This window comes from Muscardinus avellanarius, assembly GCF_963383645.1.
Source record: "Muscardinus avellanarius genome assembly, chromosome: 8".
Classification (NCBI taxonomy): Eukaryota; Metazoa; Chordata; class Mammalia; order Rodentia; family Gliridae; genus Muscardinus; species Muscardinus avellanarius.
The window spans coordinates 38,972,188-39,116,366 of record NC_137794.1 but is presented as its reverse complement, the minus strand read 5'-3'; the positions used below and the strand labels follow the sequence as shown (position 1 = coordinate 39,116,366).

The 144,179-nt window shown below is 37.7% G+C and overlaps 1 protein-coding gene across 1 annotated transcript; it reads left to right on the top strand.

Annotated features, from left to right (window-relative positions):
• Positions 1 to 63,088: 63,088 nt before the first annotated feature.
• CEP162 (centrosomal protein 162) lies at positions 63,089 to 134,968 on the top strand (the record flags this gene model as incomplete). Its single annotated transcript, XM_080700449.1, has 26 exons — positions 63,089 to 63,145; positions 67,973 to 68,087; positions 73,169 to 73,312; positions 73,735 to 73,918; positions 76,322 to 76,389; positions 79,668 to 79,786; positions 81,876 to 81,906; positions 82,354 to 82,470; positions 85,348 to 85,539; positions 86,102 to 86,183; positions 93,123 to 93,402; positions 94,828 to 95,089; positions 100,367 to 100,500; positions 101,060 to 101,287; positions 101,786 to 101,926; positions 103,908 to 104,020; positions 106,871 to 106,976; positions 115,062 to 115,188; positions 116,249 to 116,412; positions 117,403 to 117,507; positions 120,800 to 121,012; positions 123,237 to 123,886; positions 127,346 to 127,487; positions 129,390 to 129,488; positions 133,397 to 133,531; positions 134,759 to 134,968. The coding sequence occupies 26 exons, from the start codon at positions 63,089 to 63,091 to the stop codon at positions 134,966 to 134,968; spliced, it is 4,218 nt and encodes a 1,405-aa protein (XP_080556575.1).
• Between the last annotated feature and the right edge of the window lie 9,211 nt (positions 134,969 to 144,179).

Here is a 144,179-nt window from a genome sequence, read left to right as displayed (position 1 = left end):
ATTTAGCAAGAAAAAATTTGGCCACTGTTTAAAGCACCAAAAAAATCAAATAAATGAAAATCAAAATAATGAAGCTTTATCAAAATTAACACACATTATATAAAGAAAATGCTCACAGATATAGACACTTCTAAGATACTTTTCATAAAGCTCTGTGACAAGTCCCAGACTCAGTTGCCTGCACTGTAACCATCTCTATAATTGTTTGGTTTTCCATCAAGCTATTTATTCATGTCTTATGACCAGAATCAACTATTAATATCAGTATCTATTAGAACATCTACAGTCTCTGAGTACTCACTGTCACTTACTTTTCCCTGGTAACAGAGATATTTAAAAGTATCAGACACAAATTGACTCATTTCTCCAGTGGAAATACTCTAGGTTTGCTCACTTATCACACATGTGCTGAAGATCCAGTAGGTGCTAGATACTGAAGAATCAAAGTGAAGTAAAATTTCAGGTTTTACCATTTATTTAAGATTAAGACTCAAAAATCTACAAAACCTACAAAACAGAGGATGTCAGAGATCCTTTCCCTCCGCTATCATTTTACAGATGATAAGTCCCACAGGTGTCAAAAACATTTGTTTAAGCATCATTTGGTGTGTATACAACTTAGAAAAGAATGATGCTTTCTTGACACATATGTAAAGTCTACTAATTAATGAGTTTATGTAGCCAGGCATAGTGATGCGCACCTGTAATCCTGGTACTGGGGAGACTGAGACAAGAGAATTACACTTTTAAGGACAGGCTCAGCAACCTAGCAAGACCCTGTTTCAAAACAAAAACCAAAAAGGGTGGGGTGTACCTCAGAGGTAGAATATTTCTGGCTCAATCCCCAGTACTCAAAAAAAAAATTAATTAATGTAACCAACACATAACTTTATTGTCACATAATTGTAGTGCTTTGGCTCAAAATAGTCTTATCATTTCCTTTAAAGTACATCTCTCTGAACATGCAGTTTGGAATAGTGCTAATTAAATCAAGGTCCTGAGTTCTTTCTTGCTTGAATCACTGAATTTTGTTTTGTGTTGAAATCCTAAGTCTGGTCAGGCATCTCACAAATATGTTTGAAGTAAATGAGGTGAGAGAACACAGTTAAGAAAAGAAGCCGGGCATGGTGGCACATGCTTGTAATCCCAGCGCTTGGGAGGCTGAGACAGGAGGATCGCACAGGTTCGAAGCCAGCCTCAGCTACTTAGTGAGGCTCTCAGCAACTTAGTGAGACCCTGTTTCCAAATAAAATATAAAATAGGTCTGGGAGTATAGCTCGGAGGTAGAAAGCTTCTGGGTTCCACCTCCAGTACCACCAAAAAAAAAAATAATAATTAATTAATTAAATCAGAAAAGAAAAAAAGTCCCTTCCCTTTGCTAGAATAACTTCTCAGCTTAAATACTCTGTGTATCTAATATGTCTCACCATAAGAGACAGTAACTTAACCTGTTTCCATGTGATGGCCTACAACAGGTTCTGGGAACTTAAAGCTACTGAACATCTGAGAATAATTAATACTTCAAAATATTATTAGATTGATGATCAACTGCATGAAGGTGCATGTAAATTAATCTCATTACCTGAAATCTACTCTTTAAAATTTTCCTCTTGAATCTGCTTATGCTTCTCATTAATTTAGATGATTTAGGCCTTAGATCTAATTTACAAAACTTGCACCACCTTTTGTGAACACCTCTTGAGACACCATCCAAATCCTCTACCTCCTGCCTTTGACTCCATCCTCTGGAATGATGCTTGCCTATAATTCCCAGGAGAATCCACTGTACATTTTCATGTGCTCAGCCCAGAAATGTGGGGGATTCCACTGTGGGGGCACCCTGGTCAACCAAGGACAGGGAAGGTATATTAAAATGTTTTTTATATATAATCCAGGCAGACACAAAACTGTAACTTTCGTGTGTGTGTGTGTGTGTGTGTGTGTGTGCGTGGTACTGGAGTTCCTGAAAACCCTTCTACTTCCAGGCTACACTCCCAGACCTTTTTTTTTTTTTTTTTTTTTTTTTTTTGGAACAGGGTCTCTTAAGCCAGCACAGCTGGCTTCGTACCTGCGCAATCCTCCGGTCTCTGACTCCCAAGTGCGGGGATTACAAGCTGCGCCACCACGCCCGGCTGTAACTTTCTTAAATGAGCTAATAGATATTATGATAATGACAACAAAAGATGTGTTTATCAGAGAACATAAATAAGTAGGAAAATTTAGAAATGATATAACAGAATTAAAGGAAAAGTTGAAAATAAAACAACTGTTTTAGAAATAAAGCCAGGCGTGGTGGCACATGCTTGTAATCCCAGCTCTTGGGAGGCTGAGACAGGAGGATCGCAGGTTTGAGCCAGCCTCAGCTACTTAGGCACTTTGCAACTCAGTGAGACCCTGTTTCAAAATAAAGAAGAAAAAAAAAATAGGCTGGGGTATAGCTTGGAGGCAGAATGCCCCTGGGTTCCATCCCAGTACCGCAAAAAAACAAAAATAAAGACTAAACCAGAAGAATCATAAAAGTAAGTAAACAGATCCATCACATTAACGAAATGAAAGGGGGAGAAAATCACACGATCATCTAATAGATGCGGAAAAACATCTAAAATTTAACAAAACCCATTATTTATCATAAAAATCTCTCAACAAATTAGGTATAAAAGTAATAATGAAGGCCATATGGGCAAGATCACAGCTAACAGTGCATTCTACAGGGAAGAGCTGAGAGCTTTTCCTCTTAAATCAGCAACAAGACAAGGACACCCACACTCACCATTTCTATTCAATATAATACTGGAAGTTCTAGATAGAGCAATTAGACAAGAAAAATAAATAAAAGGCACCCAAATTGAAAATGAAAAAGTAAAATTGTCATTTTGCAGATGATGTGATTTCATATAGAGAAAACTCCAAAAACGCCACCAAAACTCTATGAGAACTAATAAATGAATTCAGTCAAGTTGCAGGATACAAAGTCAATGTAAAAAAAATCAGGTTATATTTTTACATACTAACAATGAACTATCCAACACAGAAAATAATCCCATTACTAACAGTATCAAAAAATAATAAAATACGCCGAGCATGGTGGCGTACGCTTGTAATTCCCGCGCTTGGGAGGCTGAGACAGGAGGATCGCTCAGGTTCGAAGCCAGTCTCAGCTACTTAGTGAGGCTCTCAGCAACTTAGTGAGACCCTGTTTCCAAATAAAATGTAAAATGGGTCTGGGAGTATAGCCTGGAGGTAGAAAGCCTCTGGGTTCCACCCCAGTACCACCAAAAATAAATAAATAATAAAATACTTAAGAATCAATTTAACCAAAAAGGTTAAAGATCTGTCAACTGGACTCTAAAACATTGATGAAAGAAATTAAAGAAGACAGAAATAAATGGAAAGATAACTCATGCTCACAGACAGGAAGAATAAATATTGTTAAAATGTTCATATTACCCAAAGTGATCCTTGATTATGTAGGTACATATAGGAAATAAATATTTATAGGAAAAATAATGTGATTATTTTGTCAAATTAATAAATATGACACTTTTGAGTGGGAGCAACTTAAAAAGTTGTTCTATTCAAAACACTCCCCAAATACCTGGATTTGAAGTTGTTTGAAGATAAAGTTAATAATAATTCTGGAAAAAATAACCCCCAAATTATGAAAGTCAATATTACAACCAACCTCTTCAATTAATAAACATCTGTTCCTTTGCCTTGTTACCTGGAAGAGTGCAACAAGGAGAGGCAGAGATAAGAAGAATCCTATTCTAATAATAGCCACAGTTGGAATTATGAGTTGACATTGCAATATCTGGATTTCTATAAAACATATAATTTTAATAAAATTGTACACAAATACTACAATATGAAAACTCTCTAATCTTAAAGATACTTTAACATTATGCAATTAAACTTTAGAATCCACATAACTATCGAGTAGTCTTTATTACATAGTGAGGTGGTTGTGGTTTCGTTACGTATTCTATTACAAATATTATTACTAAGGTCACTAGAAACAAATTGCTTTTTGTTGTTTTTGTCTGTATAGGGCTAGACCCAGTAATGTTCAATGTTATTGGCGTTGTTGCTGTTTCTTAATCAGTTTAAGTATTAACTTGCCCCAAAATATCAATCTACCACTTTGTGATATTTTTCTTTGTTCCTCCTTTCTTCTTTCCCCTTCCTATTTTTCCCTTCATCCTTTGAACAAATAATTAATTATTAATTGCCTATAATAATCCAAAGCCTATGTTCGCTAAGCACATGGTACTGTGTTCAGGATGCTTAACAAAGAAGAAGTTGTAAACAAATACCCAGGTGAATATTATAAAATACAATGTTTACAAAATACGTATAAGCACTGAAAGGTTTGGGGGATAAGAAAAACCGTGGGGCTCAGACTGGTAGGGGAGGTAGAGAATGACGCTTCTTTGAACATCAGTACTGTCAGTAATGAGGGAAACATTCAAAGCCAGTAAGTAGAGTCTGATTCTTTTCCATGGAATAGTCTATAACCAGGCGGTTTTCCTTCCACAGTCCCCAGCTCATTGCTCTCCTGAGCCCTCTCCTCCTGTTTAAAGCACACTTTTAAAATGTTGCCCTTAAAAGACTAGGATCAGGAAACTGACAGTTCGCAAAGCAGTCTGCTGGCACCAGGACTCAAAGGAATAGTCCCTAAAAGCAGAGGTTCTAGTTGTTAGCCCAACATGACTTGTTATAATCCCTTTCTGCCTTCTGTGCTTCTATAATGCAGACCCTCTTCGATTACAAGACACTTTGAAGATCTCACCTTCTCCCATTACTTGTCTTCTACATAAAATGCCCACAGATGTGGGACCGTTAGAATGTGTGAGAACTGCATTGGATAATTTATAAACCAATACTTCCTATGGCTTGAAATTTGTTAGGATTCAATGACGTGAACAGGGCCTGTTGCTGCAGGAGCACCCCCTACTGACCAGAAGGAGAACTGTTGCAAAATCGGAGGCCGAATCTGACATATCTGGAAATAACAGCAATATTTAGTACTATTCTGTGATACAAGAGGATTGAGATTATACAGTCGAGGTGGCCAAAGTACTTATCTTTTTTTAACTAATACATTTAATGATTTTACCCCTTATATAACAATAGAAAACTTGTGGCTTGGGTGAATTCAAACACTTCAGAACTATTTTGTTTTTGTTTTTGCTTTATGTTCCATTTCTTCTTTAAATATAATCGACTCAGGTTGTATAAAAACTGAGCAAGAATGGAATAACACAAAAGAAGACTTAAATAGATTGTGTCTTGGACGGAGAGATTCAATAGCTGTAAAATTGGCAACTATCCCGGGTCTAATGACTGGGATACCATACATTCAGCATACTCTTAATCAGAATGCAAATGGGATTCCTTAATAAATGCAACAACTTCTAAGAGCGAGATTCTGTTCTCCATGTGTTCTAATCGGTTGTTTGTGCTTTGAATTGAGGCCTTTACTTCATTAATTGCATCCTTTATCTCTTTTTGGCTCTCTCTGAGTTCTTTTCGAAGCACCTCTATTATTTCTACAGTTATTTTCCTGATTTGATCTTCTAGAAATCTCTGATTTTCTGTTTTATTGGGTTCTGATGTTGTGGGGTTGTGGGCGGTATTCATTGCTCCAGTATTATTCCTCTTTCCCATGATTTTGGATGCTTGTGCCTTCTCTGGGTTCTTCCCTTGGGTCACTATGACTTCACTTAAGGTGTTCTGGATCTCGAGTCAGTAGTATCTCAGACCCCACTACTCCTTTACTGGGTTTTATCACAGAGTCTCCGACCCAGGGAGTCGATAGAGGCTGCTTTAAACTATGGGGGGGGGGTGCCAGGTTGCATGTTCTCCTATGGTGTGATATCTCTGCCACCACCACTCCCTCACTGGGTACAGTGAGGTACAGTACTGGGATTTCTCCTCTGTGGCCCGCAATTTGACTCACTGTTCTTGAGTACGCAGATGTAGCTGTACTGGACTCAGTGAATTCACTGCTGCTGCTGCCACCGGTGGCAATATGGCGCCTCTGCCACGCCCTCGGCCATGAGGCTGGCGTATTTTTTCTTCTCTGGTTTTGATTTCCACTCTGAATCCCTGCAGCGTGTGCTGAGCTCAGCCACTGGGAGCTTTAAATGCTGTCTGCGCCGAAAGATCCTGCCTGGCTGTTCCGCAGCGGCTCACCTGGCTTGCTGTAGCCGTCCGTTGAGTTCACCGCTGCCGCCGGCAGTATGGCGCTGCTGCCGCGTCCTCGGGCTCGTGTGTCTCCTCTGTGGCCCTGAGCTCTGTTCTCAGTCCGCTTTCTCTCTGGAGCCTGGTGGTTTTTTTTGTTTTTCTGGTGATGGTGTTTTCTGGCTATGAAAGGCGCTCTTTTTGTGGTAATGGAGATTGGTTGTTAGCGGGACTCTTAAGCCCCGCTTTTCTCGGTCGCCATCTTCCCGGAAGTCAAGAGACCCAATCCCGTTATAGGACTTGGACCGGACTTTTTATACCCATAACCTCCATCTTGTTTACGTGATTCTGATGTAATGAGCAATCCAAAAATGAATGCATAGTTTCTAATCTAGAAAAAAATATCCAACAGCAGGAATCTGACATTGAAGAAATATGGGCCCATCTTAAGAGAGCTAACCTAAGAATAATTGGAATAGAGGAGGGAAAAAAAAGTGATACCAAAGGGATCAACAATCTCTTCAAGGAAGTAATAGCAGAAAATTTTCCAAATATAGAGCAAGAGGTTGATACACAGATCCAGGAAACTTATAGAACTCCCTTTAGACAGGATCGGAGAAGAGGATCCCCATGCCATATAATTGTCAAAATGACCAATGTGGAAGCCAAGCAGAGAATCTTAAAGGCAACAAAAACAAAGGGCCAACTGACATTCAGAGGCAAACCAATTAGAATCACTCCAGACTTCCCAAACCAAGTCATGAGAGCCAGAAGGGCTTGGAGTAACATATTCCAAACTCTGAAAGAAAACAACTTCCAGCCAAAAATTTCCTATCCAGCAAAACTTTCTATCAAATTAGATGGAGAAATAAGAAGCTTCCATGACAAACAGAAACTGAAGGAATTTATGTCTTCAAAACCAGCGCTAGAGAAAATACTCAAAGAGATTAACTACAAAGAAGAAATAGGTAACACTCACCAGAACCAGAGAAACAAGAGTTTCCATCCAACAGACAACTAAGATTGGTTATCTGTGGAGATTCATTATTTATGTTAGTCTTTTACCTATCTCTAAGTTGTATTGTTTGCCTTTATTGTTATTAATTTTTAGGATTTCTAGTTGGAATATTAATATACCTTCAGATATAGCATTTGGAAATATTTTATCCAATTCTATTAGTAACTTTTAACTCTGTTTACATTGTCTTTGGATATACAATATTTTCTTTTATTTTTTAGGGAGTTTGTATATTCTTCTGTTGCCTGTGCCATTGAAATCATATCCAAGAAATCACTGCCAATTTCAATGTTGTGAGGTTTTATGACCCAGATTTTCTCCTAAAAGTTTATAGTCTTAAGATTTATATTTAGGTCTTTTATCTATTTTGAGTTAATACTTGTATATGGGATTAGGTAAAGGTCCAATTTTATTCTTTTCCATGTAATTATTATTTTTCAACAATATTTAGTTAAAAGATTATTATTTCCACCACCAAATGTTCGTGGAAACCTTGTCAAAAATAACTTGACAATATAGGGAAGAATTTAGCTCTAGGCTTGTATTTAACTCCAATGGTCTATATATCTGCCTTTAGAACAGTACTACACTGTTTCAATTATTGTAGCTTTATATGGTTTGAAATCAGAAAATATATATCTGCTAGCTTTGTTCTTTTTCAAGATCGTTTTGGGTATCTAGAATTCATATTCCATATTAGGATAGATTTTTTCTGAAAAATAAATATATAAATATATGATAGTTTCACCTAAAAAAACAGAAAAAAAATATGCTCTAGTAAGAAAGAAAGCAAAAAGAAATATTGAAATGCTATCTTTAAATGATCAAACGCTTGGTATCAGACAAATGAAACTGTTATGTGAGATTATCATTTTTAATTTTGGATAAATTGCTATAATACTAGATGTCAACCACTAAGCCAAGCATGGGAAGGAGGGATGGGGAGAGAATGGGGTGGGGATCGGGTGGGGGCTGACTGGGCGATGTGTGCATGTATGTCTACAAAAGTTTGTATCCCACTATGATGTATGAATACAGTGCACCAATAAAATAAAATTTAAAAAAAGCTGAAAAAAAATAAATAAATGCAACAAATTTATTCTAAAGCACGTCTCTAATAATAGACATTTCTGTGATAACAGTTATCAAAACACAATGCAAAATTATAGTAACTAAAACATGATGGCACTGGCAAAGTAAATGCACAGAAAAGGTCCAGGTGTTTCAGGGAGCTTAGAATGTGACAGATATTTTGTGAATCAACTGAAAGAGGATTAAATGACAGATGCTATGAGATTGGGCATAAGGCTTATCTTAAGACATTAAGTTACAGCTGAGTAACAATCTAAACAAAAGAAATAATAAAAGAAAGAAAGAGAAATGTAGGTTGACATTTTTAATACAAGGAGGAGATAAGCTTTCCTAAATCAGACATAAAATGAGTCACAGTTTCAAGCTTCAAAAAATATGCATTATTTTACAGTTTTAACATTTGCCTAGTTTAGTTTTGATCCATTGCTCTGTTTGTTTCTTTTTCTTTTCTTTTCTTTTTTTTTGCATCAGAAATATGAGGCACATGGAAAGAAAGTTACATGGCTAACAAGTAAGGAGCCATGGACATGCTTTCAGGAGTTCTGAGGCCTTAAGTGTCCTTTTAAATAGCAAGACTTCCTCAAACCAGTTTAAAATTCATAGACAACAGCATCCAGGTGCCTAGACTAATTTTAAATACTCCATTTGTCTCTCAAAATTTATATGTCACTTCAGAAAACCAAAGGTAGAAAAGAAAAAAGACAGAGAAAAAAATAAATTTTCTTCCTTTCTGGAGACAGAACAAGTAAGATGCTATGAGCACCTCTGTAAGAGAAGGCACTCAGAAGCTAATGGAAAGAGGCACATTTGTTGCCACACAGATCCAGGGAAGACCACTTAAAATGTCACTGTCAGAACTGGGTCAGGAATCTGTTGAAGAAGCCACTACTTGCAATTTAATGTTCCAGTAATTGTTCCATAAAAAGACCCTTGAGCCACTGTGTGAAGGAAATGGTCTAGACAGCCACGCTTCAAGAATGTGCCATTGTGCATGTAGCTGATTGAGTTTACACTCTCCTCCTGGTTCACAAAGAGGAGCCAGTGTGCCAGTGGGCCAGGGGCCAGGATGTGGGTGGTTAAATAAGTGTGCTTGGAGGGAGTGGTGCTCTGGCAACCACATCAGCACACCAGCTGATCAGCAAATGCCGAAGTTTTGAATGGAGTTGGACAAGGAGATAAATTGGACATGCTCTTTCCAATATGTGAAGGGTGGACATCCACCAGATTTCAAAACTTTTCCAGACTGTCAAATTTCCAGGCAGTCTGAGTAACTACCAATGTTTCTCTATGAGCTTCACATGGGGAAACCATGTCCATACCAATTATCTGTAGGGATTTTGTGACTATACACAACACTGCTATATTTTCTAAACTACCTCTATGATTTTATTGCACTTGAATAACTACCACTACATTCCACTTCCAGTCAGATGGTAGGGTAGAAAATGAGGAGAGGAAATAATCTAGATGTTTCTAGTTGATTTGCTGCATATTAGAGAAACAGAGCCTCCTGCCAAAATTTTCCCTTAATTTATGAAAAAAGAACCTTTAATCCCACCTCTTTCATGAAGAATTGCATTGCCTAATGAAAAACAGTTGGTAATTTCTTCCACACCCAAAGTCATTCAAATTCATTTCCCATGATTATCTGTTTGCCTAATATACTTAAAGGAATGTATTATTTGCCAATGAGTAATGTGTTTTTATGTTTAATGTATTTAATCTCATAATATCCCTTATATTTTTCATATTGTATCTGGCTTTTAAAGAAGAAAATTATGAGAAAGGTTTATATATAACAATTTCTTCACAATTAGCCCTTTTCTAGCAAGAATGCGGCCATCAAACCTTTTGGTAATGTAAAATTCTTTTCCACATCAGGACAAAGAGGAATTAAATGAGGATGATGACTTGGCAGCTTGCCTCTTGCTGGACCAAAAGAGGAGAGAACCACGCAGAACCAGGCAAAGTTCATCTTCTGCCACAATCCCTTTTGTCTTCTAACCACTGCCCCTCATTTCCTTCTTTTTCACATGTTTCTTTCTTACCTCTCTTGTGGAAAAAATTACTACTATTCATGACTATCAGCTTTTGCTTAATTTCCAAAAACACAAAGAATTACCTTGCTTACCTTTTCCCCCAGAAATTAGTCGTGACCACATGACTAATGCCGGCCAATGCAATGTTAACCTAAGTAATGAGAGGGGAAAGGGAGACAGTCCTGTAGCTAAAACTATTTTTCACAGAGACCTTGTGCTGGTCTGGCTTTAACCCCCAAGAGACATGATGACATCCGGGTATTTTCCCTACATCTACCTTCATCTGAGGATGAAGTATACACTATACCAGTCAGGGTTCAACCACAGAGGCTGAACCACTAGGTGTGAGATAGATGATAGATAAGTAGACAGACACACAGACAGGTGCATAGGTTTATAGAGATAGAGAGATGTTTGTTACAATGAATCCACAGCCCGAGCAAAAATGGGAGCCGATTAACCATCTTTACAAGGCAGCTGTGTGTAGCTGATGCTGGATCTTGACATCCACAGATTGCAGAGTCAGGACAGGAAGATGGATACAAAGTGGAGAGAGGAACAAGAATGAACTGGAACCACAACACAGACTAGAACCGCCCCCACCATGCAAAGACAACCATACCCCGTGTCGGTGCTTTTCCCTGATCTTGATAAGAATAGTGTATCCCCAAAGATCTCTTAATCTCTAAATCCTCTGAATACAGCCTACATGTAGGAAAGGGGAATTAGGGTTTCAGAAATGAAAATAGCTGGCTTGATTTCAAATGTAGAGTGCTTTTCTTTATTTAAATGAATGGTAGAAACTGTCTCAACTTTAGTACATCTAAAATGGGACCCTAAGTGCTCGCTGAGTCTGGTTTGAGTAAACACAGGTCTTTTTTAAGAGTAGTCTATGTATTCCCATGTAAGAGTCTCAAGCATTCGCCCAAATGAATTGTTGTTGAAATCCGCTAACCTGGAGATAGGACATGTATCCTGGTTTTCCAGTTGAGCTCAGTGTAATTATAAGGCTCCTTGAAAGTGAAAGGGTCTCCTAAGCCAGCACACACAGCTGGCTTCAAACCTGCGCGATCCTCCTGTCTCTGCCTCCCAAGCATGGGGATTACAAGCGTGCACCACCACGCCCGGCTCATGTCATTGATTTAATCTTTGGATTTCTGTCCTTCCTTCTCCTTGAAGAAATTAATATCAAAGTGATTAATTTTGAAATTTAATATCCAAATATTTAAATATATTCATATATACAGAATAGCAAAAACAAAAACTCATCATGATTTCAGAGTACTATCCATAAATATTATATGTATTTTACATACAAATTTACTTATTTGATGGCTTAAAAAAGATGCACTTTACCTAAACTATCTGTTGTTAGTTTAGCTAAAGCATTTATGCAGTTTCACAATGAGCATCTGATGAAAACTTATATCACTATTATATAAAAACTCTTAAAAATAAAATACACCTATATTGCAACATAGGAAAATGAGTAAACTCTTACAGGCAGAAAGTATATTCAGGTTCCAGCAGCCTCTCTACTGTAACCTAGCCAGGCTTGAAAAATAATGTCTTATTTTTCTGATATTTGGTTTTTTTTTCTTGTTTCTTTTATTTTATTGGTGCACTATAGTCTCACATGATGAGGATCATGTTGCCAATGGCATATATTCACACAGTTTTAATTGCCTTATTTATAAAACAGAAATAATCTTTTCACCTTTAATTCCATGAAACTTGTAACTGAATTGTCTATAATAATCTACGATTTTGTAATGGAAAGAATTGTAACAATGAGGTGGTTCTCAGCAGGCTTCTTGATGGCTTGATATAATCTGGCTATATTCAAAAGAGAAACATCCATCAGTGACCAGAGTGCTAGCAACCATTGAGATGAGACCTATTTTTCAAGAACTTACCTGAAAAGAATCAGTAAAACTCCTGAATGTGCTAAGATTGGGTTCCTTAAATGGGGCAATCAGAAGCCCTGGAAACATATGGAAAGAAAATAGATCCTTCCTTATCCTCAAGAATATCCTACCCTGAAAAACAGCATTGCAATATTAAAAGGTTCCAAGGTATGCAGTAGATGAAGAGAATCTTCATTGTTTTACAGTAAGCCATAGTTACTTCAATCAGGGTATGTGCATTTCTGATCCACACTCTGAAAAAGCAAAATTTGACTGAAAAATGTATTAGGAATTTAACTTATTTGCCATATGTGTTATCTGAAAGAAAGAAAAAATAAAACCTGCTGTGAAATTTTTTTTTTTTAAGTTTGACCACATTAAAAGAGTAAGGCACAAAAGGACAAAAGGATAATGATTTTTCCCAAAAAAACTCCTGGCCTGAACACACATACTCCAAAAGTCCCCCCGTACCAGATGGCTAACCCAGCCAAGAGAAAAAAGCCAACTTGATTTCAAATGTGAGAGTGATTTTTTTTATTTAAATGAAAGATAGAAACTGTCTCAATTTCATTATATCTAAGAGGAGAGCTCGAGTGTTCTACATGTGGGTCTGGTTTGAGTAAAAGTTTGTCTTTTTTGAATAGAAATCATATGTAATCCCAGGCAGTGGCCCGAACCATTTGCTAATACTAATTGTTGTTGGTTGAAAGCGGAGTAGGAGATTGTTAAAGTCTTCCCTGGCAGAAACCTGATCTGTGGAAATGCACTTCACAGGAACTGTGATGAGGTTTGCAGCTGGCAGGGGAGTATGAGGATGTGGCCACATGCATCTCCATCTTCCGTATGGCGACAGTCAAGACTCACATGAAACAGCTCAAGGAGTGAGCCCAGGGCCCAAAACGCAGATTTGGCATTCTCTTACCCCAACCCCCAAGATTTAACAACAAAAACTGAAGCGGGTATGTATACCATTTCTAAGAATGTATACTTTTCGAAAAATGATTATTTAATGATGTGGCTATTTTAAACTATGATTAATGTAAGTACATTTAAGGTATAACATTGGCAAGTTAGGAAACCACCAAGTAAGGCCAGATGTATAAGCTGACTTGATGTTTTAATTTAAAACACCAGCACCAACTTGAAAGGTCTGTTAATATGAGCCAAATCACAGAGAACACTCACACAAGCTGTTTACCTGTTATTCCGGATACTTGGAAATCATTGCCTTTTATAGTGACTAATCTATATATGATCAAGATACGTAGTTTCATTGGCTAAAACATGAAACTGTAAAAATAAACTTTTGATCTTTTTTTAGTCAAGACGTTTGAGAGTCCAATTGTGCTGTTAGTTCTAATATAAATTATCTTATGTTTTAAATTGTTGTGAGACGTGTAAAATTGTTGTAAGTTACTGTGACATTCTTTACTGATTTAGCTTTTGTTCACTAATTCAAAGAAATCTCCCCAAACCCCACAATCAATGCTGCAGGAACTGTGTACAAATCTGTCATTTTGGCTTTGGGAGGCATTACTATGGCTTCTTCCAGATCACAGGAAAAGGGGTCTGAGCAGTGTTCACTTGAAAGAATCAACATAGGACACCATGCACACAGGCTGTAGGTACTTTAGAAATCAGAAAGCAAAGCATGTCTGCACTATGCACACACATGTATGAGAACCTACATAGGATTCTTTCACATCTGTTAGAATTAGTCCTCACAATGCTCTAGATTTTCAATAAAAATTTTCACTATCATCATTTCACAGACAAGGGAACACAGGCCCAGAGATTCTGAGCAGAACTGGGGCCCAACACCTGTGTACTTTCCATGAGGTACCCAGCCTTGTGATGATACCCAAGCATGTGATCAAGAGAAAAGAAATCGTAATTTTAGATCCTCGTTTGCGAAAGGTACAGAGTAGTCTAGCCCATAGAAATATGTACAAGTAAGGATTCATATGGTGTATCAGTCTGAATTATCATAATAGCTTTGTAATATTACAGACTATAACCCTAAGTGAATGTTGCCCCTAACTTAGGAGAATGTTTTACTTCTTGGATAGAGCTCTTCAGCTCTGAATTTTTTTTGGGGGGGGGCAGACTGAAGAGTAAATTCAGGGGCATTCTACCCCACCCTGTTTTACTTCTTATTTTGCAGTAGGGTCTCACTCAGTTGCTCCAGCTCACCTCAAACCTATGATCCTCCTGTCTCAGCCTCCAAGTACTGGGATTACAGGTGTGCACCACCACGCCTGGCAGCTCTGAACATTTAAAAGAAAACACATCTTGTCTTTACAAGTTAACATTTTTTTATATATTTTAAACACGTTATATCATATAAATCTTACACGTAAATATATTATTTTTAAACAATTTTATCCAAAGAGCTTCTTTGGTTTGCCTTTAAAAAAGGAAGTCCTTAGCAGAAGCTAGAATAGATGGGCAGAAAGAATGGTAATCTACTAAACACAGCATGAAAGCCAGATCTCCTGCTTCTAATCCTTGTTCAATATCAAATTTTTCCTTCAGTGAGTTCTAGATTTATGACCCAGTTTCTCCAGCTATAGAACCTGAACTCTTCTTTCACTGATACACATTTTATTTTATTTTATTTTATTTTATTTTATTTTATTTCTGTGTGTGTGTGTGTGTGTGTGTGTGTGTGTGTGTGTGTGTACTGGGGATGGAACTCAGGGGCATTCTACCTCCAAGTTACACCCCAGCCCTATTTTTTATTCTTTATTTTTGAAACAGGGTCTCACTGAGTTGTGGAGGGCCTCACTAAGTAGCTGAGGCTGTCTGTGAACTGCGATCCTCCTGTCTCAGCCTCCCAAAATGATACACATTTTAAACACTTGGAAAGGAAACTAACCTTCCCTTCTCTTGAAAAATTAAAAGGACCAGTGATGTAATAGATCAAGAAACAAGCCTAGTTTTGCTCCTAGTCTATACCTCCTGTTGTAGGAAACTTGCCCAGACCACCGAGGCCCTCACCACCCGCCTCCTCCAGCACCATGAGGGCCTGGCTGCTCTCCTTGAGGGGCCTTCGGCTTGAAGGCTGAAGGCCTTCACCGCCATGCACAAGTACAGTTCATGGCATATGATTTAAATGAATTTGTCTGATTAATTGGAATTTGCCATTTCCATATAACAGATAATACTATCTAATAGACCAGTGCTTCATAAACTAAGTGAGATGTAATATGAATCGTTTAGGGAGTTTAAAAAGTGTTGGTAACGCCGGGCGTGGTTGCGCACACTTGTAATCCCCGCACTTGGGAGGCAGAGACAGGAGGATCGCGCAGGTTCAAAGCCAGAGGTGCTGGCTTAAGAGACTCTGTTTCCAAATAAAAAGTATAAAATAGCTCTGGGAGTGTATCCCAGAGGTAGAAAGGTTTCCAGAAACCCCAGTACCAACAACAACAACAAAAAAAAATGTGTTGGTAACCACTTCTGGAGAGTCTGATTACATTTTTTTTCCTGGGATATGGCCTGGGAACCAGAATGTTTTCATTTGTCCAGGTGATTCTACTGTGCAGCCACCGTTGAGAGCCACTCTAATGGCTGGATGCTTTACAAACTGAGAAATGTGGCAAGCAATCCCAGGTTTACAGGTAATTGCAACGCCTTAGGTTATACTGTACAGATAGTTGTTCCCCCTCCTCTATGGTCCCATGAACTTGCGTTTCTGGATGAAAGTGTTCCTTGATATATTTTTATACACTTTTATTGATTCGTTGTAATTATATATCATAATGAAGTTCAAGAGTGATAGAAACACACAGGTACAAAGTACTTGGCGTATTTCCCTCTGGATCCCACACCACTCCCTCCCGTTCCCCATGCACATCATTGAGATGGGTATTGATAACTTCATATCTGTACATAGCGGCATTTAAACTTTTTCTAATACCGGCTACTAAACAGATGTTTAAATCAATGCAACATGGAACGTGCCCAAACGTCGAACGGGATGCATTCACAGTGTACTATAAGTTATCTTTGAGAAATGTTTATTCTAGAAAAACAAATCATTTCACAAGCCTAGCAGACACAGGGAACATAGTCTGCAACTCTCACTGCCTCCAATATACAGAGGCCTTCCACGCCAATAATCTGAAAAATGTATGTCCTAGAAAATATAAACACACATCAGAACTCTAAACAAATTTTATTAATGTAATTTAATAGAGTAAGACCACACAGAAATGTTTGGGAAAGCCATTTTTACAAATAAACCGGCATGATTCCTGAATCAATAGATACTTTTTCTGTGAATTCACTGGACTTCTGCTCCAGAGCAAAGTTAGCCCTTCAGTCAGCTAAGAGAGTGACTGGCCAAGCCCCTTGGTGGGGCTTACAAGACTCGTGTGTTCTGACTCCTGCCTGCCCTCATCTCTCCATTCCTAACCCACCGCCTTGTTTGCCTTTCTCTCTTACCCTCCACTCTGAGAGCTCCACTCTCAGCTCTTCTTACTCTGAGAGGCCTTCACCTCATGAACATGGTGTTGATGCTGCAATAATCCCTCTGAGGTTCACTGCTTATTTATCTTTCCCTCTCCATCACTAGACTGTAAGCTTCCTGTAGGAGGATTCCATGTCATACATACCTTTTTTTTTCTCCAACACCTGCAACATAGTAGAGTTTTGGAAAACCTTAAGTCTGTTAAAGATTCCAAAATCTATCCCCCTTCTAGAAACTTTCCCAAGGTCTTTCAGGGAATTTGGGATATAGATACCTGGCCTAATCAACTACCACGTGGGTATGACTTGAACATCCAGACTTTGAACTTGCTAAATAATTAAAAGACAGGAAAGAACAGCATCAACGGTGACTATCTGTGTCTTCTGACACCACAGTGTATCAAAATAGCTGACATGAATTTATGTTATTAAGGTTGGCATTGTTTTAAATGTTTTCTTCATGGAGGGACATTACAAGATCATTTGTCCCAGCTGGGCATGGTGGCACATGCTTGTAATCCCAGAACTTGGGAGGCTGAGACAGGAGGAATGCAAGTTCAAGTGTACCTTAACTTAGTAAGACTCTATTTCTAAATAAATAATAAAATAGGGCTGGAGGTATATCTTAGTGGGGGGTATATCAACCACCAGTACCTCACAAAAAGTAGAAAACTTTTTTGTACCAATAAGCAGCTACTTAACAGAGACTGTTAACTGACCACCAAAACTGCCTCCTCTTCTTCCCCAGCAAGCAGCAAGATTACACTTTCTGGTCTTCTGTAGCTTAATGTGGCTGCCTGAGGCTAGCCAGTGGCCTCAGAGTAAGCAGAGGCAATAGGAGCTCTTTCCAGCCCTGACTCCTAAAGATCTCCTGCACGCAATCCCGCAGTAGCACTTGCCTTTTCTTTCAGCTTGATGTCAAGTCACGAAGATGGGCAGAGCCACAAGATGGATGGAGCCTACATCCCTGGAACCCCACTAGAGAAAAGCCAACATGGGACTTCCCATGAGCATGAACACACCCTAGACTTGAAGTGTGTTAACTGAGACACAGGGGTTGTTGGTTACAGTGCTGAAACACTCCCTGGTCCCACCAGTCCCTTTTCCCGATCCATGTCTACTCAACATTAATGCCAAAACAGATGCCTGGTGCTGCCAATGTTGTCCAGGACAATCAGCACCTGGGAGCCCTTCCCTCTGCCCCTCTGGGAATCGGTGATTCTCCAAGGACACAGCCCACCAGAGGCTCGCCCTGGTTCCTGAACCCTTGCGCTGCCCCATTCGGGCACATTCGAGGCATCCACTATGTGTACCACATGATGTGTTCCCTCATCGATCACCTCAAACCCTGCATCAGGTATCATTATCCTCTTTCAACAGGAGAGGGGACTCAACGTGCAGGCAAGGGTGCCAGACAGTAAGTAGAAAAATCTAGCTTCAGATACGTGGCCTGACTGTAAAACCAGGAACTGGCTAGCTCACCACAGAGCCTCCCACAGGGACCCTAGACCTTGCTCCTACCTTAGGATTTTCCTTACAGAGAGGGAAGGGCAGTGTGGGGGCCTCTCTGTGGAAGCCAAGTCTTTTCACCAAGACCTGAGTGGGTGGAGAATGTGTAACTGGCCTCTCCATTTCAAACTCGGAACACATTTTTTCCATGGAAAAAGTATTATACAGAGATGTTCCAGTTTTCAAAATGTATGCAAAAACACTTTGCAAACCCTGGAGAAGTCTATAATATGGCTATAAGGAATTACTCTTCTGCAGTACATTAGCACTAGAACTCTGACACATTGGAGATTAAATAGCCTTTTGTGAAGTTGCTTGAGAATTTAACCACTGAGTGTAACATTGTCTCAAAGGAAAAATACATTCCAATAGGCAAACAACTGACTTGCAACAGATTTTTGGAACCCCATCCGTTCATGCACTGAGAACTGCCTGGATTAACATGAAGAGGACCCATCATCACCATCTTCATCAAGTATTATTTATGAAGGGCAGTGTGTGGGGTGAGAGCTTCAGGGGATAGGGGGGGAAAGGGAAGTGTTAATCTAATTTCTTAATGGCTACAATTCCATATCCCTGCTTGTGAATGAACCCAAGCTGTTCCAAAACATCTTTCTTTTCACTTTCATCCCTATTTTCACTTATCTTTTATTCCCTCCCTTTTTAAAAATTTTCCTTTTCCCATTTATCTTTTAGTCTATCTGCCATATTTACTTGATATTTATTCCTGCCCTAAACATACTCTTTCCAGGGACTGACTGTACTCTCAAGACTCAGTGGCTGGGGGGGGCTCTTCTCCCTGTCCTCTGCCACACCAGGAGGAACCTTCATTTCTTCCCTATTGAACTACTCTGAAGTTGTCCTAACCAGTCTCCAGACCTTTGCTTCTCCTCTGTCACACAGTGAATATGCTGCAGCCAGATCAACACTCCTTTGGGACAACACAGTGTTCTCTCACTGATACGTTTTGCTCACAACATTTTGTAATTCCTCACATTATATTTGGAGGCTCCATGAGGCTGGTAGTTGCAGCCCATCCTTACACAAAACTAAGCTCTCTTTCTCATACCCGCTTAGGTCAGACAGAACCACATGTTACCCCCAAACATGTTCCCTTCCTTGTGCCTTTGCTATTGTGTCTTCCTCTACGGAGTCCTCAAATCACGACTTTGAAGTTATATGCATCCTTCAATACTCCCCTCAAAGGCCACTTACTTGTGGGGTATTCCGTTACCCCCAGCTATGGATCCTTTGTTGCTTTTTTTTTGGAGGAAGGAACCAATATTTATTAAGTACCTTTTTATGTATTAGGCACAGAGCTGGGGACTTTCCACATAGACTCTTTTTAGTGTTCACAACATCCCTATGAAGTAACTCTCAATTTTGCCACTATTTACATATGAAAATGAAGAGGTAAAGAATGTACTCTAAGTCAAGAAGTGGCAGAACCAGAATTTGGACTGACCTAAACAGCAAAGCCCACATTTGTCTCTTTCCGCTAAGCCCCACTGTCTCCATTAGTCTTTCTCTTAGAGTAAGAGACTTGAAATGTGAGATGTGGACTCATCAATATCTCTATGATGTCATACATACTTTCAGGTCAGAAAAATCAAGCTTCAGTATCTGCTCCCTGGAGCACCTACTGTCATGCTGTTAACAGTAGAAACTTAATGTGAAATTGATGTAAAAGTGTGCCCGAAGGCAGGACCCTGAGGGAGTTAAATTGACAAGTCCCATCTTGTGATCATATGCAATTAGCTCCTCAGTAGAAAACCACAGAATCATATGTGCACAGACACATTGATACAGAATAGCAGGTATGGGATTCTCACCAGTGGAGTTCTCTGAAGAGATTCGGGACTGAACGGAAACTAGATCTGGCTCTTGGTGTTTGCATCTGGCAGAGCTTGAGAATAGGATTCTGAGTGTCAGCAAAGCCTGGAAATGCTTTGTTTATTTGTTTAGATACTCAATGTGAGCTATTTGCCAAGTATGCAGACCCAAGTACAAGACTGAGACACAAACAAGTGTTTCTTCTCAGCCAATAATAGCTTCTAATACCATCTGGAAATCTACACTAATTAAGAAATAAACAAAGATGCCGTTTTCTCTTCCTACAAAGACCTCAAAGCTTGTAAATCTAGGATCCTTGGGGTAGGGAGAAGAGAGTTCCAAAAATGGAAGATCTCCATAAAACTCAAGCCCCCAGCAACTGAGACTTCAGATCTCGGAGACAATCAGATCGTGTTTATTCGGATCTCCGCAGCCAGGGAACAAAGCTAAGGCGGCCGCCAGCTTTGAAAGGGCTTTATGGTGATCCAATTTAGGGTTCAGTTAAACCCTGTAAATTAACTATGATATTTTTTATTGATACCATGAAAACGTACCCTCTCGTCTCTACTGTCACAAAAGCATGTTGCTGGAACACTTAAAACGCCTCAGCATGCTTTAAAAGTGCTTTTTACAAAGGAGACATGAAGTTAATGGTGCATTTCAGTCAACACGTCCTGCACTATGCCTTCTTTCTCATTGCTCAAAGCCATCGCTCTGATGGCAGTAACACCTGGGTAGCGAGGAACAGAAAGCAGTGTTCTAATCTCCTCTTCTACTCTGACGTGCACACGAGCAGCATTAAGCAAGTTTTGTTAGCGGATTTCACTTTTCGAGAAGTTTGAATCACCAACCCTTATCATGTCATTTCTATGAGAGAGTTTGGTAGTTGGCCTCCCACCTCCGGCTCCCCAAAGGTTTCTTGTGGGGTGCTTGAGTCTGCCTCTCCCCCTGGCTCTTCTTTTCATGAACCTTCAGGTTCAGTGTAACTGCTCAGAACTCCACTGGCAGCGTTTATTGTTTTGTGTTTTTTTTTTTGAACCCTGAATTATCCTAACTGCACAGCAGTTTCCAGCCACCAAGCTTATAATCTTAGCTGCACATTAGCCTGGAAATGGGCTTTTCCCCTCTCTGGTTATCTTATCCACAGCATGGACAGATATTACCTCATTCATCCTTGTACGGGTTCCAGACATTAACTTCCAAACTGTCAGGATAAATGTACAATTTTTAAAAATCATTTCCTCAAACTTTATTTTGTCAGTCTTGTTTTAAACTTCATCCCCGCTTCTGACGTGGCTACCAGAACTTGTCATCTTTTATACTGTTTCATTTCCAAACACTAGAGCCAAATATGATGTCATATGTTCTGGTAGCACAGCACTTATCTAAAGGAAAAAGCTTACCCAGGGTGTTTAATAATGTTTTTATTTGTTGTAATAGCACGCAGAGCACAAGTTGGGAAAACCAATGAGACAGGCTTTAACCTTTAAACATAAAAAAGATTCTTTGGGTACTTCAAAAGAAAGGCAAACTGTACTCCTCAGACAGAGTAAGTATTCAAGAGTAGCAAAACAGTTAGTCAAGCAGCATTGTGCAGGTATTATAGAAAGTGTTAAAAAATGAAAAATTTTGCTCCTATCCAAAATAATCCATTATTTTATTTTTTACCTTTTTGGCATTAGAGTCCTGTTAAATTGCTCAAGCTGGCCTCGAACCTGCAATCCCTCTGTCTCGACCTACCAAATACTGGGATTACAGGCATACATCATTATGGCCAGCTGTAATCTTTTTTTAAAAAGAAAAATAAAACAACACTAAGATTCTTCTGTTTTCTAATTAGTACCAGTGGCATCGTATTTAAATGGCATGAATGGAAGATGATGTCATGGGAAATGTAATGGATTTGGGAACAGCAGACCGGGTCGTGGAGCTAGTAAAATTACATTGGTCAAATCTCTTCCTCACTTATTAAAGATAATCTGTTCTAGCTGGGTGTGGTGGTGCATGCTTGTAATCCCAGCACTTGGGAGGCTGAGACAGAAAGATCACAGGTTTGAGGGCAGCCTCAGCAAGTAGTGAGACTCATTAACCTAGTGAGACCCTGTTTCAAAGTAAAAAATAAATAAATAAAATAAAATATATTTAGAGCCCTGGGTTCAATTCTCAGTATCAAAAAAAAAAAGATAATCCATTCTACATTCTACCTCAGAGTTCTTGGGGACCACCATGCAAACACTTTATGTGAAAATTATTTGAAACCATAAAATATTTAGTATCATCTCTGTCTGTCAGCTTTTCGTCACTTAATTTTCGTACACTTAATTTTTAAAGTTTTAGTCTTTGTTCTCTGTAGATCCTTCTCACACAGTAGTGACCACGCTGCCCTCTAACTCTAGTTATATGATGAGTCCTCCAGCCACCTTGAGAGCTACCGCAACTCAATTCATCTTTAGGGCTTCAGAGCCTAGGATAGTTCCAGTATATATTTCTTTTAGGTGATTTACTTGCTAAATAAATACTCTCATAAGGATCCCAATTTTTCCCTGATTTGTTTCCCATTTTCTTTTTTTTCCCATAAATGTTCAAGCTGCTTATCTTTGCCCATGACTACACTGTCTGCACAGAACAATGTTAATTTCTATCTGCCTCCCCAATTTTTCTCTACTGTTACTTTTCCATGGAATTTCTACCTTAATCAAGACAAAAGAATCAGTACCATAATTGAAGTCACCACAAGCAAGAAACTTCTTTCAAATCTTAATAATTAATCTTTAAAATTCATGTAAACTTTGAACATAAATCAATAATATAATCAAAATCACCTTAAAAATAATATTCTTCCATGCCGGGCGTGGTGGCACACACTTGTAATCCCTGAGCTTGGGAGGCAGAGACAGATGGATCGCGCAGGTTCGAAGCCAGCCTCGCTGGCTTAAGAGACCCTGTTTCCAAATAAAAATATAAAAATAGGTCTGGGAGTGTAGCTCAGAGGTAGAAGGGCTTCCAGGAACCCCCGTACCACCAAAATAATAATAATAATAATAATAATAATAATAATAATAATAATAAATTATCTTCCCCTAAATACTTGAGTAAAATTGGTGCTTTTGGAAAATGGACCAGATTTATCCTGTGTTTTCAAAGTCCTAGTATTCCTCCATAATTGTTGCAAATATGTAGCAAGTTCACAACTATAATCCCAGTATTTGGGATTATAGACAGGATGATCGCAGGTTCACAGCCAGCCTCAGCAACTTAGTGAGGCCCTCCACAACTTAGTGAGACCCTGTTTCAAAAAATAATAATAAAATAGGGCTAGTGGTGCTGCTTAGATGTAGAATGCCCTTGGGTTCAATCCCCAGCACCACACACGTGTGCACATGTACACACGGCAACTTAAGTGCATACTGTAAGCCTATCATTGACACCAAATGAACTGAAAAGTTCCAAAAACGTTGTTGTTGCATGCAGATAGTGAAAGACATGGCAAATATTAGGGTATGCTAATTTTTTACATCACCCAGGGAGGTGTTTGTTTAATACATATTGTTCACTGTTAGGCCTCATAAGAGTGTTCTTTTGAGCTTCCAAGATGTAGTAGCTCTGTGTAGCCAGAGTAATTTTAGAAGTATTCTCAAGACTGAGAAGAACAGGTGGTATGACTAAAGATCTTGTGAATGAGGAAAAAACATTTTCTTCTAGAAGTTAAAAACCAAAAGAAGATGCCAAAGTTGGGTCTGGCTTTGGTATCAGAATTCAGACACCTAACTTCAAAAAGAAAATATGGCTCTCAGACACAGACCTAAATAACCTATCATGGCTATTGAGACAACCAAAGAAAGGATGTTTCTGTAACAAATAAATACTGATATTTAATAGAAGCGTGGGAAAGAGAATCAGAATCAACAGAATGTCAACAGCATTCATGGTTCAGGGAGAACTACTCTGTCCTCCGAATATACCCGTTAGTGGAGAAGGCAGCACCTTGGGTGAGGCAGTGAGAAACGCCCAAGTCTCAGATTCAAAATGACCTCTGGCCAAGTCCTGGCTCTATCACTTGTAAGCTGTGTGATCTATTAAAAGTCACTTAACCTCTCTGATCTTTATAGCCTCATCTGTAAAATAGCTTTCTCATATATAAATATAAATCCACGTAAATTGGCACAATGCCTGGTGTGTAATACAAGCTCAATAATTATCATTATTATTATATCAATAATTATCAATTATCAATAATAATCAATTATTATCATTAGCTGTTATAGCTGCTGATGACAGTTATTAACATTATTCAATTCTCACTCCATTCTTTGTTTTCATGTTTACCAAGCAACTTTCTAATTATAATTTTGCTTTCCATAAAGATGTGTCTATTGGAAAAGAATGTAATGATTACTGGATAGAAATGGCTGCTCTATAAAATATCCCTGTTTCTCATCATAATTTAATAAATTAAAATTACTGTTATCTTATATCAGTCTCGTGAACAGGATTAGTGATGGCATGAGAGGTGTGTGTGTGTGTGTGCGTGCATGTGTGCGTGTGTGCGTGTGTGTGTGTGTGTGTGTGTTTGTGTGTGTGTGTGTGTGTGTGTTTTACTGAGGATTGAACCTAGGGGTGTTCTGAACCAATCTATACTCCCAGCTCTATTTAATTTTTTATTTTGGAACAGAGTCATGCTAAAATGACCAGGCCAGCCTCAAACCTGTGAACCTCCTGTCTCAGCCTCCCAAGTACTGGAATTCCAGAGGTGCACTACTGCACCTGGAAGACTATATTTATTTTTCTATCAACTGTTTTTCCCTAACACTGGCAACCAGTCCCTGAGCAGTAAAACCCCGTCGGGTCAGGGAGCTCTGACAGTACAATACCACGTGGCCTGCTGTAGGCAGTGGCCCCTTCCTTCCTAATTTCCTACTTCTCCAAAATGCAATATGGGGGCTTAAATTTGTTTTCTATTGTTTTTTTTTTCTTTTTTAAAAATTAGATGATCAGAGTTCTCACTGACAGAGATAACATAGAAGGATATGGGATGAATTCAAAAAATACAAAAGTACTTTGTAAACTGCAAAGCAGTGTTCAGTGTTATTTATTGAATGCATCCAGTAAATATTTACTGAGTGCCTACTACATGTCAGTCACTGGCCTAGGCACTGGGTTGAACACAAAACAGAGCCCCCGTCCTCATTCTGATAGAAGAGACAGGTTTAAACAAAATAGATTGTGGTAATGTGATAAAACTACTGTGAAGAAACACGAAACACTTCACAGGGGATTTACTGATGGAGTGAGAAGGCCAACTGATGTGATCGATAATTTTGTTAGAGACCTGGAACAAGCCAAGAAAGGAGCCTAAATAGATAGGGAGCAAAGGGATGAGATGTGCAAAGACCCTGAGGTGGGGAGCAGGAGTATGCAGGCTGACAAACTAAAAGTCCTTAGGAAAAGATTGAAGCAAGATTCCCCAATATTCCAGAGATAACGCTGTATCATCCTGAGCATTTTATGATCATGGGGCCCTGCAGAAGAGATCAGAAAAGGATTGAGATAATGAGAAGGGAACTCACAGGCTGGGTGTGGATGATGACCTCCTATACTGAACCTTGGGAAGCCGCCAGAGTTAAAGAGGCCGCAAATAGGGCAAAACTAAAAGGCCTTATTTTAATCTCTCTTTCTGCCGGGTGTGGTGATGCACGCTTGTAATCCCCGTGCTTGGGAGGCGGAGACAGGAGGATTGCGCAGGTTTGAAGCCAGCCTCTCTAGCTTAAGAGACCTTGTTTCCAAACAAAAATATAAAAATAGGTCTGGGAGTATAGCCCGGAGGTAGAAGGGCTTCCAGGAACCCCAGTACCACTCATCATCATCATCATCATCATCATCATCATCATCATCGTCATCATCGTCATCGTCATTATCGTCATCGTCGTCATCATCATCATCATCATCATCATCATCGTCATCATCATCATCTCTCTTTCTCCTTTGTCACAAAGTCACGTCTCTCTCCCAGAGACCAATGTACACTCATCCTAGGGAGGTAAAAATTGGGCTATCAGGAGAGCAGTGCAAATGCTCTCAGCAGAAGGTAAGGAAAGGAACAGGAAGAAGAAAGGGCCAACTGACTGTCACACTAAGAAGATAAATTTGATGAGCTGCAAGGTATCTGCTCCTTAGTGGATACTCTTATATGTGGATACCAGTTGTAAATTATGATATTTGAAGTGTTTTTGTCTTGGTAACTAACTTTTAATTCTACCCCAGTGTGTTTTTAATCTGTAGCCTTCAGAGCAAAGTCAACAGCTTGTCTCAAGTGGAGAATCACTTGAAGAATTTGATTTAATTTCAAAAACTTTAGTAGCTGTATTAGTTCTTTTTCCATTGCTATAACATAATACTTGAGGCTGGATAACATAAAAAGGAGAGAGGTTTACTTAGCTCACAGTGTGTGGGAGTCAGAAAATCCAAACAGCACTGGCCAGGCCTGGTGAGGGCCTCATCACAAGTAACTTCATGGTGTGGCAACATGGAGGAGATCACAGGTGAGACAGGAGGCCAAAAGCCAGGACCCCACACGAACTACTTTGACCCTTTCTGAAGGCAGCACATCAATGAACTTCCACTGCACCCCACCTCTTAAGTCTTTCCACTTTGCGCGCGCGCGCACGCGCGCACACGTGTGTGTGTGTGTGTGTGTGTGTGTGTGTGTGTGTGTGTGTGCACGCGCGCGTGTGCATGCATGCAATTACTCAGGATTGAACCCAGGGGTGGCGGTCTCCTTCAGAGCTATACCTCCAGTCTTATTTTATTTTTTTATTTTGAAATAGGTTCTCACTAAGTTTCTGAGGGTCTTATTAAATTGATGAGGCTGGCCTCAAACCAAGTACTAGGATTATAGGTGTGTAACACCACACCTGGCTAGCAATAGCTATGTTTGAATGATGTTTAAGTCACTTGAGATTTTCTCTCTAGAAATATTACTACACATGTTTTATTTCCAGTTAAGACACGGCTGAAGGATCTTTTGCATTCAACATACTTATTTTATGTATCATTCCCAGAATTTTGTTATGTTAACCTTTGCATATCAAGAGGAAGAGAACTTTTCTGTACTAATACATAACATCCTCCGCATGCAAAAAACCAAAGAGCATTATTCATGAGAGGAATATTTTTCTTAAAAAAGGAAGTCTGTGCATGTGTTTCTTTTATTGTTGTGGTGTTGTTTTCTATCTTTTAACAAGTAGGATAACCTGGGAGGACAAAGGAAAGGCGAGAGGGTCTTCTGTGTATCTCTCAGTCATCTTTTTAGGGGGAAGTCAGAGACTCTGATGGATCATTTCCTCCTTCTGCAGTTGGCACCAAAAAAATTGCATTCAGTTTTAGGGGCTTATAGTCCTCCTAAAGTCTATGTATGTGCTACATACAGACCCAAGGTAAAGAACTTCCACACCAACAGATTTCAGAATTGGCCATGGCAGCCTCACCATGGAGCCAAATTCACATTGCTCAACATATGAGCATTTGCTGGATCCAAATTGTAGGTAAAGTTACATTAATCTCTAACATGTAAGAGAATGAAGGCTAGGCACTCAATAAATGAGATAATTCATCCTAAGAAAGACAACTTAGGGGCACAAACCTTTTGAATTTAGAAAGTAATCCAAATCTGTTGGGACTGTGTTGCCAATGTAGACATATATATTCGCAAAAAAATATGAAGAGTAGTTCTGAGGGTTTAGTTCACTGTACTTAATCACTATAGCCCCTCAAGTTGATAGGGAATTCTATAATGTAAAAATATTACATCTACTCAGGTGATGGGTGAAATTTAATTCCTGTAAGGCTAGAGAACATCAAAAGCCTGGAATATGTGGCCATTTCTCTTGATTACCACAAAAACAATGTCCTATTTTCTGCATTGGTCCTTATTTGTAGTTTCTTATGTGTAGCTAGATCCGAAAAGACACAGTAAGAGTTAGAGGAAAGAGTATTTCTGAAAATATGGCAAAGCATTCTATTCTCATACACTTCTGTGACCTTATGGAAATGAGATCCATGAAAATATTTTCTGGCTTGGGGGTTAATCTATAGTTCACTTTCTCCAACGTGCTCCACCAAAGACCAGATGGGATTCAGAAATGAACTAGGTCCTAACTACAAAGCACCCTTGTAGCCTGAGGCAGGAGAAGGCATTGCAAATATGTGTGCTATGTGGAGGTCCCAGCGGGATTTCCTCAGAGCCAGTCTGGAAGCGCATGTCCACTCTGGGAAGAAAACCATTCTAAACTTCTCAATTCTCACTGAGCATTGACCTTGCAGCCTGGGTAAGGAGGCCAATATGAACCATGTGTGCAGGCTACAGTTCAGGGCAGTCTGCAGTGCCCTGGCCACGCTGCCTTGTGGCCATGATCCCAGACCTAGCCCAGCTCCACGTCTGCAGGAGACACTTTACAGGCATTGACTGAGCCTGCTAGTGAAAGTTTACCTCTGGTGATGGGGAAAGCATGCGCTTCAGCATCACCTAGTCCTGGATTGAATTTAGGTTACCAGGTTACCGAATCTCTGAGGTTTTAGGATTCTCATTTGCAAAAAGGAGATAATTATGCATAAACTTGTAGGGTATTACAAATACTAAGTAAGATAACTGAGCAGTACAGGGAAGCAATCTAGGTGCGACGATTAAGAGCCGTACATTCTGTTAGTTTCAGTTTCTTCCTCTGTAAAGTGAAAATAAGAAAATTCTTCCTTAAAGGGGTCCTTATGAATATTCAGGAGTTATATCTACAAAAGGCTTCAGCTGGATTGGTATCTATTAAATGTTCAATAAATGTTCATATTATTGGATGATGCACACTAAATATTTCACAGAATATTATGATTAAAGAGCTCAAAAATGACAATATGATTGCCCTTTTTTTCTTCCTAAACATTATAAAAACTAGTTTTTTTTATCATACAGACAAATATAAATGCTTAGTGTCTCAAAACCCCCCTTTCAAAAACACCCTAAAACTTGAGCCAGGCATGGTGGTGCACGCTTGTAATCCCCGCGCTTGGGAGGCTGAGACAGGAGGATCGCACAGGTTCAAAGCCAGCCTCAGCTACTTAGTGAGGCTCTCGGCAACTTAGTGAGACCCTGTTTCCAAAAAGTAATAAAAAAATAGGTCAGGGAGTATAGCCAGGAGGGAGAAAAGCCCCTGGGTTCCACCCCAGTACCACCAAAAAAAATGCCCTAAAACTTTTTACACCATGTCTAGATTGTCTCTACCAAATGCAGGTTTTATCAATTCCACAAATTTTCTGAGAATATAAAGCATAAGACTAAGTTATACTGATTAAGTGAAAGCTGAAGAAAACACAAAGAGAGAGAGAGCGACTACCAGGCTGGGATCAAAGATGTATAATAGAAAAATTTGGCAATCTCTACCAAAACATATCCTGGTGCATCTTGAAAATCTCAACAAGAAAGGAAAAGTTTTTTAGTCACCAAATGAAAGATATGTACAGTATTTTACTCAAAACAGCAATTTTCATCCTGTAGCCAGGATACTTTAAAGAGGAGAAAGCCCAATTGTACACACTACCATGAAAATGATTCCAGGTGCAACGAGCTCTCAAGGTTTATATAACTCAGCTCTTAATTTATTTCCTTTAATCCACATGATTTTTCTGGCTTCTCAATTGCCAGCCACATGTTTTTCAATAAAAGCACCAAACTTCCAAATTAGATGCTGTGAGTATATTTTCTAAGTGCCCAAAAGAAAAAGTTGTTCACATTTTTAATAGTAATTTCTCTCGCGACATTTTCATAGAGGAATAAGTAAGTATTTAATGCCAAATCTTGGTCTTCTGCCTGTATGATGTGCACACAGTTACTAGAAAGCAGGGTTTTTAAACTATAATGTAAATTTTACTCCCCCTGTTTCAAACCACAGCAAAGAGCACGCACTAGAATTTCTAAGATGCTATTTCAGGGGCATAGTACAGGGAGCGTGGGTGAAGACATTTAATTGCTACTCCATTGCAACTCCATATAGAAGTATTTTGTGAAAAAAAATGATAAAGGTAATATTATCACCCAATGGCCGATAGGCTGTCATATTATCTCTGGAATAGTAGAAAACAGCGTAAATCTGTGTGGATAACCACAAGGAAAAGAAGGTAAGCCCAATAAACAAAAGCTCCAGCTGGTCACTAAAATTCCATCTTTCAACAGGGAGAGATAAGCTTTTATTTATCAGAAATTCTGGTTTAACATTTGCCTGTTTGTACTTCTTTGCATGCAAAAATGACTTCCTGTGACCAGTTAAGGAAATAGAGATAACTCGGCAAAGAAAAAAACCCCTGTAACAATAGTTCTAAACTATATTCATGGGAAATAAACTTTGTGAAAGCCCAACAAAATGGACGTTATTAACACCTTCCTAGAAGAGGTCTTGGCAACAATGTGTTAGACTGAAAGGTAATTTGTGCATGTTTTTATGAAAAGCAATGATCTGAATTTCCTTTTAGCATTAAATATTAATTTATAGCTTCCCTTTTAAGATAGCAAAATCTACTTTTTCTACAGTATCAGTTACCATGCAAATTTTTAGAAAAAGATATTCTGTTATTTACTTTGTGGTGCTCTAGAGCCTGTGGGAACACAAGCAGCAGTCATTTCTCCTTGTGCTATCTGTGATGATAACTTATTTCTTAGGTTAGAACACCCATCTTAACAACTTTTCGCACGCCGTGTATATGGTGTCCATGTCAACATCAGACTTAGAAAACATGGCTTATGAACAGAGGTTAAATGATAAATAAATCATTTCACGAGCTATGTGCGTAAAATGATTCTTCATGAATATTATTGCCTTGCTGTTGTCTTTGTCTTTGCTACAGCATGAGCTTTTTTCTTTTCCTTTCGTTTTAACATGCTCACTAGTGTTTTGATATCATATGTTTTGCCTTACTGAGCCATTTGGAGTACAGGTGTGCCGCTGTGTTTTTGATGGAGTGTTGCTATTCTAGAGAGCTCCGTCCAAAACACAACCCCACACATGGAACCCAAACCTAAAGATGAGTCACCCTTGTGTTTGTGCTGGTACTTAAGAGAACTTCTTCCTACCTTGACAGGATACAGAATTAGGAACACACATAATAGTTAAATACTAATCTTGAACTTTAAAAGACCTCAGTTCTTCCCTGGGAATTTTCAAGGAAGAATTTTTGTATGTGTGTGCACCCTACTAGAGTTACAATCTATGTCGTTGGATTGCAAAAGTCTTTTCTTATTGAATAAGCCACCATCCCCCATGCCTTATATGACCTCTAAAGTGGGGGCATCCCATAAAACTAGTTAAATTATTTTCTAAGTCAGAGTGAGAAGCTTGAAAATTTCTTGCAATGAAATTATTTCCTAAAATGCTGGTCAAGTTTCTATTGGGCTTGTCAGACACACAATAAACTTTGTTATTTCTCTGAAAATGTTTCAGTTTCTTAACACACTAAGAAAAGGAAGGACTGCTTTAAAAAAAACTTACAACAACAAATGGAACAGCCTGGCATGGGGCTTAAGCTGGGTATTATTTTCAGGACACACTTTGTAGAGAGTGGCCACTCTGTCGGAGACTTGTCTCTGCCAGTGTTTATTTCTTGAGCTGATGCAGTTAAGAGGTGATTAGTGAAAAAAGATACTGAAAGAAAGGGAATCAATGGAAGGACAGGTGTCGTATTCGTTGTACTCTCATTTAGCATTCACACAACCAATTCTTTGGTGATGAATTTGGCACTATGTGGGTGGCTGCCTGACTTCAAATGCTCAGCTGCTCCGGCTCCCAGGACCCTGCCAGACTGTCTCCTCCACTTCAGAGCCTCCTGATGATGAGCTTCCTACCCTTGAAACAGAAAAGCCTGAGCACCATATGGTAATTTAAAAAGTGCTATCTAAAGATATGAAGACATGATGGAACACATTCATACATGACTGTGCGGCATGGGCTCAGCCCATTCTATTATTTTCATGGTGAGAAACCACCTTCTAGTCTGTATCCTTTAATGAAAGTAGAGCCACAGACTTAAAGAGGTTTAAAGCTGGCAAGAGGGTGTGGCTTATAAACCATCTAGCCCAAACTTCTTAGAAGATCAAAAAGATAGCATGTGTGAAAACTTTTTATAAACTGAAAAATTCTCCCTAAAACTAATGTATTTTATTTTGAAGGAAGAAAAACTCATGACTTGAAAGTTATGATTTTTATTATACCTTGGATTGCTAGAGCTGCCTAACCAATTTTAATACTTTCGTGAAAAGTTTGAATTACAAAATTCACATAATGCTTGCAATTAGCTCATGATTTCCATGACTTCTATTTTGAATGTATAGTTTGAGTTAGAAATTCAGAACTTTGTGCAACTAGATCTTACCAGCAATAAATTACAATATGTCAAGCAAAGAGATTGTCAGCCACAGACGTTCTATATAGAAGTTCCCATGGCCAATATTAAATATTTCACAAAATAGATACATTATTTTGTCAAATTGTTTCCTTAGGTAAAAATGAGAGTACACTATAGCATGTTATATAATATTTTAATGCCAGAAATCTCCCAATGTCTTTGTCTAAGAATCGGTGTAATCCAAAAAAACAGAAAGGTTTCTTCCCAGGGTGTGACCATCCAATTTCTAGGTCTAACTTCAAGAATCCTCAGACCAAAAGAGCCACAGTGGTGCTGAAAAGCGAGGTCCAGGTCCCCTACCCACATGGCCTCACACATGGAGGCAGAGAGAGACAGGCCCACCAAACCAGTTTAGTCTCAGACCAGGTGCTCAGTGCTGCCATCCCTGGGAGGCCAGAAACGTACTCCATTCATGAGACTCCTCACGTGGTTCTCTCAGCCTAGTAGGGCCGAGGTGACATAGCTGGTTATACACCTGCATGACTTCCAGCCTCTCTGTTGCCACAGAACCTGGGACTATACACAAAAGCCTACGTGTATCATAGGGAACAGCTCCAAGAGGACTGGTGAACAGTAGAATCCAGCTGAGCCCACTGTCCTCTCTCTCTCTCCTCCTCCTATGTGGCCTGAAAGTCACCCCTCTGAACACACTGTAGGATTCCCAGGCCCAAGCACACTCCTGTCCCTTCACTCAAACCATCTCCCATGGCACCCTCATGCCTCTCAGCTGCTCATGACACATTAAAAAGAAGAATCAGGGTGTTGCAAAGCAAAAAGAGAAGCTGAGAAACTCAAGAGACTGGGAAGGAAGTTTAGCAGGGTTGACTTTACTGGTACTTAGGAAACATGTTGAATGTTTTATTATAATTTGCCTCTTTGTAGCCTCTCTACAGTTTTAGCCATGACTTTGGCAACATAAGAGGAAAGGGGTAAAAATTTGGAGTGATTTTTCAAGTGACCAAATGAAGATGAAATATAAGACAGTTGTCCACATTTTAAACAATGAAGCTGAAGTGCAGGCTACTTAGTGACTTCCAAAGCACGAGAGAGTCCAGATGTCCACTATCTTGCGTTTCAGTACCCACTCTCTCTTTTTATTTGTTTGCTTTTACAATGTGGTAACGCTGGGGATGTATAGCACCGCTTATTCTAGCTCTGTCAGAAGCTATTGATGACACCTGTCAACACATCAGCTACCCCACCTTCCCGGTTAGACTTTGTCTGCAATTTTCCTGGTTAAATCTTGTATGCTACCCCCCCCCAAATAACCAGTGGCGGAAGTAGAATCACTTTCATTTCTTTGCCGTACCTGGGGCAGAATGTCTACCCACATGTTTACTGTTTAGATTCTCGTTCATTTTAATACCCAAGAGAAAAGCAGCAGTAACCTTCTGGAGCGTGGTATTGGAAATTTTTAAACAAATAGCTATTTTCTGGAACTTAAAAGTGCATCCTGATTTACCTTCTAGGCGCAGAAGGGGATGAAAGCTGGTGAGAGCACAAATGCTGCTAGGGAGCGAATCTCTCTCAGTGTGGTGCTTAGGATAAACATACATTCACATACTGTTTATTATACTTCAGAAATTAAAAAAAAAGTTTAGCGTGGGGAAAATTTTTCTAGCTGTATTTAGAGAGTGACCTGAGATGTGGGAAAGTTGTCTATTGCTTATGTTATTTTTTTTACCCACTTTTAAATTCTTTGAGGCTCTATTTCCCCTGAGTTAAGCAGAGATTGCCACCCACCTTGGCTCTTCCTGCCTCTGCCCCAACAGAACCTCTTTGTTGTTTTATCTAATCAGATTCAGAGGCCCTGCTATGGTTGGCCCGCTTGGACTCTTCAAGGAGGTTATATTTCTTATTTCCCAGGCTTCAGAAGAACTAAAAATAACTGAGTAAAAATCTGAAAGGCAAAGTTGCTCTATCTGCCAGCATTAGAAGGAGATAGGATCAGCCTTCACCAAAATATAGTATGTCTCTGTCCTTCCATGACAATTAAAGCAAACTTATACCCGATACCAGCTTGGTGGCTAGAACCATAATTTGTCTCGTGTCCATGTTTAATATATTTATTTTTCTTATTTTGTCCACTAAAAATATCCACATTAACACCTATGCTTCCCAGACCATCTTAAAAAAGGAAACTTCCTGTAAGTCACGTTAGCCTTTGTCTTTGTGCATCTAGAATTTTTTTTTAAATTGGCAAAATTTGCCAATGTTCTATCTGAATGGCTACTATTACTGCTTGTATGCCTAGAGGCACGTCCTACATTTTTGTCTCACGCTAATTCTTTTACTATTCAATGTAGAATCTCCTCCAAAAACGTGAACAGTGTGTGCCCCAAAGACTCATTATGAAGGATTTGCTAATCAAGACAAGCAGTCTTCTTTTCATGAGGTTTTACTGGCAGAAACATTCGTTTCTGTGCTTTCTAAAGATGGATTATGCCCATGAAACATGGGCAAAGAAACATCTGTCATACATGAAAGATAAAATATATCTGGCTTGGCTTTTTCATGTCTTATATTTTAAAGCCATAAAAAATTAAGGGGCTAAGTTAGGGGAAAAAGTTCAAAAAAAGAGAGCCTGTACCATTAACTTTTGCTAGGGCATCAGAGGAGATATAGGATTTCAGTTCTGAACTTACAAATATGTGAAACTAGAGATTATGAAAATAAATATTTAGCAGTGTTCCTAGTTGTCTTTTTTGTAAAGGTTAACAGTTTCATACTGAATTAAAAGCAAACAAACGGTGGTGAATTAAGAACTTTGTTCAAACTGCTTTCCTTATCATGTTCACAGTGATGATTCTGTCCTACAAAGTTACATACTCAAAAAAGATAAAAGACTCTCCAGGATAGTAATCAAAGGTACCATTGTTATTAGAAAGCATATACATGCAGAGTCCAAATTTAGTAAGTAATCTTAAATATAAAATATATATAGAGAGACATATATATAATATATTAAAATATACAGAGACATATATGTAGCATAATATAAATAACAAGCTCAATTTGCCAGATGAAGACCCAATCAATAAGTCAGATTAATAAAACTGACCCTTTAAAGGATGAGAAAATAATGACTACAACTTTTCAGTGCACTGGAATAAGAAATGTATCATTTCCAACATACTTTGAGCATCTCGTACAGGATGGCAAAATCACTGGTGGGGATTCTGTGATCTGCTACGGCATCTCACATAGATCTTAAAAAAGCTCAATCAGAAAACCCACAAAGGCATAAATCCCCCATGATGTATGTCTAGCATTTCCTTCTTCAAAAAAAATTATTTTAGAATTATTTGGATCAATATATATAATTGGAATTTTATGTATAAACATTATAACTAAAACTGATGGGCAGCGGCTTGTGAGAGACGCAGGCAGCAAAGATTTTTTCCCCAAGAATAAAGTTTGAGCCAAAGATTAAGTTCAAACTGACCTTAGTTTGAGCCGATATATAAGATTAAGTTCAAGCTGGCCTTGTGGTGAGACAAAACACACTTTCTATGATTATTTAAATGTCTGACACCCTGCCCTAAAGTCTATAAAAAAAAACTTTTCCTGTCCTTAGAATTCCTACTCATATGGCTATGCCTTTGCTTTCTACCAATACATATTATATATATATTGATTCAATGTAGAATCAATGTAGAAAATTATATATTAAAATTATATATTAATATATATATAATATATATTATATATATATATTATATATAATATATATAATATATATTAACAAATCTTAAATAAAACAAAAAAGTTTAAACCTGGTCTCGTATGACAAATCTCTCATTCGACCTCGACTCTCCTCTCACCAACACACAAATCTCGACTCCTGCTAGGGCTGGACCCCAGCAGTGATCTCTATATGTTTTGAAAACATTTTTTTATCTGACCATTATTAAGATCCTCTAGGGCAAGGATGATCTGTACCTAGTCATAGCTCTCCTCCAGGATATTTAAGTTGCTGACACACAATAGTTACAAAATATTTTTAATAAAGGAATAATATGTAAACAGCCTTAATATAGTCTCATTTCTAGTGATGGTTTAAGGGATAAATGAGAAAAACTTGTCAAACTTTTTGTTAGCTTCCATACTTTACTTTTCTTCTCACTCACATATTTATCTAATCTAAAACTTTGCAAACTAGGAGATAGAAAATTTAAGCCATTATCTGCAAAATGAAAGCCCTCTGTTACAAAATAGTATTTTAGGCAAATTTTTGTTTAAAACAACAAAAAAAGGCATGAATAGATTTATGAGGAGCAAGAAATCTCTCTGAGAAACTTTCTGGGTATCATATAAGGTGAAAAAAAGAGAAAATCACATGGAAAAAAGCCACAAGCAACTGACAAAATTTAAGCAATGAAAATGGTGAACATCTCCATTATTTTGCCTGGTTCAGTAGACTTATTTTTTATAACAAAGGCTTGTTTTGCTCAAATATGCTTTTAAAGCATAGAAATTTGTTCCAACCGTGCTAGATGTTTAGGGACAAGAAGACACAAACACATTTGCAAAATGTTTCTGTAGGTTATCCTTGCTCACAAGTTGTCAGCTAGAAATATTCTGAAAATATTGCATGCAGATCAAGCCATTATGTAATCTTGCACATACAAAAATTTTAAACATTTTACCTGAATAATAAAGAGAAAATAAAGTTCCCCTAATATACTAAGTGATTTTATATATTCAAAATTTCTCTCTTCTATGTATATGTACATATCTCTTCTGTAAAACATATATTCACATACACAGAAGTGAATTTTAATGAAAAAAATCAAAGGAGAAGGTGGAAGGACACTTCAGTAAGCATATTCTAAGTATAACCACTTTCAATATCTAAGAAAATGGGTTAGACCTTGTTTTTAGAGGAGGGTACTGGGAAGTGAACGCAGGGGCATACTACCTCTAAGCTACACCCCAAGCCTTAATTTTTTTTTTTTTTTAGTGATACTGGGGTTCCTGAAAACCCTTCTACCTCTGGGCTACACTCCCAGACTTCTTTTTTTATACTTTTTTATTTGGAATCAGGGTTTCTTAAGCCAGAGAAGCTGGCTTCGAACCTATGTGATCCTCCTGTCTCCACCTCCCAAGCGCAGGGATTACATGCATGTGCCACCACGCCTGGCTTTATTCTTTATTTTGAAACAAGTTCTCACGAAGTTGAGGAGGGCCTCGCTAAGTAGCTGAGACTGGCCTTGACCCACAATCCTCCTGTCTCAACCTCCCATGTAAAGGGATTAAAAGTGTGCGCCACCACTCCTGGCAGATTAGATCTTTTTAAAAAATTATTTTCCTGCCGGGCGTGGTGGCACACGCTTGTAATCCCCATGCTTGGGAGGCAGAGACAGGAGGATCGCGCAGGTTCAAAGCCAGCCGCGTGTGCTGGCTTAGGAGACCCTGTTTCCAAATAAAAATGTAAAAATAGGTCTGGGAGTATAGCCTGGAGGTAGAAGGGCTTCCAGGAACCCCAGTACCACCAATATATATATTTTCCAAGGGCTTACGTGTCAAGTGTATTAGTAACTCTATCTTTTGTTTAATAATCCTGATAATTTAACAATCCTGTTTAACATTAATGCGCAGAAGGTGAAGTAACATAAAACTCATGCCCCTCCATTGCAAAGAACATAAATAGAATTTTGACCTTATTCCGGTGACAGTGACATTGTTCTTTCCACAACAGGCCAGGAGAATCTAAACTGTATTTCATGTTTAACAGGAAGAACTTTTCTGGGTACTAATAGTTTAGATAGCCCCTGAATCCACTCCACCCAAAACCCCTCCCCACCACTCACACACATGCACATATACACAAACACACTCTCACAAACTTGTCTACATGACACCACCTCTTTACTTTTGTTTTATATTCGGGTGAGAGAAAGTATAAATGGAGGGGCCTCTTTACTTTTGTTTTATATTCGGGTGAGAGAAAGTATAAATGGAGGGGAAGGTCTGCTATCCATTCCTATCTCATTCTGTAGATGGGATTACTTAAATGCCAAAGGGCTGTAGGGAGATGGAAGTTCAAATGTGATTTGAACTGGGGAGAAAAGTACATCAGTCTATGGGAGAGAAGGTTTCAGCTGTGCTGGATACTCAGCGTGGTTCTGGCACCCTAGTTTGGGAGCTCAGAGAAAGGAGTGAGGCAGCACTCTTGATGTGAACATTGGTGTTTTCTTGATGGTCAATAGCAGCTGTGGACCTGGTTCATACAGCTTTGCAAACACCTGCCAGGGACAAATGGGAGCCCAAGTAACAGAAAAAAAGCAGGGCGGTCTCATTGGTGAACAAAGGTAAGAAACTGGGGTACACTGTGGAGAGGTTGCCTTGATCTATAGATAAATAGGTAGAAGATAGATGATGATGATGATGATGATGAAGATAGATAGATAGATAGATAGATAGATAGATAGATAGATAGGTAGATGATAGATAGACAGATAGAGATAGAATACTTGGAACCTTAGAGTTCTCAAGAGGTGCCTCCAGGACTATCTGGGAATCATAGAGGAGGCTCAGCAGATAGAACTGTGCTTTCATACTTATTTCTTTATTTTAAAACTTTGTCATTAACATGTATTAAACATACATGTCAGTGGGATTCAGTGTGATATCTTCATGCATGTATATAGTAGTCTGTGGTTGTTTTAACCAGAGAATCTTTATTTTCAAATGTTCTATAAGTTGAGGGTCATGCAACATGAGATTTGAGAAGTAATTTGTTACCTAAAGACATGTTACAAAACTGAACAATAATATCTCTCTTTTCTACAGTAAAAAGCAAGTTTAAATACACTTTCACAAGTTATATAGCAAAATAGCTACTAATGGCTGAAAGGAATTTTAGAGTAGCTTTGAGAGTGGTTGCTGTTGATTGTCTCAAGAATTCCTTTTTAAGCTGACTATCTGTAACTCTCAAAGGGACTTCATCCACTCTGACCACATAAAAGGCAGTCCATATCTTCCTATCCCTCCTTCTCTGTTCAAACTTAGCTTTACATTGTAGCTTTTCACTGAACATCTCCAACTACACCTTGAATTCATGCCAGGAGCACTTAAATTAATTGGCTACACCATCCATCCATCCATCCATCCATCCATCCATCCATCCATCCATTTATCCAAGTTAGAAACCTCAAAGATTTTATTAGCTTCTCTCTATATCCTACCCCATAGATTACCCAGACCAGCACATTTTCTTCTGGTTAATCTCACAAATTGTCTTTTCTTTCTTCCTCACTACCTTATTTTTTTTAATCCTTCATTATTTCTTGCCTGACTACATGATAGTCTCCTACCTGGAACTTCTTGCCATTTCCCTCTTTCCCGCCAACCTCAGCACAAACAATAGAATCAGTTATTTTTCTTTATTAAACAAATATTATTATACCATTCCTCTACTTTAAAGTCTTCAGTATAAAAAAATACTTAGCTTAGTATATAAGACCCTTCACACTTTGCCCTAATCTTTCCAACTCAAACACGAATATCTATCAACCTAGACAGGGCTATTAATTGCAAGAAGTATTGCCCAAAAATCAGGAGGGGAATTTATGACAGGATGTATTGAGTAGCTAACAGAAATCTGAGAAAGGGTGGAAAATGAAATTCGGAAAAGGTGGAAAGAAAGGAAGACTAAGCAGAAAAAGCACACTGTAGTACTAAGCCAGTTAAGACCACCATTTCTGCCTCCAGAGAACAGTGGTCCTATGATTCAGACGGGGCTGTCTGAAACTTCCAGATAACTAGCTAGAGATATACTACCCCTGGAACCTTAAAATTCTTAGGAGGTGCCTTTAACAAACACATAATGAACAGTATGTGGTGGTACACACCTGTAATCTCAGTACTTGCACCTCCCAGCTTTATTCTCAGCTCCAACATGCATTATTCATCTATACCACAGCCTATGTGCAGTTGTTTTATTGCATAAACCACTTGTAAAGTGATAGTGAAGCAATCTTGTGAAAAATTTTCCATTATTTCCCAAGATGAAGGTTAAAGCAATTTTTTAAAAATCCCAAGATTTTTGAGTAATACTCATACATCCTAAAATTTATATGTCCTCCATGTGTTATAGAGACAGTAAAGAGCCCATTATCTCTATCCAGATTTCACAGATTAAAAATGAGATAACAAGCTGGGCATGGTGACGCACGCTTGTAATCACAGCATTCGGGAGGCTGAGACAGGAGGATCGCATTTCACAGACAGCCTCAGCTACTTAGTGAGGCCCTCTGCAATTCAGTGAGACCCTGTTTCAAAAATAAAGAATAAAAAAAATAGGGCAGGAGGTGTAGCTCGGAGGTCGAATGCCCCTGAGTTCCATCCCCAGACCCTTCTACCTCCGGGCTACACTCCCAGACCTATTTTTTTTATACTTTTTATTTGAAAACAGGATCTCTTAAGCAGAGAGGCTGGCTTTGAACCTGCGTAATCCTCCTGTCTCCGCCGGTCAAGTGCGGGGATTACAAGCGTGTGCCACCACGCACGGCTAAAATTATTTTAAATAATACTGCACTTGGTACCAATATAACAACATGAAGATAGAATGATTTTCAGCATGTAAGATAGTTACTAAATTTCTAAAGACAATAAAATATAAGTACTGAGTTTGTTATCAATAATGGAAGGTAACATATGTCTGTGTTATTAACTGAGAGGTAACAGAAAGCATTTGTAAATAATGTTCATTTATTTTTTTGTCTTAGGAGTGAGATTTATAAAACAATATGATTCTTCAGCAGACATCTAAGAGTTGCCAGTTGTCAGCTGGATACCTCTTCCCTGCCTCTAGGCATCTGGGACCTGGTAATTATTCTCCCAACATGAACCGAACTGTGAAAAGGAAATTAAACTGGGATAGCTAGCTTTGGAAAGAATAAAGATACAACAGCTGAAGTGAAAAAATTGTGTGAAGAGTAAGTATGCTTAAATTCACAAGGAAATGGAATTTCTCTAATTGTTTTTGAGTCAGAGGTTTTATTTATTTTTAGTTTTTAGTTTTTTTTTTGATACTGAGGATTGAAATCAGGAACAGTCTTTGAGATACACCTCAAAGCCCTTAATTTTAAAAATTCTATTTTTTCCACTTTCACTAGTGCATTGTAATCATACATCATGATGAAGTTTGGAGTGATAGAGACGTAGATACACACAGCACTTGGTAAACTCCCCGCCCTGTGCACACTCCCACCCACTCCCTTCCCTTCCCTGTGTACCTGATATTGAGATTGGCATTTATAATTTTGCATATATACATAGTATCAATTGAAGCTACATTGCATTTATTTCATTCAGTCACCCTCCCTGCCTCCTGCCTCCAGACTCTTTTTCCCCTCCATCACTTTATTTTGAAAGAGGACCTTGCTAAATTGCTCAAGGTCTGGTTAAATTGGTGAGGTTATCCTTGAGCCTGTGATTTTTCTACCTCAGCCTCCCAGAGATATCATATTTTAACACATAAACCTATCATTTTATTGTGCATGCTTTATTTATTTTATTTATTTCAGTAGTGTGCCTGGAAGCACAGTAGTTTCTCCCCCCCCCCCCAGTACTGGGGTTGGAACCCAGGAGCATTCTACCTCTGAGCTATATCCCCAGCCCTACTTTTTTATTCTTTATTTTGAAACAGGATCTCACTAAGTTGAAAAGGGCCTCACTAAGTAGGTGAGGCTAGCCATGAACCCAGATCCTCCTGTCTCAGCCTCCCAAATGCTGGGATTATTAGGGTGTGCCACCACACCTGGCTAATTTATTTCTTCTAAAATAAATCTAAAGCAAAAATAACAAGCAAGGCAATATGTGCTTTGGTGTTTAAATTATTACTTAGTATTTTCGTTTTTCAAGCTCCAAAAAAAATTTAGATCTTCAATAGAGATCTAAAAAAAATAGGATGACATATAAATAAAATAAATTAAATATGGTCCCCCAGAGCAGATAATTTTGATATATGTCTCATGCCTTTTTTTCTAGGACATTGTGTATAAATATTTTACAGTATTTGAATTATAATTCTAAATTTGGAATTTAAAATTCTCTCATATTCTAAGATTTCAGTCTGTAAAGACTATAAAGAAAGGAAGAAGGGAAGAGAAAAAGAAAGAAAGAAAAAAGGAAGGAAGGAGGAAGAAAGGAAGAGAAAAAGAGAAAGAAGAGAAAAAGAAAAAAGGAAGAAAAAGAAAGAAAGAAAGGAAAAAAAGAAAGAAAGAAAGAAAGAAAGAAAGAAAGAAAGAAGTAAAGAAAGAAAGAAAACAATGTTTTGCTCTTGAAAAGTTGTCAGAACTAAAAATGTAAAATAAACTCAGATTAACAGTAGTATATTCTGGTTGTGTTAGCCAGGCCTTAAAAAGCTGTCGATTTGAGCCAAAAATATACAGTTTTCTTCTAATGTTCAGATGCTACTGTTCCCAGTAGCCTGTTCCTAATCGGTTTTCATTCCATTTCCTGCTAGCTTTTGCCAACTCTGCCTCCCTACTCCTGTAATTCCAGGCTGTGGCCAGGCTTCAGGCAGGGCTGGGAGTTCTCAGGCCTTCAGACCTAATCCTCCCTGACAGTAGAGATCTCTGGTTGCTTGTCCACCATATTCCCAGTATCAGAACAAACCCACTACATGTTTAGGTTCAAACCAGCCATATTCACGATGGTGACATTTCCAAGCTCTATAAAATGAGGTCTGAGTTCACAGCTCAACCATAACTGGGCTCTCACTTAAGTGGCATTCTCCCAAATCAGCCTATGCATGGCCTCTTCTTAGATTTGCACAAAAAGTGATTTTAAAACCCAAGGTTAACATTCATAATATTATGGTTTTATTTCATTTCTTGTAGTTTCTTTATACATATTTTAAAATAAAAACTTTATTTCACTAAAATTAAATCGAATTTGTTTTCTTTAAAAGTATAGCAAGACTCAGAAATAACTTCTAAACATAAAAGCCAGGTGTGATGGTACACACCTGTAATCCCAGTACTTAGAAGGCTGAGACAAGAGGCTCGCAGATTAAAAGACAGCTTCAGCAACTTTTGAGGCACACAGCAACTTAGTGAGACCTTATTTCCAGATTAAAAAAATAAATAAAGTAGGTAGGGCAGGGCTGTAGCTCAGAGGTAGAATTCCCATGGGTTCAATCTCCAACACCACAATAAATAAACAAATATTGAGATCACAGAATTTTATGGATTTTATTATGTTTTTTAGAAAAAAATAAAGCATTAACATTCCTCTTCTTTGAAGAAAAAAATAAAGGAGTGGGTAGCATAAACCCTGCGTCTTTACCTATGTATTGCAAAATAGTTTTTCAGTGCATACCCTAAATATAATTATTGCAATAAATGAAAGAAATGAAAGTGATGAAGAAATTCTCTTTAACTCACTTCAACTTATGAGAAAATTGTGGCAAAAAATAAGATATTTTTCAGGCTTCTCAAGACATGAGATGACAGGAAGGTCATCCGCAGTAGTCATCCTTAGTCAACTTTGAGGCACTCTCTTCTGGAACAGTAGGCAATTAGTCAAGATTTTTTTTTACTTGTTCAAGCTCTTTAGCATTAAAAATCAAAAGCTAGGTATGGTGGTTCACACCTGTAATCCCAGTAATTATAAGGCTGAGACAGAAGGGTCACAGGTTCAAGACCAGCCTCCACAACTTAGCAAGTCTCTCAACCAACACAGTAGATCCTGTTTCCAAATTAAAAGAATAAAATAGTGCTAGAAGTATAGCTCAGAAGTAGAATGCCCCTGGAACTACAAAAAATAAAAAGCATTGAGACCCAAAATGAAGGGATTTTTATTACTGATGCAATATTCATGCAGATTAAAAGACTCAATTTATTCATTCATTTACTAAACCCTTGGAGGGAAGAGACCTTACAGGTTAGCTCTGAGTGACCGCTGAACAGGTAGAAGTGATTCTCTATCTCCTGTATCTCTCTTTGGACTACCCTGGACATTTGGTCACCATTGTTATGATTGATATTAAAGTGAGAAAGAATGGATAGAAATTTTCATTGGATAGAAAGAATTAAAATTTCCAATTTCCAATGGATAGAAAGAATGGATAGAAATTTCCAGCACCTGGCTGGAAATAATGTATCACCTATGCATAATCCAAAAAATAAACTCTCTACCCAATACTCAGAAGTTGGGTAGAAGGTAGTGGTGGACAGAGAGAGAAATGAAGCATCACCCCCGTACACAATACACATGACATGCACTCAAGATGTACTGACACAACATTTAAAATTATAACTTATACATTAAAATAGGAAAATTAGACAAATAGACAATGAGGTCAGTAGTTTTGACAACCACTAAATTTGTACAGAACATTGGTGTGATAAAAATATTAACACAATGCCACCTTCAGCTTATGATCAGCCAGGCATGGGGGAAACACACCTGGAATCTTAGGATTTAGGAGGCTGAGACAGAAGGATTGCAGGTTCTAGGACAATCTCCGCAAGCTAGCAAAGATACTGTTTTGAAATAAAAAATAAAATGGGTTGAAAATGCCTCTAATCATCCATATAGAGATAGAGAGATAGAGAGGAGAGAGAGAGAGAGAGAGAGAGAGAGAGAGAGAGAGAGAGAGAGAGAGAGAGAGAGAAAGTATAATCTGGTAGGAAAAAGAAAGAGCAAGAACTAAATATTAAATAAATAGAAGTTTTGCCCGGCATGATGGTGGCACACGCTTGTAATCCCAACACTCAGGAGGCTGTGACCAGAGGATCATGGTTTGCAGACAGCCTCAGCTACTTTGTGAGGCCCTCAGCTACTTTGTGAGACCCTGTTTCAAAATAAAGAATAAAAAATAGGGCAGGGGTGTAGCTTAGAGGTCAAGTGTCCCTGGGTTCCATCCCTAGACCAGCAAAATAAGTAAATAAATAAATAAATAAATAAATAAATAAATAAATAAATAAATAAATAAATGTTTTAAATAAGCAAATTTTCTACTACAGACACACACACACACACACACACACACACACACACACAAACCCTGTTGTTTCCAACTTGAAGTATCAAGTCACTGAAGAATGTGGGCGTGAACATGAAATAAAAATGAACTCAATAGAATATTCTACAGTTCCCTCTGCAGTTTCCCCAAAATTGAAAGGATTCCTTTAGTAAGGTAGTGGTGTTATAGAACTAACGCTACCCTTGGTGTTGCTGACTCTTGGATGTGAAACAATACAGGTAGTGAATTATTCAAGATTTTCCTTCCTTTGGCTCAACTCTCACCTTAGAACTAGTACCTTGCTCATTAAAGCCTCTTACAGAGGGCAAATAAGGAAAGGGATGGGGATGAAATTCATTTTGAAACTTGTTAGAAGCATTGGTGAAAGGTTGGTAGAATTGTAGAAACGCTCTCTTTATATTTCGCTTTTATTTCAAAGAAACCTTGTTTTTCATCAATGAGATTTATATGGTGACTAGAAAATGTATGTGAACTTTGACTTTCTGGATAAAGGAGTTCTTCAAAGAAATACTTCATGAAAAAATAAATTTTTCTCCCATTTCCTATCAAATATTCATTTATATTTTTCCTGTTAAAATTGATTGCATAAGTGAAAACAAACAAAACATGAGTAAAACATTTTTCAACTAACAGAATGTATCGGTACTTGCATAAGTAGCAAAATCTGTTTTTGTGTCTAAATGATGTTTTCTTGCCAAAATTGACATACCTCAAACATACTAATAAATCGAGCAAGTGTGAGCCACATGGGTCCAAAACTATTTTTAAATGTACAAAAAAAATTACTTTTACTATTTACTACTTTCAGTTTTACTATTTACTATTTACTATTTTACTATTTTACTATTTTACTATTTACTATTTACTACTCCTGATAGGAGATGTTCAGCTGCTGACCCCATCACACCACTGGTCATTGCAGGTGCACAGTGATTTTGGATAGGAAGCGTCTGTGCCTAGGAACAGCATGGGGGCTTGGGAGCTACTGTTTTGGAGAGCAAGCCTGGTAAGACAGAGCTGACTCATAAAAGAGAACAGAATTGAAGAGAAGGACAATCACAAGAGCATTTGTGAAGACTAAGTTTTAACTGTTTAAATCAATGGGCCATAAAAATGCATTTCCCAACTCAGCCACAGACTTGTCTTTTTATTATTTTAAGGCTTTTTGCTCTCTGTGATGTTTCCTGAGTCTCCAAGAGACAACTGAAAAATGACTTTTTTACCCCATATTGAAAAAGGTGTATATAATAATGGTAATAGTGGACATCAAATTATTATTACCACACACTATAGGATGTGCTTCACAAAGAACAAGACACTAACTGTTGTGAATAAAGTACTATTATGTACAAGACATTCTTCAAATTTTTTACGTTTTAATCTATTAAGAACTCACAGCATTGTGGTGTAGATGCTATTGTACCTGTTGAATCGATGAGGAATTTGGAATAAATGGTGATGTGTTTTGATTTAAATAATTTGTATATATCAAGTATAATTTTTAAACTATACTTCAGCCCTACTGAGAATCCTTTTTAAAAATTATTTTATTAGTGCATTGTAATTATACATCATAGTGAGATTCAATGTGGTTTAAAACACTGTACGTGCACACAGCTCATGGTGTATTTTCTTCCTATCTCAACCTGATGAGGGTTCCTTTTATGTCTCGTGGCTCCTTGGGCTGGGCAGGGATCATGATGCTGGACAAGGAAGATCGCAGGCACTGGAAACATTGCACCCCACACTAATGGAAAGGATTCTGATTGCCCAATGTCAACGTCTGGGCCACAATATCTTTTAATCCCCATTGCTTTATAAATTGTGATAAAACATGTGTTTCATGAAGTGTACCATCTTAACCATTTGTAAGTTACAGTTTAGTAGTGCTAAGTACATTCACATGTCTATGCAACCAATCTCTAGAAATCTTTTCATCTGGCAAAACTGAAATTCTACACTCATTAAATAATAACAACTCCCAGTCTCCCCATTCCCCGGGTCCCAGCAACCAATATTCTCTCTGTCTCTATGAATTTCACTGCTCTAGGTGTGTCATACAAGTGTGCTCACCTGTGTGCTCACACAGTATTTGTCTCTTTGTAACTCATTTATTGAATGGACCATGTTATTTTTGAAACCATAATAAATTATACTCATTCAAAAATATTAATAATTATTTTATGGGGTTTTAAATTATTGTAGAAAAAGAGCAGTGACATGGATGGGCTGTGTTTTAAGACACATCACAGATTATTTTAATTTATTGGGGCTTACATTTTTAATACTTTATCTAGAGTGAGAGAAGTGTTTATTCAATACAAACTGCCTGTAACTTAATCAAAATGCCTACCAATGGCAGATATTCAAATATAATTTATTATAAATAATATAATTGATATGTTTGCATCATCAGTTTATCAAATATAAAGTTTAAGCCATACTTTGCTGTGATTCATGAATTATAGACATGTCCACTAACGTATTCAGATGCTTTCTAAGTATTTACTTTTCTCTTTTTTTTTAAATAATGAATACTGTTGTTGATTATAGGTTCTACAAACCCAACTAAAATTAAATACTATATTTCCATAGCAAACAGTCATTAATACTTTTTGTTTAAAATTTGTTATTAAAATTGAGAGCACAAAAATCAAAGAATAGCTTGATGTTCTTGTAACCTACCAGATCATCTTATTCCCCAAAATTATTTTTATTCATTTACAAATGACATTAAATTGCTCGTTATTTTTCTCTTTTTAAAAGTCTTCAAAGGGTAAACTACCAGTCAAGTTTCAAACTTAAGTTTATTTTCGACAAAGCTCAAAACTTCTGTTCTACATTGTCCTTTCATGACCTCTGATGGTGAAAGTATAAACTGACATTACAAATACCAGCCAACCTCGCCCCAAAATACCATTTACCTAGTTACTGAAGAACTTCTCCCTTCTTTGCATGTTTGTTTGCATTGAGAATGCAATAGAACCAATTAATCAATTATATGGAAATAATGTTGGGCAATTTCATAATACTTTAAAGTGTGAAAGATGCCTTGTTATTCAAGCCTTTAAGTCTCTAAGTGCATGTGCACTTAACATAAGAGAACAATCATTTTAGTGATATAGGGGCTCACTACTTCCTATGACTACCAACTCTTAGATGTAAATTTAATGAAATTTATATAACTCAAAACAATTATTTTACTTTATAAAATCATCATTCTTCCTAATTATCTATGTGTGAGTAATAAAGCATAATTGCATGTTGAGACCTGAATTTTGGTTCCATATATTCTTTCAATTAGTTTATAAGATTATCATTTAGGCATGAGCTTCCCACAAAACGGCTTTCCCACATTCAATTCATCTGGAAGTATGATTCCAGAGAACAGGGATAATGAATTAGGGAAGTAAAAAAGGGAATAAGGAAAAGCTGAAACAAGAGTGCATTATCAAAGATAACTGCTGTGGCCAGTCTGTGGGGATTATAAGATCTTCTAGGAAGCTTAATGAGATGCATGGGGAAAGGGTTTTATCCTTCATGGACTGCCACCACCCTCCATTCATTGATGATGTACCCCTGGGACTTTGACTACCGCACAACCACTTATGGGTTGCATCTGTGTTGCAGTTCAATAGACAGTTCACATTTCAATGTCAGAAAAATTCTTAGGAAGGAAGTGAAAGGCTTGTGCCTGGGCCAGAGGTAGAGCACTGTCCAATTGCACCTGAAAGAAGTTGGCAAGTCTATAAGAACCGTTTGATGAAACAGTGCCTGTAAGTAAGACCAAGAGAATTTGAAGCGATGTGTGGTGTCTGACATAATAGGCCCTCTGCACTACTCAGATCCATCTTTTCTGTTCATTAAATGCAATCTACAATAGAGTCTGCTTTAAAAGGGTAGCCAGCCATAGTCTCTGCAAGAGGGATTGTGGAATTAGCTATAGTCCCTGCTGCTAAAGCTGGTTCTCAGACGTTATTGATGAATATTCCCTTTCTTCCACTCCCATTCTTTTTTTAAAAATTTTTGAGCTTTAATTATCTTTCTTTATGTGCTCCCCAAGTGCATTAAGTCTCAAAACCCAATAAACAAAAGAACCACAATAACAAAATGTTAATGCGAACAGTCCCCACAGGCAAAGCACAGATTTTTTATCTTTATTATTTATTTTTTTATTTTTATGTGGATCATATTGAAAATGGCATACATTCAGACTGTGCTTGGTACCCTCTCCCAACCCCCATTCTCCCCATTCTAATATTTCTCACACTTGGCCAGCACTTCAGCTGATCCAAGGTAGCTTGCATGGTAGCATGACCCAGACCTTCTTTCTCTAAGTTTCCTTTGCCCTTATCAGGTTATAGTTGCTGTAAGTGCCCATTCACCATCATCGCCTAGCACAGAAACACTCAGGTGGTTGCTGGGATAGTTCCGGGAGCTGCCGTTTAGCTCTTCCAGCCACAGTGGTTCTACAGACCCAGGGAAGATCCACAGTAAGATTTCTTCCAGTTATAAAAAACACACCTGGAAATTCTGTGCTTGCAATTATTTATTTGAAGACTAGGAAAACAATCGTACACACATTACAGTCTCTGTGAGACACACTGGGCTATAACTCTAATTTTTACCCATTCTCCACATGCCCTCATTCTAACTGGAGAACCATGGTGGTTTTTCTTATTAGTGTCAGCTCATACTCCTTATCCAGTTCTTCTCAAAAAATCTATTTTTTCCCTCAATGTAGTGTTATCCTGATAAATAGTCATAGGCCCCCTTGTGGAAAGATGAGGAGAATGTTTATAATCTTGTGATACTGCAAGGTCCTTACCCAAGAACACTCATCCTCTCTTTTAACCAATGATATTTGGGTTTATGAAATGATCCTGGTTTTCCATTGTGATAACTGGTGTTAATATTCTGCTTTTTTTATTTTATACACACACACACACACACACACACACACACACACACAATGTAGCCACCAACTAGAAGTCCTTCTATCTCATCTCTCAAACCATTGTAATGTATTATGTCATTGCCCCATATTCCTACAGGTTAAGATAGCCTGATTACTACGAAAGACTTCTGCCCATTTCAATAACTACAACCATCTTGCCTCTCCATGGATGAATGGACTCCACCATTCAGGATCTCACATCCCTACTGATAATAGGGAGAGTAGTTGCATAGCAGTGTCTCCTGTTGAAAACGCTGGCCTATGGGGGACAGACATCACCAAGTCTCACAAAGGTGCTGAACTTCCCCTCACTAGTGAATTCCTTTTTGCCTTACTGAAGATAATTTTCTCTGTGTTCTTCCAGGAGACAAAGACAGGTAATAAGTTCTAGATTCACATAACAAATCCACTCTATGGGCCTTCTTATAGCATTCTCAATACTAGGCCAAAGAAATCTAATCATATCTGCATCTTTTACCTCTTGGCTATTATCACATTTTAGGCTTCAAGAAACATTCCAGTAGAATATTAAGACCAGCTCTGGGTGCATGAATGTTGAACTCCAGGTTATGAGTGGATACTCCCATGTCAATAAATTCTTCCTTATCTTTCTTTCTTATCCATTCTCACTGTATCTCCTATCAGTCAACATTCTCAAATCCACTCCTACATGTGTTCTTGTTCCTTCTGGTGTATGTGATCTGGAACCTGTTATTCTTGTAAACTGTTTCCTCCTGGAGAATTAATTATATTTCCTTGATTAGTTATTTTGAGGCCTGACTGAATTATTGGTGTTGTGACAAGGAATGGTGTCATGGCAGATCTGGAGGAGAACAAACATCACCTTATGAAAGTTTCTTTCTTCATTTAAAGGTCTCTATATATTCTTTATGTATCCAGGCAAGCAGAAGATGGTCTCCTATAGTAATGAAAGTGGAGCTGCTAATACTGGTATGAAGAATTTAGGGAAATCCGAATTTAATATTAGTAGCCCTGAATGTCTACACGGCAGGTTAAGGGTTCCACTGTTTTCTACCAAATCCCTGACTTAAGACATCCAATAGGTTGCCCTTCAGTCTGTCTCCTCCACAGTTGTGCTTCTCTTACAATGTGATCCAAGGCCTTTTACCACAGACTCTCCTGTTGCAGAATATGGCATCCTCCAAAGCTGGGAGAGGCTGCTGGGCATAACTTGAGTAACTTTGGCTGACCTGAACCAGTTTTTCTCATTATTTCAAGACATTGACAGCAATTAATAAAATCTAGCCATTCTGCAATTCCTATAATTTCTATTACCACCATACCATTCAAATATAACAGGGAGTGTATAATTCTATCCTTCACCTTTCACCTATATCATTCCCCAACAAACTTCAGGTGAGAATTTTCATTGCATGCTGCTAGTTATCACCACTCATTTCCCATCCACACTGGGATCTTCACTGCCATCTGAATGATGAGTATCCAGTTCGCAAATCCCATCCTTAGATGGCTTAGATGATGCTTTCAAGGCCTATCTATCTTTCTCATCATTCCCCTGAAAGCAGAACATGATGCATAGACCTGAATAAAGGTGATGTACTTGGGAATGGGTTGCCAAGTTGTACACGTGATGAATGAGGAGAGGGGACTGGAGGAGAGGGAAAGTCAATACAAGAATGTATTGAGCCCCAGCTGTCAACAACTGGTCTAAACCACACAAGACATCCTAAGAATTCTTATAAATACTTATAAATATTGTCCACCCCAGGATCAAAAGGGGGAAGTACAAAAAATAAAAATTGAAAAGGGGGGAAGTATTTATTCATTAGCTCTGCCTTCCTCTATTGGTAAGGATTGGCTTACACAGGTTCCCTATCCTTCCAATGTGCAAGTATTGAGTGCTGAATGGGTTCCCTAGAAGATCAGAGAAGTCCCAGAGAGCAGAAGGCAAGAGGTTCATGTGCAGACCCAAGGCAGGCACACTGTTGACTTATACCCGTGTGAGGGTAGTCAGAGCTGAGTGGAACTGATCCCAGCTGCAGCGGCTAGAATAAAAGATGAGGTCAAGAAGATCTGAGTATGATTCGTAAGATGACCAATAAGGCACAGAGAAAACAGAGGATCAAGCATCAAAATTTGAATTCATTAGTATTTTTATAGGAATTGCATTGACTCTGTAGATCACTTTTGGCAGAATAGCCATTTTGATGATATTTATTCTGCCTATCCATGAGCAAGGGAGATCTTTCCATCTTCCAAGGTTTCCTTAATTTCTTTCTTTAATGTCTTATAGTTTTCATTGTAGAGGTCTTTTACATTTTTGGTTAGGTTTACTCCTAGGTATTTTGTTGGTTTTGAGGTTATACGGAATGGCATTATTTTATTTCTTTTTTATTTTATTTTTTATTTTTATGTGGATCACACTGGAAATGGCATACATTCAGACAGTACTTATTGCCTTCCCCCCACTGCTTCCTCTTCCCCCCTCCCAACAATGAGTGTCCAGGTTAACCACGCTACATTCATACTTTCACACATATTCGAGTGTAGCTCCTCCATTAATCAACCTCAGCCTTCTTCCTCTCCTTTCCTTCCATTCTAGCTTTGTTGAGGTTTCTCCTCCCTTATCTGGAGTCCCTCTGGTATCCCCCATAACCCCTAGTTTGGGCATATCAGTGAAAACATATGTCCCTGCTCTTTCGGTGCTTGGCTGATCTCACTTAAAATAATGTTCTCCAGATCTTTACATGTTCTTGTAAATAACATGATTTTGTTCTTCTTTATAGCTGAGTAGAATTCTGGAGGAGATACATCTGAATATGTGTAAAAGTATGAATATAGCATGGTCAACCTGGACACTCATTATTCGGAGGAGGGAAGGGGAATGGGAGGGAGGGTGCTAAGCACAATCTAAATGTACACCATTTTCAATATGTTCCACATATAAATAAAATAAAATAAAATATGAAAAAACAAACAAAAGAACAGCTTTTTGTTTGGTTTGGTGGTACTAGGGTTCCTGGAAACCCTTCTACCTCTGGGCTATACTCCCAAACCTATTTTATACTTTTTTTATTTGGAAACAGGGTCTCTTAAGCCAGCGCGGCTAGCTTCGAATCTGCGCGATCCTCCTGTCTCCGCCTCCCAAGCGCAGGGATTACAAGCGTGAGCCACAAAAACACAGCTTTTTGTTTTGTTGATTTGGGGATTTTTTGTTTGTTTGTTTGTTTTATATTTCTTTAATTTATGCTCTTATTTTTATTATTTCCTGTTTTCTGATGACTTTGGGGTTAGTTTGTTCTGCTTTTCGAGGGCTTTGAGGTACATCATTAGATAACATTTAAAATCTTTCTGTTTTTCTTATGTGAGTACTTAGTACTATAAATTTTCCTCTTTACACTGTCATCAGGGTGTCCAATAGATTTTGACATGTTGTATTTTTTCCATTTGATTCTAGGAATTTTTAAATTTCTCCTCTTCTTTGGTTCAGTCTTTATTTAGTAATGTGGCATTCAATCTGTATGTATTTGTGCAGTTTATCTCTACTTTCACTCCATTATCATCTGAGATAATGCAAGGAAATAAATTGACTTTTTAAGACCTGCTATATTTTAGCCTAAAATATGGACTATTTTGGAGAAGTATATATGACAAGTGGAAAAGAATGTGTATTCCACTGCTCTTGGATAAAATATTCTGAAAATGTCAGGTCCAATTAATTGGTTTACAGTGTTCTTTAGGTCTGAGATATTTTTACTACTTTTTATTCTGGACAACCGATCTAATGGCATAAAAAGATATGTTGAAGTCTCCTAGGATTATTGCATTGGAGTCTGTCTGGGTCTTCAAGTCAAAAAAAGTTTGCTTTACATAAGTTGGTGCACTAATATCAGGAGCATAAATATTTAATATGGTTATGGCTTCATTTTAGATACTTTATTTTGTCAGTAAGACTTGATCATCCTTGTCTCTTCTGACAAGTTTGGATTTAAATTCTTTTTTTTTTTTTTTTTTTTTTGGTGGTACTGGGGTTCCTAGAAACCCTTCTACCTCTGGGCTACACTCCCAGGCCTATTTTTTTAAATATTTTTATTTGGAAACAGGGTCTTTTAAGCCAGCGTGGCTGGCTTCGAACCTGCGCAATTCTCCTGTCTCCGCCTCCCAAGCACAGGGATTACAAACGTGCGCCACCATGCCCGGATGGATTTAAATTCTGATGTATCAAATATGAGGGTAGCCACTCCTGCTAGACATCTGTCTCATTTTTCCATCCTTTCACAGTCTATGAATTTCTTTCCCTATAGCATGTGTTTTGTGCAAGTAGCATATAATAGGATTATGAGTTTAAATCCAACTTCTTGTTGATGTCTTTCAGTTGGGAAGTTGGTATGGTTGGTGTCCAATGATATTGTGCAGAAATGATTTCTGTTTCCTGTCATTTTGAATAAACAACTTATTTATTTATTTATTTTGCAGCACTGGGGATGGAATCCAGGGGCATTCTAACTCTAAGCTACACCCCCAGCCCTATTTTTATTCTTTATTTTGAAACAGGGTCTAACTAAGCTGCAGAAGACCTCACTAAGTAGATGAGGCTGTCTGAAAACCTGCAATCCTCCCGTCTCAGCCTCCTAAGTACTGGGATTACAAGCATGTGCTACCATGTCTGATTAAAGTTTTGTTGTTGTTGTTATTTGTTTTTTGAGACCATAGTAATTCTCCTTGGCTTAGTTTTACATCTGGTGGTACTCTTCCTTCTTTGGTTTGGATGTTTGTTTTTCTTTTTCTTTTCTTTTCTTTCTTTTTTTTTTTTTTGGTGCTGGGGATGAAATCCAAGGGCCTTCTACCTCTGGGCTACACTCCCTGACCTATTTTATATTTTATTTGGAAACAGAGTCTCACTAAGTTCCTGAGAGCCTCACTAAGTAGCTGAGGCTGGCTTTGAACCTGTGAGATCCTCCTGTCTCAGCCTCCCAAGTACTGGGATTACAAGTGTGTGCCACCACATCCAGCTACGGATGTTTGTTTTTCATTTCTTCTGTTTTATTTCTTTGAGTGATTTCTCAAGTGCTTGTTTAATCATTATAAAGTATTTTAATTTCTGCTTATCTTGGAAAATTTATTTTCCCATCAATTTGGAAGGATAGCTTTGATGGATATAGTAGTCTTAGTTGGAAGTTGTTTTCTCTAAGAGCATGAAGTGCATCACTCCATGTCCTCCTGGCTTTCAGTACTTGGGTTGAGAAATATGGAATGGTCCTTATCATTTTACATCTGAATGTTTGTTGGGTTTTTGCTATCCACTCTTAGGATTCCCTCTTTAGTCAGAATATTGCACATTTTGATCATAATATGGTGTGGGGACATTCTTCTTTAGTCTTGTCTGATTAAGGTTCTGAATGATTCCGTTGCTTCAATGTTCTCATCTTGATCCAAGTTTAGGAAATTTTCTGGTGTTATTTCTCTGAAGAGATTCTTAATTCCCTTTGTCTGGGCTTCTATGCCTTCTTCAATGTAAATTACTATTAGGTTTGGTCTCTTAAAATTGTAAGTCTGTTGGCCATATGAGCCCTTTTTTTTTTTTTTTTTTGCAGTACTGGGGATTGAAGCCAGGGTCATTCTACCTCCAAGTTACACACTCAGCCCCTATTTTTTATTCCTTATTTTGAAACAGGGTCTCACAAAGTCATGGAGGGCCTCACTAAGTAGCTGAGGCTAGCAGTAAACCTGCATCCTCCTGTCTCAGCCTCTCAAGTACAAGCATGTGCCACCACACCTGGGTTGAGCCTCCGTTTTCATTTTATTTGCACTTCTTTTCTTCCTTTTGTGCATTGTAGTCATACATTTTGTTAAGGTTCAGGGTGGTAGAAGCATATATAAGCACAACACTCACCTAGCCTTCAGGGGTTCCAGCCTATTCCCTCCTCCCCAGGCTCAGCAGAGTGATTGGCTTTGGTAAGTTTGTGTATGTTACTGAGCACTGAGGTCTTTCCCTCTTTCCTGCTCCCATCTCTCTCTGTTAGGTCGCCTTCTTCACCCATGTAAGATTTTTCCTCGTTTGTCTGGAATCCCTTTTAATGTCCCATTTTTCTCCCTAGCTTCTGGATATTAGAGAGTAAATTCTACCTCTGTGACTTGCAAATCTCACTTGGCATAAAGTTCTCCACCTCCATTAATTTCCCTGCAAATGACATAATTTTGTTCTTCTTTATGGCTAAGTAAAATTCAACATCCTTGCCAGCATTTGTTGTCCTTTTTTTTTAATAACTACTGAATATATATATTCTAGCTAGCAGCCGGTTAGACCAAGGGCTGCTTAACAAATATTTTCTCCTTGCCTTTAGTTTATTTTTCCATTCTCTCACAACATCTTTCACAGAAAAAAAGCTTTTGTTTTAACTTGAAGAAGCCAAATGTATTAATTTTTGTGTTTTGCATTTAAATAATATACATGATCATGTTGTTTATTCTTGTTTTATATAGCAAATTTTTTCACTTTAGAAAAATTTTTATTGGTGCATTGTAGTGATACACCTTAATGGAGTACAAGATGGTCAAAATGTTTATGATTACTGATAGCACCAGTGGCTGCTTACTGGATTTTGAGAGAATTATTTTAAAAACAGCTTCATAAACTAAATCACCATCCATGTCCTTATAACTGCAAACTGTCAGCTCTGCATAGCCTAAGGAAAGAGTATCTGCCTACATTTCAGGAACATTTAAATACTTATAAAGATGACTGCATAATGTCTCAATATTCTATTAAGGATAATTATTCCTATTTTTCTTGTGGAAAAAGTATGACATCAGCTAAAACTTTGAACACAAGATTTCATATGTAAAAGAATTAAGAAAGCTTTTAAGTAATTAAAATAAAAGAAGTCAGGATACAGACAAATGAACAAAAATAAATAATAACAATAACACATGAAAAACAAAGCTATATGAGCCATAACATTTAATTTTCTAATGACCGGAATAACACAGCTCCTTTTGTCTTCCTCGTCATCTACATCAACGAAGAGAATCCCCACATCTGAAAAAGAGGTAAAATAAAAAGCAGGATTTTGTTACATTAAACTAGTGTGTGACTGCATCAGATTCAGTTCACCTCCTTAATTTAGTCCCAGGTTGCCCTGGGTTTATACCCAAAATAACACTGCTGGTCTTGGCTCCAACTATGTTGTCAACAATGACCCAGTTCCCACACTGCACCACTGGTTATGAGAAAATGTGAGGAAGGCTGAGGTACAGTTCTCAACCCATACAACCTCACTGGGGAACTGAAAAAACATGAAAATATATATATATATATATATATATATATATATATATATATATATATATATATATATATATATCAAAGTTCATATCATTCCAGGAATAACAGAAACACTTGTAAAACTTGTAACAATTATGAAGAACTATCAAAGCAGAAATATTTGATCCTATCCAAAGTGATTTAATTACTAAAGTATCCAACTTGGCCATTTCACTGATATTTTAGCTAGATACACATTTGGCATGAGAGTTGGTATGCAGTGTTTAAAATTGTAGGTCACAAGGTCAGTATGTTTGAGGTTGAGTCTCAATCTGCTACTTATTGGTTATGTGAGCTTCAGAAAGTTATTCCTTAAATCTTAAATTCTCTCAGGATACTATTTACTTCAAAATGTAGTTAGGAAAATGAATCATGTAAAAATGCACAGGATAGTGTCCAGCCTTCAGTGAGCTCTAAAAAATATTGCCCAGTCTTTTGAGGACTTCTCTTCTTTAAAAAAAAAATGTATAGCAATTGAACTGAGTATCAGAAATTCAGTGACTTCTCTACTACAATTCAGCATGCCAAACTTTTGAGCCCTGTAAACAATGTGTAAATATACATTGGTAAGTATAAAAATTGCTCTTTCAACACAGTAACATTCATCCTACACTCCTATCAAAGCTATAATTATAAACTCTCTAGGACCAATGAACTAAACTCTGCATCTGGGCTGTGAGTAATTCTGTAAGCCTTGGTGAGGGAGGATGAGATGAGGTTATAGAAGTAAGTTGGACTGAACATATCATATAAGGCCTTACAGATGTTTGGATTTTTTGGGGGGGTGTTACTGGGGGTAGAACCCAAGGGCTTTTCTACCTCTGGGCTACACTCCCAGACCTATTTTATACTTTATTTGGAACCAGGGTCTCATTAAGTTGCTGAGAGCCTCAGTAAATAGCTGAGGCTGGCTTTGAACCAGTGCGGTCCACCTGTCTCAGCCTTCTAAACTCTGGGATTACAAGCGTGCGCCACCACACCTGGCTCAGATGTTTGGATTTTATTCTGAGTACAATGAGAAATCATTGGAAGATTTTAAGTAATGGAGTACCCTGATTTACATTTTCAAACAATAACCTTTTTTATTGTGCAGACAATGGTTTATGGGAGGCCTTGTTCACAGGCTAGTGAAGAGGTTTAGGCAAAAGAAAATAATGTCTCAAATTAGGACATTAGCAGTTAATTCATAAAGAAGTGAACAGAATACATATTTTGCAGGTTGCATTGACAAGTCTTAATGATGGAAATAGGGAAGACAGAACGCCCAGATTTCTGTCTGTAATGACCGGATGAGTGGAGGTATCATATTGTGATATAGGAAATATTGGAAGAGAAAGAAATCAGTGTGACAGGAGGCTAGAAAAGCAAAATGTCCCTTGAGTTAGAGATGTTTGTGAGACATCAAATGGAGATATAACTGGGTAATCTGGATAAAGAACTCCAGAGCTCAAAAGGGAGTTTAGAACTGGAGGCATATATTGAGAGTCATAAGTACATGGTTAATAATTAAAGCCATAAGGGTCATATTGCCTAGGATAAGCATGTCAAAGATAAGGAGAATATAAAGGAGTCCAGAAACAACCGCTAAGAAAATCTTTAGTGGCCAGGTTGAAAAATCAGAGGAAAGGTGAAAGAACCTGAAAAGAAACCATAAAAGTGGCAAAAAAAAGAAAGTGGACAATTACCAAATGGTATCAGAATATCAAGTAAGGTGTTTTTCTCCCTTTTAATCTAGCAATGTCTAAAAAATTGGTGTTAGCTGGGTACAGTGGCTCACATCTGTAATTCCAGTACTTGGAGAGTCTGAGACAGGAAGATTACAGATTCCAAGCCCCAGCACATGATAATTTAGCAAGACCCTGTTTCAAAATACAAAATAAAATAGGGCTGGGGATATAGCTGAGAGCTAGAACTCTCCTCACTTTGGTCAAACCCCAGTATCCCCCAAAACTTGTTTTGACGATTCTAACAAAAATGAATTTAGTAAATAGGTGGGAGCTGCACTAGAAAGTCTGATAAAAAGGGAGGTGAGTTGGAAATAATTTTCCCCAAAGACTGGCAGGCAAGGAGGAGAGAGAGAAGTTCAATCACAGAGAAATATAGAACGCATAGGGTGTTTTGAAAGAGGCATTTTATTTGGAGTGTCTCAGGGCATGTTTAAATGTTGTTAGGAAGAATCCCACTGACAGGCAGATGTTGAAGCTATAAGAAGAAGAAATAAACAATGGAACAAGATCAGTGAGCAGAATGGGTTAAGGCTCCAGATCATATGTGGGAAGATGGATCTTTGAGAGAAGGCAGTATGCTCCCTCCACTGGAACACATGATAAATTAAGATGAATACGGATACAAACCCAGGTTATAGATTAGTGGGAAAAGAATGGAGAAGTTCCAGCCTTGTAGCATCTATTTTTTAAATGAGGCATGAGGCAAAGCCATCTGCTCATAATGCATGCGCACTATCAAGGGAAGGGGCAATCAGGAAGAAAGGGACAATTGAGTCGTTTGAACCAACCCTCCCAGTTTGCATGGACCAAGGGAATTCCTGTGATTCAAGAATAAAACCAGGGAAGTCTCAGTAATAAACTGAAACTCTTAGGAAGTTTCAGTAATAAAGACAGGGAAGTCTCAGTAACATGGAAGAGGTTGCTCATCTTAGAATGTAAGCAGTGTGGAGGAGGTATAGATTTCTTATAGAGTAGGTACAGAGCTCACTAGTAAAGAGTATGATTACTAGAGTTGAATGTCCAATGTTGGTGAACATGAATTTATAACATAACATACTGAGTAATACTGACACTGGAATCCAAATTGGGCCTCCAGTGGGAGGATCCCCAAACTTCCTCTCTTTATTACACATTGTCATAGTAATTTTTCACTGCACCCCCCTTAACGATTTTCCGATTTACTAGTCTGTTTCACTGAACCAAAGAGAATTATTAAAAAGAGATCGATTAGAAATAAAAATATAAAGTGAATTGACCTGTAAATTGAAAGAATTAAGTTAAATGCATGTGAAACTCCAATCCAGTGCTCAGTAAATAGCAGCTAAAAAATGTCTCGATTGTCACTCATATTTGTATAGTAGGGCACAGCTCCCGGCTTGCACACATTTGCGATGAATTTTTGATAAAAAAGCTCAGGCTAAAAAAAAGTTTCTGAGTTTTGTAGCCCACCAGCTACTGTTTGTAAATTTTACTTCCACTATCCTAAATGTCGTCCTCTAAGATTCCAGCTAATGATGTGTTCCTTAAAAATAAATAGCCGGGCGTGGTGGCATATGCTTGTAATCCCCGCGCTTGGGAAGCGGAGACAGGAGGATCGCGCAGGTACGAAGCCAGGCGCGCTGGCTTAAGAGACATTGTTTCCAAATAAAAAAGTACAAAAATAGGTCTGGGAGTGTAGCCCGGAGGTAGAAGGGTTTCCAGGAATCCCAGTACCACCAAATAAAAAATAATAATAAATAGAAAGCAAAAATCCAAGAGAATAATTGTTAAGTGTTATTATAGACCGGAGATCTCAAAAGTGTAAGATCTTTCTTAGCGCTTTCTTGGCCACTAGGTGGTGGAGCAGAGTCCCGTTCTCTCAGGTCTGCGGTTCCCCTCACACCGCCTACCCAGGGCTTTTGGTTCCCAACTGGGCCCAGGACAGCGAGCCCCGCAGCCAGAGGGCGGGAAGGGCGGGGTGCGCGCGCCTCCCAGGAGGCCCCGCGCGGGCCCGCTGCGCATGCGCGCCTCTCCCGGCGGCGTGCGGCCCCCGCGGAGGAGCAGAGGTCGGCCGGCCAGGGCCTCGGGGGCCGCAGCGACGGCTCCGCCCACCACCCGGCCCGGCCGAGCCCTGGTGCTGCCCATTCTGCTCACAGAGGCGCTAGGAAGCTGATGGCTGCCCCTCTCGGTCCGTGAGCCACGTGACCGGCCTGGTCATGTGACCGCCGGAGCGCGGCGCCTGAGCGCTGTTACCTTGACAACTGCAGGCGCGCGGACCTTCCGGGAAGGCGCGGGGTTCCGGGAAGATAGGTGAGGTGTGTGTTAGGTAAAATAAAAATTGTCAACCTAACAGTGTGGACTCTCGCTCCCCCACCTCACCAGTGTGGCCGAGGCCGTGCCAGATCTCAGACTCGGTCCGTGGTACTTTGTGTTATCTTCTTCCGGGACTCTACCGCAAAGGTATCTTTGTCTTCCCGCTAATTCTCCAGGCTGCGCGTTCTGGAGCCAGGCTGAAGGTGTGTTAGTGGGGTCGTCCTCTGACCAAGATCTTGCCTCAAATCCTTAGCCGCACCCACCTGAACTGATCGAAAGTGCTTTAAAAAAAAAATGCGTTCGGTCCTCCACCCCCAACACCCACCTTTGTAAAAGAGAGCTGGGATTTGATTTGACTGGGGGACTTAAAATCCAGAAGCTGGGGCAGATTGGAAGTTGGGTTCCTTACTGGGAAAGGGGACAGCTTTGCGTGGCAAATTTCTGGCTTCCATTTAAGGTGTTGCACCGCGGGGGGTTTTGGCCTTTTTGCCAACAAATTATTCATGTTTATTTGTTTATACTAAATATTCTTAGTCTTCTTAAGTTGCCTTGTGTCTGGAAACATCCACATATCTGGAAATCTCTTTGCAAAACTGCTTTCAAAGAATGGTGAAGCAACTAGCTCAAACTAGCAGAATCAGGTGTCACAATCTGTTGCTTTGCAAGAAAAAAAAATGGCCCTTTTGGTATACTAATTTGTAATTTTTAAGATTCTCTGTGAGGACCGGGTTTGCGTTTGAGAGGTATTAAGTAACACAGAGAAATATGTATAGAAAGCCGGGCATGGTGGTGCACGCTTGTAATCCCAGCATTTGGAAGGCTGAGACGGGAGGATCATGGTTCGCAGACAACCTCAACTATTTAGTGAGGCCCTTTGCAACTCAGTGAGCCGCTGTTTCTAAATAAAAGAACAGAAAATAGGGTTGAAGGTGTAGCTCAGAAGTAGAATGCCCCTGGGTTCCATCCCCAGTACTGCCAAAGAAAAAATATATATGTATAGGTTTAGGAAGTGCAATAGAGATCATTCTTTAACAATTAGATGTTAACATGAAAAAGTAATTCTGGACCCCGGGTAGAAGATAGACTCTTCAAGCTGCTTTTCCAAGTCAGTTTTCTTAATGAATTGGTAATCTTTTGAGTACTTTATTCTTTATAATTATACATATATGCTAAGTCATAATGAAATTTCTAAAGTTTAAATCTGGTTGTTTTCATGATAAATTTCCTTAAAAGTTATTTATTTATTTTTGTCATTTAGTGTTTCCAGTGTTGTAAATACTTAAGAATGTTTGTTTTGGGAAGTGAAAGTTATTGACTATGGCTCGTTATTCCAAAGAAGAGCTAGATGAAGAATTTGAACAGTTTATGAAAGAGGTAAGTTCATATTTTTAAAAGTGTTTGGTAAATTTGTCTCAAAGGACTCATCTTTCAGGTATAGGAGTGTATCTCAGTGACAGAGCACTTGCCTAGCATGTGTGAGGCCCTGGATTCAATCTCTAGCACCACAAACAAAAAAGACTGAACTTTCAATTCTGTCTTTTACCTCCAAGATATAATCGGTTTATCACCAAATTCTCACCTTTCCCTCCAGAACATACCCATCATTCTCTTTCCATTTTAGCCACCATCCATTGCAGCTGGACTACTACAGCTGTTCCCAGTTAATGTCCCAGCATTCCTTTCACTACACTGCTCCAGGTGAGCCATTATATAAATCTGATTCTTCAGTTCCAGCATACACTGTTGGTCTCCCATATAGAATAAAATCCAAACTTCTAACAGTGGTTTATAAAACCCTTCATGATCATTCTTTCCTCTCATTCACTTTATCTTACAGTGACCTTTTTTTCTCGCCCAGACTTGAGAAGCTCATTTTTCCTTAAGAGCTTTGAGCTACATGTTCCCTCCACCAACAGTGCTATTTTCTTATTCTTCATCTGACTGGTAAAGATCTTAAATGTCACAACTCTCACAAACACTTTATATCTGTTAACTCAGTGAAAAGTAACCAAGTCACTTATTAGTATACCACCTATTTAATTTTTTATAGCACTTGGCAGTATTCATTACATGTCTTGTATGGTTGTATTTTCAACTTTCCATTGTAAGATCATGTGGTCTATGACATGATGGCTACAAGTTCATTACTATATAAGTGGATAAGTATATGATAGATACTTAATAAATATCTATTGAATGAATGAATTAGAGAGTTACAGCACATTCTATGTATTTACAGAAATGGAGGGGTCTTGTAGCACAACCAAGTTGCATTTTAAACTGTTGTACTAACATTTTTGTACCTCAAGGGAATTTGAAATAGTAGAATCTGAATTTCATTATCTAACTTATAGCAAATATTTTAATTGTAAAAGATTAATAGCACAACAGTGCAGGCCTTTGGGAAAGCAGTTTTCTGCTGCCCCTCATTTATACCCTCCTATACCATGCTCTCCAGCATTCTCCTTTTCTTGTCTCTTCCTTTCAACTCCATTCTTAAATCATAAAAGAATTGGTCTCATGTTAAAGATTTGGGCAAAGCAGTGTTTCATTTTTACAGAACCACAATTTTAAGAGTCTGGCTAACTTCCTTTGTCATTTTGATGTTAATTGTTCAAAGTAGTAGCTAGGCATAGTGGTGCACACCTATCATCCTAGTACTTGAGAGGATAAGACAGAAAGATCCCAGATTTGTGGCCAGCTTCAGCAACTTAGCAAGGCTCTTTGTGACTTAGTGTGACCCTGTTTCAATAAAAAATAACATAGGGCTGGTGGTATAGTTCAGGTAGAATGCCCCTCGGTCCAATCTCTTGTACCACCAAAAAAAAAAAAAAAGATACAGTTTACTTATCTTTTTTTTTAACAGAGTGATTTCACTAGCTTTTCAAAATGAGCTTGAGATACAATCCGCATACTACATAATTCACCCACTTAAAGTATAGAATTTTGTGGTTTTAGAGTTATTTAACCGTGACCACAATCAATTTTAGAACTTTATCATCACAGAAAGAAACCCCAAAACTGTTAGTATATACCCCCAACTCTTTTCCCCCTCTTTCTCAGCTATAGACCACAACTAATCTACTTTTATATCTGTAAAGATTTGCCTATTATGGACATTTCATAGAATTGGAATCATAAAATATGTGTCCTGGGGGAATCTGACTTCTTACATGTTTTCAAGGTTCATCCATGTAGCATGCTACCTCATTTCTTTTTGTAGCCAAATGCTCTGCCATTGTACAGATATAACACAGTTTGGTTGTTCACTTATCAGTTGATATCTTTCTACTTTGGATAGTTCTGAATAAAGCTTCTATGAACAGTTGTGTACAACTTTTAGGGTGAATGTATGTATTCATTTATCTATGTATTCATTTGATTATGTGTTCGTTTGTACATATCTAGGAGTGAAATAGCTGTGTCATATGGTAACTGTATGTTTAACCCCTGAGGAACTGCCAAGACTATTTTCTAGAGTAGCTACTATTTACATTCTCACCAGCAGTGTATTATTTTATTAGGACTCCAATTTATCTATATCCTTCAAGTAAAATTTAGGAGAGATAAAGAATATATTTTCTTCCCTTCTACCCTCTTCCTACATGGTTTTCAGTGAAGACAATGAGTTCTTTTTGGACATATTAAAATTGACACTCTTAAAAGTCATCATTTTGTTTAGCAGGTGTAAATGTGTGTGTGTGCATGCATGCACATTATCACCTTAGAAGTTTAAAAGCTCACCCAGGTAACAATATCCTGGTTGGTGGACTACATGGTTTAGTGAGTATTTTCGTCAGGACCTGAGTTAGTTAGAATCCCTCTTTAAACCACTTACTTATAATAGCAACTAGGTTAGGTTGTTTATCCTCTAACTTTAGTTTTCTCATTCAGTAAATCTTTGCAAGATCGTTTAAAGATTGAGATAACCTAAATGGAGATCCTGACATAGAAGGCATGAAATTAATATTGGTTTTTTTCCCCAGAAAAAGTGTGTATAAAGAATGAAAAAAGATCAAGAACAAGCTGCGTGTGGTGGTGCATGCTTGTAATCCCATTAGTTGGGAGGCTGAGACAGGAGGATCACAGATTTGGGGCCAGCCTCAGCTACTTAGTGAGGCCCTCTGTGACTTAGTGAGATACTGTTAAAAAAAAAAAAAAGAATTAAAAATAGGGCTGGGGGTGTAGCTCAGAGGTAGAATGCCCCTGGATTCAACCCCCAGTACCTCAGAGGGAAAAAAAAAATCAAGAACATAGTCCTAGAGACTCTTCACGTTGAAAAAATGAGCCAAGGTGCCAAAAGCTATTAAAACAGATGAGTGGAAGTAGCCACAGTGCTGCAAAGTAACCTGATGGATATGATGCTGTCAAATCAAAGGTAGAGAGTTTCAGGAGGTAAGAGTTCACCAGTATCAAGTCCATGATGTGATCAGGGAGGATGCCTAATGGTAGTCCTTAATTTGTGACCATCGGAGCATGGAAGAAAGCTACTTTGGATAGAAACCAGATTTCAAGAATAAGCAGTAAATTCAAGAACTGGTATATGAAGGAAAAGTGATAAGTAGAGTAAAAGGGAGATAGCAATAAGGAACTTGCCCTGATTTGGTTGTTTTTGTTTCCACAGTACAGAAGACTTGAATATTCATTCTTTTATTCCACCACTGTGCCAGGTACAGTGCTAGGTGCTGGAGATGCAGTCTTGAGCAGGTTTATAGGCTGAGGGAATAGGGAGGACTAGAGATCACAGGGAGTGGAGATACAGAATGAAATTGGAAGGAATGAGAACGTGGAAAAGGGACTCTGCAGGTCCTACTGGGAGTAGAGGAAAAAATTGTCTCCTGTGAGAGGAAGGAAGCATAGTGGGGCTGCTTCCGACCCTGGCAGCTAGCAGCCTGTTCAAAAGCTGGTATTTTCCCACCTTTGTCTATCCCCTTTTTGTCACCCTCTGTTATCAGATAACATGTTCCTAACCATTTACTGATGGAAGGGACCTGGCACCTGTGGATCTGAATAAGACTGACTCAAGGAAGGAAGACTTAGATGGGAACTGTGTCCTATTGGGTAAACATGGCAACGTGACCCTGGCCTGTGGATCTAAATGAGCACTGACTCAAGGAAGAGTTAACCTTGAATTGTATCCCTTTTAGATAAATACACCAGTGCAACTTGGCCTCTGTGGATTTGCATTAATAACTGACTGAAGGGAGACTCAAATAGGAATTATACCCCTTCTGATAAACACCCCAGCACCAGCATGACCTGCCCTGCGGGATCTGAATAAGAACTGATTCAAGGAGGACTTAAACATGAATTACATCCCTTCTGATAAGACACCAGCATGACCCGGAAGAGCTAACTTAAAAGGGACTTGATTCCTCCCCACCCCAAGAATCTAGGGCATGTTCCCAAACACTTAAGTTCACTGGTTTCTCTGATTTGCTAGCAAATCAATAAATATCTTTTTCCTTCTTCCCCAAAATTTGTCCCAATAATATGATTTGGCACATTAAGGCAGGTACCAGATCTTGATAAGAGAAGTGCCTTAGTTAAGTAACTTTAGTGGTGGAGTGAGGGAAGGAGGGTGGTGTTTGACTGAGTTCTTTTAAACTTTCTACAGTGATCATATGTACTTTATCAGTGAAAAGGTAAAACTTTACTGCCTAAGAGGGAAGAGCAAATTGGGGCAAGGGTAGGGGTTTTAAGATTGTAGTAAAACTTAGACTAGATGAATAGAAAAGTATTAATCACTGACAAAATGCTAATTTCTCTGGTGAAGACCATCCTTTCCACCCACAGGAATGCACCTCTTGTTTTGGAATTTGAAATTCTTTGTTCTTCTGGAGTGATCTTAGATAATTTTGCTCAACTACCACTTATTCTTAGTCCTTAAAAAATGTCTAGAAATACAAGTGTATCCTGTTTTCTCTTCCTTGAGCAAGTTTCTTGATTAGGATTTTTTCTTTTTGTTGTTGTTGTGCTTCTAGTTTAATTGTTTAATTCTAGATGTGAAATTTATGTTCAAAAACATATGTTTGATTTATTGTCACCTGTGTTTAGAGAGGTGCATTAGTACATTATTGTTGAGAATATTGTTAATGTGATAACCAAAATATGAAGGAACTGATGGAAACATTTTTAGTGATAAATCTGGAATTCTCTAATTTGTGTATTATAAAATTTAATATTTTGTATCTGATTCAGCTTTCAGACGATTCTTTTGAAAATCCAAACAAAACACCTAGACAGCCTAGAAAAGAAATGAAGAAGAAAGATACAGTGCCTTGGTGGTTATCTGAAGATGATTTTGAGGATGGTGGTAAGTATTGCTACTTTTTACTTTTAAGTTATTTGACCACAAGGGGTCAGTCAAGACTTAATTCTGGATTTTATTACTATACTATAATATATAAAGAAAATAATACTAATAGTATGGATTCTTGAGCTTTGGATAGGTTTTCATATTACTTCACTTTATTGCATGTTTATTATGTAATTGAGAGTCCACTTATGCATTTTCAGGTTATTTTACATGGAGATCATTTATTCAAGGTGATGAATTTCATCATTATGTTTAATGGTAAATTGAGGTGATTGAATAAAATATTCTGGAAGTGTATTATATAATCACATGAGAAATGTGTTAACAAATCTGTAGATTTGGTTATCACAGTTTGTAGATAAGTAGTAAAAAAAATAATTCTTTCATGGTAAAGAATTCATTATTGTTCCTCTCTGGCATGGTTAGACCTTTTTCAGTCACGTCTTTACAATGTAAAAGTATTTTTATTTAGTATTTTTTACATTTTTTTAATTTAATTTTTATTTTTTTATAAGTGGAACATATTGAGAGTGGTGTACATTTACATTGTGCTTCATGCCCTTCCCCCTCCCTTTTCCTCCCCCCCAATAGAGAGTGTCCAGGTTAATCATGTTGTATTTATGCTATTACACATATTCGTATGTAGCTCCTCCATTGAACAACCTCAGCTTTCTTCCTCTCCTATCCTTCTGTTCAAGCTTTGCTGAGATTTCCCCTCCATCATCTGGAATCCCTCTGGTATTACCACTACTCCCTAGCTTGAACATATTAGAGAAAACATATGCCCCTTCTCTTTCTGTGCTTGACTAATCTCACTTAACATAATGTTCTCTAGTTCCTTCCATCTTCTTGCAAATTCTATTATTCTTTTTCATAGCTGAATAGAATTCCATTGTGTCTATTTCCCATAATTTTGCAATCCACTCATCTGTTGATGGAGATCTAAGTTGGTTTCATAATTTGGCTATTACAAACTGTGCTGCTATGAACATGGGTATGCATATGTTAACGTAGTTCTCTGATTTCAACCCCTTTGGAAAGATACCCAGGAGTGGTATAGCCGGATCAAATGGTGGATCTATTCCCAGTTTTCTAAGGAACCTCCATAGTATTTTTTACATTTATGTATCATATGTGATACTGTCTATGAATTATAGTAAGGACAATTTTGTGAACCAGTAGAATTTCTCCATCTCTTCTGTAGGAGAAAGATTTACTTACAGTTTTGGTTTTTCCCATAAAGCTGAGTCAGAATTCCTTAATGTGGAGGTTTTATATAATCTGGCTATAATCTGACTGAACTCTCTACCTCTTGTGCTCCTGCTGCGCTCAGTTATTCTGTATCTCCTAGAAGCACCATTGGCTCTCGTGCCTGTGTTTGGCCCATGCTTCCTTGTGCATACAGTGCCTTTCCTTGTCCTGCTTTTCCAGTAAAGCCTGGCATCACTACTTCTTACAGTTCTTCAGTAACTCTTCAACTTTCTCCTTTGTTTTGAGATCAGAGCCCTGTCGTAACACTTACACATTGTGTTGATAGTTGTAAACTACAGGGCTACTTTTGAAGTTGGGAGCTTTGTATAGGGAGAAACACTTTTTTCCCATTGTATCCGCATCCCTTAACAGTAAATAATAAATATTTTAATAAGAGAATGTTACAGTAGACTTTACTTCTTTGTTCCTGTTAATACTATAGTTCAGTGAGGAAATGTACTATATATGTACATATATATGCTGTATAAATGTACTGTACATGTATTTGAATATAACCAGTGCCTAGCTATCTTATTGAAAACTTCATTGTATTTTTTTATAAATTTATAAACATGCAACAATACTGAAGTATATGTATAAAGTTATTTGCAACAATACTACAATACTAAAGTATACATATAAAGAGTTATTTTTTTGGAATTTTTCCCAGTTAGTGATTAAAAAGAATATTATAAGATGAATTACTACTAGGCTTATTGTCAAAAATTTGGAGCTTAATTATCATTTTAGCTTTTTTCTTTTCTTTTGTTTTCTTTTTTCTTTTTTTCTTTTTTCTTTTCTTTTCTTTTTTTCTTTTTTTTGAGGAATGGAACCCAGGAGCATTCTATCCCTCAGCTACCCCACAGCCTTATTTATTTATTTATTTATTTATTTATTTATTTATTTATTTTTAAAACAGGGTCTCACTAAATAGCTAAGGCAGTCCGAGAACCGTGATCCTCTTGTCTCAGCCTCCCAAGTACTGGGATTACAAGCAGGTGCCACCATGCCCAGCTGCGTTTTAGCTTTTTTTCTAGACAATAATGAAGCAGAGAAGAAATATGCAAACTCATCCTAAAGGGAAAGAATAGTTCCTAGACCAAAAACAACTTGCATGTAACCTGACTAAAGACATTAGTTTTCAAGAGTTTACAATCAATTAGATCCAACCAGTAAAAGAAGCAAAGAAAATCAGGAGGCAAACTTTTAACAGTGTCCATGTAAACACAAGTGAGAGACTCTCCCTGATCTGGGGCATAACCTGGTTCCTGATTCAGTCGAAAACATTTATTGAGTTCATATTATGTTCTGAGTAGTAGACACGAGCATACTAAGACAAGATATGATTCCTGCTGTCCAGACTGTAGACACTGCTGAGAGAGAACACTGCTGGACACCCCTTTTGAAGAGCATATCACCAACCCTGAGTAGATAGCTCTAAATATTAATAATGAGCAACTTCTACGTTAAGATTTGCTTTTTCTTTCAGTTATCAGGATTAATTGTTCAGTCAGAGGAACGAAACTGTCTAATCCTTTCACTAGTTACACTCTTCAGTATACCTAACTGAGCAAGGTGTCTGTTTCTGTTGTGTTAGTCTCAGGTCAGCTTAGGGTCACATCCCTGAATTCAGCTTCTGAGCCCAGGTGGGACCTTGGACGGTCACTACAATAGGACCACAACTTTGGTCTATAGTTTTTCATTTGAGGTGTCTATGGACCTAACTTGACTTTCTGCAACTGTGAGAAAATTATTATTTGTTCCTGTAAAACCATTATTCACACAAAGCCATAAAATAAATAGATTCTGAACCCTTTTTAGAGAATGCTAATTAGGAAAAAAGGTCAGAATTTGTAACCAAAGTAATATTGTTTCTAATCTTAGACTTCTATTACACACCATAATTTTTTCATGTATTTTGTCGTTGTTTTTAAATATGGAACCTTTCACAAATTTGTTTGTCATCCTTGCTCAGGCGCCATGCTAATCTTCTCTGTATCATTCCAATATTTACATTTGTGCTGCTGAAGTGAGCTTTTTTTTTTTTTTTTTTTTTGGTCTTTTTAACAAGAAATATACTGTGTCTGTGGGGGATTTGTTTTAGGATTCACCGATACCAAAATCTGGATGGACAAGTCCTCTATGTAAAATGTCCTAGTATTTGTATATATTCTATGTACATGTATCACATGTACCCATTTGCTTAAGGTCATCACTCAATTGTTTATAATACCCATTACAGTACAAATGCTATGCAAATAGGTATTACACTGTATTGTTTAGAGAGTTACAGTTAAAAAAATGTATATATTCAGTACAGATATTTTTTTTTTGTGTGTGTGTATGGTACTGGGGGTAGAACCCAGAAGCTTTTCTACCTCCGGTCTATACTCCCAGACCTATTTTATGTTTTGTTTGGAAACAGGGTCTCACTAAGTTGCTGAGAGCCTCACTCAGTAGCTGAGGCTGGCTTTGAACCTGTGTGATCCTCCTGTCTCAGCCTCCCAAGTTCTGGGATTACAAGCATGCGTCACCACGCCTGGCCTACAGAATCTTTTTTATGAATATCTTTTTTTTGGAGCTGGGGGTTGAACCCAGGGACATTCTACCTCTGAGCTATATCCCCAGCCCTATTTTTTATTTGTGTTTTGGAACAGGGTTTCACTAAGTTGCAGAGGGCCTCACTAAGCTGAGGCAGACTTCGAACCTGCAATCCTCAGTCTCCGAAGTACTGGTATTGCAAGCGTGTATCACCACACTCAGCTTTTCTGAGTATCTTTTTGCTCTGCAGTTAATTTAATTTACAGGTGCACAACCCGTGGTTACAGAGGTTATACTATTAGACTAAAGAGATTTTGGTATTGTAAAAAAAGATTCCAGTGTTTTCTAGTGCTCTTGGAATAAAGAGCAAAATTCTGCCCAAAGTCTAACAGGATGAGCGTGGTGTGGCCATGACTTCCTACTCTAGGCTTATTTCCTCCCTTACCCACCCTCACTTATGGGTCCAACCTTACTGACTCTTAGAGAAAATTTTATATTCCAAATGCTGTGAGAGTTAATAATGGCTTCTTCTCCCCTAGTAATATACTTCCTATATGAGAATCTCTCCTGCAGTGAACCTGTTTCTGATGTTGTAAACTTTGAAAGATCTTTAAAGATTGTTTTCTTTTTTTTTTTTTCTTTTTTTTTTGGGGGGGGGGATTGTGTGTGTGCTGGGAATTGAACCCAGATAGAAAGACAGAGACATTTTATCTGAGCTATATAGTCTCAATCCTTTTAAAAATTGTTTTATTTTGAAACAATCGAAGTTGCTAAGGGTCTTCAAGACCGGAGATCTTCCTGTCTCAGCCTCCCAAATATTGTTACCTATTTCTTGAAGTGATATTTACACTAACAAAGGAACTTGTTTAACCCCTGTATTTGCCCTTACTTGTACCTACTTTTCCTGCTTGCATTTTCTTAAGCTGGTTCATGCTATTCACAAATCTGTTTCCAAAAATGTTATGAGTTAGGTAACAAAAACTCTCTAAGAAAAGAACAGGGGAAATAAGTCAAAAGAAAAGCAATATTACAGCCTTTATTAAGTTCTCATGCCTCAAAATAATTTTTAGAAATATGCAAATTTTGAAATATTCTATTTAATAAAATAAGCTACCATCAAATGGAATTATAATTTTTCTTTTGTGAATTCTGATGAGTTTTTAATAGAGGAGGTTGGTTTTATAGCTACTGTGCACAAAGTAATATAGCAGTATTATTGCGTTGGCATAGTGATCAAAACAGTTCTCGGAAAATAAGTATCCAACTGTATTCAATTCTATTCCTAGGACTTGGAACAAATGTAAGCTTTTTGAAAACAAAGAAAACTTCTCAACCTATTATGGAAATAGAAGAGGAGTCTGCTGAAAAAATTCAGTTTCTTAAGAGCAGTGGAACCTCTATCTTAAGTGTTGACAGCTTAGAAACAAATGGTAAGAAATGTGAGGGATAATGAGTCAACAAATTATCAATTACCATGCTTATGATCAGAAATTTTATAAAAACTTGTTAATATCTTGGAACCTCCTTTTTGTAAAAATGTAAACGGTTTTCATATTTTCCCAGAGGTTTAGAATTACAACTCTAGAGAAGCCTTAAAACCTTACATGTTGACTTTTTAAAAATTGTTTATTAGTGCATCGCAGTTCTGCATCATAGTGAGGTTCAGTGTGATGAAAACATGCACATAGCTCTTGGTAGTATACATGTGGATTTTGATTATGAATGTATTGGGTGTATGAGAGATTCAGTAAAATATTTGTAGACAGTTGTTTACTACATGATGTTAGTACATACATCATTTTGGTCTATCAAAATTCTATATAGTAATAAAGTATTTATGCTCTCTCTTTAGAACTAGTGGTTTCTGAGCTCAACCATAGTATCCTTGGATTGGGATTGGACACATTAGAAGAACAAGAGGAAAAAGAGCAATTTTTTGCGAGGCTTGAGAAAGGCTTGACATCGTCCATTGATTATTCAAGACTGAATAAGGAACTGGATTCGAATGACTCCACACATTTTAAAGCTTTACATAGGTAAAGTAACAATATAAACTATTAATTGATATTTATATTTTCCTTTATTTTTGGAAAGCTGAAATATGCATGGACTCAAATAGGCAAACATAACAGATAAAATTGAATCTTGTTTTTTAAACTCAATTTTGTACTCACTGTTTTATCAGGGGTTTTCTCTGTGTGGACATAATGAATTGATTTGTAGTTGAAAGCTCATTCTACTTCCAGATTCCTGAAATTTCATACCTAAGATACTATTGAAACTAATAGTACATTGCCAAGTCTTAGTAGAAAAGAAATTAAATGATTTTTCATAAAGTAAAGTAAGAGAATCCAGGTTACTAGTATAAAGTCAGGAAAAAAAGAACAGAAATGGAAGTAGGAGCCAGGGAGTTCCTATCTTACCTCTGTATGGTGGTTGACTGCTGGTTATCAGGAAACCTTGTTTATCCTAGGAGTTCCAATTGACTGAGCTGGTCCTCTAAGTAGAGTAGATCAGTGCCTTTCTCAATACCTTTGTGAAACCTGAGGTCTTTAATTTCCTCAGTTCAGTTATCCATGTAATTGTTTTTGCTATAAATATAAATAAGATGATTTTATTTAGGATTTTAAGAATATAGAAGAGTCAGGAGAATCATAACCTCTAGTTATAAGAGTGCATTTATCAAGATAGTTTCTTATAAACAATAGAACAGTCCATTTATTGACACGAACTGTTGAGGATCTGAGACTTTTATCCTGGTTGCATGATAACAAGTTAGCCTCACAATTTTGTGGATGTTGTCAGTAAATGCTAGATCCCTGGACAAGAAACTGTCTTAATTTCTCACAACAAAGCAACATCCGAGTGTCACATTTTCTCACATTGGTTCCCCTAACTGGTGATTTTTGTAGGGGCAAAGCTCAGGATCCACAGTAGATGTCTGCCCATGCAGGGGCTTGCACGAGAGAGCTTGGGAAATCTATTGCTTTTATAAGAAGTGGAAATGGCTTGGTACGAATGGTTAAGACCTTGCATTATTAGCATACCCAGAAAGAACATGCAGAAACACTCAAGGCCTGTGGCAGTAGCTTCTTCCTAGATTAAGCATGCCTAGGTTTGTTGGCCATGATTTTTTGCGCCTTTACAATATTCTGTCTTTTATTAACAATATTCTATTTTTTGTTTATTTCTGTGTTTGCTTATTTATTTATTTTGGGTACTGAGGATTGAACTCAGGGGCATTCTACCTTCCAGGCTGCACCCTCAGCCCTTTTTAAAAATTTTTTTTATGTTCAATCAGGATCTAAGTTGTTGAGACTGGTCTTGAACCTGGGATCTCCTGTCTCAGCCTCCCAAGTATTGACATTACAGGCATGCATCCCCGCTCTGGCTTCTTAACAGTCTTCTTGATTATGGATATTTCTGCTGTAGTAGAACAGGCTTGTCAGAGTGCAGCATAGTATTAAGTATGCAATATTTGGTGTTTGCTGCCGTTACTGAGACATTAACATAAAGAACCTTTAGACATTAACATAATCTTTAAAAAACCCTTTTTGCAAAGATTTAATGAGAATTCAGTTTGTAAGACTATTTTAGGTTTGTTTCTTCTTTAGTACTTTCAAATAGCCCCAAGAGTGTTTTTTTCCCCCATTAAAATGTGTTTTTTCAAACACAAATCTCTAATTGGTTACTTATAAAAAGTAGCACTTTGGTGAAATCTTGACACTCTCAGAAAGATTGAATTTGCTTATTTTAAGGTTTTGGTTTCTCAGAGCTGCTACTGATCTTACTAAAGACATGGTTCATGGACTGAAACGGTAGAGTCAATTCCTTGGTTTGAAAGATAGCAGTAATGAACTAACATGTCCAATATAATTAAAACATGCTCAAACTTCTTGTCCCTTTTTTGAGTTTTTCTTGGTTTAAGGCTCCTATTCAGCTTCCATTTTAAGATTAAATTATTGTTAGCATATAGATACTGACCTTGGCTTTTTTTTTTTTTTTTTTTTTTTTTTGCCTACACATAAACTTCTCAGTTTGTGGTCAATTCCTAATCTTTAGTGGAACAGGGCTATCTGGTTATGAAATTTGTAAATGTATATATGCATAAAATTGTGTATATTTGTATGCAAATTTAAGAAAAATGGCTTTTATTTCCTTTGATTACTTGTACAACTATAATTAGTCTTAGGCTTTGAGAATCCTTGATTTTCAAAACATTTTTCTTTTTTTTTTATTTCTTATTGGTGTATTATATTCATACATCATATTGGGGTAACAAAACATTTTTCTTAAAGCTCCCAAAGTTTTATCTTTTGATAGGACAATAGTACTTGAGAAGATAAATATAATTTTAGAAGCCTTAAATATATACATGCAAAATAGCATATGAAAAACATATTATTAATATGCTATACTACATGTTAATATTTTCCCAGCTATCCAGCTAATGTAGAAGTAAATGAAGATGAAAATGAAAATGAATCAAAACATGAAGAACTACCAGGTAATTTCATTGGTTTTAAATTCTGTAATATTTTAAAAGATAGTATAACTATTAATAAAGGCATTGATAAAAAGAAAATAAATAGTAACTCATACTGTCTTGGAAGTCTTGAACAGGTAGAGTGGGATTGCCTATTTATAATCTGAACTACTAAGACATTTTAAAACATGAACTACTGCCTCATTTATTGAGTGCAGGCAAATGAATGCTTTGGAAAGACAAGAGAAAAGATCTCTGTGCGAGGTCTCTGGGAATCTGAAACCAGGGCAACAGCCTCCAAAGCCCGGTGGTGGGAGGTATACCTTTCTCCCATCTTTTGGCTTTCAGTGTGATTGTGGTTTTGATATTTAAATGGTTTTCTTACAGGGGACATGAAGTTGGGTTTTGCTTTTTGTCCCACATGACCCCTCTGACTTAATGGATGTGTGTCTATCCGTTTTCAAGCTGTGTTTATTGATATGGTTGTTACTGCTCTGCCATTGTGTTCTGTCTGCCCTTCCGTCTTGTTGTTGCCTTTGTCCTGCATTCTGTGGTTACTTAGAGCACTTCATTTTATTTCTTCTTTTGGTTATGCTTCTTCTTTGTGTGTTTTCTTAGTTTTCATCATGAACAATGTGTACTTTTACTTCATTAGTCTGCCTTCAAATAGCTTTTTATCACTTTATCTGAATCTTAACAGTTGACTCTCCTAACCATTTTGCCATTTTTGTCGTACATTTTTCTTCTACATGTCTTAAAACCCCAAAATTTCATTATTGTTATTATTGTTAAAATAATTATCACTTGAAAATATCTTAGTTGATATAAAAATATCTATTTATGTGAAGATTTCTATTCATCCACATAGCATTCCCAGTGCTTTTATATTTTTGCATAGATTTGAGTTTCTAAAATTAATTTTCTGCAACATGAAGAACCTTCTTTAATTTTTTTTTATAGTTCAGGTTACTACCAGGGGAAAAAAGTTCTTTTTGCTTTCACTTATGTAATTCAGTGGTAGAGTACTTGCCTGGTATTTAAAAGGCCCTGGATTCAGTTCCCAGCACTGCAAAATATAATGATGATGATGATGTTTGCTTTTATTAACTTTTGATTCAGATTAAATGCAAAACTAGCCATAATGCAACAATTACTATTAGGCATAACAGCTAGCACTTGTATAGTGTATATTATTAACTTCTGTTCTAAACACTGAACTCATGATACATGCTGTTACCATCCCCACTTCTCAGATGGGGAAAGTGAAACTAAGAGAGTCTGATCCATTATTGGTTTTATAGCTGAAAGCAGTAGAGCAAGGAATTGAATCAGGGTCCTCTTGTTCCGGATCATGCTGTTGGCACTCTGCAGTTCTTCCTGAACTGTGTCTTACACTCACTCCTCTTAGACACACATGCACTACAGCTCCTTCCATTGATTCTTAAATCCCAAGTAGTTGTCTAAGATCAGTGACATACTCTCCTACATCTCCTCTCTCCTTGTTTATCTTTTTTTAAGTAACTCTAATCTCTGAGGCTACTTAAAATATATGTCACCTAGAATATTAAAATCTTAATCATTTTATATTAGATCTAGCACCTAGAAGTGTGTCTAATATAAAGAATTGCCCCTTACTACTTTGTAAATTTGATTATGCTCACTGATACTTTGGAAATTTTAAATAATGCTCTTTTTCATGTGGCCAAGAAACAAGTGAGCTTCTTGGCCACAGAATATATATACTGGTATAGTTAACCATCTAACCTAGCTTGTCTCTAAATTCTAATACCTATACTGTTCCAAACTCATTTTTTTATAAATTAAAATGGAGATGTTTCTGTAGCCAAATCTCACTACTTAATTTTCAAGCCCTTTCAAATTCATTCCCAAAGATCCAGTACTGATGACATTAGGGTTTTCTCCATGTAAGAGAAGAGTAAAAGCCATTCAGAAGCAGATACTTCCTTACCCAGGCAATCTATTTCACTTCAGGCCATTCTGTTTCTCATGTGGTGCCATTTTTTAAAATATAAATGTTTGTTTCTAAAATGATCAGTGCCATTCCAGAAAGCCTGTCCCCTCCTTTAACCCACAAATCTCAGTTTGTTCACTTAAGAGCCATAAACAAAACTTGAACAGGTCCTAAGCAAATAACCCCTGCCTCACTTCACCATCGTAAGTTGATGGTATCAGTTAACGTGGAGATACCTTTTCCTTCTGCTGCAAAGCCATTGAGATGTAATGTAAGGATTTTAGCCAAGGAGTATCCAAGATCAGAAAACAGCAAAGATCATTTAGGGCCATCTCTGACTTAAGAGAGAGGTCTGAGATCTTTCAGAAGTACTTTTTGAAACTTGCAAACAGCCAGGTGTGGTGGTGCATGCTTGTAATCCCCGCGCTTGGGAGGCTGAGACAGGAGGATTGCGCAGGTTCGAAGTCAGCCTCAGCTACTTAGTGAGGCTCTCAGCAACTTAGTGAGACCCTGTTTCCAAATAAAAATAAAGTGGGTCTGGGAGTATAGCCCAGAGGTAGAGAGCCTCTGGGTTCTACCTCTAGTGCCACCAAAAAAAAAAAAGAAAGAGAGAGAGAGAGAGAGAGAGAGAAAGAAAGAAACAAACAAACAAACAAACAAGCAAACAGAGATAGCTGCTGAGACCCCTGCCTCCCCCCAAAAAAATCAACTTTAAACAAAATCCAACCTTTCTAAAAGTGTTGAGATTTCACAAAATGCTCTCTTATAAGTAACAAATCACAGATTTATGTTTGAAAAAGCACATTTTAAAGGCAATATAAAATATGTTAGCCCTGGAAATCCTTAGTTTATATAAATCATTAAAAACCCTTACGCCGGGTGTGGTGGCGCACGCTTGTAATCCCCACGCTTGGGAGGCGGAGACAGGAGGATTGCGCAGGTTCGAAGCCAGCCGTGCTGGCGTAAGAGACCCTGTTTCAAAAATATAAAATAGGACTGGGAGTGTAGCCCGGAGGAAGAAGGGCTTCCAGGAACCCCAGTACCACCAAAAAAACAAAACAAAAAAAAACCCAAAAAAAACCCTTGGAACTCTTTCAAAGTACAAAAGATGAAACAAACCTAAGATAGTCTTGTATATTGAACTCTCATTAAATCTTTGCAAAAACTGTTTTCTAAAGGTTATGTTAATGTCTAAAGGTTCTTTATGTTAATGTCTCAATAAATTATTCTCACGCAGACTTCTGCCTTTGGAAATCAACAGTCTTTTCCTGGAATTTGACATGTTTGACAGTGTGATCCTTGTACTTTTTAAAATTATTTTCTTCAGAAAATTACAGTGATGATTTTGAAGATTCAGGGGACATTGATGTGCCTTTGATTTCCAAAGAAGAAGAAACTCATTCCAAAGAAAATCTCAAATCAGAAAAAATAAATCTATCCAAACAGGTATATATCAATATTTGACAGTTTTACAGCTTTTATTAACTAATTCATAGTCTGAAGACTTAATACTCAGACATTTTTTTTTTCTTGTGGTACTGGGGATTGAACCCAAAGGCATTCTACCTCCAAGCTAAACCACCAGCCTGATTTAATTTAATGACTTAATTTATTTTTTTGTGGTACTGGGTGTGGAACCCAGGGGCTTTTCTACCTCTGGGCTATACTCCCAGACTGTTTTATACTTTATTTGGAAACAGGGTCTCACTAAGTTGCTGAGAACCTTACTAAGTAGCCGAGGCTGGCTTTGAACCTGTGCAACCCTCCTATCTCAGCCTCCCAAGCACAGGGATTACAAGCATGTGCCACCACACCCAGCTCTTGAACCTGCAATTCTCCTTTCTCAGCCTCCCAAGTATTGGGATTACAAGCGTGTGCCACAATGCCCAGTGGTATGTATACTCAAGACATTTTCTTTTTTTTCTTTTGGTGGTATTGGGGATAGAACCCTTCTACTTCTGGGATACACTTAAGTCAAGCTTTAAAATTGAAACCAGTTAAAATTTTAAAATTAATTTTTTAACTGATATTAAATTATACTTTTCCTTGGTAGGACTTGACCATGTGAAGTATAATAAGTACCTAGTATTTATGCTAGTGATAATATAATAATGGTCACATTAGTATCTGAAAGCTACTTGGCTAAGATAAGGAATTATATTATTCCATTCATATTCTGCATTGATAAATCTGATTCTCTCATCCCCCAGATTTCACCAAGATGTGTTCAGGGTTATTACTTCATATTGCCTGCAAAATAGAATTTATCTTTGAACCTATCTAATAGTAGGTAATAGAATAGTTAATATTTGTTATCTTGATCTTGGTCTGCAAGTCTTTTGGGGGACTGCATGTTAGGACTTGATGTTTTGAACACATGTAAAATGATACACCCTCTAAATAGAAGAGAAAAATACTTTTGAGGTATACATAAATACTCTTATTTTTTAAAGTTATTTAGTACTTTGCCCTCAAGTGTATATATGTCCCTCAGTTTAGGGGGAAAAACAAATAACCTTAGAAATAACACACAAATTAATGTGACTTGATGAGTATCTTTGGAAATGTGATGAGATTTATGCTTGGAATATAGCAGTTACTATCTTTTATGAAAAATGGGTCAATAGAAGGCATGATAATGCAATATATTAAGCAAGTATTGACTCAGAGAGCTGAGTCAATATAGGAAGAAATTAAAACTGTATTTTGGAAGGACCCTACACACACTAACCAGGTAGAGAATAAGATGATACTACTTAGAAAACTTACATTAAGGGACCCTAGAGTATTGAAAAACTTCATCTGTCTTGCCATTTGTTGGCCTTGCTTCCTTTGAGAGTTGTTTCTCTCAAAACACAAAACAGAGAATATATGTTACATTTTCTTACTAATTTTGAACAATAAGAAAAATTTTATTGGTAATGTTATACTTGTAGACTTTTACATAAAGTAGCTCTGTTATTTTGGTGTTCAAATAATTTTGATTTCAGTTTTTGAGCAAGGTAGATGAGCACATGGCGCCCAGATTATTTATTTATTTACTTATTTGTTTATTGTGGGTCTGGGGATGGACCCCAGGGGCATTCGACCTCTGAGCTACACCCCCTGCCCTATTTTTTATTCTTTATTTTGAAACTGGGTCTCACTGAGTTGCAGAGGGCCTCATTAAGTAGCTGAGGCTGTCCACAAACACAGTCCTCTGGTCTCAGCCTCCCTAATGCTGGGATTACTAGCGTGCGCCACATGGCCAGCTTCCCAAATACTTTAAACAAGAATTTTAAGGCCTAAATTAGTTTCAATTGTCAAGGTTAGGAAGAGATCTTTAGTTTGTTTTGTTTTTTTTTTTTTTTTTTCAGGGATAGAGTCTCTCTAGGCTTGAAGAATTATTAGTGAATTAGAGTTGAAGGAAACCTAGAAAGTATAATTTCTGATCTTTTCATAGTAGAGTCAAGCACTGATTTTCAAATTTGTAACTGTATGGTTATTTCTATCCATTTTTGGTTTCAAAGCATATAATCATTTTCTTCTCATTTAGGAAGAAGGGAAAACTGGCATGCTGGCCAATGGTAAATATTATATGTATTTATATATTTTAGTTGGTGGAATTTAGTTTAATATTTTATATAAATCTTAATAAATCTCTCTGTTTTTAAGTATCTCTATTGAAGTTCATAGCTTTTTCAATAATGTGTCCCTTTTTCTATCTTGAATTTAAACTTTTAAATGTTTGAGAACATTACCTTTTGTTATTTTTCTCAGCCCATTTTTTTCACATATAAATGTATATTTGACTTGTATTTAATCATAGATAGGTGTATTGATGTTGTCCTACTCTCTTGAACATAGGAGGCAAACCATGCTTGTTCTGTATATTATAAATGCATATATATATATATATATATGATTATATATTACAAATATTTTATGCATTATGTTTGAATAATCTTATTTAATCAAAGGAACCACAATAATTTTTTCTGTATTTCTCATATTTCTCTTTTATATTCTTCCAGTTGTGCTGCTGGACTCATTAGATTCTACTGAAGAAGTAAACCTTAATGAACAGGATAAAGCAACAACTAAGTCAAAGGCCATACCAGAAATGACTGATAATGACATGGCAGGAACAGGTGAAGGAGTTTGTGAGACTGACTATTCTCTAAATGTGAAATACTTTTGACTAATTGACTACATTTCTAGGGAAATGTGTAAAATAACCATACTGACAAGAACATTAAATCACATATTTTTCTAGCATATTCAACTTTTTTAAGTTCAGAACTTGCTAATGGTAACAATGCTGATAGGCCAAGTGTGGTTCTAAATAAATAATTACTAAATGAATGCTGTTGATACAAAGCATATTTATCTATAAAATTAATGAAAGAAATTAGGAAAAGTAATGAAAAATGTGTTACACTTTCACTTCACCATCAGCCTTCCACTGTGTTGGTATGTTTTGTTTTTGTTATATAAAATATTCCTGATTTATCACATAATAGTTGCAAATGGGAACTTTTTTTCCCTTTGGTACTGGTGATTAAACCCTAAAGCATTCTACCTCTGAGCTACAACCCCAGCTCTATTTTTTATTCTTTATTTTGAAACATGTTTCCCCTATAATAAGCAGAACTGTTTAGGTAAAATGTTATTGAAGACTGTCTTTTATTAATAACATTTATAAAATTCTTTGTTATATCAAAGTGGTTCAGTAAATATGAAAATGGACTTTTCCTAACACCAAGCCAGATCCAGCCTTTTATTTATCTTCATTTTTTGCTCAGGCAAGTACCATCTTGTGTTGTGGCTGCATCACTGGAGCAGTCACAGGATGACACCAATGCTCCATGAAACTAGGCCCTTTCCTCTCCACAACGCATTTTGACACTCTCAACTTTCTAAAGTCAAAAAGTACACAAAGCTTTGGACATGTAGTAATATATAAAATAACTATATGGAGTTCTTTCTTTTTTAATGTAAAAGACAAGTAAAACCTTTTTACAAAATTATATTTAAAAAGTTAATTTACATTATTGTGAAATTATTTTTTTATATTACTTGGGGATTTTTTTCTGCTTTGTTTTCTGAGCAGCCCCTTATACCTCTTTATCCCTTATCTTTCAACTTTAGGTCACTTTATTTTCTGCATGTTCTTTTGTTACTTTAAAGGCAGTTCTTCTTTCTGACACCTTACACCTATTAAAGTAGGTGTGAACATTCAGTATCTCTATACTATTTACTACTGAAGTCATAAGATACTTAAGTGTCCTGATATTTCTATAAAGGAACTAAAATTTTACCTATGCCTTTTATCATAAAAATTATTTTTTCAGTCATGCTGCTCTGAGTCTGGCTGGTGGTTTTGAGGGAAAATTGGGCTCACTTTTTCCTCATATCCTCTTAGAAAATTCCTGCCGTCAACTGTTAGGATTTTTCTCTAAAACTATTCTCCACTTTTTGGTCTTTTAGTTTACTTTAGCATCTTTGTTGTTAATTGTATGTGCTCTAAATAGCCTTGGTGACTTGAAGGATTAGCTAGAAAAAAATCTCATTGGAAGGCATTCTTGTACAGTCGTATGTAGCACTCAGCTGCCTCTTGTGATTACAGTTGAAAATAGCCCCTCAAGAGTTCTACATTACAGTTTACAGTGTATATAAGAAGAAAATCAGGCTTTATATACTATTTTATTGGTTACCCATAAATATCAAGGGAAGAGGAGAATAGTTTCTCTATTTCTCTTCTTTTTTTCTCCATTCTTCTATGACTTTAGTTTTAAAAATTCTATTTGGAATGAAAGTTACAAAATGATTAAGAAAATACTCATAAATATCAGATCATCATTGTCATTTATCAGCTCTGGAAGGAGAAAGCTAAGAGTGAAAGAAGAGTTGATGATGACATTTTAGGTGACTAATTAGTGATGCCATCAGATAAAATAGGAAATACTGGCAGAAAAAGTTTTGGTGAGAAATACAACGAATTTAACTTTGACTACATTGCATGTGTTTGCATACAGTACAACCTAAATTTCTACTAAGAGTTTGCTATTCAAAAAATAAATAAGGACAAAAGACGTAGATTTGGGAGTGATAAGCATATGAATGATCAAGTTAAGGGTTTTGATGAAATAAGATTAGAAAAAAATGAGAGGGTTAAAAAAAGGGGGGGGGCTAAAGAGTGACACCCCTCCCACCCCAGGATAACCCATTGACCATAAGAAATGGCAAAGCAACCATTGGAGAATAACAAGGGAAAGGCTGGGTGTGGTGGCACACGCTTACAAGCTTGGGAGGCGGAGACAGGAGGATCACGCAGGTTCGAAGCCAGCCGTGCTGGCTTAAGAGACCCTTTTTCCAAATAAAAAATAGGTCTGGGAGTGTAACCTGGAGGTAGAAGGGTTTCCAGGAACCCTAGTACCACCAAAAATAAATAAATTAACTAATTAATTAAATAACAAGGAGAAGAAAGGATGCAAAAGAAATAGTTAAAAAGAACTAATGATGGATGGATTTGGTCATTAGAAAATTGCTTTGGAATACGGCGATTTTAACAAGATATTAGATTGTAGGTTCCAGGTGAGAGGAGTGAATTGCAGTTAAAAATGTACAGACTACAAGATGGTACAGGACAGCAGAGAGTGGTAGCAATAAAGAAAAGGTAGAATTCTGCAAAGGAATATGCCAGTTTGGGAACTTTAAGAATAGTTTTATCTGGTGCATAGAGGTTCATTAAGGATTTAGGAAGAGAGGGCAAAAACTAGTATGGTTAAATTTTATAGTTGCACATCTCAACTTGTTAAAAAGAGTTACTGAGCCTATTATAATTTCATACTGATAGGCTATGGCCATGAATTACCTAGGTTTCTACTTTACTCAGGTTTTATAGTTTTGCTATTGTTTTTCAGCCTTGTTCACCGTTCCTAACAGATTAAGGAATGATATTAAGGTTTTATATTCCCAATGCTTTACATTGTAATTATACCCAGGGATTTTATTTATTTCAATAGGTGTTTCTTGTGGACAAAGCAACAGTGACATTGAAGCCCTACATCAGGCTTATCATCATATAGCTCATTCTTTGGGAGATGCAAATGAACAAAGAATTGAGAGTAACTCCACAGAAAATACCCAAAGCTCAGTGAAAGATCATCCTCAAGAAAATGAAGAGTCTTCAAAAAACTTCTCTACAACTGAATCTGGTAAAAGCTGACAGCTAGCTAGATTAATAGATAAAACTTTCAACTTCTTTAGACCCTCTCTAAGCATTTTCCAGTGTAGTTTAAGTACAATTTGCTATGGTGGTTGTTTCTCAGTCTCGGAACTTAAAGGGTTTGTTCACATGAAACCTAGGAATCATTTGTTTAACTAAAATGTTAGAACCAAACATAACAAATTTTAGTTCTTTTCTAGTATGCCTTGAGCAAATAAGAATCAATTAAGTTGACATTTTTTACTCTTTGTATATATATTAAAGTTTCTTATTAGAGATCAAATACATACATACTTAGTAAATGTAGGTGTGATTACAAATATATATTTGATATTAACATTGAGATATGTTTTTAATATATATTTCACATATTTGATAAATTTCAAAGGAGTCTTTCCTGGCACATGCAAGTTTATGATGGGAAGCTAGGTTTATTTTACATGCCATTTTGTTAACTATATCTCTTAGAAAATACAGTTTTGGTGATATTGAGCATGTAAATTAAGCAATTATGTAACATTTTATTTCCCTTTTTAACTTTTTCCCTTCAGATCTACCCACAGTAGAAGAGCTGATGAAACCTATCAGAATAGATTCCTTTGGGATCACTGGCCTTAATTTACAACCTCTCAGGTATGATCTTTTTGAAATGTGTATGTGGGTCTGCTAGTTTGCTTATTGTTTATTGTTTTGTCATTAAAAGCTTTTACATTTTTTCCATGTAATTATTCCTAATGAATGACTAATGGCTGATAGCAGCATGTATGCATCTATCTGTGAGTGAGTACTCTCATTGTATATTCATTCTCACTCAACTGATTCATCAAAATTTTATTGCTACAAAAAAATTGCTACTATTCATTAGTCCTAAAGCGTTTCACTAAAAAATACAATCTCTTCAACTTTAAATAGCACCGGGAAGTTGATTGATGATGAGGAAAATGAATTTTATTCTTTATATGAATCATAGATTTGCTTCTTTATAAACCAGTAATTTTGACTTAATCAGAGTGTGGCCATCATCTCACAGGGTGAGTTCTGTGGAAAAATGGGCTTCATAAACAATCTCCAGCTTTAGTGCAGCTTAGTTGAAAGTGTGTGCAACCCACTGTCATTCTTTTTCATAGGTAGCACATCACAGTAACCTTGTCATAGACAACTTTGCATTTATATAGCACTTACAGTGTCATATTCCATCTCTTTCATGGTCCTCATAACATGAAAGAAAGACATCTTTCTCTTCATCATTCAAATGATGACTGGATTAAATCAAATTTGGTAGTTGGAACTCTTATAAGAACGAGAGGGAGGTGATAATAGGTAACATTTCTCACAAGTTCACTATGTAGAGGTACTATGCAGAGTTCTTTACATACATTATTTCATTTAAGCCTTCAGTAGCTCCATGGGTTTAGTCTATCATTATCTCTATTTCATAGATTTAAAAAGTGAGGTATATTTAGGCTAATAACTTACCTAAGGCCATATGACTATAGCCAGGGAACTCAGAGGACCACATGTATTGACAGAGCTTTGACTCCAGGAGATATTTTCATGATACAGCCTGTCATCCTTTCTTCTAGTCATTTGCTCATTTGTGTTTTCAGCAGGCATATTTTGAGCCCCTTGTGCTACATTCTTATCATGTAAACCCACTTGCAGTGATTTTTTTTGCCTTGTTTCCACATTTATGCTAGTTGAAAGAAAATGGTACAGAGAAGCTTATATTGAAATCCATCCAATTGAATGCTGAATCTAGTATTCTTTCACTGATCTTTAATGCTAGGTAGTATTTTTAGTGGGGAGACTGCTCATTCTTCATTGCTGTTGGGGATACTTTAGTGTTACCAAAGAGATTTTCTTATATAGCTTGTGTCTTTGTTATTATAGGTACAGCTATTTTAGTCATATAAATTCTAAAGCATAGATTTTTGTATTTGTATTTGAAAGCTGGAAACAAGCCGGGTGTGGTGGCACATGCTTGTAATCCCCACACTTGGGAGGCGGAGACAGGAGGATCTTCGCAGGTTCGAAGCAGGCCTTGCTGGCTTAAGAGACCCTGTTTCCAAATAAAAAAAATTATATAAAATAGGTCTGGGAGTGTAGCCCGGAGGTAGAAGGGTTCCATCCCCAATACCACCAAAAATAAAAAAGTTGGAAACAAGTATGAAATGCATAGCAAAAATTACATAAATGTCAATAACAGGACCTTTAGTATACTTCCCTAAACAAAGTTTAGTAAGCTGTCAAATAAGTAATACTAGCTTCGATGATAGAAAATCTTTGAAATTCTAGTAGCTTAATATAAAAAATTTATTTCTTGTTCACATTACCATTCCATGTGGGTCACGAATTGGGACAGAGCTCTGCTCCACACAGTCACACAGTCATTTAGTGACCCAGGATACTTCTGTTATCAGTGTGCAGTTTTAAGGCACCATCCAACCATTCAATAAGGAAAGAAAGAGAAGGGTTTTCTTTTAACTGTTTCCACACAGAAGTTCCACATCACTTCAGCTTGCATTCTAGTGTATCTAGCTAGCTAACTAGTCCCAGGAACTAGGAAATGTGGTTTGCTTGTGTGCCCAGAAAGAAAAGCAAATTGGGTTAGTAAATGTCTAGCCAGTCTCGGCTGAAATATCCTCTTTTAATGATCAGATATCCATTTTACTCTTCTTCATGCACAGACCTACTAATCTCCCCAAAGTAGACAGCCCAAAATCCCTATCAGGACTATCTCCATCTAAAGAGCCAAGATTTCCACCATGAAGCACAGTCCTCTCTACCAGGTTAAGGTTTGGTTCTGCATTACCTATCAATGAATGAATCAAAAAAAGAAGTTGTATACTTACTTACCCCACCTCATATATAATGGTGGAACTGCAACAAATATTCCCATTTAGTTGGGAAAGTATGCAGAAAATAGTACAACCAGTGTCACATCTTTGAGAACACTGGAGTGACATTTTATTTTTTTATTTTTTTTTTTTTTGGTGGTACTAGGGGTGGAACCCAGGGACTTTTCTACCTCTGAGCTATACTCCCAGTTCTATTTTATACTTTATTTAGAAACAAGGACTCACTAAGTTGCTGAGAGCCTCACTAAGTAGCTGAGGCTGGCTTTGAACCTGTGTGATCCTCTTGTCTTAGCCTCCTGAGCTCTGGGATTACAAGCATGAGCCAAAGACCCCTCCCAAGGAGATGAAAATTTTTTCTTAATTAGGCTATTACTCTACTTGTAAAAAAGAACAACTTTACAAGTATACTATATAGACCTTGGTTCTTGGAGGATATGTCATGTATGTTATCACCATTGGTTACAATCAAAGCAGGTTTTGTGGGGAAGGTATGTCTGTCTTGGGGGATACATTTCTTTTTCTGTCTACCTCCTGCCAGTGAGTATTTTTAATCCTCCCCATTGCTGGCTTTTTGTATTTTTGTTTTGTCTTATCTTAAACAAGATTATGGGCTTTTTGAAATTTATTTGCCTTCTGATCTGATTCTAATCAGTTTCATGCTCCAGTAACCTAAAGTTGTTTCTCATAGCATTTTTTTCAGGCTGAATCTTATTGTTTGGGTCTAGACACAGAAACTGAGCTCAATGAGCCCTGAGTTTCTAGACTCTTTTCCATTCCTTTTCAGTTCTACTTTCTGTTCTGAATTCATCTGTTTTTATTTGGGGGTGGTGGTTAATATATTGTTGAAAGCAGCCAATATTATCTAGCATTTGTTAACACTATTCTCTCCAGCCATTTCTCTTAGCCCTTCAGATTCAGTGAGTATATGGTGTGCCTTATAAGCTATTGTAGGTATAGTTTAGCAGGTGTTTTCCACTGTAGAACATAGGTTGCCATCACTCCAGCTCTGCCGTCAGTTTTCTGTACCTACAACCTGATCATTAAGCAAGTATGTTGAGTTCTTGTCATTATGGCAATCACATTCCAAAGGCAAGAACTGGAAAATGGCCCCATCCAGATGCAGGATGGCAAGAAAATAGAGTTTAGTTGATACCCTGTAAGAACACGCAACAGTTTTGGTTCACATCTAGTCAGGTTTTGCTGCTGTAAAGAAGGAAAGAGCCATTACATTTTTCAGTGATTCCAACTACTTTAGAAATATCTAGCAGTTAGAAAGAAACCAATCTACATAATATGAAAATGGCAGCCTTGTAAACTTTCTAAATTTTATTTTATATGTTATAAAATTAAATGACTTAATTGACCATGATTAAAAATTTGAGAAAAGGAGTTCTCATATTTTTGGAGTCCCTGTAGTTTGCGGTGTTTAACCAAATTTAAGATATTCCCTTAAGGAATTTTTGCACTGTAAGTAAACTAGCATTTCAGGTAATTAGATTTCTAATATCTAATTATCTATACTTTGATTTTGTTTAAATAGCTTAAACCACAGAAATGATTTTATTTTAAAATCCTATTTTTTGTTTTGCTTTATCTTTTTTTTTTATAAATTTTTATTGGTGCATTGTAGTCATACATCTCAATGGGATAAAAAATTTGTGGAGATAATACATGTACATATCACCCAATCAGGCCCTACCCAATCTCTAATCCCTTTCCCTCCCTCTCCCTCCTACCCATGCTTGGCTTCCTGATTGACTTTGATATGTTTAAGTACATCATGTGCTTTAAAGAGTTTCCCTTATCATCCCTCTTATCCACTCAGATAAGAACTTAATTGCTTCTCTGTAGGGACCCTTCTTTATCTAGAGTTCCTCCTGTTACCAATTTCTCCCTAATATTTTGCACATTAAGAAAAGCATCTGATTTCCTCTTTTTTGTGTGACATTTCACTGTAAAATGCTGTAATTTTGTTCTCCCTTATGGCTGGGCAAAATTCCATTGTTTATATATCCCATAGTTTTGAAATCCACTCATTTGTTAAAGGACATCTTGGCTGGTTCTGCAGTTTGGCAATGGTGAACTATGCAGCTATGAACATGATTGTTCATGCTTTCGTTTGGTATTTTGGTTTTCATTCTTTTTGGTAGATACCCAGAGGTGGTATTGCCGGATCCTATGGTAAGTTCGTATTCCTTCTTCTGAGGATCTTCTGTACTGTTCTCCAAAGTGGTTGCACCAACTTGCAATCCCACCAACAATGTATTAGAGCTTCTATTTCTCCACACTTATTCCCACTTACTAAAAACCTGAAAGCCAGAAGGTGAGTAACTTTGACAGGATGATCCACTCACAACCAATTTTTTCTAATAGAGGTCACTTGGTTCTGGAAATCTGCTGAGAGATTAGGTGAGGCAGCAGCAGCTTCTAGTGCTTCCTGGCCACACAGTTGAAGAAACCCACTGGCCCTTTGCTGTGGAGCAGGCCCCAGTTCCAGGCCTGCCGCGCAAAAGGCTCTGGGCCCATCCTCACTGGCTCCAGACCCAGCCTCGCCCCAGGCAGGCTCTGGGCCTGGCCTCGCTGGCTACAGACCCAGCCTCAACCATGGATTTTATCTCCCAACTGAAAGTGGAGGCTCGCAGCCTCACCATGTAGAGTGGGATCCACTGCTCCAAGCACACCCTGGCCCCCAGTGCAGCACAGATGAATGCGGTGGCCATGAGCTGAGGTCTCCCGGGACATCCAGCGCCACAAGCCGGCCCAGCAATCTGGGCAGAGCTCCCTGCGACTTGCCCCAGATATTTTTCTTACATAGTATATTGTCCAGAATTCCTGCACATGTGCAGTGGGAGCAATCTACTTTTGGGTAGATTTCTTCAAAAATCAAGGTGGATTGGATTTGAAACTGTCTACCTCTCCCGAATTCTGGCTGCCGCCACTGCCACCATTTTGATCCATATCCGCGAAACTTTGTCTTACATAGTATGTTGTCCAGAGTTCCTGGCATGTGGCACAGGAACAGTCTACTTTTAGGGAGATTTCTTTAAAAGTTCAAGATGGGTTTGGTTGGATCTGTCTGCTTCTCTTGAATACTGGCTGCCACCATCGCCTTCTTGGTCTCTCCTAGAGTATGTTGTTGTTAAGTATTCTTGTGCATGTGTGGCAGGAGTAGTCTGCTTTCTAATATTTTCTGGGATATCTCTCCAAAAATTACTTTTCTTGCAGTGGCAGGCGTCAAGCTGCCGTCTTGCCTCTAATTCCGCCATTTTCCTCTCCTATATTTCAGATAGGAAGTCATGACTAGAAATGTTTCTGTGTGTTGTCCCAATCAGCTGTTAAATCAAAATCTGTTGTTCAGGGTTTCTCAGAGGGATGCAGGTCCTATTCAGCTACTGCCAACCTACACTGCTCTGCCTGTGGTCACTGCTGCAGCTGTAGCCTTCGCTGCCATCTTCCTCCCTCTTCAATATTTTTTAATAAAAGAAAACAATGCATGTCTTTTGCAGGAGTTGGGGGCCCATGTACTTAGTAGCAATGTTTGTTATCTCCCTGCCAAGAGTGGAGGCTCACAGCTTCACCATGGAGAGCGGGTTCTGCTGCTCTGAGCACACCTGCCCCAGGGCTGTGCATAGGAGCAAGGCAGCCAGGAGCGCCCTTGGCTCCTGGGATGTGTAGCACCGGCTGACCCAACTATGCAGGGCTACATCTGATGTGCCCTGAATATTTTTATTACATAGTATGTTGTCCAGAGTTCCTGAGCATGTGGGGCAGGTGCAATCTACTTTTGGGAGATTTCCTCAAAAGTTCAGGGTGGATTAGAATGAATCTACCTGCCTCTCCCCAGTACTGACTGCCACCACCATGTTGCCCCTCTTCCCGAGCATTTTTCTTACATAGTATGTTGTCCAGAATTCCTGAGCATGTGGGGCAGGAGCAGTCTTTTTGCGGGGGAGGAGGGAGGGTTCTCCAACAGTTAAAGGCAGGTTGGATTGGATTTATCTACCTCTTGAATACTGGCCACCACCATCTCCGCCATCTAGGTCTGTCTCTTCCCTCTTATATTTTAGGTAGGAAGTCATGGGTATAAATGTCTCTATATGTTGTCAAAATCAGATATTAAACCAAAATCTGATGTCCGGGGTTTCTCAGAGGAATACATATCCTATTTGACAACTGCCAGCTATCGTCGCAGTGGCAACTGTGCCCGCTGCCATCTTGCATCTCCATCTTGCTTTATCTTTACTATAATTATATTTATACATTTTAGTATTCATACTATCTTAACATAAATTGTAATTACTTTGGTTTCTTCCAGAAATGTGTAAAATGTTTTTTTCTGCTTCAAATGCATGTTGACCTAAGAAATTATGGACAAAAGATATATTAAACAAAGTTCATTTATAAATTTATATTTTACTTTTTTTACATAAAAGCAATCTCAGTCTTGTTTGGTTTGGCCTTTCTTTAAAGTAGGCCCCAGAGTCACACATATATTATGCTGCATAATTCCTTATACTGCATTAAATTAACTGAAATTAAAAGCAGTTAGGTAATACTAGGTGAGCATCTTGTGTTAACTGGAATTCTAAACGGAGTATTTAACTTTAACAATTTGAATAAACATATGGAACTTATATATAGTGTTTATATGTGAGTATAATTGACACTTAAAGAATCATTACATGGAATTTATTATGTGTCCTCTTTTTTTTAGCTCTAAAGTGGCTGATAATAAGGAAACTGAATATGTTGACTCTTTACCCCTTAAGATGAATGCAAATGTTATGTCTCAAGACCCAAGACATATGAGCCAATTTTTTAACAAAAGTGATGAAAATGTTATTTTACAAAAGACTGCAAATGAGAGCATGGAAAATAGCTGTCCAACAGTAACTGCTGTGGAAGAACATGCTGATAAAATGTACCTTGATATTTTGAAGAAAAAACTATCTGTTAATCCTTCATTATTACCTCAGGATGACAAGATTAATAAGGTAATTATAATCTATATTGATTTACTATATTAAAAATTAAGTTATATAAAGCATATAAGTACCATAAATAAGTATAGGCTGACCTGGCATGGTGGCACACACCTATAATCCCAGTGACTAGGAGGGCTGAGGCAGAAGAATAAAAAACTTGAAACCAAGCCAGGCATGGTTGTGCACACTTGTAATCCCAGCATTTGGGAGGCTGAGACGAGAAGATCGCAGTTCGAAAACAGCCTCAGCTACTAGTTTGTGAGACCCTTTGGAATTCAGTGAGACTCTGTTTCAAAATAAAGAATAAAAAATAGGGTTGGGAGTGTGGCTCAGAGGTCAAATGCCCCTGGGTTTCATCCCCGTACCAGGGGGAAAAAAAAAACTTGAAACCACTTTCCAACTTAGCAAGACTTTGCTTCTGTTTCAAAATCTAAAATAGGGTTAGAGATATAGCTCAGTGGTAGAGAGCACCCATGTTTGATCCCAGTATTATACAATTTAAAGTGCTACTTAAACTAATGAGATTGATTACATACTAACCTTCACAGTCAATCCTGGATATATGGGAATGATATTTATTATCACACTCTCCATCTCCCAAATTAAAAAAAATAACACTATAACATTAGCTTTCTTTTCAAAAAAATAAAAAACACCACTATTAACAGTAGTTTTTATTCTTTACACTTTTACTTCTTTTTCTTTTTTTAAGTACATATAGTCCATAATTTGAATAGTTTAATAAAATAAATATATTCATAATTGTAATTTTCATTGTTAAGTCTTTCCAGTAGTTTGCACTATAGGTAAGTTGATATTTTATGAACTTTATAAATGAAAGTTTAGAGAAGAAACTTCCATTTCACTATTCCTCTTTTCTTTTTCTTTTTGTACTGGGGATGGAACCCAGGGACATTCTACCTCTGAGTTACACCCTCAGTCCTATTTTTTAGTCTTTTTTATTTCTCACTGAGTTGTGAAGGGCCTCACTAAGTAGCTGAGGCTGTCCACGAACCACGATCCTCTGGTCTCCACCTCCCAAATGCTGAGATTACAAGTGTGCACCACCATGCCTGGCCTCTTTTTTTCTCTATTTTTTAAAAATCTTTGCTGTACACTTTCCATGGTCCCAGTATTTTACAAGTATAAATTATGTATTCTATAAATCATCTCCAGTTCTTTGTTCTCTGTTCATTCTAGTAATCATATGTCTTGCTTTCTGGCAATCTTATTTTGCTTTAATAATTTGCATAACTATTTTAAGGATGATTTTGAAGGTATGCTAAAATTCTGATGAATTACTTTAACTGTAATAGTTTATCTTTTTGCAAACTGCATTATTTGATAATTTCTTTTGCCATCTTTTAAATCTTCATTAGTAACAATAATTGAATTTGATTTAGATATTAAAGAGTTTGCATTTGTTGTATGCAGACTTTCAGATCTCAACTCAGTTCTATAGAAGAAGGGGCAGAAATTGGTAAACAGGTACCATACAAGAAGGCCAGAAGTGCACCTCCTTTGCTTAAAAGAAAACCCCACAGTGGATTATATGCATCAGTTAGGAGCTCAGGCTATGACAAACCCAGTATACCACTCAAGTTGTTTTCTACCATTGAAAAGAAAACACCAAAAGAAGTTGTGAAAAGCAAAAATTTGAGATCCATTCCATCCTCAAATCAAGCTAGGAAAAAAGGTAATAGTATTCTCTTTTCAAAGTAGAATTCTGTGTCAGTAGTACATTATTTTACTTTGTTTTCATAGAGGATAATTAATCTTAAAGGTCTATGTTTCTTTTCTGGAGGATGCAATTTAAAGCAGGCAACAGGAGTTGACCGGGGTAGCTACAGTGGAGGTGATGAAAAGTGGTTGGATAAGGATAGCACCAAAATTCTGAAGAACTGTTTTGGAGGTTGCTAAATGTTTGGACCCAAGCAACTGGAAGGATGGAGTTACTGTCCCCTAGGATGCGAAACGTTATGGCAGAGTAGATTTGGGGCAGGAAGGGAGATCAGGAGTTTCAGTTTTTAAGATTTTTTTTTTTTTTTTTTAGTACTAGGAATTAAACTCAGGGGCATTTTACCTCTAACCTCCCCAGCCCTATTTATTTTATTTTACTTTGTTTTATTTTTTAAATATGGTCCTGATGTTGTTAAGTATCTCAGAGTCACTGAAGCTGGCCTCAAACCCCTGATCCTCCTATTTCAGCCTCCCCAGGTGCACCACCATGCCCAGCTGAGATTTTTTTTTTTTTAGAACCGGGAATTGAATCCAGGTGTAGCTCTACTTCTGAGCTACACCCCCAGTCCTATATTTTGTTCTTTTCTTTGAAATGGGTTCAAAGTTTCAGAGGGCTTCACTGGGTAGCTGAGGCTGGCCACAAACCTGCAATAATTTTGAGATGCCTGTTTGATGTGTAAGTGGAGATGACAAGGAGACAGATATAAAAGTTTGGAGTTCGAGAGGGAGGTATGGACTGTAGGTGTCATTTGGGAGTTGTTGAAACTATTATTTTTTTCAAGTTAAGAAACTCCCTGAAAGCCGGGCATAGTGGCACATGCTCATAATCCCAGCATTCGGGAGGCTGAGACTGGAGGATCATGGTTCGCAGATAGCCTCAGCTACTTAGTGAGGCTCTCCACAACTTAGTGAGACCCTTTTTCAAAATAAAGATTAAAAAATAGGGCAGCGGGTGTAACTTGGAGGTCACATACCCTGGGTTCCATCCCTGGAACCAAGAAAAAGGAAAAAAAAAAAAGATACTCCCTAAGAGTGAGATCAATAGAGGGGGAAAAGCAACCAAAGGCTGGAGGCCCAGGCATGCTAATATTTCCAGGTCAGACTAAAGAGGAGGAACCTGCAAGAGGGCAAAGTGAGGCTGGAGGAAACCTGACAGCATGTAGAACCATGGGACCAAATGAAGAAAGTGTGTTGAGAGGACTGCTCTGTCATCTGCTGCTGACTCATCAATAAAGGGAGAGCATAGAATGGACCTGAGAACAGGTTAGCCATCAGGAAGTCATCAATAAAGTAGAAGTACAGTTTCCATGTAGAGGTGACTATGAAAGGCAAATTGAACATGGTAGAATGGGATAGGAAGAATGCTTTTGAGTAATAGAATACCCTGGAGGACAGTTGTAAAAAGCGGTCAAAAAATGGGGCAGTAGTTAACTGGGGATATGGGATCAGGAGAAGCTTTTTGCTTTGCTTTGTTTTAATGGAGAAAACTGCATATTTGTATGCTATTAAGAGAGATTCAGAATTGACAAAATAGTAGAGGAATAATTGCCAGAGCAATATCCTTGAGAAGAGCTGTAGGGTGCACAGTGAAGGGATAGGTGTCAGGTTGGAACATGGGTAGTTTCGACCTTCTTGAAACTGGAGGAGGCAGACATGAAGGGAGAATATGAGCTGGTAGGTAGGTAGATGTGGAAAGAACATAGGTGCTTTCTTCCAGTTTCTTCTGTTTTCTGTAAGAAACAAAAAGCAGTATCAGTAGACGGAAGTGAGGATGGGGAAGAGGACTTGGAGGTTTTGGGCGAGAAGATGTAAAATAGCTGTCCAGAGGTTCCTGAGGCTGAAGTTAGGAAGTGGCTGCATTAATGGTAAAGGAAAGCCCTGGACTGTGCCGGTGGAATTGAGCAGCTGAGGTGGAGAGAACTTCAAGGAGACAGAGCTGAGGGGCTGAGATCTATGAAAATACTGAACTCACCAAGAATGAAGAAATGATTTTAGAGGGGAAGAGAAACAAAGGAAAAGTAGATAAAGGCAACAATGTTTTTATGAGTAAAGCGAAGTAACATTCCTAAACTTACTTTTCCCATATTTCAAATATTTATAGCATCTGTGACTCCCAGAATAAAAATAAAACACATTACTAAAATTTGTATTAAAAAGCCCAATTTCTGGGGCTTAACTCTGTGTTCCATTTTCATGTAATAGTCCAGAGATAGTTTAGAACTGGTACAGATGTGCAAGGAATCAGGTCTTTCTTTTCCTTGGGCAAAATCAATAGGATGTGACCTCTTTCTTCATTTTATAAAATGAATATTTAGCCTACAAGCACCGTCCTTGAGGTATAGTGAAAGGTTCAAGCACTGTTCTTGAGGTATAGTGAAAGGTAGATGGGAACCCAGTTTTTAGCCTCTTAATCAGGAAAGTAATCACTTTTTCCTATAAGCCCTAGGTAGGAAACTAGCTTCCATGTTATTGGCCAAAACTTTGATCTTGTGACCATCCCTGGTTGCACAGAGTTTGAGGGGTCAGGCATGTCTAACTGAACACATTGCTGCCCAGTACTCAAGTAGGTCTGTAAATAGGGAGAAAGAAGAGATTGGCAACTAGCAATTCCTACCATGGGTCTGTTTTCCTCTTTATTGTAGATTAACTCCTATGTCTTTATTTTTAGACTACTAGGTTTATTCTTATGAAAGGAAAACTTACTCATTATTTAAAACTCAAAAATACAGGAAAGTAAGAAGAGAGCAGTAATTTAGTAAGAAACAACTGCTGTCACCCTAGATGAACATATTCCATATTTCTCACTACGTGTGTTGTGAACAGAGGAAAGCATGAATGGGGATGGAAGGAAGAGGAGTGGTAGATGTGTTAACGGACAAAACTTTTTATAAGAATGAGATTACACTTTATGAGTTCTTTGTAAACAACATATATTAGATTTAGGTTTACTTAAATCTATAAGAAGACAATGAAACTTCATCGTAAAAAATTGTGCATCCCAAATGACCCCTTTAAAAAGAAAAGAGATTTTGAAAACCACTCAAATGTTGTCAAAGCCATACTGTTGCTTTCTAATTGAAGTTTTCAATTTTATATATTTCCAGTCAGTTTCTTTTATGAAATAAGAGTAATATATCTCCACTTCCATGCCTCCTGGTGTTGCTGGCTTTATTTTTATTTATTCAAGGTAAATGCATATTATATTCTTTTTTGGAACCATAATCTCCCTCAGCTTTTGGGTTTAGATCTTGGTTCCAATTATTAAAGAGATTGAATGTTTCATACCAATTTTCTTAGCCCTGGTGTTTCCAGTCTGGAATTAGTTTGATTGTTTTCTGTTTTGACTGAATTTTCTTAATGCATTTTTTTTTTCAAGAGAGCTTCATGGGTACTAAATTCTGCAGTGTTTGCATGTTTGAATTTCATATTCAAAAAATGTTTCTTTCATCTGTAAAAGGAGAATATACTGCCCATGTACCATTATTGAAAATAATTATTTCAGGTTCTATAGTCCACTAAGAGTGGAGTCAAAATTAAGAATTCAGAAAGGGATGAGACAGGAGGATCACAAATACAAGAGCAGTTTCTGCAACATAATGAGACCCTGTTTTAAAATAAATAATAAAATTGGGCTGGAGGTCTAGCTCAGAGGTATAGATACCTGGTCCTAAGAAGAATCATATGCTAGCAAATATATGTCATTTGATGCCTGCTTCTGCAATGACTCAAACGGTTTATGAATGCTTTAAAATTTCCCCCAGAAAACCTACATGAAACAGTCATATGTTCATGATTTCATAAGGAAAACTTTTGCATGTCTATAAAAAAATATCAAAATGAAATCTTTCAGTAAGAGACTGTTGGTGTGTTTTGTCTCCTTTTAGCTTTTCTAAATTTTATAAATATTTATTATTTTTAATGTTTTTAACAAGAATGAAACCTTACATTTAAAAAATTAACATCTTGAAATTATCATAAAAATGTAAATCTTGAAGTTCTTTTATTTCTAAGGCAGCCTTAATCATATAATGTTTATCATGTGTTCAGGACTGGTAATATTTTATTATGGGCTCTAAGATCCATTCTAAGTATTCCCCCTAAACATTGTTAATTATTAACTTAATACTATATTTACCTTAAAATTATTTCTACCTTTGAGTTTTATAAGTCACCTTAAAAACAGAAAGCTAAGAATATACATTGATCATTTTTTCTTATTTAATATAGGTTACGATGGTACTATAGCAGTACTATTGGTCTTATAAAATCAAATTTACGTTAGCTATTATAAAGTCTTCTATGCAATTTATATTCCATTCATACTGAAGTATCTTGTTATATGTTGTTTAAAAAGTGTGCTTTGAAGGCACACTTAATCTGACCTAAAATGTCTCGTGAAGTTATTAGCTTCTTTGATCTTGATTCATTTAGAAATTCTTACTTTTATTGCACATGTATAAGAATAATATAAGCTGGGTGTGGTGGTACATGCTTGTAATCCCAGTACTTAGGAGGCTAAGTCAGGAGGATCTCAGGTTCACAGCTAGCCTCAGCTACTCATTGAGGCTCTTTGCAACTTAGTGAGACCCTGTTTCAAAATAAAGACTAAAAAATAAGGCTGGTAGTATAGCTCAGAGGTAGAATGCCCCTGGGTTCCATCCCCAGTTCCACAAAAATAACAGAAATAAAAAATAATAATTTATTTATTTATTTAAATTATAAAGCCAGCTAGACGTGGTACATGTTTGTAATGTCAGTACTTAGGAGGCTGAGACAGGACACTCGTAGGTTCATGGTCAGTCTTAGCTACTTAGTAAAGCCCTACAACTTAGTGAGACCCTGTTTCAAAATTTATAAAAGAGAATAAAATAGAGCTGGGGCTGTAGCTCAAAGGTAGAATGCCCTTAGGTTTCATCTCCAGTACCATACCCATAAAATGTAATAAAGCCTGAAGTTATCCCAATTCACTGTCTCCTCACATTTATTTAGCTGTTTGTCATGTGATGTCTTTTGGGTCAATTAGCCATCTGTGTCAAATCGAGTAGATGTCAATTATGGGTAGTAGTTCTTGTGAGCAGTTGTCAGAGTGAAACAGCTGTGTTGTATTGTATTTCAGCCTATTTTGAGGTCCTCATTTTATAAGTGTTGCTACTGACTTTATATTTATTGTTATTACTGAATGCACACTTCGTTTTATATTTGTGATGCTTCATCCATTATTTGTAATATTTAGAAATCTTATCTGGAACAAAACTCATCAAGGCTGCAGCTTTGAGTAAACCAACTCCCAAAAGTGAAATTAGCCTGGCTACTCCTAAGAAGTCTGAAGACCCTATAGCAACTGATTCTCGTGTTCAGTTTCAGGCCGTAGGTATTAATTTTCACATTAATATCTATAATTTTTATGTTATAAAATTATACTAAAACTAAGTTATAACTAACAAAATATATGATCTATGCATTCTGCATGCATGTATGGAACTATTATAGTAAATCCATTACTAAGGACAATTAAAACGCCGGGCGTGGTGGCGCACGCCTGTAATCCCCGCGCTCGGGAGGCGGAGACAGGAGGATCGCGCAGGTTCGAAGTCAGCCGCGCTGGCTTAAGAGACCCTGTTTCCAAATAAAAATATAAAAAATAGGTCTGGGAGTGTAGCCCAGAGGTAGAAGGGCTTCCAGGAACCCCAGTACCACCAAAAAAAAAAAAAAAGGACAATTAAAGTGTGTTAATAAAATTATAAAAGTAAACAAAATATGATAAACTTGTTTTTCTTCAAGGGTGATATTCAAATCACTCTTGTTGATTTTCTTTCTAGTAAAACATTAACCATGTCATTTTTAGTTTGTCTTTTGTTTTTTCCTTACCACCTGTTATAACTTTATATGTAAACCAAAATAATGAAGTGATGCTTTCCCTTAAAAGGATTCTTCAGAATACGCTGATGGGAACAAGGAGAAAGAATTAGTTATGTTTAAGAGAGTTCAGGAAGCAGAAGAAAAATGGAGGGGTGCTCAAGCCATAATTGAGCAAATTAAATTCACATTCTCAGAAAAGGAAAAACAACTAGAAAATAAGTTGGAAGAACTAAAGAGACAACAAGAAAAAGAACTATTCAAGTTGAATCAAGAAAATTATATTCTTCAGGTCAAGGTACTACACCCATTGCTCCATTTTCTTTTACTTAAAAAGAAAAAAAAAGTGTTCCCTGCTAAAGACATTGCCATCCTTGATTCCTTTCTGTCTTCTTTATGAGGTATGGATATGGTTTCATAGAGTGCTTTCTTATAGCAGAATAAATTGAAAGAAATCTAATCCTTCCGAAAGAAATCTAAATTTAAATTGCCTTTTCTTCCTTTTTAAAACAAATTAGTTCATCATGACCTTCGGCAAAATCTAAGTTTCAGCAAGAAATCCCATAGAAGATCTTGACTCAGAGAATGTCACTGTAACATTTCTGAATTCCTTTATTTAACAGAACCATCAACACAAAATTTCACTGTGCTGATTTAATTGTAATATACCACTTTCTAGTGTGGTCACTATGTAAGATGGTTTGGGTCTAAACACCTTGAGTTTTCTATTGTCCTTCCTCATTCTCACTGCATCATTTCCCTTCCCATATAAAATAATTTTTGTATTTTCTCAAAGTTAAGTAGCTTTGAAGAAACAAACAGAAAACAAAGATGGTTACATTTTGGAGAAACAACTGATCCTGTCACTGGAGAAAAACTAAAGCAAATCCAAAAAGAAATACAAGAACAAGAGACACTTATTCAAGGATACCAACAGGTGTGGCAATTCTTCAGCACATAGCCATTTTGCTTTCCATCCTTTCATTGCGAGCATATTATATGCTAAGATATTTCTGCAGTCCTTTCATAGGTAAATAAGGTAATTTGACTAATCTACATGTTTCTCACTGGAGAATTAAGGTGGTTAAGAGTGTGGGTTCTGGAGTCGAACATGTTTTTGTATCTTAGCTCTGCCACCTGCTGTGTTGCTGTGAATATTCACTTCTCTAAGCCAGTTTCTTTATTGGTGAAAGATGAATAATAATAGTACCTCCCTCATAAGGTAATGGTGAAATCCAAATAAGAGTACAAACTAGTCCCTTAGTAAGTATACTTTTAGCCTGGCAAACATAAAAGTAATAACGTATTACTAGTTTTGATAGCTGTGTTCTTTAGAAACTATACTATTTTTCTTTGGTTTTCTGTAATGCTTTTTAGTAGAAAATATTGGTTAATTTTGCTAAAATATTCAGAAATGTTAATTTGAAGTCAGAGGCTACTGCCCTGAGGGTGAATAGTCTTTAATGTGAGAAGACCTCTTTACAGAGGCACACGTTTACAGTGTACGGTGGAATCTTGGTGATGCTGACCTGAAAAGTTTAGTGATCTCCAGCATGAGACTCTTTGTTCCCTGCTTCTTACCCCCTTTTTTCTTATTCTTCTCTCCTTCTCTCTCATTACATTCTTCTCATTTGACTATAATCTGAGCATTGAGCTATGCATATCACCAATGGACTTTCAGAGAAAGCATTGCTGCAGCAATGATTACATCATTTGATCTGGACAAAATAGTCAGATTCTGCAAAGCATACTGCCCTTTAATTAGTAAAACCATTTAAACTTTCTACCTTCTGGCTGGCTGATCTTACCATATAGAGCAGGAATTTTAGGATTCCACCAACCCATAAGTATGTCATTCATCTTTACTTTGAAGACAATATAAATTTATGTATCAGAGTATTTTGGAAGGATTGTTAATTCTACATGTATTTAAGTACCATCTAAAGCACTATTCCAGGACACAATGAGATAGTCCATAAGTTTCGTTGATTTCTCAAACGCTGTTGGTTTTCATCAGATTTTTAATTTTAAAGAGGTTAATGCCAGAGCATCTAACTGCCATTTGGGATATTTTCTTATTCCTTTGATCTCAGCTGATCCAAGTCTTCCTCGAGCTCTAAGACTGTATGTTATGCCTTGTCCTGACAACTCTCAGCAACCCTTGGTCTTTAATTCTGCACTCACAGTCAGTTTCAGATACAAGCTTCAACACCCATTTTGGCTATAGCAGATTGCCACACTGCTGGAAACCAGGCTTCCAGAATCTCCCTCCAGTAGTGATATTTTCTTTCTTTCTTTCTTTCTTTTTTTTTTTTTTTTGGTGGTACTGGGGTTCCTGGAAGCCCTTCTATCTCCGGGCTACACTCCTAGACCTATTTTTACATTTTTTTTTGGAAACAGGGTCTCCTAAGCCAACGCGTGCTGGCTGGCTTCGAACCTGCGCTATCCTCCTGTCTCTGCCTCCCAAGCGCAGGGATTACAAGCGTGCGCCACCACGCCCGGCGAGTAGTGATACTTTCTAACCCCTCTTTCAGGCCAGAAATAGAAGATCTGCAGTGTCCCACTGGGTCTTCCCATCCCTGGTCAGCACAGTTGGAATGTGCTGATTTCCTTAACCAATCTCTCTCTTCTCTGCAATGCACTGTATTATACTGACATTGGGCTTGTTGATTTTAGGAATTTTTGCAACTATTTTTCCAGGATTTAATGAATTTTAGGCATTTCAGAAATAATGGTATTTAGATAACAAAATTTTCTTCTAAGATGATATAAAGTTTGAAAAAGATTTTGCATACACAAAAATGAAGAAATTTAAAAGGCCTTAAAATATTTAAAAGGTTTATCTATTACAAGCAGGTTGTATCATGTAAATATTACTGTCTTTTAATTAAAATGCAGGGTTTTTTATTTTTAAAAAGGAAAATGAAAGATTGTATAATCAAGTGAAAGATCTCCAAGAACAAAACAAGAAAAATGAAGAACGAATGTTTAAGGAAAATCAGAGTTTATTCAGTGAATTAGCTTCCTTAAAGTAAGTCCTTTTGAAATTCTTATAGTCTAATCTACTTAGACTATTTCTAGGCATTTTGTTGTTATATTAATAATATATATGTTTTACTTAGAAATAGTATGTACTTACTGCCTTTATTTTCAATTTTACACTGAGATTGAGTTTAGTAACTTTAAAATATTGAATATTCAGAGGATTTTTTTTGAGACTGAATGACTTGCATGTACTTTAGTACTTTAGTATTTCAATATATTCATATTTGAGTTTGACATTAGTTTCAAGAAAATGAATATAGCTGGGCATGGTGGTGCAAGCTTGTAATCCCCAGCATTCAGAAGGCTAAGACCAGAGGATCGTGGTTCGCGGACAGCCTCAGCTACTTAGTGAGGCCCTCCACAACTTAGTGAGACCCTGTTTCAAGATAAAGAATAAGCCGGGCGTGGTGGTGCACACTTGTAATCCCCGTGCTTGGGAGGCAGAGACAGGAGGATAGCACAGGTTCGAAGCCAGCCATGCTGGCTTAAGAGACCCTGTTTCCAAATAAAAATATAAAATAGGTCTGGGCGTGTAGCCCTGAGGTAGAAGAGTTTCCAGGAACCCCAGTACCACCAAAAGAAAGAAAGAAAGAAAGAAAGAAAGAAAGAAAGAAAGAAAGAAAGAAAGAAAGAAAGAAAGAAAGAAAGAAAGAGAGAATAAAAATAGAGCAGGGGGTGTAGCTTGGAGGTAGAATGCCCCTGGGTCCATCCCCAGACCCGCAAAAAAAAAAAAAAGAAGAAGAAAATGAATATAGAGTATTCCCTTTGATCAGTCATTAAGCCTGAGATGTTTAACCATTTTCTAAAACCCATGTGATTAGTAACACTCAAAATAAAAAATCCTACACTATTACTTCAGTTTTAGGTCAGTTTCTGTAGAAGCAGAGGCTGAGATGAGGATCGTTGTGGAGGTTATGTGCTGTAGATAACTTTCAAGGAAGCAAGAGGAGAAGGAGCAGGAAAGTGAATAAGTGAATAAGTGTGGTCACAGTTGGAGCCTGGATTCCTTCTGCCCTCTCTGGAGGCTCTGGAAAATAGTGCACCACAGAGAAGCAAGGGGGCATCCTCATTCACTGGCTGGGGTGTACTCTGAGGAGGGTGTTGGGGATACCCTCTAGGCTACAGACTACTGTTTGGCCAAGGGCATTTTTCCAGAGGGAAACACCTGTATGAGTTGATAACATCCAGAACTCACCACAGAGGGTAATGGAGCACCTGACTTGCTTACTCATACTTCACATTATAAGGTTTGGGGGATGTTGCCACTACCAGCGCGCGTGTGTGTGTCCAGAGATGGAACCCAGGGGGGGATGTTACCACTAGCAGCGTGCGCGCGTGTGTGTCTGTCCAGAGATGGAACCCAGGGTCACTGTACCTCCGAACTATATCCCAGTCCTATTTTTTATTCTTTATTTTGAAAGAGTCTCACTAAGTTGTGGAGGGGCCTCACTAAGTAGCTGAGGCTGGCCACAAACCTATGATCTTCTTGTCTCAGCATCCCTTCTTGTCACTGGCCTTACAGGCCTGTGTTACCATGCCCAGCTCTAGGTTTCACATATTAAGTAAAAAAGCTGAAACCACAAACATGGGCAGCCTAAGGTGCTATCTTCTTTCAGGAAATGAATACTGTTTGTGTATTGTTATACACAAACACCTAATCACTTGATAGAACTGTCATTAGTTCTTTGGCCTTGAATGCCATGAATGTTACCATATTTATTCATGGGCTTCTTCTTTTTTCTTCTTTATTTTTTTTTAATCTTTTTGTTTTTTGGTGGTACTGAGGGTAGAACCCAGGAGCTTTTCTACCTCCGGGCTATACTCCCAGACCTATTTTATACTTTATTTGGAAACAGGGTCCCAAAACTACACTAAGTTGCTAAGAGCTTCACTAAGTAGCTGAGGCTGGCTTCGAACCTGTACGATCCTCCTGTCTCAGCCTCCCAAGCACTGGGATTACAAGCATGCGCCACCACGCCTGTCTGTTTATTTATTTTTGATGAGATAACCTAGGGCATGGCTGCCATTAGCTTATTCTGATCTTTCAAGTGAAGTAGATAAAGGCACTTCCTTTAGCAGACAAAGGTAGCAGCTATGCAGGCTGGCAAGCAGAGGACATTTCTGCATTCAATTTACCTCTCCGCAAAAATTTTTTAATTGCTTCTTTCTTCTGGGAGGTATAACCCAAGGCCAAGAACGATGATCTGTACAGATCTGATGTATGAAAGGACTCGCATCTGCTTTTGTTCCAAATGCCTCCATAATGCATCTAAAAATACTATATGTTATACTAACTGGCTTGTAAAAAACGATTCCAAGATCACAAACTGAAGCTCTAAATGAATGTTCATGTTGAAATATGGTTTCTTTAGTACCTCAGGGCTAGGTGGTCTTACATAGAATCCTAAACTCTGTATAATGTCTCTGGAAAAGCAGAAGAAATTGAGTCCAAAGTCCAAATTGTAGTGTCTGGTTCTGTTAGGTTTCCATTTAAAATCAGCAATTTATGTTTCTCAGAAAGAGGCCTAGAACAGTGGGACAAGGAGTATCTTAACCCACAGGAAATATGACAGCACATTTTTTCCACAGTGTTAATAGTTTTTTCTGTGAGAATTTAGAGGAAATATTTTTATATTACAAATAAATCATTAATCTTAGGATTTCAATTCTCTTAAATATAAACATTTACTTTAAAGTATACTTTAGTAGCTAGTATTTGTCTCAATTAAAAAATTATCTTCACTGATTGATATAGTTTCATTGTTCATTAGTTTTTTTTAGAATATTGTATTTTGCAATAAAAAGAAATAATCTTTTTATTTTCAAAACAAATCAGAGAACAGATGCACAATAGTCATTTCCTGTCTCAAGTAGTTGAAGAATCAGAGCCCACCAGAAACCAGAGTTTTACAGATCTGTTAGCAGAACTACGAGTGGCACAGGTGAGTTGCATAATGATTTTAACTATCAGTGACAGTTAAGGTTATATAAAAATATATATATATGTAAAAAATCTGTATATATAATACACATATGAATAAAATTTATTTTTAAATTTTATACCATTTAAAAATTAAGGGCTGGGGGTGTGGCACAGTGTTAGAGCATTTGTCTACTATGCATGAGGCCTGGGTGCAATACCTAGCACCACAAAAAAAAAAAAAAAAGAACTATTTAAATGACAAGCACACAGGCACACACCTATAATCCCAGTATTTGGGAGGCAGAAACAGGAAAATTACAGGCTCAAAACCAGTCTGTGCAAGATAGCGAGTTTCTCAACAATGTAGTGAAACCTTCTTTCAAACACAAGCTGGTTGTGGTGGAAGATAGTGGCTCACAGATGTAATCCCAGTACTTGGGAGGCTAAGACAGGAGGATTTCAGGTTCAAGACCAACCTCAGCTACTAATTTAGGCCTTTCGTAACTTACTGAGACCTTTTTTAAAAATAAAGAATAAGTCGGGCGTGGTGGCGCACGCTTGTAATCCCCGCGCTTGGGAGGCGGAGACAGAAGGATCGCGCTGGTTCGGAACCAGCCGTGCTGGCTTAAGAGACCTGTTTCCACATATAAAATTTAAAAATAGGTCTGGGAGTGTAGCCCGTGGGAGTGTAGCCCGGAGTTAGAAGGGCTTCCAGGAACCCCAGTACCACCATAAAAAAAAATAAAAATAAAAAATAAAAAGTAGGGCTGGCCAGGGTATAATTCAGAGGTAGAATGCCCCTGGGTCCATTTCCCAAAACTACACATAGACAGAAAGAAGAAATACCTAACATTAGCATTTTGTATGCATGTGACCTTATATAATACTGGCTTAGACGACATTCTCTTTATATTTGAAATTTCCATCAAATACTTATTATATGGCGCCATATCATAGGTATAACTTTTTTAGGACATGTGTACCTTATTTCAAATAAATTCTTCATTAGAAAGCACATAGTAAGCCAGGTGTGTTAACACACACTTGTAATCCCAGTACTTGGGAGGTTGAGACAGGAGGATCTTGGTTTGAAGACAGTCTCAGTTACTTAGTGAGGCCCTCTGCAATTCAGTGAGACCCTGCATCAGTACCACAAAAAAAAAGCATATAGTATACAGCTAAAATAGGAAAATAATTTGGAGATAATCATTCTCATTCATTTTAAAAATTATTTGGCTTTTTGCCTATCTTCCAAAGTGGACAGTACACTTCTAGAGAGCAGAGGTTGTATCTTACAGATATTTATGTGCCAGATACTTTACATAAAGGTGAACTACAATGCTTCTTCATAAATTTTTTCTTTATTTTTATTAAATTATATTATAAAGAACATGGCCTGAAGTTTTTTAAAGCAGTATTTATCAATGGGAGAAGTTTGGGAATTTGGGACAAATTAATTGTATATTTAGCAGAAATATCCCATACATTTCATGATTTTTGTATTCTTGTCTCCAGGAACTACATGCTAATAGCACCCATCAGTCATTGTAACAATCAAAACCACTCTGCCACGTTTCAAGCATCCTATGTGGAATTACTTCTCCCTACCCTTCTCATTAAGAGCCATAGTACTAAGCTAAAAAGTCGTACACTCTATTCAAATGCTTATGTAAATTAGAAAACTTCTAATTATTTTAAATTATTTAAAATAATTTAAATTATTTAAATTTTAATCTGATTATTTTAAAACTATACCAGTTTTTAGCCAGGCATGGTGGCGCACGCTTGTAATCCCTGCGCTTGGGAGGCTGAGACAGGAGGATCGTGCAGGTTCGAAGCTAGCCTCCTCTGGCTTAAGAGACCTTGTTTCCAAATTTAAAAAATATATAAAATAGGTCTGGGAGTGTAGCCTGGAGGTAGAAGGCCCCTGGGTTCTATTCCCAGTACCACCAAAAAAAACTATACTCCTTAATAAGGAGTTTACTGTGCTGTTAGGTTACATAGAAATCTGAACATAACTATAGTTTACTAGCTGGTGTTTAGCATATTTTTGTAGTATATAAAATGCAGCTTCCATGAAAGAGTCCATGAAGGAATTTTCTTCAGATGCATGTGTGTATGTATGTATAGGAAGATGCATAGGTAGGCAAAGTAGTGAAAAGAATGAAAGAAAAATGATTGGTTACATTTCTCCCTTTATCAGTGGGCCTCAAAAATTAGCAAATTAAGATGGGTGTGGTGGCACACACTTGTAATCCTAGTATTTGGAAGGCTAAGACAGGAGGACTGCAGGTTCACGGCCAGCCTCAGCTACCTAGTGAGGCCCTCCACAATTTAGACCTGCTTCAAATAAAAGAATTAAAAAGTGGGGCTAGGGGTATCACTCGGAAGCACAATGTCCCTGAGTTCAATTCTCAGTACTCTAAAAAATAAATTAGCAAATTAAAACAAATTAATTTTGCCATATTTTATGAAGGTTCAGGAGAACATACTGAGGTTTCAAGCATAATAGTGTTAGCTTCATTTACAAACTGTTATCAGTAAACTTTTTTCACAGTTCTGTTTTGAACATTTTTTCTTTTTTTGTGGGTCTAGGGATGGAACCCAGAGGCATTCTACCTCTGAGCTCCACCTCGTCTTATTTTTTATTCTTTGTGGGTTTTTATTTTTTTAAACAGGGCCTCACTATGTTGCAAAGGGCCTAAGTAGTTGAAGCTGTCCACAAACCACAATCCTCCAGTCTCAGCCTCCCTAGTACTGGGATTACAAGCCTGCGCCACCATGCCCGGCTTTGTTTTGAACATATTTTTATGACAAATAGAAAATGTCAAAACTTCCCACTAAAACACCAAAGAAAAAATACTGGATAAAATATAATAAACATCTTGTAAATGGATAACTAGACTCTCAATAGAAAGGAAATGCCAGAAATGATCCGAATGATCCAGCTATACTACTTCTAGGTATCTTGGTATCTTTCCAAAGGAACTGAAATCAGAATATTATAGTAATACATGCATATCCATGTTTATAGCAGCACAGTTCATAATAGCCAAATTATGGAACCAGCTCAGGTGTCTGTCAATTGATGAGTGAATTACAAAATTACGGAATATCCACACAATGGAATTCTACTCAGCAATAAAGGAGAACATTATATTAAATGAAACTAGCTAGTCACAGACAGTTGAAAGGCCATATGTTTTTTCTCATGCAGAAGCTAGATAGTAATTGGGATATGAGAGGGGTGTTAGAGGAGAAAACTCCAGTGGAACAAGGAAGGTGGTCGAGTTGAGGGTTGTGGTGAGGGAAGGGAGAATTAACAAAGGAGGCATTTCCATTGTCACTGTGTACATATGTGAGAAGACCAGCCCCAATCTCAGCATCATGTATGGGAAAGGGAGGGAGGGACCTGGGCACAAACCCACCAAGTGCCGTGCACATGCACGTCACTATCACGATGAACTACGTTATGATATGAGACTATAATGCACCAATAAAAAAAGGAAATGTCGAGAGGCCAAGAAATAAAGAGGGATGAAAACCTAGCAGTATCCTCTGTCCTTCAGGCCACCCGTTCAATAACCACAAAGCCTGAGCTTTAACAGCAAGTGTATTTGAGATTTGCAGAGCAACATAATGGAAATACATTTGCTGTGGTAAATTGTGCATATTCAAAGAGGTTGAGGCAAAGGGAAATTTTTATTGATTGATTGAGATACCATGGGTTGAACCCAGGAGAAGATTTTAAATTAAAAAACAGAGAAATCAGGTTACATTAGATACAAATTAATTGGTCTTGGAGACTCAAGGCAGAAGTTAGGGTCAACTCATTTGTGGAGATGCTGTTGCTGGGCAGATGTTCTGTGAAGAGAGTGTTATCTGAATTGCTACAGTCTTAATATCAAAGATAAGCTTTGGTTCCAAAACATGTGACTTTGTATAAGGTTTTCAAAGGCATGAGTACACAAAGAAGGTGAAGGTATTTTTATGGAGCTTTTTAGAAAGCCCTTGCAGTGTACTTAGCTCAGACAGGCAGACATGAGCTTTCCACATTCACTATTTCATGACTGTAATTTTGTCTGAGTCTGACAAGAACAATTTCATCTTGATACTAGCAACTAACTTTCAGAGTATAGTCAGGACACCTACAAATGACCGCATCTTTCAGTATATTAGTGGAGAAGGGGGAAAAATACACCCATCTTCCTTAGAGGCTGAGATGTCAAAGTTTTTAATTTCGCCTTGATCTCTAGTGTGCATTCTTGTTCAGTGTAAATGCTACCTCTTCTGCCTTCCTTTGGTTTTAAGTATTTGAATTGGCACTGTTAACAAAATAACAGAGTGGTCCCAACTCAGTGGTCCTCTGGTATATCTAAAAGAATCAAATACAAGACAATTCTTAGAATTATACACCCTTGTGCCAGGCGTGGTGGCGCATGCTTGTAATTCCCGCACTTGGGAAGCGGAGACAGGAGGATCGCGATTACGTAGATTTGAAGCCAGCCTCGCTGGCTTAAGAGGCCCTGTTTCCAAATAAAAATATTTTTAAAAAGTAGGTGTCTGGGAGTGTAGCCCGGAGGCAGAAGGGTTTACAGGAACCCCAGTACCACCCAAACACACACACACACACACACACACACACACACACACACACACACACACACACACCCTTAACCCAACTCACACAATATCCCAACAAGTAGAAACCTGGGCCAGGCATGGTGGCCCACACTTGTAATCCCAGTACATGGGAGGCTAAAATAGGAGAATCTGGGTTTGAAAGCCCTCTGCAAGTTAGTAAGACCTTGTTTCAAATATAAAATAATAAAAAAAATAGGGCTGGGGGTGTGGCTTGGAAGTAGAATGCCCTTGGGTTCAATCCCCAGTACAGAAAAAATATAAACACAAACTTGATGTTATGTGCTCCCAGTGAAAAATTACAAAATGCAGAGAAATAATCCACTATTCGGAGGTGTGAGAAGACTTACAGCAGCATTAGGCTCCCAGTAGAATTCTTTAATAGGACCTATATAATATATTACATTTAAAGTGATTTAATATACAAAATAAATGAGAAAAGGACAAAGCAGTCTAGGCAAATTCAGAGAATTAACAGAACTCTGGAAATGAAATCTAATCCTGAAAATTAAAACCTAAGAAGAATTATGATGGTCATAGATAAGAAAAATAATAATAAAAGATAGACCTAAGGAATCTAGAATGAAACAAGTAGATAAATGAAAAATAGGAATGTTAAAAACTATGAGATGCTCTAATATGTATCTGAATATTTATAATGTAGTGACTGAGAAATTTATAAAACTGATAGAAGACATGAATTCTCAAATTCAGGATGCACAATGAGTACATTTTACTTAGATAAATAAGTAAAAATCCACATGTAGGCCTACTTCATGGTGAAGTTACCAGACAGAAAATCTAAAAGGAATTTTAAAAATTTACGAAAGTTAGTAATAATTCATAGTACTGGGGGTTGAACCCAGGGGCACTCTACCATTGAGCTATGCCCCCCACTCCTTTATATGTATTTATTTTTAATTTTGAAAGTAAAGAGTTGCTGAAGTTAACTTTAAACTTGAGATCCTTGTATTTCAACTTCCCAGGTACTGGGATTTTAGGCGTGTACATTCAGTTAATTAGTGTATTCTTAAATGACACTTGATTTTTCATAACATATGGATGGAAATACAATAAAAGCTAAGATCTTGAGCTCTTTCCTTTTAGCCTCCCAGGGTTAGAATACTAAAGATTCACTCAGTCTTTTTTGAGTATCTGCCATGTGCCAGGCACTCTCTAGCCATTGTAAATGCTGTAAGTAAACAAGATAAACACAGACCTTGCTCATGAGAACTTATTTTCTAATGGGGAAGATAGTCAATAAGTAAACAGCTACAGTAGAAGTAAGTACTTTAAAGAAAATTAAAAGACAGTATTTAATAATATAGACAAGGAAGCTCTCTGAAAAAGACTTGAGAGTTTAAAAAAAGCAGCAGCCAACAGTGTGAAGATGGAGTCTTTAGCCAGGGGTAAGAGGAAATGCAGAAGCCAAGTTAGGAATGTACTTCCAGGAGGAAGAAGTGAATGGGAAATTATATATCAGGTGCAATGGCATACACCTGCAGTCTCAGTATTTGGTAGGCCGAGACAGGAGGATCACAGGTTTGCCACCAGCCTCAGAAATTTAGAGATGCCCTCAACAATATAGTGCCTTATTTCAAAATAAAGAAAAAAATAGGGCTGAGGATATAGCTCAGAGGTAGAATGCCCCTGGATTCAGTCTACAAAATAAAAAAAAGAGAAGCACAAAACAAGATGAGTGGTAGAAGATTAAGTCAGAGAGGCAGGCAGAGATCTCTCTCAGAGTCTGCACAATGACTTGCAAGGCAAGGAAGGTACTATTTGCTAAGCAAAAGCCCTGCGATTCACGGGATTGGCATGGGTCATACTGACTTTCTTTGAAGGTGGGCAGTCTGTCCCTGAGCATATGCAAGCCTAAAGTGAACATCCACTTAAGCATTGATTGCATGATTGAACTCAATGTTTAAAGGCACTTTGGATTCTATAATTCTGTAAAGTAGGCACTGCTAACAAGCATTTCTGAATTGATTGAACTAATTAAGAAAAAGATATTTGCAGAAAAATATAGTGTTCAAAAACTTGAAGATCCATGCTCCTGAAAAGCCATCATAGATTAAACAACAAAAAAAATGCAGTTAAATTCTATGTTGCTAAAAAACAAGATTATACAGTGCTTTAGGAAAACACTTATTTTCTTCTTAAGACTTAATTTTAAATTGTTGGGTAATTTAATATAGGATTTATTATTTTGCTACCAAGTCCAAGTTAATTTGTTACTTTGCTGTGAATCCAAGGGTTTCTTCAGCATTTGTGAATTCAGTTGAGTGTGCATTTTTTGAGGACATGCCATGTGGTTAGTACCATAAAGTAAACAGATAGCAAGAAACCACAGCCATGGTCTCCATAGAGGTTTAGCCTGAAAACAAGAAGGGGTGTGTACACAAGTCAGTGTTATATGAAACAAAAAGTAAATGCTACACCAGAAGTACAGCAGGAGTACAGAAGAGGGTATTATAAATAGCTTAGCTGAATTTGAGTTAAATTTTGAAGGATGCATGTGATTTTTGTCAAGCAGAAGAATGAGGTATGACACTAAATATTGAGAATAGTGTGAATGTGGGGCACATTGAGAATTCATTTTGCTGTTATTTTTAGATCCCATGTGTTTTTTGTGCATTTATGATAAAAGGGTTAGCACAATAAAATTCTGCTCTTAGGTAAATAGATAAAATGTCAGGTGATGATCAATGCTGTGAAAAGAAAAGAAAAGAAAAGAAAACACCATACCTGGGATAAGGCATGCTGTTTTGGAGAGGATGTCAGGGAAAGCCTTCCTGGGCTTCATTCAAGCAGGAATCTTGATAAGATGAAGGAGCAAGCTGCCTGGCTATTTGGGGACAGGGTGGAGCAGACAGAGAAGGCCCTTGAGTTAGGGGTGTGCTGGGGGTTCATGGAATAGCAAGGAGGTCTCTGTGGCTAAAGCAGGATAGAGGGAGGTTTAGAGGAGTGATGGTGAGTCACGGTCAGGGCTGGACTAGTATCAATTGGAGGTTATGGCAAGGACTTTAGGTTAACCTTGAGAAGAGCCAACCAGAGAGTTTCAGACAGAGGAGTGATATTAACTGACTCTTAGAAATAACTCTTCTGGCTACTGTGAGGAAAATAGACTAATGGCTGAGGGTTGCAGAAGCAGGCCAGGTAGGAGGTTATTGCAGCAATCCAGGCAAGAAAACTAGTGAGCACCAATGAGGTTAGTAAACAGAAATTAGAACTAGATTAGAGAGTCTTTAATGCTGTGCTGAGTTGATTCGCACCAATTCTAAAAGGCTTTGGGGAGCTACTCATAGATTGGTGATGAAGTCAGTGATAAGAATAAAATCACACCTTAAATTTAGGAAAATATTTCACAGCGATATTTTTGATGGATTGAATGAAGGCGAGACTATACTACAATCTATTTTGTTTGAAAGTAACTTGCTTTTTTATTTATTTGAATATCAAGAAAGAAAAAAACACTTTACTGGAAGACATCAAAAGATTGAAGCAAGACAAACAAGCTCTTGAAGTAGACTTGGAAAAAATGAAGAAAGAGAGGGACCAAGCCAAAGATCAGATTGCATATGCCACTGGTATAATCCTGAGCTAAAACAATTTATATTTCTATTGATAGCTGTTCTAATCTTGAGTTTAAGTATTATAAATTAAATGGTATAATGAAAATGCTATTCCTAGCTAGGTGTGGTGGTGGATACTTGTAATGCCAGTACTTGGGAGGCTGACACAGGAGGATTGCAGGTTCGTGGTCAGCCTCAGCTACTTAGTGACATCCTCCACAACTTACACCCTATTTCAAAATAAAGAATTAAAAATAGGGTTGAGGGTGTAGCTCAAAGGTAGACTTTCCCTTGGTTCAATCCACAGTTCCACACACACAAAAAAAATGCTATTTCCTGAAGTATATGGTAATCTTAGAAATTTTTAATTAATTATTAAAAGATGTGTGTGTTAGATTTGTTTTTAAGAGGAGTGATTGCAGGATCAAAGAAACTTAAGGGTTATTTTGAATTCATGACATTTTATGTTTAGTCGTTTATGTGTTTGTCACTCTAGCTACACTTGTGAACTTCCTGAGGTTAAGGTCTATCATTTTGTACCTGGATCTGAAACATCATATTCCCTTAAGTATTTGCCAAATGAATATATAACACTGTACTATTTTTATAGACAGTGTTGTAGTCTCTACCAAGAGTAAATTAAGACTGCAAAGAAATTTAAAATAAGAAAACAATTACAAATAAATATGAGAGGAGTTGGGGTGCTAAATAAGAGTTTCAAGCAAGTGTGAGATTTGATCTGGTTTGATGGATAGTGAGATTGGAAAGTGACACGGTGGAGGGAGGCAGCTCAAGTGTGTCCCTTGGACACGTTGTTGAGTGCACCTGTGATGGGTGCTTAGGATGGCAGAACAGCTAGAAAGGCTTGAGGAGCTTTTGTGTCCAAAGTAAGGATTGTTACAGTACCATTGGCTTCAGTGTCTCCTATTAATAATAGAGTAAGCTAGATACTTATCTTATGCCTCTTATTTTGTCATAATTTATTAGGTAGGCATTTCATTTAAAATCTTGTGATTTCATTTATTTCTGTATTTTTGAAAAACTGCAAACTAAGTTATTGAGTTATTTTTTATAGGGGAAAAATTATATGAAATAAAAATTTTAGAAGAAACTCATAAACAAGAAATTAGTCGTCTGCAAAAAAGGTTACAATGGTATGCTGAAAATCAGGAACTTCTGGATAAAGATGCAGTTCGGCTTAAAGAAGCAAATGAAGAAATCGAGAAGCTGAAACTTGAGGTAATCATTTCAGAATGTATTTCTATAGATGAACCCTGTTGTCCTCAGTTCTACATAATCTGTGTCATTGCACCAGTAATCTGAAGTCTGTCTCTTAAAATATCCGGTTTGGGTTTAGGAATAGTCTGTTTTAGATTGGACTGAGAAGGAATGCAAGCATCTCATCACAGCCTCTCGGGTCCCATGTCATCTGAACTCAGCCTTCCTCTTGAGCCTCCTCTGGCACCATACTTGCCCAAGTCACTCTCCTCTGGCCACACCAGGGTTGTTCTGTTTCTGGATCCACTTGCTGCCTTGGCCTGATTCTTGGTTCTTGATTCTTCTCTTGATTCTTGATTCTGCCCTAATTCTTGCCCTGGCCACTCCTGGTTCAAGTCTCTGCACAAATTTCTACTCCCCAGAAAGACCTCTCCTGACTTTCGTGATGTAGCTACCAGTGGCTCTTCGTTCCACTTCTTTCAGTCTGTTCTCTTTTCTTCACAGCACTGTCAGTACAGTAATTTTATTTACTAGTTAACTTACTCCATGTATTAGCATGTCAAGCATCTCCCTCCCCTAAAGCATGCACACTACAAGAGCAGAGAGCTAGTTTACCTTGCTTGCCTGCCTCGTCCCCAGTAGCACTGTGGGAAGTGCCTGGAACTGGGGAGGAACTTCGTGTGCGCTCAGGAATTAATCAACCAACAAACAAACTAACATTGTGCTTACCCCTCGTCTTCCCTGTAATTCTTTTTTTTTTTTCTTTAGCAGTACTGGGGACGGAACCCAGGGGTATTTTACCTCCGAGCTACACCCTCAGCCCTATTTTTTAGTCTTTTTTGTTTGTTTTTATTGTTGAAACAGTCTGAGTTGTGAATGGCCTCACTAAGTAGCTGAGGCTGTCTGTGAATCGCGATCCTCTGATCTCAGCCTCCCAAGAGTGTGCGCTACCACGCCCAGCTTCCCTGTTATATTTTACATATTCTTTTTAACATGTTCTTTCTTTGACAGATTGAGAAACTGAAAGTTGAATCTGGGAATCTACCTTCTCAACAGAAATTACGTTCAAAAGACAGAGCAGTTGATGCCAAAAAAATTCAGGATCTGGAGCGACAAGTATGTGTTACGGATACATTTTTATTACGGAGTGTTTTTTATTTACAGTGCATTTTTATTTCAGGAATCCACATAAGATGTAGTTAACCTGAAAATTGTTCTTTTTTAGTAACAATTTTAAAATACCATTTTATATAATCTCTAGCTTTAAAAAAATTTTTAAACTAATTTGTCTCAGTTATAAGATGATAAACCTGTTGATGAAAGGTCATTTTAGTCACAGCTCTGTTAGACACCTGGAAAGAAGGAAGCAGGATTCTGATGCTCCGGGTATAGAGTTTGGCACTCTTTCTCCTAAGCCAGCCACTTTAGTACACACCTGTCATCAGCTATTCAGGAGGATAGGGCCAGGAGGATTACTGAAACTCAAGAGTTTGAGGCAGCCTGGGAAACGCAGCAACCATTTCTTAATATTAAAAATAAAAGAGTTCTTTTTCTGACTAAAAATAGGTGAGAGGAGAGTATAGGAAAAAGGTCCTTGAGTTGGGAACATGCTGATAATAAAGGAATGTTATGAAACATCCTGTAAGTAGAACTTTTAGCCTCCCAAATAGCTGACCATCATCTTGAGCTCTTGCTCACTGTGTATTCTTAGAAATACTCATTTCATGATCATTGTGGGTATAAGACCTTCATTAAAATCATACAGTGCAGCTTATTAGAATAAAGATGCTATCTGTCATGGTGGCTATGCCTGTAGTTTTAGCTACTTAGAGGCTTGAGTAGTCTTTCGAGACCAGGAGTTCAAAGCCAGCCCTGGGCAATGCAGTGAGAAGAGACTCTTGTCTCAAAGGAAAAGGAAGAAATAAAAAGGCAAGATGTTTTCATTAACCTAATTTGAGGGGAGGCCGAATTACAATTATTTTTCCTATCTTTTTGTTTTTTTCATTTTTGGTGGTACTGGGGTTCCTGGAAACCCTTCTACCTCCGGGCTACACTCCCAGACCTATTTTATATTTTTATTTGGAAACAGGGTCTCTTAAGCCAGCAAGGCTGGCTTCAAACCTGCACGATCCTCCTGTCTCCGCCTCCCAAGCGCAGGGATTACAAGCGTGTGCCACCACGCCCAGCATTATTTTTCCTATCTATTTTAAAACATTCTATAATGTAGCATTTATACTCCTACTTAAATATTAAAACTCAGAATTTCTATTTAGTTTTGTGAATGGGCATGACTCTGTAGTCAAGTCATGATACTTCAACACATGGCAATTATTCCATCACAAATCCAAAACTGTGAGGTCATCACTGAGCTGAATAGTATCATAGTTTTATGAGGAGGAAAATGAAGCAAAAAATTAACTTCATTAGTTTTACAGGACTTTTTCTCGTGTTAAAAGGTATTACTTAATAGTTTGATTCAAGAGCCAAGAAAGGGAAAGGATAAAGATGGACTGAAGAGCTAAAAGAATTGTAAAGTGAATGTAATCCAAAATTTTGTTTGGGTTTTCTTCAGTGCTTAAGATTTAGATTAGCTAATATAGAAGAAACCATTCTGAATTGTGAGAGAAAAAAGAAAAAAGGAACTACTACTCCATTAAAGCACTTTTTTTTGGGGGGGGGGCAGGTCTAGGGATGGAACCCAGAGGCATTTGACCTCCGAGCTACACCCCCTGACCTATTTTTTATTCTTTATTTTGAAAAAGGGTCTCACTAAGTTGCAGAGGGCCTCACTAAGTAGTTGAGGCTGTCTGCAAACGGTGATCCTCCGGTCTCAGCCTCCCAAATGCTGGGATTACAAGCGTGCGCCAGCACACCCTGACTAAAGCACTTTATTTATTTATTCATTTATTTTTGGTGGTCCTGGAGTTTCTGGAAACCCTTCTACTTCCAGACCTACTGTGTGTGTGTGTGTGTGTGTGTGTGTGTGTGTGTGTGTGTGTGTGTGTTTGTGTGTGTTTGTGTGTGTGTGTAATTTTTTTTTTTGAACAGGGTCTCTTAAGCCAGCCAGCGAGGCTGGCTTTGAACCTGAGCAATCCTCCTGTCTCCGCCTCCCTCCCAAGCGCAGGGATTACAAGCGTGTGTCACCATGCCCAGCTAAAGCACTTTTTTTAAAGGAGAAATACAAAACTGAATTTAAGGAAGTAAAGAAATAAAGCATGCTTAGAACAAAATTAAGACTTAATGATTCACGTTAACTCAAAATATTTTATAAAAATAACCCATTTCAGCCAAGTGTGGTGGCGCATGCTTGTAATTCCCGCGCTTGGGAGGTGGAGACAGGAGGATCACACAGGTTCAAAGCCAGCCTCCCTGGCTTAAGAGACCCTGTTTCCAAATAAAAATATAAAATAGGTCTGGGAGTGTAGCCCAGAGATAGAAGGGTTTCCAGGAACCCCAGTACCACCAAAAAAATAAATAAATAACCTTTTTCAGTAACACTTTTAAACATTTACCAATTTATTATCTTAGATTATATTTGCATAAATATTCATCATTTAATAGTATTTTGTACAGGTGGATTTTTCCTTACACATTTCGGATATGATTTATTTTGTTTCCATGAGCATCTCTAACCTAATGATTATTATAGACCTGGATGTATATTTTATAATCAAGGTATATTCAGAATAAGTTGGGTGCTATGTTCTGAAATAAATTAATTATAAGTAAAGTATTTCCTTTTTCTAAATAGAAAATAAGTAAAACAAAGTCAAATTAGATCCATTTTATAATGAAAATTCAAATTCTATGCATTTATTCATGCTTTTAATTAATGAAATATAGTTTTTTAATGAGAGGCGTTTTGTTTATTTGTTTGTTTGTTTTGTTTTGTTTTTACAGAACTGGGTATTGAACCCAGAAACGTTCTACCTCTGAGCTACACCCCACTCCTTTTTAAATTTTTGTTTTGAAATAGGTCTAAGTAGTTTCACAAAGTCTCACTCAGTTGCTAAGACTGGTCTTGAACCTATATTATCCCGTCCCAGCCTTACAAGTCCTGGGACTGCAAGCATGCACCACCACGCCTGTTACTCAACTAGATTTTTAATATCCAAGGAAACAAAACTAATTTTTTTTTACAGGTGAGGTATATTATTAATATTTGTATTCAGCAGTACTTGGAAGGCTGAAACAGGAGTATCAAAGGTTCAGGACTAGCGTCAGTAACTTAGTGAGACTCTGTTTGAAAATAAAGATATCAAGGACTAGGAATGTAGTTCAGATGTAGAATGCCTCTAGAATTTAGACATGACTGATAGATGTAGCATAATCTAAGTTTATGTATTAAACTGCTTCATTTTTATGTATATTTGTGACCTTACATATGTTAAAATATATTTTAACATAGGTTAAAGAAATGGAAGGAATTCTGAAGAGAAGATATCCCAATTCTTTACCTGCTTTAATATTGGCTGCATCAGCAGCCGGTGATACAGTAGATAGAAATACAGTGGAATTTATGGAAAATAGGATAAAAAAGCTAGAAGCTGAACTGGAGGGCAGAGATGAAGAAGCAAAGAAAAGCCTTCGTACCATGGAACAGCAGTTTCAGAAAATGAAGGTAAGTGCTAAATAGCCATGGAGATGGAGCTCAGAGTGGACCACAGGGACAGCTTCCTATATCTCATCTTAACCTTTGGCACAGGTGTCAATAGGTGTAAAAGAACCCTGGATGCATCCTATATTGTCCTCTTTCAGCAACTTTTTTTTTTCAGGTATAAAATAAGCACAGGAAAATCTTTGCATCACCTCTCACTGTATTAAAATTAGTGGAAATTAAGAAAGGAAAAAGCAGAGTGGAACACCCTGATAATACATATAAAATGAAAAAAAGAAATTGCTGTAGTTAAAAATACTTTCACTGAAATATATCTAGATATGGGTGGAATGAAACAGAAGTATACACTTTGGGGGGTGTGCTATGGGGCAGGGATTCAAGGGAGCATCTTTCAGAAATTTCTTACTTCCTGAGTTTTCCACTCCTTTGTGAAACAGCAATGGATCAATGGTGCCAAAAAACAACCAAGGATGAAACAGGATGTGGTATTAATTTTAAATATCTGCTGAACACATGGCTCTTGTCAGGAATCCGTGCTAGATGTTCACGAATGTCTTGGTTCACTTTATCATCCTTCCAGGCATCACTACCCTATTTCACAAGTAATGGGAACCGAGGTATTTACAATTTAACCATCTCGCCCCAGGTTCCTCTGCTGGTGGAGATAGAGCAAGCCTCAGACCTGAAGCCTGCACACACTGCTTCCAGGAAGCTGATGTCATTCCCCATAAATTTCTATCCTGAGAGAAGGCACAAATAAAAGAACATTAGATTCTAGAGTCAATAAAAGGTTAAAAGCCTGAAAATGGAGGTCACATCAAGCAGGTTGAGTTTCCTTTGTTCCAACCTCTTTCTCAAATCCTTCAGCTCCTGCCTGGTTTACTTTCTAGAGGCTTTCAGTTGTGAACTCCACTCCTTACCCCATTTCTTATATATCCAAGTCTACCACCCTAATGTTTCCCTTTTCACAGTCCCTACCCCATCCTACTCCTGCCCGATCACTACCCGTTACTGCCTCCTTTACTTTCTGGTTCTTAGTTATTACTTTACACCAAGTATTCTGTTACCTTCGTATATCCTCTTCTCCTTCCAAAATGCCCTTGCTTCCACTCTCCCCCCACTTACAGGCATCCCTCAAGGTCAAACTTAAATGTTCTGTGCATTCTTCCCCTTCCTCCAGCCTCCAGACACTCAGGGCTGCCCCTCCCCACCTTTGCACCTATTCACAGGCCCAGTACAGCAATTTCAGTAGGACATTGTAACTGTTGCTGTTTTGCTCTCCTCACCAGGCTGTGAACTATTTGAAATCAAGAACTGAATCTCTTCTTAGCTCTAGAATCTACATGGTGCCTGGCCTGAAGTTTTAGTTCAATAAATATTCATAAAATGAATGAGCAGACACTATTGTTTTCTCCCTCCATAGACTATATACTGTTTAGTTCATATAGTGTTTATTTTGTTTACTTTATATACTGAAGCTCTGGTATACAAATTTCAAGCTTTCTTAATCCCTATGAGATTGATAAATTGATATTAAAAGGTTGAAAATATGCTGTTTTTCAAAGACTTCAGTAGCCCCAAAAAGTATGTTTGACAATTTGCATGGATAAGAGTACATAATAGATTAACATTAACCTTGTCATATTATTTGGTAGTATTAATAATTTATTAATAATGAATTCTTATTCATCAATATTGGCTTAATGAACTTTATTTTTAAAGTTTAAAAGAAATTTAGTGGTATATACATTACCTATATAACTTAACATGTGTGAAGCAAGATATCAATTATAAAATATATATCAAGAATGTATAATTAAGCTGGGAGTGGTGTTGCATGGCTGTATTTCAGTATTTGGGAGGCTGAAACAGAGGGATCGCAGGTACAAGGTCAGCCTGAGCAAATTAGCAAGGACCTATTTGAAAATAAAATAGGGCTGAGGGTGTAGCTTAGAAAAGACCCCTGGGTTCAGTCCCCAGTTATACTAACACACACAAGCACACACACACACACACACACACACACACACACACACACACACACACCTATATACTGTTACATCCTTCAAAGAGTAGGATTTCAGTGCATGACTCATTCATAAGGAGAGTTGGAGATGATAGACTAGTGAGTGCATGAAGGACAAGGGTAGGACCAGGTAGATTGCAGGGCTTCAGAAATGAATGAAATGTTTAACAGGTTTGATGTTAATGTGGATTCTTTCCTCAGATTCAGTATGAACAAAGACTCGAGGAACAGGAGCAGCTACTTGCCTGCAGATTGAGAGAAGCATCCCAGAACCAACGTGACAACTCCAGAGTTAAAGCGCTAGAAACAGAACTCGAGGACATTAAGAAAGCCCATCAAATGACTGTGAGAAGCCTTGAAGCAGAAATCAATGTTCTTAAACATCAGAATGCTGAGTTAGAGCTCAGGAAAAATGGCAAAGATGATAAGGATTTCCAGTCTATTGAGTTCCAGGTAGAACAGGCTCATGCTAAAGCTAAACTGGCGAGACTCAATGAGGAGCTGGCTGCAAAAGGAAGAGAAATACAAGACCTTTCCAAAACTGTGGAGAGACTGCAGAAGGAGAGGAGAATAATGCTGTCTCATCAGAACTTGAAGGGCAGAGAAGAGATGAATGCCAAAAGGGTAAAGAAGGATGGTTTGCACCCTAATAAAGGGAGTGCAGACGTCTTCCCTGGAACCTTGGATAGGAAGCTGTACCAACCACATACCTTCACAGATTCCCATATTTCAGAGGTTTTGCAGGAAAACTGCAGATTGAAAAACGAGCTAGAGGGGTTAATTTTGGAGAGAAACAAGCTGAAGATGGAATCTGAAACAGCAGTGAACCAACTTGAAAGCTCCATGAAAAGGTAAAATGTAAAATTATTTATAAATATTTGGGAGCGTAGAGGTTTTTAAAAATCATTAGATATTTTTTCTAGATAATAAGTATGACCCTGAACCAAATTCATAACTGAATTTTTAAAAAATTATTTTGTTGAGCATAAATTTGTATTAGGCACTGGACCATACCTTGAAATATGGAAGCCAGATTTTTTTTTTTTTTTCTGGTGGTGGTACTGGGGTTCCTGGAAGCTCTTCTACCTCCGGGCTACACTCCCAGACCTATTTTTACATTTTTATTTGGAAACAGGGTCTCCTAAGCCAGCGCGTGCAGCTGGCTTCGAACCTGCGCGATCCTCCTGTCTCTGCCTCCCAAGCGCGGGGATTACAAGCGTGCGCCACCACGCCCGGCCAGATTGTTTTAAACATAGATATCTGTGTGAACCTAAACCATGCTTTTGGGCTGACCAATCTTGTCTTTTTTGCATACACTCAAATGATGTTAATAAGTTGACCCACTGGGCCCTTCTTGCTAAGGAATTATTTATGATTGCCATAGGCAGATTGCTGTCAGAAAATAGTTATTAAAATTATTAGTTGACTGTAGGAAGAAAAGGTTCTGTTTTCAAGAGTAATTATTTTCAAACTGTCACTGATCTGTATAGGCATGAGGAACTTTTATACCAATCCCTTTCCTCCAGCTGCTATCTATGTTCTCAACCATCTGAACATTAAAGCCTGATGTTTTCCCCCATGAAACCAAGTTCTCATCCTCTTTCTCTCCTTCAGTGCCAATTTTCTACAAGTAGCCTCTTTTTTCATTTCACCTCACCTGTTACATGGGGGCACTTAACACCTTCCCTGTTTTCATCCTGTTCTCTCAGCGTGACCTTTCCCAATCCACTGCCATTCTCTTCATCCTCATTTCCTTGACAGTTGACTTTATCACTCTTTCCTCAAATGGTTTCCTCTCTTAACCTCCATGAGTTGGCAGCTCTAAAACTCTTTTTTCTTTCTTTCTCTGACTCATAACTACACTTCCTTTTCCTCCCCCCAAATCTGGTTTTCTTCTTAAAAGTTCAATTCTTGGCTTTATGTTTGTTCTCTTTCTCAAAACATTGCTAAACTTCTCTATTATGGCTTCATTATTCATAACTCCTAGGTTTCCTTTTCAAGCCTTTTTCTTGGATATTAAACCTTGTTCTTAGATATTAAACCTACAGCTGTTTGTTGGATTGCTTCTCTTAGGATCAACAATACCTCAAGTTTTCCTTTTTTTACCCTTAAGCCAGTTACCCCTCACAAGTTCCCCATCCCCAACCCTATCCCTCTCTTTTGCTCTATTAATTCCAATTGTCTGACCCAGTTTCACCTCCTTTGTTCCTCAGATTCATGATCCATAGAGTGTGTTCCTATAAATATTCATCATTTTGCCTTCTTCTATACAATGGTAAATCAGTGCAGCCTACTTGGTTTACTATTTTCCTACCTTGATCACCCTGACTTTTGTTTTGGTCTCCTCCAGTCATCTTACTTAAAAACACTGATATCCTTTAAATATTCCCATATCCAAGTCACTGTGCCTTCTAATGACTCCTCTTACATGTAAAGACCAAATTCCTCGCCTGGCGTCTCAGGCCCCATCACCATTTTAATACTGCTCCACATGCCCACCTGCTGCATTCTCCATGCCTTCTGCTCATTTGCATTTCTAGTTCCGCAGAGCTTCCCAGGAAATTGCTTCCACCCCCAACTCCTACGCAACTGATAATAATACGTGTCAAGAAAACATTAGTCATACCCGGCCTTTTCGCTCCTTGAGAACAGATACAAGATTATGCTTCTCTTGCATCGCACAGTAGCCTGGTCGAGGTGCAGAATGAGAATGAACCTAAAATTTGGTTTTCCTATATTTCCTTAAAATGTTCTGGTATTACCAGTTTTTCCCAATTAACTCTGAGCCTGAGGAGTAATCTTTTCTAGTATTTAGGCTTTTTTTTTAACCATATTTTAGTTATGAGTATTTTAGAGTTTTATGCTTTTTCTAGTACCCTAACTATGCTATTTCCATGGAGAAATATTCATATTATAAACTAAGCAATGCAGGGCATGGTGGCGCACACTTGTAATCCCCGCGCTTGGGAGGCTGAGACAGGAGGATCACACAGGTTCAAAGCCAGCCTCAGCTACTTAGTGAGGCTTTCAGCAACTTAGTGAGACCCTGTTTCCAAATTTAAAAAAAAAGTCTAGGAGTATAGCCCGGAGGTAGAAAGCCTCTGGGTTCCACCCCCAGTACCACCAAGAATAAACTAAGCAATGATAAATTTGCAGTTTATAAATTGTCATATTAGTATGTATCAACAATGATTCAGAACTTTAACATTTAATCTGGCTCTGATTTCATAAATTTTGATAGAGACAATGAATACTTTCACACTTACGGTAAAAATTAAATGCAGATTACACTTGTGTCCTGAAAATTACCATAGAGATCATTTTATTCTCACAACATGCAGCTAGCCCTATAGCCATATTCATGAATCAAAAACCAGTGAATTCTATCTAGATAGAAAGTATTGAAAATTTTTAAAGGACAGCTGTGACTATTCCAAAGAAGAATAAAGAATCTAAGCAAGAAATCTGAATTTGAGCCTGTCATGGTGGCACATGCTTGTAATTCCAGCATTCGGGAGGCTGAGACAGAAGGATGGCAGTTCACAGACAGCCTCAGCTACCTAGCGAGGCCCTTTGCAACTCAGTGAGACCCTGTTTCAAAAAATAAAAAGACTATGCCGGGCATGGTGGCTCACACTTCTAATCCCTACGCTTGGGAGATGGAGACAGGAGGATTGTGCAGGTTCAAAGCCAGCCTTGCTGGATTAGAAGACCCTGTTTCCAAATAAAAATATAAAATAGGTCTGGGACTGTAGCCGGAGGTAGAAGGTTTCCATCACCAGTACCACCCCCCAAAAAAAATTAAATTAAAAAAATAAAAAGACTAAAAAATAGAACTTGGGAGTATAGCTCCAAATGTAGAATGCTCCTAGGTTCCATCCCCAGAACCACAAAATAAAAAGAAATCTGAGTCTGCCTAAAAAGATAAAATCCTTTACACTTTACTTTACATTCAAGAAGCTATTTTAAAACCTAAATTCCTTCCAAGAATATAGCCCGTTTGGGAACACGGGGGAAGGCCCAGACTTTGAAGTCCAACTCTTCTGGACTTTGAACCCTGGCTCATCAGTTTATTGATCTGAGACTTTTCCTAAGCTCAAGTTTGCCCTTATAAAATCCAGCAAATAATAATGAGCTCATGGAGTGGCTCTAAGAACTCAGGGTAATAATGTATAAGGCAGCTAGTTAATATTGATACTCTCTCCCTTTGCTCTTTAATTTCCAGATGTCTTATGCTAAATTTGTGCTAATTCTGAGTGGTTGAAGAGCCACTTTTATGTGTCATTTTTCTTTGTTTGTTTCCTCTATAGGGTCAAGGAAAATACTGCAGCACATGTTGCATCCCTCAAAGCATCTCATCAGAGGGAAGTAGAGAAACTCCTTTGCCAGAATGCAGTAGAAAATTCTTCTTCCAAAGTAGCTGAACTGAATCGTAAAATAGCAGCTCAAGAGGTAGATGACTAATGTCTTGATCTTTCTTTAACTTTCATACAATATTTTTAAGATATCAACATTATTTAATTCAAAGATTAGTTTCACCCTTTTAGGTTGATGATAGAAATAGGAAATTATGATTGATTTTTTATATGAAAGAAGATACCATTGCCACATATTTAACCTACTTCAAAATTATAGCCTGTAAGTGTTTTTATAGTTTTGTCCCTACAGTTCTCAAATCTTCCTCTAAACAGGTTGTAACCGATGGTGGAAGTATATTATGTCTAATATGATTTGGATCTCAGTACTTGACCTTTAATGTTGAACCACCTCCCTTCGCCCCAAGTCACAATTGATGAGTAATTAGCCTCCAGCATTCTTTTTGCCCTTTGCCTTCCATTCTTTGAACAAATAATGATTCAAGACTGTATACAGTTGGGCAATAGGAATAAAATAATGAACAGAGAGATGCACACAGCTCTAGCCATTATGAAACAGAGTTTTTTTTAAGGGCTATTATGGGGAGTATTGACAACTTAGCAGCAAAATTTACTGGAAAAATGTGTTTTCCTTCTTAGATGATAGGTATATCTACTTAGAATATCTGTAAATATCTACTGTGTAGGCCATCTTGTGTGATGTTAGTAGGTTGAAAAACAAAATTAAAGTAGAACTTGCAACTTATAAATGATGTATCCACAAAATAAAAAGAAAATGACAAAACATTAGCAGTTGGCAAATAAGTTGACGAGTATGTGAATGTTTGTTTTGCTCTTTAGCCTTTCCATAGGTTTGAAATTTTAATGTTTGAGGGGGAAAAAACCCTCAATTGGGAAAGTTTAAATATGGACTTGCTATTAAATATTAAGAAATAGTGAATTTTCAGCCATTTTTTACTTCTGGATACAGACTGTTCCAGACCTTGGCTCTGAAACCCACCCTTTATCATGGCCTTCTCTTAAACTGTACCCCGACTTCTCTAAATAAATCTTTTATGTTCCCCTAAGGAAAAAAATAGTGAATTTTCTTTTCTTTTCTTTTTTTTTTTTGGGGGGGGGGTGCTGGGGATGGAACCCAGAGGCATTTGACCTCCAAGCTACATCCCCTACCCTATTTTTTATTCTTTATTTTGAAACAGGGTCTCACTAAGCTGCAGAGAGCCTCATTAAGTAGCTGAGGTTGTCCACGAACCATGATCCCCCAGTCTCAGCCTCCCGAATGCTGGGATTACAAGCATGCGCCACCACGCCCGGCTATTATACTTAGAATTTTCTTAATTATAAAAATGTTGACTATTGAGAAGATGTTTGTTTAAATACTTTGAGGGTGAGATATAATGAAGTCTGCAACTTAATTTCAAATGGCTCAGAACAGAAAACTGTTAGAGTAATTTAGTGAAAAGTATTCAAAGTGCTTTCAGAAGTAAAGGTCTGTACAGCCTTGCAGATAACTTCACAACCTTTTTCCCCCCAAAGAAAAGGTGTAAGTGTAAGCATTGTATCAAATAATTTTATAGTAAGGAACAGTATCGGAGAAATGAAGATATTACTTACTTTCTTTCAAATACTTAAGAGTTAATGGAAGGTTATTTTAAAGATTTTTTCCAGCCTGGTGTGGTGGCACACTTGTAATCCCATTACTTGGGAGGCTAAGACGGGAAGATCACAGGTTTGGGGCCAGTCTCAGCAACTTGTGAGGCCTTCCACAACTTAGTTAGACTCTGTTTCAAAATATAAAATAAAATAGGGTTGGGGGTAGAGTTTGGAGTTAGAATGCCCCCACCGGGTTCCAGCCCCAATACCCCCCCCCCACACACACACACACACAATATCTTTTTTATTCATAAGTTGGTTTTCTTATATTTTTCAAAGTATTTTCAGAGCACTTTTTGAACTCAGTACTCTAATAATTTCCTAGGTACTTATAAAACATTTCCAAAGCCAAATTAATGAGCTGCAGGATAAACAAGAATCTCTTACAATTTCTCAAGTTCGTGAAGAAATCCTACAGAAAGAGGTAAGAAATAACCAAAATATTGGGCTAAACTAAATTTCTCAGAGGCATTTCAGTCATCACTTATATTTCTGTATAAACATCCTAGCTTCAGTGTCCATATTGTCATAGCCTGGAAGTATCTTTCACGTCTCATGAAAACATCAGTAACTGACGTATTTATAGCCCACTTTCCCCAGATGAAGTTCAGATATTGGCATTAAGTTGTTTATGTGTTTGTATTTATAGTTGAGGCTTTTTGGCAATAAAGAAATGGGATAGGAGATGTTTGGTGTAGTTCTTTTAATTTTTTTTTTCCAGTACTGAGGATGGAGCTGAGGGGCATTCTACCTCCAAGTTACACCCCCGGCCCCATTTCTTATTCTTTATTTTGAAACAGGGTTTCACTGAGTTGCAAAGGACCTCACTAAGTAGTAGCTGAGGCTGTCTGCTAACTGGGATCCTACTGTTTCAGCCTCCCAAATGCTGGGATTATAAGCATACCCTACCATGCCCAGCTTTCTTTTGATTTTTTTTAAAGGAAGTAAAATTGGGCAATCAGCTATTTCTGTATTAAATGCTTCTAGGGAAGAAAAATTAATTTTTCTTCATTCCTTATGAGTTTTTAGTTGGGACAAACCCTGTAACAAAAGATAGACTAAAAGGAATTAACATTTGTGGCACACAACACAGGAGAAATCTCACTGCAAATAACTCAGAGCAGTGGCTTAGAACTCTCCATATTGGTAGGTTTGGAGGGATAGAGGTTTGTAACATCAAAGATTGGCAAAGGGAGAGAAAAACATGGATTGAGACAAAAAAGGAACAAATCTAAGTACAGTGACTCCTATCTTACTGAATCAGTATGTTAGTCCTGAAAATAAATTTACCAGTTAGAGTTGTGTCTCATTTCATGAGATGGCGCCCATCAAATTTTGGCCTCTATGACTTACTAAGAAGCATTTCTGTGGGAGCAAAAGAAAAACAAAACACAGGTCAATGTTTAGTTGGAAACCAGCTTCTAAGCCTAGGAATATTCTCACAAAAGCCAAGCTCTGAAAACAAGACAAAAGGAGAACCTCGTCCACTGTTGTTTCTTTGGGGAGCCCCTAGTAAAGTCTGTCTATGCTAGAAACTCGCCACTCTTTGAAACTGCCTTGAGTGATAGGTTTCTGAGACCTTTGTCTGTGTTCTGCTCTGTGATTCTCCACCTTGTGGCAAACAATGTAAAAAGACAAAGGAAAACAATGGCCATCTACAGGAGGCTAAAGATGATTAACAAATAGCCTCCCAGAACTGATCCACAGGAGACAGAATCAAAGGACTCATTCTTACAGGGTTTTTCTTCTCCTTCAGTAGGAAAGCATGTTCACCTATCTTTAGTAACATCTGTGTGACTCACTGTCTTTCCCTTTGATAAAATAATAAACTATTAAGGTAATGGAGACTTACTCATTAAGAATATATGCATTCATACTTTTTATTGGTATTTTCTATCCCTGTTGAACATGGATTTATTAGTATATTTTCGATATTAATATTAATTAGTGTTAGAGGATATAAAGTCACCTGTAATCTCACCACCCAGAGGTATATTTTCTATATATTTTTATTCATACATACATAGAGAAGTACAAATAACGTGAGGATTGTATGTTCATTTATGCATACATACACATACATATGATTGTTTATGTGTTGATACATATTATTTTTAAAGCCTTTTTAACCCAACAGTATATCTAAAAATCTTTTTAAGTCAGTAGTATATATCATCAGTACTTTTCTTACACCATTTTATAAATATTTATTATTTGGTTTGTGCTATGGACTATGCTAAGTACTTTACTGATTCTCAACACAGCACAGAAGTTTAGGTACTATATTTACCATTTTATAAATGAAGAAATTGATGCTATGAAAGTGAAATAACTTGCTCCAGGTTCAAGGTTACCAACCACCATACATAAGAAGTACCAGCATTGGAACCCAAAGAATTAGCATAGTTCTAAGTCTAGAAATATTGAGAACAAAGTACAAAAATCTCCATTCTTGTGCAGCTAACATTTAGGGAATTAGTAACAAATATCAGATTTAATAAGCAAAATTAAATGAGACATCTGTAAAATGCTTTAGCTTAGTGCCCAGCACTGACTCACTAGGACTTGTCCATTAAGGCTTGACTCAACAACAGCTGCCTTGGGAATCCCACAGCCTACTTCCTCTCGTAGATAGCTTCTTAGTCATCTCTCCATCATAGCACACTATATTAGAATTCTCATTTATATGACCAGAAATGAGTTACAGCTAGTGTACTAGGAATGGGGTTCCAGTGTACCACAAGGTAGCAGTGACTGGGAGTGCTGAATAATGACAAATAACTCAAGCTCATTTCCCAACCATCAATAAGTATACAAAGGACTGAGGGTGTAGCTCAGAGGTAGAGTAATTGCCTAGCATACCTGGGACCCTGGGTTCAATCCTTAGCACACCCCTTCCCAACTTTACAGAGATTAAAATAATATTTGAACATTCTGTATAAGAATGTACCTCCATTGGGTTTCTTATTTCAGTAATCATGATTGTTTTTCTTAATGAATTTTTAAATACTAAACACATAAGATTTTTATGCCCAGCATCCATACCTCAGCATGTTCCACAGGGGCTCTCTCTGAGCTTTCTGCAGACCATCTGAGTTAAGTCTACATGTTCCTTTCTTTGGTGACTCTGATGTCATCAGGGATGTTCTACATTTAAAATATTTAGATTGACTCTGACTAAATTTTCTTTTACATTCACTTCTTTCAACTAATTTAGGTAAGGTTTATGATGTTTATTTTTTAGTATTGTTGTCAATGTTATTAGGTAATAGGTGTTTCCATATAATACATGATTTAATTTGTTAATTTATCCATTTTCACTTTCTTGTTTAATGTTGACTGTGTGTGTGTGTGTGTGTGTGTGTGTGTGTGTGTGTGTGTGTGTGTTTTACTGGGGATTGAACCCCAGGGCATTATGCCCCCCAGCCCTATATTTTATTCTTTATTTTCAAATAGATTATCACTAAGTAGCTGAGGCCAGCTATGAACCTGCAATCCTCCTGTCTCAGCCTCCCAAGTACTGGGATTATAAGTGTGCACCACCACACCCAGCCCTAATGTTGACTTCTGATGTTAACAATTAGCAAAACTGATTCCTGTTGAAATCTCATGGTTATATGGCATAAAGAAAATGCAATTAATTATTTCAAGTCTAATATAAAATGTCCCCAGATTGCCTCAGTTATATTCCCATGTGCTATGAAAATATCACCAAATCTCTCAGTGAGTCATGGTGTCAAAACACAAATGCTGTGTCTTTCATCTGTGCCTGCAACCCCAGGTCCTAAGTTAGTAGCCAGCACTTTATTCTCTCTCCTTTATATGCATGCCTTTATTTGTGGAATAAACCACTACAAATTATAAAGTGATAAGGATGATAAAAGAATTACAAGTGAAATTACAGGGAGTTGATAAAAGAAATATATATACTGAATTCTTACTGTGCATTGGACACTACACTGTATTGGGTTCTTTAAGTGTATCTTTTAATTGTAAAAGTAATTGCCTTTTTAATAATTACATTGTGGCCATGCTGAATGCACCTAAAAGTACCCATCTTCATTTTAAGCCTCATAATCAGAGTGTTAAAGATGGGAGAGGGATAAGGTGGTCCAATCATGCGAAACCTCTTGGAATGTGAGGTTAACTCACAGCAGAAGGAACCTTTACTGCCTGGACATAAGAAATGGAAGCTATTAATTACTCAATCTAAAATGTCTCTTATCTAAGGAAGTTTCGTACAAATTGTTTTTAATTTTCTATATTACCTTTTAACAGGAATTAATGCCTCATGAACATAGTTTTTTAAATTTTTTCATACTTCAATTTTAGATTACAAAACTCTTAGATGAATTGAGAGAAGCCAAAGAAAACCATACACCAGAGATGAAACATTTCATGGGCTTAGAAAAGAAAATTGAACAGATGGAAATGAGGCATAAACAAAGAGAGCAAGAACTTCAGCAGGTAAAGTAGTGGTTCACATTTACTGCTTTATATCATTCTTTACCTTTAGATGCCTTTAATCTTCTAGGGTTTTGACATCCTTACCAAAAGTTACTTCTTAAAGCGTTCTCATTCTACTTTGATCTTATTAAAAATAAATGTAGTGTTTAAGAAAACAACTTTGAATCTCAGATTATTGAATATCGAATAGCCTTGTATTTGGAGAGAGAAAAAGCTTGTATCAACTAATGGGAACAGGCCTTTGGGAATAATACTCCATATTTAAATCATTTCATTGAATTTTTTTTTTTTTTTTTTTTTTTTTTTTTTTGGTGGTACTGGGGTTCCTGGAAGCCCTTCTATCTCCGGACTACACTCCCAGACCTATTTTTACATTTTTATTTGGAAACAGAGTCTCCTAAGCCAGCGCGCGAGGCTGGCTTCGAACCTGCACGATCCTCCTGTCTCTGCCTTCCAAGCACGGGGATTACAAGCGTGCGCCACCACGCCCGGCTTTCATTGAATTTTTAAGAAATTACTTCATGTTAAAATATTACACACCTATCACTAGTAATATATTTACTACATTTAATTGCAAACAGATAATTTAATAGAAATTTAAAATACCAGCTGTAAGGACATGATATGTTTTTAGGAACTTGCCTTAATGCTGACATTTAGCTTTGTTTGAATAGTTTGTTGGTCTGTTCAGGCTGCTATAACAAAATATAGAATGGATGGCCAAAATAACCAAACTTTATTTTCTCATAGTTGAGGAGACCAAAAGTCCAACATCAAGATTCTGATGAGTCTGGGTTTGAGTCAGGGCTGTCTTCCTGGCTTGCAGTTGCAGTTCTCTCTGTTCTCAAGTGGCCTTTCTTTGGTGCACGCACACCAAAGAAAGGACAGGCAAGCGAGCTCTCTGATGTCTCTTCTTAATAGGACACTAATCCTGCTGGGCCCCATCTTTATGACCTCATCTAACCTTATTTTCTTATTTCAAATATAGCCACACCAAGGATTAGGGCTTCAACCTAAGGATTTTGTGAGGACAGACATTTAATCCTTAATAAATTGTGTGAATTATATACCGCTGAAAACAAAAAATATTACATACCTGCAGAGCTTTATGGTTGACTGAGTTTCCCAGAGAAACTCCAGCATTGTCCCATTTTATCCTGTTAGACTATTAAAAGTTCTTCATTCCCACTATAAACTAAAAGTAATGTGGAATTTTTGTATTTGCAGATAATACAGCAGACACGCCAAGTAGTAGAAACTGAGCAAAATAAAGAAGTTGAGAAATGGAAAAGACTCGCACAGTTGAAGAATCGTGAGCTGGACAAGTTCCGCACAGAATTAGACTCAATATTAGATGTTCTTCGGGAGCTGCACCGGCAGGGGGTGGTTGTGCCAGTTGCTTTTGCAGATGAGGTGAATGCACCAGAGTTTTATTAAAAACTCGAATCTCATCACTTCATTGACAATCTAAAGATGGATGAAATTGCACCACTGTCACAAGGACAGCTTCTGAAAAATAAGTGTTCCCGTGTGTTGCCAGAAGCAAGCGACACCAGATCATTTCAGAATAAATTGCCTTTAACCTATAAGGAAAAGAAAAAGCTCCATGATGTATTTTACTGAACACCATTAACTTGTCACATTTTAAATGAGATACGACCACATTCCTTAATGTCAGATGATTATAACTAGTAAGATTGGTTATCAAAGATCTCACTATTATACGATAGAAATTGAAAGAAAAGAAAATTGCGTATACTCTGCCACATTGCTGTTAACTGTATTCTTAACCTCCTTTCTGAGAAAAAGGAGGACAGGACTGTGAGCTCAGTGGCCTGGACAGGCTCATGCTTCAGTGATTTAGATGAGACTTCTGACTTCTGGATAGGTAGACAGTGAGTCCTCTAGTGTCCTCCTAGTTTTCACTCTTTCCTCCAGGTGGCACTTGAAATAAGGTGAAAAATATATTTCACAAATAATAGGAGAATTTGATTTGCTCAGTTTTAATCTTTTAGGCTGTATCTCATAAATGCCAGTCCTAATTTTTTATAATTTTAAAATTATAAATCATCTAGTAAATGTTATCTCTTATTGAAATATGAATATATGTCTATTAGAAAAAATAATTTATAAAAGTAGCAGGATTGCCGGGCGTGGTGGCGCACGCTTGTAATCCCCACGCTTGGGAGGCAGAGACAGGAGGATCGCGCAGGTTTGAAGCCAGATGCGCTGGCTTAAGAGACCCTGTTTCCAAAAATTAAAAAAAGCATATAGGTCTGGGAGTGTCGCCTGGAAGAAGTAGAAGAGCTTCCAGGAACCCCAGTACCACGAAAAAAAAGTAGCAGGATTATTTTATTTTACAATCTTATTTTTAAAAGCAAATAGGAAATATACAAAAGATAGTGGTAATTCAAAGCTGTGGCCAGTCTGACTTAAAATGTTCTGACCCAGTCCTAATACAAGTAAAATGTGAGCCTCTTATGTAATTTTTAGTGTTTTAGTGGCCACATTTTAAAAGGTATAAAGAATATAAAAATTGAATTTGCATTTTTTATACTAAGTGATCAGAATTTATTTTACATTTATGGCACATTTCAGTTTGGACCATCCACATTCCAAATGTTCAGTGACCACATGCCAATAAGTGCAGTTATAGGGCAACAATTATAAAGTGCCATATGAAGGATAAGTGAGCTAGTTCTTAGTGAAACTGTGGGTGATAGATGTGAGACATTGAAGTGTTAAATACAAGGGATGTAATTAGTAATGTCTGACATTTTTTAATGTACCTTTCCCAAAAGGCCAGTAAAAAGCATTACAGTTTGTTATTTTTAATGTGAAGTTATAATATAATTTATTTTTATTACTTGTGAATGCTTTTGTGTGTTTTTTATTCTCTTGCCTGCCTGTGACTAAGTTATTGGTATGTTATCAGCGTTACTCCCTTCCTTCCCTTTTTCCTATTGACTGGCTATATGTGGGGCCATTCATTGCAAGTGCAGACAGAACTAGTTCTGAAACACAGGACAGTGCAAACATCAAATAAGTACTTAAATGAAAAGTGTGTCCTATGTTGATGAGTCTGTGTACAATTTTAGAATAAGCTGTGCACCCAGCAGATCTTCAGTTTTATTTACAGAATAAGGATTTATAAGTATTATCAGAAATATTTGTTACAACAAAAAAAGCTCAGAACCATGCCATATTCCTTAGCCATTGCCCCTGGGAGGCTGGATGGGAAGTCAGAAGATGGACACATTTACTCTACTTTGAACAGGATGACTTTATGAAGATTAAAGCTCCAGAGATGGTTGTTACTGTCCCACTGTGATGGTCAATTTTAAGTGTTGCCTGGACTGGGCTGAGTGACTGTATTCGTCAACATTCTCACTCGCTATAGCCTCAGCACTCATTAGCTGTAATCTAAAGAATTTGACCACGTAACTTAGAGGAAGGAAGACATTAGCTCACAGTTTCCGGGTTGAGTCCACATGAGGTCGGGGACTAAGGATCTCAGTGCATGGTGGCAGCAGAAATCAGAAGGAGAGCACAAGGCTTTGCTCCTCGCATCATGGAGGCCTGAAGCCAGAGCGAGCAGAGGAAGAACCGTATATAATCTCCAAGGCCAGACCCCCAGGAACCCACCTTTACCAGCCACACCAGCCTGAGCCACCATCCAGATAAATTCACTGCAGTTGATTTATTCACTGCTAGGATTATGATCCTCATGACTCAATTTTATCAATTAAAGCCTTTAGCCTTAGAAGTACTTAGAGACAAGTATGAGCCCTTAGATCACAGTGATGGCCTAGCAATAGCAAGGGGCTTATTCCTTGCTCTCAGAGATTACACACAGCTAGACTGGCAGCCATTTGTGTTTCTGTTTCCCTCCTATTCTTTGAGACCTGGCCTTGGTGTGGGAAATGGAAATTCCATGTGTTACTTCATAGCACCCATAATTGATGAGCAACCAGTAAAACCCAGTGCAATAGAGAGAAACAGTATTAAACCCTGCACTTAGTAAGTGCACTATCTGGAAATAAGGAGGTACCACCTACCTAAGATATAAGTTACTAGCCTGTTGCCTTGGTAACGCTGATAACATACCAATAAGAAAATTTTTTAAGGGCTGGGGCCAGAAGGGGGCAGAGTTCCATTTTCAGCCTCTCCAATGAGTGTGCCAGGCACACTGCTTAACTTCTCTTCCCTCTCTACTTCCCACTGATTTTGTAATAAAGATTTATTGAAGCTGCAACTGAGCTATTTGTTTATAATTTCCAGATTCAATTTATCTATTTGAATCAAGAAAAAAGAGCCCTCAGTGCCGTTACAACCATAACCATAACAGGAAGGAGGGAAATACAGTTTTAAAATCTAGAAACCTCAGCTGGGTGTGGTGGTGCACACTTGTAATCCCCGCGCTTGGGAGGCTGAGACAGGAGGATCACACGGATTCAAAGCCAGCCTCAGCTACTTAGTGAGGCTCTCAGCAACTTAGTGAGACCCTGTTTCCAAACAAAATATTTTTTAAAAAAAAAAGGTCTGGGAGTATATCCTGGAGGTAGAAAGCCTCTGGGTTCTACCCCCAGTACCACAAATAAATAAATAAATAAATAAATAAATAAATAAATAAATAAATAAATCTAGAAACCTCATAATCTTTAACTTCACTTTATAGGATCTGCCCTTTCTTAGACAAAAGCTTTTAGTCGGCCACACTTTTAATTAGAATAGTCCATCTGGCCTCTCCTTAGGTTCTCAACAGGCCAGGCCTACACTTTTAATCATAATGGCCTATCTTCACACCTAAATTCCTGGGATGTTTGACAAATCCTAATACCAAAGGCAGTCTTACCTTTTGTCAAATCCAGGCATCACCAAGCACCCACCAATAGAGTGGCAAGAACCTGAGACTTCAAAGAAAGGAGACCAGCCACCCCATGTGTACCCCACCCTGCCATGAGCCCCTAGCTACCCCTTTTCAGCGTCCCCAATTAAAAGAGTGCAAAGACTCCTAAGAGCCTCTCATTCTCAAGGGGCCTGTATTCTCCCTTGAATATTATCCCCACTTTTCCTAAGTAAATAAAATCTGTCTTTGTCTCTGACTGGTGCATGCCAAAATTCTTTTTGTCATGGAAGCCAAGGACCCCAAAGTTCCTTAGATGAGTTTCCCATCCCCAAACCTTGGAAAGTCCTCAGGACTCCATAGAATTGTTTTCCCATGACAGCTCTACACAATATGTAGGCACCACCCCAAAATGGACAGCTGCAGCATTACAGCTTCTTTCTGGGATGTCCCTAGAGGACACTGGTAAAGGAAAACATTCCCTTTATGAAGGTAATTATGGGTATTATAAAACACCCTCTCATATGTCCACATATATCCTATTGGTCTGTCTCTAGAGAGCCCTAATATACCTACCGATTCTACTCTCCTCACCAAGTCATGAGGCACATGCAACCACAGTCCTTCCCTTGAAGAACCTTAGGGTGTTACTTTGCTACTTTGTGTGGAGAGACTTCTGATTAAATCTTTTACTTGGGAGCCCATTGCATGCACTCTGTAACTAGCATCTACTTATAAACCCTGAGAAATGTAGGCCTTATTATTGGATTCCTATTCCACATTACCAAAATCCTAAATTTATTTCTAAATATCAAGTAGGTGAAAATAGATATTTTATACTCAAATGTACAGAGGGCTCTAATTAGGTACAAGAACTATAGGCACCTTGTCCAACAGAGATAGTCTTCATCAGAAAAGACATTTTGTAGGTATGTGGCTACTCAGTAGCCATTCTGCTTTAAAGAGATCCTTAACAGTGAATGGGAGGAGTGAAGCTTGAAAGATTTCTAATCCTTCCAAGTTACTCTAGTTCTATTTTAGTATTTGGACCCACTAGTACCATTTTTTTTAGTTTCCATAAAAAGTCTTTAATCAAAAACATATGTATTTCTTAACATCTGTCCAGCTCAATAAGGGATTAGGTTCTACCCTAATTAACCTATCCCCCACCCCCATCTAAACCACAGTAGAGTTTTTCTTTTTTGTAGGTTTGCTAAAAGTTTCAATCATGACTACCTACATAACACTAATAGAAACATCCCTTTTTGTCACTTAGACCTACCACATAGGGCTGTTATAAGAATATATATATATATATATATATATATATATATATATATATATATATAATATATATTTGTGTGTGTGTGTGTGTGTGTGTGTGTGTGTGTGTTACTAAGGATGGAACCCAGGAGCATTCTACCTCCGAGCTACAACATAGCCCTATTATTTTTTGTTTGTGTGGTATTGTGGATGGAACCCAGGAACTTTCCTCTGAGCTACACTCCCAGACCTATTTTATATTTTATTTGGAAACAGGGTCTCACTAAGTTACTGAGAGTCTCACTAGGTAGCTGAGCCTGGCTTCGAACCTGTACGATCCTCCTGTCTCAGCCTCCTAAGCGCTGGGTTTATAAGTGTGCACCACTATGCCTGGCAGAATAAACTTATTGATGGAAAGGGTTGATTAGAAGGGAAATCTGTAGGAAGATGACTGGCATGGAGTTTATTAGTAGAATAAACTGAGTCATTAGTAAGTTCAGGTAAAAGAAACGTGGAGCAGACTTTGTAAAGAAGGAGTCAAAAATAACAGGGCAATTGTATAATGTGTATTCTTGGGGCACACAAGTGAAAGCACCAAGAACACAGTGAAAGTGTGACCAAATGGACTTTCAGGAAAGAGAGCCTTGTACTAGGGTCCCTCCTGGCCCTCACCAATGATCCCCACCTTTGTGGTATTCGAAGGACACACACTTGCTATAACTCAAAAAAGTCTGGAAAGGATTTGAGAGAAAAACTTGTGAGGTAGACAAAAGTTAGGCACCATAAGGGAAAGAACTTGAGTTATTTATAAAAGGGGGAAAAAAATAAAACATCCTTATTGGGGAAAAAAACTGTGTGGAATGAGCCCCTCTGCTCCAGCCAGCAGCGTAAGTCATCGGACTCTCATGTGCTCATGTCCCCCACCTGTGTTGCTCATTATTTTGGATTGGTAAAGAGCCCTAGTGAAGGCCGGGCGTGGTGGCGCACGCTTGTAATCCCCGCGCTTGGGAGGCAGAGACAGAAGGATCGGGCAGGTTCAAAGCCAGCCGCGCACGCTGGCTTAGGAGACCCTGTTTCCAAATGAAAATGTAAAAATAGATCTGGGAGTGTAGCCCGGAGGTATAAGGGCTTCCAGGAACCCCAGTACCACCAAAAAAAAAAAAAAAAAAAAAAAAAAAGCCCTAGTGAGAAAGGACAGGTTCATTCCCCTGGCTTGGGATCAGAGTCTACACAGCAGTCCAGTCTCTCACACACTGTAGGGGATCAAGAAATTAACCATGTTTCTTTGTTCCTTGACCTCCTTCCTTGAATAGAATCTTCCCTCTTCCCCATCTCCAGATATCAGACCTGCTTTCAGGACACAAGGACTATTACCAGCAGAATGACGGACTATACTAGATCTACTTCTTTATCCTCCCTCTCTTCTGAATGCCAGCTATTTCCAACTCCTGTCAGAATGACCCACTGTCCTCATAAAATTTCATATGTTTAAAACCAGTTCCTTATTTTCCCCGTAAAACCAGCTTCTCTTAAAAGCACTGGTTTCAGTGTCTCTCGTCAGCTGGTTATAAATTTTAAGGCATCCTATACTCATCCTTCCCGTGTGTAATGGAAATCTGTTTTTCTTATTCATATGATTATGCTGCTAATTTGGTAGACTCTGAAACCACTTCCTCACTGTATTTGTTTCTGATAAATATGAAACAGTTTAGGCTCCACAAACCTGTAGCTAATTTTATCAAAATAATGCTTACCCAGTTATCCCTCTGTATCTATGGGTACCGGCCACATCCATGGGCCAACCAACCATGGACTGAAAATACTAGAAGAAAAAAAATTGCTTCTGTACCAAATTAGCACAGACTTTTTTCTTGCCATTATTTTCTAACAATATATTATAACAAGCATTTACATTGTATTAGAAATTATAAGTAAAGCCGGGCGTGGTGGTGCACGCTTGTAATCCCTGCGCTTGGGAGGCGGAGACTGGAGGGTCACACTGGTTCGGAGCCAGCCTCGCTGGCTTAAGAGACCCTGTTTCCAAATAAAAAAAATAAAATAGTCTGGGAGTGTAGCCCAGAGGTAGAAGGTCTTCCAGGAACCCCAGTACCACCAAGAAAGAAAGAAAGAAAGAAAGAAAGAAAGAAAGAAAGAAAGAAAGAAAGAAAGAAAGAAAGAAATTATAAGTAATCTACAAATAATTTAAAGTATAAGGGAGGCTGTACATAGGTTATATACAAATACTACACCACTTTATAAAGAACCATACATGTGAGGATTTTGGAATCCAAGGGCAGGAGTCCTGGAACCAATCCCTTGTGATAGAGAGGAACAACTGTATGTGTCTGACTCCATTTCCGTGACTACAGCCTGTCACCATTATCTTCCTTACTCTTCCAGTAGAGGCATCCCTGATTCCTCCACCTCAACACTCCTCACCCCAAATGCTCTGCAACCATCTTCAAACCATCTCCCAATCTAACCACGCTTGCTCTACTTCCACCTTTGCTCATGTCCTCTGCCTTCCACGTGACCATCTCTTTCCCACCACTTTTTTTTTTTCACTACACCAGGTTCTCATGATCACGTTCTTCTCTTAATAGGATAGTCAGCATCTAATGTCATACCGTTCTCATTGTATACACACGTGCCACACTCATTTGTACACATTCCCTGTGTGATGATGACAACAACACAGGCCTTTCATGACTTTGAGAAAGAGGGAACCACTACACATCTGTAACAGAAATGGGCTCAAACTGCTATCATGCTTAATAAAGTCAACTAATCATTTTTTAAATTTTGTGTCCCTATTTAATTGTGGGGTGTGTGTGTGTGTGTGTGTGTGTGTGTGTGTGTTACAGGAAATTGAACTCAGGGGCAATCTACCTCTGAGATCACTCTTAGCCCTTTTCATTTTTTGTTTTTGAAACAGTCTTACTAGGTTCCTGAGAATTTTTCTAAGGCTGGTATCAAACCTGCAATCCTCCTGTTTCAGTTTCCCAAATATTGGGGTTACAAGTGTATGCCACCACTCCCGGCTGTATTTAATATTTTAATGTAGATTTTCTTAACCAGTAACCAAGACTCTAGAACAAAAATCTGGGAGCAATTCTAACAAATTGTCTACTAGACAGTAAACAAGCATGGCACTTAACTAAGTACTAGTGCTGTTGCTAATAAATGTAATTCACATACTCTCACCAAATGTCATGAATGTGGAACGACTAGGAAGAAAAACAAATACACAGAACATTCATCAGTGTCCTGAGCTGTGAACTGCTCAGGTGGGTGCCACATTGGCACAATGCCTGAGCGCGCTAGAAGGCTGTTTTCTTACTCCTATGGTATGCTGCTAATTTGTTAGGCACTTAAACAACTTCCTCATTGTATTTGTTTCTAATAAATATGAAATCTTTTAGGCTCCACAAAAACCAGGTTAAAAACATTCCCATGCTGCCAGATCTCAGAGGGATGAATTTCCCTCCTAAGAAGGACAAGACTATACTTCAGACAAAAACTTGTCCTGAGAATGACAGGCTCTTCAAGGGTGACCAGTTGCCTCAAAAGGAAGGTAAGAATAGGAATGGACAGGACCATTAGAAATACAGTAGATCTGAGCCGAGAAACTTTACCCCATAGCCAGATGCCATTGATATCTTTAAGGCTCTGACATTCCCCCCAGGAGTACAATGATAGAGGATGTTAACAATCAATAGATGGTTATGACCCAGCTTCGTGTAATTACCGTCCTAAGTTAATTAGAGGATGAGTATTTGGGAAAGTGTTCCATTGGGCTTTAAAAGTGCAGTAGCAGCAATGGAAATAAGACAGACTGGAGATATCAAATGATAGAATAAATATTTCTAAATCTATTAGATTCCTTGAAAATATGCAGAAAATGAGCTGCCTTCTACAGGTCTCTCTTAAGGCTCACCGCAGCAAACTATAAAGCTAAGGCTTTTTCTTTTCCAGTAGACATATAAAATGAGCAAAGATTCCTGATCTTACTGTATGGAAGAAAAGAATGGATTGTATGTATAGTAAAAATGATGATGTAATATGACATTATGAAATATGAACATAGCACAGAAGAAAGAATCCTTTCATTGGGGATCTTGAGAAGCTTATTTGGAAAATAGGTTTTGGTGGGGCTTGGGGTGGAATTGGCAGAATTAAAATTAAGAAAGAGAAATTTTAAATTAATTCTAAAACTCATATAGAAATGCAAAGGATTTCAAATAGCCAAAACAAATTTAAATAAATCAAAATTAGAAGATTTATTATAAAGCCACAGTAATCAAAAAGTGTGGAATTGGCAGAACAATGGAAAAGAATATCCAGAAATAAACTAACATATGAATGGACGATTGATTTTCAATAGGTAACAAGGCAATTTTGTGGAGAAGGGATCTTTTTAACAAATTATGCTGGAAAAATTAGATTTCTATGTGCAAAAAAATCAAATTTTGATCCATATCTCACACCATATAAGAATTAAACTTCAAAATGATCATAAGCTATAAAACTTCTAGAAAA